This window comes from Ruditapes philippinarum, unplaced genomic scaffold (genome assembly GCF_026571515.1).
Source record: "Ruditapes philippinarum isolate M1 unplaced genomic scaffold, ASM2657151v2 ctg1016_1_1_1_1, whole genome shotgun sequence".
In the NCBI taxonomy this organism is placed as follows: Eukaryota; Metazoa; Mollusca; class Bivalvia; order Venerida; family Veneridae; genus Ruditapes; species Ruditapes philippinarum.
Window position 1 is genome coordinate 1 of NW_026854148.1, and position 144,179 is coordinate 144,179.

Genomic DNA, 144,179 nt, shown 5'->3' on the forward strand with positions numbered 1-144,179 from the left:
TCTATAGCCGGGCAAGCCAAAGCCGGACCCGCTTCGCGGGCCCGGTCTTTGACTTCCCCGTATTAATAATATATGACAATATGCGTTGTTTTCAATGTCAAAATGACCTGTTAGTAGTATAAAGAGCGTAGATCACATTTGTACACAAATTTCTACTAAAAAAAACAAACACATATAGATGACTTTTTTAAAGGAAAGGCATAAATGTAATTATGAAACTGTAATACATATATAAAATTGTACAGTTTTTGTTTTTATAAAAATGTTAGTATATTTATGACTTGTAATATAAAAAAGTCTCGAATTTTCCAGAATTCTATTGAGAGACAACTTTATTAAGAGACCACTTTTTGGCAGTCCCTTGAGTGGCCTCTTAATACAATGTCGACTGTAGTTGTATTTTCATCTCGTATATCAATATATATCATACATACAGTTTTACAAACACTCACGAAAAGTAATTTCGAAAGTTAGAAAAGCAGTCACGGACAGAGAGAATTTTATATTTAATCCAACGCTGTTTACAGGCAAAAAACATGATTTTTTTTAAGTTGAAGAATTACATAGAATATTTACAAAAATTTTAGCATTTACAACTTTTACACGTGATCTTTTATTGACTATTTTAGAAACATTCTAACTTTCTAAACCGTTACAAACATAATAAGGGCTATATGTGCATATTAAAGCCCTTTATATGATAATTTAGTGACTTCAAAATGCTCATTACTCTTATAACATTTTATTTCTGCCATGCTGATATGTTTACTTTTTCCATTAGTCTTGAAAATTATTGCCTTTGAGTTAACATTTTCATTAACGATTCGATAGAAGTTTGATTTAATGAAAAGAGTTCAATTGGGGGATGCGAATTTGAATTGTTTAACATATCTTACAGTTCTTAAAAGAATCCTATGTGTATATTCTAAGACGTGAAACTGCTCAAAATATACAAAAATACCACGTAAAAAGGGTTATATTCGCTATAACCAGCCAGTACTTTAGCTATTGGATTATTCATCAGCCGGAATAGCTCAGTTGGGAGAGCGTTAGACTGAAGATCTAAAGGTCCCTGGTTCGATCCCGGGTTCCGGCGTGAACGGAATGTTCGGCGGCTGATCAACTCTTTTTCTTAATCCGCTAGAAGTAGTTGTATTTTCATCTCGTATATAGTCTGATTTTTTGACCTGTCAATTATGAATACATTATAGCACTCATTTAAATATTCGATCCTACTTCGGTTTTGTCCGTTTATTTTACGAGAATTAATATGGAGTATATAACTAATGTTTGGAAAACTCCCACTAGCTTAATGTAGATTCTCGTAACATCTGCAGTAGCAAAGTCGGTTAAGTGATTGCCTAATGTATGAGAGGTTTGAGGTTCGATCCCTTCTTTTTGACAATTTTTTTAGACGTCACTTAATTTTAGAGTTATTTTTACTTTATTTTTAAGTATATTATCATGAAAATGATCAAGCGCTTTCAGAATTTTCTACACGGATATGAAACAACTAAGAAACACTGAATTGTCACGTTTTTGTATTGTATGTAACGGCACTGGAAATGACATTTTATTGATCTTAACACAAATGAATTTTGAATATTTATTAATTCTTTAACAATGTTAATATAATAAAGTATAGTGTAAACAAAAAAAGTGCAAAAAAAACACCTATTAAAAACAGAAAAAACAACAACATTAACTTACCCAAAAATTTTGAAAAAGTTAGTTATGACTTAAAAGAAAAAAAATGCCTGGACATACGCTGTCTTCGATCTTACAACATGTAGGGCATTGAGAAATTATATACCCGTAGTTTACCCTATTGCGCTATAACGGTCAGTGTAAACTTATGCATTGAAACCGGATGAATATAATCATATCTTACTGCAAAATCTCACAAAAATTTTTACCGAACATTAGCGAATATTAATATATTCTGTGGCATTGACGCGTATAATCAGTATGGAATTGCTTTTTGAGTTAACATTTACATTTTAACTATTATGTAGACAGTTTGATTTAAATGATAAAAGAGTTTAATTGGGGGGAAATGCGAATTTGAAATTGGTTTTACATATGCTTTACAGTTCTTAAAAGAATCTAATTATTATTCTTACGACGTGAAACCCTGCTCAAAATATACAAAAATACCACGTAAAAAGGGTTTATATTCGCTATAACGCAGCCAGTACTTTAGCTATTGCATTATTCATCACCGGAATAGCTTCAGTTGGGGAGCGTTAACTAAAGAATCTAAAAGGCCCTGTTCGATTCCGGTTTCCGGCGTGAACAGATTTGTGGTGGCTGATGTCCAACTCTTTTTCTTAATCCGCAAGAAGTAGTTGTGAGTTTCGTCTCGTATATCAAATGTCTATCATACATACAGTTTTACAAACACTCACGAAAAGTAATTTCGAAAGTTAGAAAAGCAGTCACGGACAGAGAGAATTTAATATTTAATCCAACGCTGTTTAAAGGCAAAAAACATGATTTTTTTAAGTTGAAGAACTACATAGAATATTTATAAAAATTCTAAGCATTTACAACTTATACACGTGATCTTTTATTGACTATTTTAGAAACATTCTAACTTTCTAAACCGTTACAAACATAATAAGGGTTATATATGCATATTAAGGCACTTCATATGATAATTTACTGACTTCAAAATGCTCATGACTCTTATAATATTTTATTTGTGCCATGCTGATATATTTACTTTTTCCATTAGTCTTGAAAGTTATTGCCTTTGAGTTAACATTTTCATTAACTATTCGATAGATGTTTGATTAAATGAAAAGAGTTTAATTGGGGGACGCGAATTTGAATTGTTTAACATATCTTGCATTCTTCAAGAATCCTTTGTGTATATTTCCCTTTAAACGTGAAACTGCTTCAAAATATACAAAAATGGCAACGTAAAAGGGTTATATTTCGCTTATAACCAGCCAGTACTTTAGCTATTGGGAAATTATTCATCACAGCCGGGAATAGCTCAGGGTTTGGGGGCGTTAGACTGAAGATCCTAAAGGTCCCCGGTGTCGATCCCGGGGTTCCCCGGCGTGTAACGGAAAAGGGTTCGGCGGCTGGGGGAACAACTCTTTTTTCTTAATCTCGCTAGAAGTAGTTGTATTTTCGCCTCCAATATACTCAATATCTATCAATACATAACAATTTTACAACACTCACGAAAAGTAAATTTGAAAGTTAGAAAAGCAGTCACGGAAGAGAGAAATTTTAATATTTAAATCCAAACGCCTGTTTAAAAGGCAAAAACATGGGTTTTTTTAAAATTGAAGAACTACATAGAATATTTATAAAATTTTTAGCATTTACAACTTTTTACACGTGATCTTTTATTGACTATTTTAGAAAACATTCTAATTTTCTAAACCGTTACAAACAAAATATGGGCTATATGTGCATATTTAGGCACTTCATATTATAATTTACTGACTTCAAAATGCTCATGACTCTTATAATATTTTATTTGTGGCCATGCTGATATATTTACTTTCTCCATTAGTCTTTTGAAAATTATTGCCTTTGAGTTAACATTTACATTAAACTATTATGTAGAAGTTTGATTTAATGAAAAGAGTTTAATTGGGGATGCGAATTTGAATTGTTTAACATATCTTTACAGTTCTTAAAAGAATCCTATGTGTATATTCTTAGACGTGAAACTGCTCAAAATATACAAAAATACCACGTAAAAAGGGTTATAATTCGCTATAACCAGCCAGTACTTTAGCTATTGCATTATTCATCAGCCGGAATAGCTCAGTTGGGAGAGCGTTAGACTGAAGATCTAAAGGTCCCTGGTTCGATCCCGGGTTCCGGCGTGAACGGAATGTTCGGCGGCTGATCAACTCTTTTTCATAATCCGCTAGAAGTAGTTGTATTTTCATCTCGTATATCAAATATATATCATACATACATTTTACAAACACTCACGAAAAGTAATTTCGAAAGTTAGAAAAGCAGTCACGGACAGAGAGAATTTTATATTTAATCCAACGCTGTTTAAAGGCAAAAAACATGATTTTTTTAAGTTGAAGAACTACATAGAATATTTATAAAAAATTTAAGCATTTACAACTTTTTACACGTGATCTTTTATTGACTATTTTAGAAACATTCTAACTTTCTAAACCGTTACAAACATAATAAGGGCTATATGTGCATATTTAGGCACTTCATATGATAATTTACTGAACTTCAAAATGCTCATGACTCTTATGATATTTTATTTGTGTCATGCTGATATATTTACTTTTTCCATTAGTCTTGAAAATTATTGCCTTTGAGTTAACATTTACATTAACTATTATGTAGAAGTTTGATTTATTGAAAAGAGTTTAAATGGTGGATGCGAATTTGAATTGTTTAACATATCTTGCAGTTCTTAAAAGAATCCTATGTGTATATTCTAAGACTTGAAACTGCTCAAAATATACAAAAATGCCACGTAAAAATGGTTATATTCGCTATAACCAGCCAGTACTTTAGCTATTGCATTATTCATCAGCCGGAATAGCTCAGTTGGGAGAGCGTTAGACTGAAGATCTAAAGGTCCCTGGTTCGATCCCGGGTTCCGGCGTGAACGGAATGTTCGGCGGCTGATCAACTCTTTTTCTTAATGCGCTAGAAGTAGTTGTATTTTCGTCTCATATATCAATATCTATTATACATACAGTTTTACAAAACACTCACGAAAAGTAATTTCGAAAGTTAGAAAAGCAGTCACGGACAGAGAGAATTTTATATTTAATCCAACGCTGTTTAAATGCAAAAAACATGATTTTTTTAAGTTGAAGAACTACATAGAATATTTATAAAAATTTTAGCATTTACAACTTTTACACGTGATCTTTTATTGACTATTTTAGAAACATTCTAATTTTCTAAACCGTTACAAACATAATAAGGGCTATATGTGCATATTTAGGCACTTCATATGATAATTTACTGACTTCAAAATGCTCATGACTCTTATAATATTTTATTTGTGCCATGCTGATATATTTACTTTTTCCATTAGTCTTGAAAATTATTGCCTTTGAGTTAACATTTACATTAACTATTATGTAGAAGTTTGATTTATTGAAAAGAGTTTAATTGGGGATGCGAATTTGAATTGTTTAACATATCTTACAGTTCTTAAAAGAATCCTATGTGTATATTCTTAGACGTGAACTGCTCAAAATATACAAAAATGCCACGTAAAAATGGTTATATTCGCTATAACCAGCCAGTACTTTAGCTATTGGATTATTCATCAGCCGAATAGCTCAGTTGGGAGAGCGTTAGACTGAAGATCTAAAGGTTCCTGGTTCGATCCCGGGTTCCGGCGTGAACGGAATGTTCGGCGGCTGATCAACTCTTGTTCTTAATCCGCTAGAAGTAGTTGTATTTTCGTCTCATATATCAATATCTATCATACATACAGTTTACAACAAACACTCACGAAAGTTAGAAAAGCAGTCACGGACAGAGAGAATTTTATATTTAATCCAACGCTGTGTTTAAAGGCAAAAAACATGATTTTTTTAAGTTGAAGAACTACATAGAATATTTATAAAATTCTAAGCATTTACAACTTTTACACGTGATCTTTTATTGACTATTTTAGAAACATTCTAACTTTCTAAACCGTTTACAAACATAATAAGGGTTATATGTGCATATTAAGGCACTTCATATGATAATTTACTGACTTCAAAATGCTCATGACTCTTATAATATTTTATTTGTGCCATGCTGATATATTTATTTTTCCATTAGTCTTGAAAATTATTGCCTTTGAGGTAACATTTTCATTAACTATTCGATAGATGTTTGATTAAATGAAAAGATATCTTTGCAGTTCTTAAAAGAATCCTATGTGTATATTCTAAGACGTGAAACTGCTCAAAATATACAAAAATACCACGTAAAAAGGGTTATATTCGCTATTACCCCGTACTTTCTATTTCATTATTTATCAGCCCAAAAGCTAGTTGGAGAGCGTTAGACTGAAATCTAAAGGGCCTGGGGTTCTCCCGGTTGGGCCCCTGAAGGGAATTTTCGGCGGTGATCAACTCTTTTTCTTAATCCGCTAGAAGTAATTGTATTTTCGTTTATATTTAATCCAACGCTGTTTAAAGGCAATTAACATGTTTTTTTAATTTGAAGAATTACATAGAATATTTACAAAATTTTAGCATTTACGACTTTTACATGAGATCTTTTATTGACTATTTTAGAAACATTCTAACTTTCTAAACCGTTACAAACATAATAAGGGCTACATGTGCATCTTTAGGCACTTTATATGATAATTTAGTGACTTCAAAATGCTCATGACTGTGAAATTATTTTATTTGTGCCATGCTGATATATTTACTTTTTCTTGAAAATTATTGCATTTCATATCAATATTCATTACAGATAGAGTTTTACAAAATAAGTAAATCTTTACAAAATTTACAAAAATATCAATTAATGATCAAACTTGCGAAAACGTATATATATTATTCATTATAAAACAGACAATAATTAACCGTCAGAATTCCTAATCGAAATAGGTCAGTTTGCTGAATGTGAGACTGAGAATCGGAAGGTTCCTGGTTCGATCCCTAGTTCCTGTGTAAATGAACTTCCGGTAGTTGGTCAACCTTTTAATAAACTGGATTAAATTTGTGTTTTTCATGCAATACATTTAGTAAATATAAGAAAAATGTTATCTGGGCAAAAAAGGCAATGAATCAAAAACTAGATTTTTATCATTTATTTGATTTTATGATTTCATTTCACATTGAAACGACCCTGGACCTGGAACGTATATTCCTCTCCTCTTTTTGCTGACCACTAGTGGTTGAGCTGTTACCACCGTGTCCGGAACGAACTGGCATGACATACTAATGGTTGAGCTGTTACCACGGGGTCTGTAACGAACTGGCATGACATACTAATGGTTGAGCTGTTACCACGGGGTCTGTAACGAACTGGCATGACATACTAATGGTTGAGCTGTTACCACGGGGTCCGGAACGAACTGGCATGACATACTAATGGTTGAGCTGTTACCACGGGGTCTGTAACGAACTGGCATGACATACTAATGGTTGAGCTGTTACCACGGGGTCCGGAACGAACTGGCATGACATACTAATGGTTGAGCTGTTACCACGGGGTCCGGAACGAACTGGCATGACATACTAATGGTTGAGCTGTTACCACGGGGTCCGAGACGAACTGGCATGACATACTAATGGTTGAGCTGTTACCACGGGGTCCGGGACGAACTGGCATGACATACTAATGGTTGAGCTGTTACCACCGTGTCCGGAACGAACTGGCATGACATACCCGAGCCGCACCCACAATGTCCGTTAGCTTGTTCAAGAGGCCCACAGTGCTCATGTTCTACCCGGTATTATCACAAACTCCTACAATAAATTATAATTGTTACGCAAGGTTTAACATACTTATAAAAGTTTATCTCGATTATGTTAAAGTAAAGCACTCTATAATCTGCTTTCTGGAAGTTACCTGTACTGATGTCACTTTACAGAAAAAAGGTTACACTCCGATATAGGACTTGAACCCACTGTCCATGTGTGAAGAGACATACACCTAAACTAATAGAACACCTAGTATTTATCAAGAATACTAAGTATTCTTGGAAGCCAAGATTTTTTTCCTCACCGAATTCAGACAGGAAACTGTGGCTCTTTTGAGCCATGTACAGATTCTGTATAACGTTTTCGTTTTAATTACAAGTATTAAAACATATGTCAAAAGAAAATGCTAATTAATAAAGAATATGAAACTTATTAAGATAATTACCAGTGTCACTTTGTGTTGGTTGTACCGGAAGTATACTAGCTTGTCGTCTGCTTGCAATCAGAAAGGCTGGTCGGATGTAACAACATTCATCGCTTCCACAGACAGAATTGTCCTTACAGACTGTGCCCTTTTAATAAAGTAAAAGAAAAAGAAACTACATTGTCGTGGACCATAATTTCTAAATCAACACGGATCACATCAAGTTTGTTCAATTGTCAACGCGAATGAATCAATGCTGTTTTCTCAATTGTAAACGGTATGGATAGAAAGTGTGAAGAAATTATACATATAGATGTAAAATATTTTTAGAAAGTCATATTCTTACCACTGTTGCGGCTGTACGCATAAAAATACATGCTTAAAGAATGCAAGTGTAGATCTTCATTTTTTTGCAACTGGTCGTGAGATATAGTTAAGCCAAACAGTGTCCATGTGCCGATTGAATGAGGAGACTCGCTTATAACTTGACCTTCGTTTAAACTAATAATCTGATAAGTCTTTCCAAAAACAAGGTGATTTAGTGGGACTTCATTGAAAAAAAAATTTCTTTAAAAGGTAAGACTGAACGCTGAAAGAACACAAGTTTATACAATATTAAACTTTACTTTTGAAATACTTGGCGTTTTTATGTCAGAAATACACGTGTTCTAGTCTTATCATTTATTGATGGGCTAATAGGCCTATTGTCATGAGCACGTTATTTAAAATCTTTAAAGATGCAGCAAGAGTAACTATCTGCGTGGCCTTCGTCCATCTTCATCATCCATCATCATAATATTATACACGTTCATGTATAGATACAAGCGTTTGCGAATTTTCAGTCTGGTTGTTTTAATCAATTTATCTCTGATTATAAACAGTGTGTGAAATAGAAAAACATTCATTTGAAATGAATTATTCATGAAAGCATCAAGCCCTTCATCTTTCAGTCAATTTTATGAAAATTATTACCATTGAGTTAAAATGTTGTCTACTTTACAATTACAGTATTTTTCAGTGCCTCAGTCACTTACCGTACATTGAAAATACCTTAAAGTGACATTATGTCCATCCATGGGTAGATATAGAGTGAACACGTAAAAGTCAAAATAAGTTAACATTTTCTCATAATTCATTTTGTCATTCAATATTATAATTTACTTCACATGAACGATAAATAACTCATTAGGCCCTGTGAAATATGTATAATTATCTGTCTAAATGTATCTGTAACTTTCAATGTATAATAAGAGTGGGGCAGTCTTTTTCTAAACATTTATGTTTTATTTGTTGGTCAATCACCATTATAACGACCAGTTTATTGAAATATATAGTAAAAAAAACAATGATTAAAAGAGCATAATGTCACTTTGTGCATTTCGAAACGTGTAGATATTTCTTTTTCCCTGCACTATTCACACAGTGGTAGTAAAAAAAAATGTTTGATCAGCCGCCGAACATTCCGTTCACGCCGGAACCCGGGATCGAACCAGGGACCTTTAGATCTTCAGTCTAACGCTCTCCCAACTGAGCTATTCCGGCTGATACTCTATTGAGTTGATAAATCAATTCTAATTTATAACCAAATACGAAATTTAAAGATGGAGAAAAGTGTATCGGAAATCAATTACAATTTACTTTGAATACCGTAATTTTGCTGAGAAATGTAATACAATTTAATCCAGGTTGCGTCAAACATCAGTTTACAAAACGTGTTTTTTTCCCATTTCAAAGAATCAACAAGAATCTGTACCAATACCCGTGTGTGGGGACATGTAATATTCAAAACGACTATAAATTAATGACTAACACTGGTCTGTGGTTTTCGTGCAAAATAAAAAATTACAATGTATAATAATGGAAATAATTGAATATCTTGACATAATTATAAATGTGACTGTCTAAATAGCGTTACACTGAAAAATAATAATGTCCCTACATGTATCATATAGCGCTAATGGAACGTTCGGCGGAATTTACTATTCAATGAAAAACGTAACGGTATATAGAAGTTCTAATAAAGTACTTCTGTGAGATGATGTTTGAAAAAAAAGTAAAATCCATTAATTAATCATAGCTAAACATTGTATACAGTAAGTACAGTGAACTGTATCTCATCCCAATGTAAGTTTTGATATAACTCAAGATTATGGTACATATCAGTTAATAAACAATTTAACATGTAATCAACCGACATATCACTCTTATTATCTTAGAGACGTTTGCGTATCTAAGGATGATACAGACGTTCACTTGACATTACAACTTTCATCCCAAATTATTTATACACGTTGCACCAGGCTAGATATGTTGCACGTATATTGTGACTGCATGAATTATAATTATTAAGTGCTAATCGCGGAATATTTTTGAAAAAATAAATTGCGGATGTTTAACTAATTTATGCATATAGGTAATAAATTAATACCATTTCACTGTTTACTCAAAACGTATTGCGATCAATCATTTCTTTTATATAAAAACACAAAATTTGTCATTCCTTTTTCGAGAAAGTTATAATTTGTATGTCTCCATAACATTAATTAATTTAAGAATAACATTAACATTACAGTAATATTTGATCACGTGACGAATCCAATAAATCAGTTATATAAATAAATTAATCGATTCTTAATTCGTAATCAATTTCATAATTATTATCTATATAATATCCGTTATCAACATAATATTATATCAGTTACCATAACTTTGGTTTAAGATGGAACAGGTCGTTAAAGGTACATCTAGCCTGGATATTGAATAGATCTTTCTTTCGGTAAACATGTGTTCTATAATTGTGTTGTGATGAACATGTGAGATGCTTATCATATTTGTAGAAAAGAAAACGCTGAATGTGAAGGTATTTGCTACAAATGTAGCACTATGTAATCAAAGTGATACTTTACTTTCCATTTAAAATACTAGATCACCTAGAACCTTTAACAAATCGCAACAAGACACTGAAAAGAAAAAAGCTATTGAAAATGAAAATATATGTTAAAAATTACTTAATAAGCCTGTAAGATGTATTTCTATTTATAGAATGATCCGGCTGTTACTCACTACAGTACTAGCGTCGGTGTTGTCGTCGGTATTTGTCGTCGGCGATTACGATTGCTTATGTAACTACAATGTTGAGAAGGCGGTATTTTCGTCGGCAAACGAGAATGGTCAGCCTTATGGCTATCTATACGAGTTTGACTGTAAACCCGTGATGTCCGTACAAGATGCCGGCGACAATTGGTATAAAATACAGTTTGAACAACAGGTTAGCCTATAATCCTTTAAGTCTAATCTTTTCTTAATATAACAGAAGCTATCCGATATTTGTTAAAACAACGTGTTCAGGAGGTGACGAGGTGGGGTGAGTAGCTATAAACCTGACCCGAAACAAGAAATTTTTAGTGCACTAGGTGAAAAGGCAAGCGGAGGAAGAAAACAACAAAAACAAAAAAACAAACAAACAAACATAACAAAGCAAGGTTGTCATTTGTCATGTTTTCTTGTCCAAGACTATTCATCGTTTGTATGGCCACGCGAAAATCGTACATTACATAAATCAACCATCGCTATATCATACGAAAGACCGGTGGTGACATTTCACGTTCACGAATTCATGATTTCAAGACTTTCAAGAATATTTCATTATTTTTAGAGTGAAATATTGAATTTTTATATCGTGAATTCATAATTTTACGATTTCTGTTTAACAACCTGAATAAATAAAATAATGAAATCGTGAAATCATGAATTCACGAATTCACCATTTCATTTTTTAAAGTGAAATCGTGAAATAATGCAATCGCGAATTCATAAATTCGCGATTTCACTTAAAAAATGAAATTATGAATTCATGAATTCACGATTTCATTATTTCATTTATTTAGGTTTTTAAGAGAAATCGTGAAATTATGAATTCACGATATAAAAATTCAATATTTCACTCTAAAAATAATGAAATATTAAAGTCTTGAAATCATGAATTCGTGAACGTGAAATGTCACCACCGGTCTTTCGTAATATCAGATGCCTAATGCTCGTAGTAAACGTTTTACGTTTAGACAATTTCACTATCAAAAAGTCTTTCTTAACAAACCCAAATGAAACTTAATTGCTGAAAAATAACAGATAAGGCTAAAAAATATAATAAAATTAAACATGACCTTTTATTGTAATACCTGTATCAACATGACCAGTATCAGAGGTATATGTATGTCTTCAGAAAACAAATTATTTACATGAACGTATAGAAAGAAAGCATGAATTTTATAACGTTAAAATGAAGGTTTTTGGAGCATACATTGTATTTGCTTGTTATCTGTAGAAAGAAGAGCTTAATGTAAAATAATTTGTAATAATTGTAGCTTGATATAAACAAAGTAAAACATGTACTTTTAATTTGAGTCCCATACAAAATACAAGATTACTAAAAATAAACTTATGGCAAAAAAGCAGCAGAAGAAAAGAAATTGTTCAGGTAATTTGCAAGTGAATCTTTGAATACTTTATAGCTATGCCAAAAATAAATCAAAGCACAGAAGGCGCTGAATTTGTTTGTGTCTCAGAATGTCAGAAAGGTGAAGGTTGTAAGATTATAAACCAATTTGTTTTTGTATAGTGCCACCAATGCTTTCCAGTGTTTTAATTGTAGTTAAATGGCTAAAAGACTAATTGCAACACTGATCTTCAATCCAATGTTTATTTGACTTAAACAATTTGGGGAAAAAATAAGTATCCTTAACTGGGATTTGAACTCCAGACCGCTCGCTTCCTAAGCGAGCGCGCAAACCCCTCGGCCACAATGAATGTATAATGTATGCCTGAAGAAAACCATATTATTCTAAATTAGGGTTTGTAACGACGCTAACTGTTGTTTAACACTTGTGTAAATAATCATGACGCTTACTATAAGCATGTATATCTATAAAGAATAAACAATATTAGAATTCTTCGACCATTCGGGAATTATTTTGCTTGAAAATTAATGCGCCTGTCATTTGACCATCTTTACGCAGTGATCTCCCCTGAATTTTTCGGCGTTAGTGTACAGATAAAGAGAAGTAACCGCTTCAAAAAAGCGGACTGCTTTCGGCATTTGCAATTAACAGCATTAGATACTGAAATTTCGCTACCATTATTTGTTTGGTCTGACGACCAAAACAAATAATTGAGGATAAAGGGACGTGAAAACTCATAAATAATTTTACTTGGAAATAAATAAGTCTTGTAATTTTAAAGGTTTTAGACAGTTTACTAAAATTATGTGTCCTGATTTTATACAGGTTGGATTTATAAAGATGGATCAACAAGTACGGATGCAAGTTTGTCCTGGACAACCGCCGGCTATGGATCTAAGTAAGTATTTTTATTGTGAAAAATTAAATTGAGCCGCGTCACGGCAAAACCAACATAATGGGTTTGCGACCAGCATGGATCCAGACCAGACTGCGAATTCAGTATGTTTTTGATTGTTTAGTTATCATATGTACAACTGTATAAATATTAAGGACAGTTCATGTCTTCCGTATCACTAAAATATGCCTTTATTTTAAAGTATAATAAAGCATTTCTTACAATCGATGTTTTAATTTTTATTACTTTTACAGTACCTGTCACGACTAAAGCTTCAATTATTACCACCATGCTGAAAACAACGACAACCCCCACAACAACAACTACTACAATGCCTACGACGACCACAACAACAACCACACCCACTACAACAACAACCACGCCTACTACAACAACAACCACACCCACTACAACAACAACACCTACTACAACAACAACCACACCCACTACAACAACAACCACACCTACTACAACAACAACCACAGCCACTACAACAGCAACCACACCAACTACAACAACAACTACACCTACTACAACAACAACCACGCCCACTACAACAACAACAACGACTACGTCAACAACAACAACGCCTACTACTACAACAACCACGCCCACTACAACAACCACTACGCCGACAACAACAACTACCACCCCTAAACCTACAACCACGATGTTCAAATATTACGGCAGTTATTGGAACACGGAAGGTAATAATTATAACCGTAATATATACGATTTAAAAAATGAAATCAACTTAGTTAAGAAACTTGAAAGCAGGTGCTCGAAGTTAGGAGAAATCTTTAGAAACTGAATTTATAATCTGAGCTGCTATATTGGTAGTTCTCGTATTTTGGTCACACTTTTCATCGAACATTTTGACAAGTCAGATTATACAACTAAAAGTACGGTTTAGTCAAGACTAACTACCTAACTACTAGTATTTACTTCTGCATACTGCTTTTGACTTGTAGCACTAGCATATAGTCGTCCAATAATTTGTTTTTGTTATTGGACACAGTAGTTGCATGCAATGTATCCTAAACTGGATGGTCAAGTGTCATATGGCATTTTTTATGTGTCGTCAAGAATAAGGGCGATTAACTCTTAGCCAACTGCCGGCAACTGATCCGGCCCATGTAACCAGTGCAGACAAATATTAGCAGGCACCATCCGTGCCCCTATAGAGGTTGCATTGGGTTACAAATTTCGTCCCCAGCGTTCAAGAAGTGTTAATCATAATATCAATGATTGATATTTTTACATTATAGCTAATGTGACTGGAACACCATATCAGTATGTTGGGGTAAGCTACAATCTGCTAACAGGTTACCCAAACACAGTACCAGATCCTGGTCTCTTGACGAAACAGCGTATCTTTGAGGTGAGTACATTGTATGCAAATTACGTAACATTATTTTCAGATGCAGTCCAATCGAAATTTATAAGAAAATAGTACGCAATAGTTTTAGAACTATTTTATTGCTTCATATACAATGTAAGTGTAGATAATAATAAAATTAACAACAACGAATGGGTTAAATAACAAGCTCTTCCAACGTTAAGCCTTTCCTAAAGACTTTTGGAATACAGATAAAACCAGACAAAGATAACATAGGAAATATGCTAAAAGTGGCAATATTATACAGTTGTTGGAGCATCAGAAAAACGCATAAATATTAGCCGCGTCACGACAAAACCAACATAATGGGTTTGCGACCAGCATGGATCCAGACCAGCCTGCGCATCCGCGCAATCTGATCAGGATCCATGCTGTTCGCTTACAGACCCTATTACAAGTAGAGAAACTGCAAGCAATCAGCATGGACCCTGATCAGACTGCGCGGATGCGCAGGCTGGTCTCGATCTATGCTGGTCGCAAACGCATTGTGTTGGTTTTGTCGTGACGCCGCTCATATACAGTTTCATTAAATTATTGTACGTGTACGTGTTTTATATATTTCACACAGCTGACGGGAAACTCGAGCTCCGTGCGAGAAGCTACGTATGTGAAACAATCACGCTGTACTCAGGACAGGAAGCCAATGCTGATATATGGTTCTAAGGCATACCAAAACGAACTCAAAGAGTACATAAAACCAAGTCGTAAGTGCTATAAAAATACAATTTTGCTAACATGTAAAGAGAAAATAAAAACTTTTTGCTGCATTTTTATTCAGTTATAATTTGTTCTCAGTAAAAACGCGACTGATCTGGAAACACTTTAACATTAAAGTTTTTAGAAGCTTGCTTTGGACCACAAAATCAAATCATCTACATGTATATAAATTTGTTTTCATAAATTTATTTTCAGCGGATCACAACGCTCACGTGGCCGAATCAGCGTTTACTTTTAACTCTAAATTCCATGCTCTTAGAAAATCCCTAGACAGTAGTTCTGGTAATAATGTATATTTGCACTCGATAACAACATGTAAATATGGAACTGTCCGCTATAACATGGACAATGCTGCAGCTGGACATTTCACAGTGACAAAGGAGTTCGCCAAGGATGTATGCTCCCTGCCCATCGATTTTAACTCCCTCAGCAATCCGAAATATATGAAGTTCTTGGACAAATGGGGAACGGTGAGTGGCCATCACCATTGCTTATAAACAAATCAATGTTTTGTTTGTTTTGGTTTTACGTCACACCGACACAGCATAGGTCATTCGGCGACGTTCCCGCTTTAGACTTCAGGTGCCCTTCCCTGCACTATTTCAGGCACGAACGGGCACCTGAGTAGAACCACTGACGTTCCGTAAGCTAGCTGGATAGCTTCCTCACATGAAAGAAACCAAAGTCCCTGTTGGGATTCAAACACACAGCGGTGTAATTACATGTAATAGCAGATATCTATATGCATTTTCATTTAAACAATCATTAAGTACCACTCGTTTGCAAACACTGCCGCATACCCTTTAGTGCGGGGAAATGAAAGCGATACAGGTGTTAACTTTCCGTCTGTCCTCGCGCTACCAAGTCAATTAGATAATCTTATTATGGTGTCCAGATAGCGATTGTGTATCCAACCTGCTGCAGTGATTCGGACTTTTTCTATTTCTACCGTTTTGGACCAGGGTAATAATAAAAAGTTTGTTAGATATAAACCTTATTTTCCAATTAAAAAAGCTTCATTTAAATCAATTATGTTCAGTAAGTTTTATGAATGACAAAATGAGGGATTAACGTGAACATTTATTTTCTCTACATGCGACGCTTGTGAATGAAGATTTACTTTAAATTGATACTTTTTTGTGTGTTATGTTCTAATATCTGAGGAATGATTGTAATAACTTGATGACGTCATTAAAATTTCAGAGTATCGTCACGAGCGTTGACATGGGAACAAAGACAATAGACAGTTACCAGACGACACCTGTAAAAGTATACCAACACATTCAACGAACGGTAAAAAAGTCCAATATAAATTAGATTTTTTACACAAGCATTGCTGCTGGAAATATCATGTAACAGTGTTTTGGTTTTATGTTTACTTTGTTATTTTTCCCCTTTTATAATTTTTATGTTTTTTTTTTTGTTTTGTCTTTTTTTTTGTCTTTTTTTTAGGTTTTTGTTGCTTTTTTTTTGCTATTTCAATGCAGAAATTGTAAGCTAGACATATTACATAACAGAAGTTACTGAATAAAGGGTTAAAGGTTGAGTTAGGGATACTGCTTTTTACAGAAAACAGTCTCGTGCACAGAAGAAGGCTTTGACGGGATGGTAACATTGTTGAGCTAACGGCTTTTGTTTTCTCTCGCAATTAATATTAATTACATGTATTGCATTTAAACAAGATTCTATGTATATGGAAAAAATATAAGAATGTACTAGACTGTGGTAAGATATCAAGTTATTCTTAATCAAATAAGAGAGTAGGTCTTGCATATATTTGTAAGAAACAACTAAATAGGAAGTGTATATGGCTTTTCTATCAAAATAGAAATAATAAGGCGTTATAAAGCCATGCTCCTAAATCATATCTGAGTATTTGAGTTTATTATCATTGCCTTCATTTTAGGATAATGATCTTGTTGAACAAGGAGGAAAATATCTGAATTTTACGTCATCGGTGGTAATCAACACCCATGACTACACGCACAGCAAAGCGTCAAATGCTTCAGCAGTTTCCGGTACATTCGGAAGTCCTCACCATGCATCGGTCGGTTCATCTACTCACCAAGTTCCGATCGCAGCAGAGCTGGTTTCTATCGTTGATGCTTTAGATCCAAAATACTGGAACTCGGTGAGTTGTTAATGTGAATGTCAATTTTTACAAAATGCATTTAAGATATATAATCAATTAAAGCAAGTTTCAGTTTCATATTATTGTTTGTAAGGTTTGTGTTAGTAGATATTTTTTCTCCAAAATTTGAAAAAAATCAAAACAAACAAAAAGACCTGGAGGGTTAATTCATTAAACTTGGACCTTAAGTTTGTATATTTGTCCATGTATTCAAAAAGTCAAAATGGAATTCACAACATTTTAATAATTTTAATTAAGCGTGTTTGTAGGTGTGTCTTATTATATTTTTGTTAGAATGGGCGTGTTTATTTATTTCAAGGTAATTGACGAACTTGTTGATGAAGGAGTTTGTAGTTCTGCTATCAAGACAATTGGTGTGGGAAAATATGGGTTCAATATAAAAATAGCTCTAAATCAATATCCGGGTTTCAAGGACACGGCAACTAATCACGTGACAACAAATCCTCCACTTCTTGGTAAGATTTGGCAGTCAAATTTTACGTAAAATATGCAAGTTTTACCACATATCTCAAAAAGATATAGGCCACTTTTGAAACCGCGTATTGATAATGTCATTGACTTTGATAAAATAAATTTGAAAGGGTTCTTTTCCTGCATACATCATCACTTCAAATCTAAAAAAATCGCATTTGAACTAACTAACAAATAAATAAATAAATAAATAATTATAAATAAATAAATAAATTAATTAATTAATAGATATGTTAAATGGAGAAATAAAGGATTAAAAGACAATTGTTTTAATTTCTGTAACAAAATCCGCTCAGCAGTTATTGAAGTGAATTGTTTTTTTAGATCGTCATACTCTTCACGTGCCGATCACCTGGCCAGTTGGAACATACGGGCTAATGAAAGCGACCAGTGGATGTCCGGCTGACAACGTATACTGGCAAGAGGGATTCAGGAAACAAGACACCGAGGATCTTAATCCCAAAAATTCATATTCACCAGGAATTCAACATTATTTATCAGGTTTCATAATTTTTCTAGTTTGTTTTCGTAAAAAACAAGAACAAAAACAAACAAACAGACAAAAATTATACGGGTTATATTTTAACAACAGCAAAGTGAAAACGTAGTAAAAAAATGTCGATGTACCAGAGCTGGATTCTGAGATACATTTGTTTTGGGTCAGAGCCTCGCTTTAGAGAGATATTGCCTATACAAAAAGTAGCATAATCTCTCATCGCGTAGTTGGGCTACCTTTCACTGTCGTACGAATCATATACTTGTACCAAAATAACATTAATTGGAAGAATGGGTTGTTGGAAATTGAACGTGAGACCAAGGGGCGCATAAAACCTCTAACTTTACATATCAAGTGAATATAGTTTGTAGTGAGACCTTCTATCCAGTCAGTGTATAATATTCATATTAATTAGAAATGCGTTCTTGGTTGGAAACATTTTGAGAAATAACCATAAAAGACCATGGTTTCAAGAGAGCGACTTATTGAATTTTATATTTTACCAGTGTTCATGCTTTACGAATTCATGCATGAAACTGGTGTACGGTAATGGTAGTTTTTGTCTATCACAATATGAGGATTTCGATTATTCGAAACCATCGATTATTCGAAGTAAATTTTCAGTCCCTGGCAATTCGAATAACCAACGTTGGACTGTATAGTGTATAATTGAATAACACATACGTTTTGGTATGCAACAATAGAAGAAAATACTATTACCCAAGGAGTAAGCCGAAATTACTTACAAGATTTTATAGATTAATCATCCCTCAAATTAATATAACATGTTTTTTGTGTAAAAGTTTGTATTAATGCCAGTTGAGGCATTTTCAATAAAACTCCCTATTTCAGTCAACTCTTTGCGAATCGAGTTCAAGACTGATTTTCCCTCATCTTATTTCTGTTTTAATAGGCGGGGTTGGTTGGAGAACGAAAAAATAAGCAGTTTAAAAGTTAGTCAGTATAATATGTTCGTGTTTTTGTATACAGTCCGTGTATTTCAGGTGAATTCCACAGTGCTGATATACTTACGAGATTCTGTATGAAAACTAGCTACCACAGTATGACAGGCGGCCAGTATGATCAAACATGGTCGAAGGGATCGTACTGTGTCTTGAAGAAAGGTAGCTGCCCTTCTGGTAAGTCATACATAGTAATAAAGATATTTGACAGCTAATTTGGTCAACCTGGCGGTATAAACGGCGGTACACCGGGCCGCTGGGCGAATGTTATAAAGCAGACGGCCGCTTATGAACAGGCATAGAACCTGTCAAATGACATAATACTGCATTTGCATTTAAATGTAAATTAAGTAGTGTACGTAGAAGCTTATCAAATGAAATTCGACGTAACTATATTGCTTATTAAAAATGAACCAATATAACTACTGCTATACTTGAAGTGATATTGGCAAACAAACTTTTAAACGATATAGTTCCTACATGCAATTATTGTTACGTAATTTTCGCCAAAGTTAAAGTCCCATTATGTCCCAGAAATGCTTTATTTCGGTTTCTCAAAAGCGTTTTTTTTTTTTTTTTTTGGTGTCATGTTACTTAAAATAACGCATCGTCCAATTACCTGAGCCGTCTTTTGCTTCTGTTGCTTCTTGGCATTTTATACAGATTAATTGATGGAAATAAAAATACCGCTTTGTTTACGTTTTTCTACTAATATTACAACTTCATTCACATTGAGCTACTCTGTGCAGGTGATAAACATTAACATGCTCTTAAACCGTTCTTTAAGCTTTATGAAAATCATGAGTAGCCCTTTCTTAAGAGGAAAAAATATTTGTTGCAACGCTTTTCACTCAAACGGGCTAGGAACAGCACAAAAAATGTGATTTTCATGTCATATATTAGTATATTTCTTAATTTACTTTTGTATATCTTTCTGTTTTAAGGGAACAGCTGATCTATTTGAATTTTATGTTTTAAAACATTTTGACCTCAGTGGAGTTCTTTAAATAAGTTTTTAATAATTTTGCTACTTAATGTCTTTAAAGCGATTTTTGTACTCATTGAATGTTTACTTAGTGGAATTTTAAACGACATCTCTTCCTACTGACTTTTTAAGTGATACTTTCACTTGCTTACTATGTCAATGATATTTCTACTGAATAATATTTTTTTTCCAACGGTATGTTTTTAGGACGAATTAAGCGAAATTGCTACCTAGATAATTATGGGTCAGTCATTGTTCCACTTTCTTTTTAATTGAATTTGCATCTATAATTCTTAAATAATTATTAAATTGGGTGACAACTCTACGATTAAATCTCTATAAGAATGGTTTTGGCTTTATTTGGGAACAACAAAAGGTTGAAAATGCAAACTTATTCCTTACCCTTTATGTAAATAGATTAAAAGATCAGTACATGCAAAATTGGAACAGTAAGTGTTTAGAAAACAGAAAGCTAGTATTCTATAGAAATTTTAAATGTAATATTAATTTTGAAAAATATCTGGACTGTATAGATATATTGAAATTTAGGAGTAGTCTTGCTGCTTTTAGGTCATCCTCTCATCAATTGATGATAGAGAAAGGAAGACATATTGGTATTCCAAGGGAAATCTGATTTTGTATACACTGTCGATATGAAATTGAATGCGAATTTCATTTTCTGTTAAAATGTCCTTTATATAATAATCTACGTCAACAATTTATACCAAATAAGTATTGGGAACATCCAAATAATCATAAATTTAACTTATTAATGTCATGCAAAAGTGTTAAGACAATACAAAACTCATCATTGTTTTTATATTATGCATTTAAACTGCGAAATGAATCTTTATCTTAAATGTCTTTATGTCAGTTGCTAAATCTTATTACATAATTATATGTTTTGTGAAAATTGGTTAAAATGCTGCTCTGACAACATGTCATTGTACTTTATACAACTCTATGTAAATCTGTATATTATGCGATGTTATATTATCCTAACTAGCTGTCATGTCATTATGCTATTGTGTTTATATTTTATGTATACATGTGTATGGGCCGGTGGCCTGAATGCAAATTTGAAATAAACTAAAAATTCAAATCAGGCAATATAAATAAGATTTTAAACGAAATTGATACTTACATAATTATAGATTGATATACATGTACTTACTAAAGAATTCTTAAATTGTACATTGAAAATATGCTTTTGTTATATATTGTATAACTTCTACAGAGTTTATCAAGTACTTTTATCTGTTGGAACAATTATAAGTTATCCAATTGTTTTGTTTTTGTTTTTTTTTTGAACAGGTTTTAGTATCGGCTACATTTTCTGGGACGATGAAGACTTGCACAACAAAAATGCTAAAGGAGGAGCTCTTCCCGAGGGAGTATTTGATTCGAATACTAAAATATATTACTGCTGCAGGTAAGTTGTTGATTTTTTGTTTGTTGTTTTTGGCTGAGGTGTTGAGGTCGCCGACATTTAACCACTTGCTTCTTACCGCTTCGGCTCGAATCCAGCCAGGGACTTGGAATTATTTCATGTAAGGGAAGTATGGAAGTATCGAAATATCCAATTACTTTATATAGGACTATGGTCAGTGGTTCTATTCAGCTGCCCGCTACTACATAAAATAATTCACAACAGACAAACTTTTATCTCCACTATATGGACTAACCCAACTTTAAGTTCTCGTTGATAAGACGAGCCCCTGGTTACATCGTATCAGTAGAAATGTTTTGTATAGTAAAGAAACTCCGGAGTTACGATTCACTCCATTTTTTATTTATTTATTAATTTATTTATTTATCAAAAGAGTTCACCATAAAGTGCCTATCCTTAATGTTATATTGACGACCTCTCATCAAATATATCTGACAAAATGTAACTCTAATTTATTTATTTTATGGAATGATGTTAAAATATTTGCTAGAGAAAAGCAACCATTCTCATTCCAAAGAGGTATCAGGAATATGTTTTTTGTTTATTTGTTTGTTTCATTTTACGCCTTTTCCCAACAGTATTTCAGTCATGTAGGCTGGTAGTTTCCTAACCATCGTTCCTGGAGAGTTACACCAGTACTAGACAACCTTCCTCCGTGCTAAACTACCAAAGCATCTCCCGGGGATCGAACCCACGCCAGAGAGGTAACTGGATTAGAAGTCATCGACTCTAACCCCTCGACCTCAGGAATATGTGATAATGAGTAAATTTAAGATGTTTAGGTTACAACAAACTTCGTTCAGTTTGGCTAAATAGTAAATACAGGTTTTCGTTTGTTCACGTGGTCATTTTATGGTAAGAATAACTTTTTGTCTCATGATAACACATATCTTCTGTAACACAGATAATTTGCGCCGCGCCATGACAAAACCAACATAGTGCGTTTGCAACCACCATGAATCCAGACCAGCCTGCGCATCAGGATCCATGCTGTTCGTTATCAGTTTCTCTACTTATAATAGGGCTTGTAAGAGAACAGCATGGATCCTGATCAGACTTTGCGGATGCGCAGGCTGGTCTGGATCAATGCTCGTCACAAAGGGAATATGTTGGTTATGTCATGGCACGGCTCAATTATGTTTAAGTCGCTCTGCGGTAATCTTCTTTGCTTCTTTCAACTAAACGTTTTTCAAATTTTTATACGAAACTAATACTAATTCACTTCTATACAAGTTGCTAACAACACTTTGTCTTTAATTTTCCAGGAATGACGGCTCGCCAAGTACACAGATAGTTCTACCAACTGACCGACCGTTTGTACTGGTACGTTACAAAGGAACGTGTCAAGCCGTTAACGGTATGACTGTACGTGACCTGTTTGTCCAGTGGGATGACGAAGATTTGAACAATCATGACAGGTATTACGGGGCACATCCGATGGACGATGGCAGAAGCAAAAACCATAGACTGCATTACTGTTATTATGAAACACCCTCAGCCCAGGGAGCTGTTTTAGTCGGATAGACGGTCTTGTTCATTCAAAACGGTGCTAATTCATAAAAAAAATCATTTTCAAAGTTTTTAAGTGTTGTTTTATTTGGTTTGGTTTAATTTAGGTAGAGTAATTTAAGCATACCAGAATACTCTTTAACCTAATCGATTTCTTCATAAAGTATGGGCCTTTTTGATACAGATTGTTGGAGTGGCTAATTTTCAATTGTCATAAATAAATTTTCAACTCAGGGTAAACATCACTATGGGCATTTATTAAAATCAAGTTACGAACACAAAGACAAGATGTTTTAATTTTAATTTATTTTGTTGTTTTGTTTTTTAATCTTGTTCCAATGAATATGTGTAATGTACTTGCTATGGTTTGAATTTTGAAACAGTGTATTATATAATTCTTAAGGTGATTTCAATAATAAAATACTACTATATTCCAGGCATTCAAAAGCTATATAGAGACTGGATAGAACGGCATGTATGTGTTGTCAAATGTCTGTAATTATCGCTCAAAAATACTAAAAAAAATACTGTGTTTGGTTACCTCTAGCTCTTTGTTATGATAGCAATTCAAAGTAGAGTAGTATAACTTAGTTAACCGCAGTTTCAGCAAGCGGTTTAAGCATTGGTTAATAGCAGTTTCAGAAAGCGGTTTTAAGTAATCGCAGTTACAGAAAGCAGTTTAAGTATTTACCGCAGTTACAGAAAGCGGTTTAAGTATTTACCGCAGTTACAGAAAGTGGTTTTAGTATAACATCGTCGTTTTCCGCAGTTACGGTTTTAGTATTAATTTATCACAGCCACAGAATGTGGTTCAGTATTAATTGATTGCATTTACAGCGAACGGTCTTAGTATTAATTAAAAGCAAGCGGTTTTATTATTTAATTACATCGTTGTTTAAAGCAGTTACAGCTAGCGATGTTGATATTAGTTAACCACAGATACAGGAAAAGGCCTTAGTAATAATTTTAATAATTTACCACAGGTGCTGCAAGTCATACTTAGGTCAAAATAAAAAAGTGGGTATGATTAATTACGATATCCGCAAAATTCAAAATTCTGAAGATCTTTGGAATAGACTATATATAGACTGCCTTGAATATAATGTGCTGAACAACTTGCACCGTGTCTACCAAAAAACGAACTGTTAATGAGTACTATACAGTTTTATTACATGGCGACTTTTGTATTTGAAAGAAATGAAATTAGAATGCAATAGTGGGGGGTAAATTAACATGATAATGTATAACATAATTGTTAGGATTTTAATCACCCCGTCTATGACCCATTGATAGCCAGTGATTGTTCTAATAAAAACATGCCAAACCTTAATTTGTATTTACACAAAAAAATCTCTAAAAAAATGCCTACTAGTACCACGGTCCTTTTTTTTAATCGTAGAGTTAAACTTAGAATTCAGTACACTATTTCATATTGATTGGCCTACCTCAAAAAATATTTCCTTCCAATTATTTAACAAATAAAATAATTTTTAAATTGCTTATTTCAGAGTTATTTCAGAGAAAGGTGAATAAATTTGCCCTGTCAATTATTTCAAGAAAAAGCAACATTCACCGCCATTCTTTCAGAAAAGAATGTTGTTCAAATGTGCATTGTTTGCAATCTAGTTTCCATGTTTTTACTGTGATAAGCCCTCTATGATATATTTAACATGTAATTATGATAGCAATTCTGAATTTAGGAGGCAATGCATGATTAAACAACGTAGATTCCAGGGTTAAATGACATGTACATTAACACCAACATTTGTACTATAAATTCCATGCTTTTTAACAAGGAGTGAACGCATTTTTAAGGAGAGCAAGAAAACATCTGAACTTCATTGTTTTTTTATCTGTAAAAAAACGTTAACTACAAATAAGTCTACACATTATGAATTATAAAAAGAAAAAGAAATCAATATGCTTATAATTTATGTGTTTTTATATTTTCTTAATCACAGATTTCAATGAAATGTGCACAAAGCAAAGGATTATCCAATGATACCCGGTCCGGATTGTTTCTGATAAATACAAAAATGAATCTTGTGATCTTTACTTCCGCCATCATCAAGGGGGTGGGCTCCGGACGATTTATCTTTGTTAAACGTATTTTCGTCGTCCCAACGCACGTAAACTTCGTGCACGCTCATTCCGAACACTGATTGACAGCTTTGTCTATATTTGATCAGTACAAATGTGTGATCTGTCGGCAATAACAGTTTAGTAGATGAAGACCCATCATTCCTGAAAAGAAAGCAGATCATAGCTAAAGATGTCAACAACAAAAATACAAACACTTAAATTGATAAAAAAACGTCTTTTGGTTTGCCATCGATCCCTGAATATCTTTATCAAACAAAAGAAACAAACTGTCATCAGGAAAAAAAACAAATTAGGTTCGATTGAGGTAAAAAGCAAAAGCAAACTTCAATCTGAAGGGAAATGTCAATTTTCCCTGTCAATGTGAGAAAACAACGCTATGTCCAATGTGAAAATACTCCACTGCCAGACAAACAGACAGACATACGGAACACATAGGGTAATAGTATGTCAAGTGATCGTTTCAATTAGGTTGTTAGGTGAAAATGTATGCACATTTAAATCTTACTATACCTGCAGCAGAAAAACATGTTAGTGTTTTTGTTGTATGTACCATCAGGCAAAATACCGCCTGCAGCATTATGGTTAGTTATATCTTCATCATCCCAAAATATTGACCCGCTACTGAAACCTGTAACGGTTAAACAACAATACAGTTTAATGGTTAGTATATACCCACTACTGAAACATCTAACGGTTAAACAACACTGTATGCAATGTAAGAATATACATCCGTCTTACCCTAGGAAGAATCCTATCCATCCTCCCACGTTATATGTCAGAAAAATGTTCATGTGATGAATGACGGTAAAATGTAGAATTATCAGAGATTATTTATAATCCCTTCCCAGCGAAAGTAGATTAAATAATAAAGGAATTTATAATAATTTAAAATAAAAGGTATTGACGAGCATTTACTTGCCCATTATAGCGTTTTTGTTATATGCCGAATGCGCATGCGCGAAATGCAACATCCGTTACTATGGAAAAATCATATTGTATAAAAGGGACAAAAAAGGCGAAAGGTAGAACATATCGAATATTTATTTTCCTCTCTCGGTCTTTCGCCTTTTTCCATTGACAGGAACAATCAGACATGACACGTGTAGTATAGAAAATTGACATACCTGACGGACATGAGCCTTTCTTCAGTAGACAGTAAGATCCCCGAGGCCACTGCTGGTCATAATGACCTCCTGTTATACTGTGTCCACTCGTCTTCATACAAAATCGGGTAATTATATCATTACTGTGAAAATCACCTGTTGAAAAATACACAAATTAATACTAGTGTATCGATCACATTGCATTTCTTCTAAGGCATTGATACAACCAGAGTCTTTACTTGGACTTTCGGCATATTTCGCCATTTATTTAACAAGCATTGTAACGATATTGAGAAAGATTTATCCTGTTATGTAGCCGTTTTCTAAATCATGCTGTGTCATTTTTTAAAACTCACTTCAGTGTTGTTATATTTTCTGGTCCTTCGGGATCATTGATGCCAACACTATAAAGTGTTGAGAATTGAGTGCCTCTCAAGCCGGTGCTAGGGGGCGTGAGGGATGTTGCACTTATACATTATCCCTCATGTACAGACTCAATCAAACCGAGTTTGCAATTCTTATGTTATTTTGTTGTGATTAATGCTTCCGAGGCATCACTTTGTTTCCAGAATTTTTTTTAATGTGAATCCTGCAAATCATGCTCAGAGTGATATACTAGTTGACTTCAAAACTGCGGTGACTTAAGTTAAGAAATACTTACAACAGTCTTGCTGCCAACCCTCGAACTATATACTTCTGTTTCATGACAAATGTCGGCGTTATGGCATTTAACAGTGCTTCGATTTTTATCGGCAATGCGATAATTAACAGCATTGCAATATATAAAGGTGTCATTAGCTATTTGTATTGCAAATTTTATTATAATAACCTGCCTAGTGCTTATACCTGACAGGTAATGTTGAATCCCGGACGAGAATGAATTATGGGAACTAAAAGTGTCTTCTGTATCGAACTTCCTCCAACCCTCCTGCCAGCGAGTGTTGTCACCTGGGCAACCATTAGTAGCCTTCATTAATCCATAGGTACCCAATGGCCACGTGATGGGTACCTGAACTACAGGGCGATCTATAAACATGTGTATTGTTTTAATAAATAAAAGGAGTAAAACTATAACATTTGAATTATAAATTCGATGAACGTGTAATGTGCACGAAGCTAGCCTTAAAGAAGCATTTACATATAAGATTTGCTTAATCTGAATGATCAAGCATTTCTTACAATGCAGATGAGATAAGAAACTATCTTGCTTTTGTTTGAATTGTTACATAACTGCACTTAAAACAGTCTTTGTTTTGGGTATGTGATAAATAGAATAATATATTAGTAGCAGGTTCATTACTGAATGTATTGGACTCGTTGAATAAAATAATACTTTGCTCGCTAGAGGCCCGCATAATATAATTTTATTCAACTCGTTCAATAAATGCAGTATTTGAACCTACACTCATTTTCCTCTATTTCCTTCAAAAACACGTTTTGTTTTCTGAAATCAACTTTGGGATTTAAGCGCCGTTTAAGCTTGAAAAAATTATATCATTTTAATGTAGAAATCCTATCTCGCTCAAACATAAATAGTTGTCAATCTTACTTTAATAATATAAAAATAATATAAGAGAAAAAAGCGGTTTTAAGCGTTACCTATAAGGATATGTGAATATTTATGTGTCGTCTGCGAATATTTGTAGGCGGGATATTGTTGAAGCGCTGATTTCATGTTGGCAAAATATTGAGACATTCCGGTGCTTAAAATACTATCCGGACAGATTCCCTCCTTCACAAGCTCGTCTGCTATCTTGTAACAAATGACATATTATTATGTAGACTTTTTTAAAAGATTTTTGCTGATCATACTTAGATGCTTAACTTATTTTTACAACAACAGATAAATGAATCTATTTTAATCAAAGTAAATACACGTAGTTATTGTAATGGCGCTTTTTAACAAATACTTGTCAAATTCAAAAAAAGTTATACTGTAAATTAATTTCACGTAATTGAAAACAAATCCAAAGATTGAAACACAGCAGTTTGGTGTTTTTTCTTCTCTCTTTTTTGTACATAAAAACAATCATGATTATCAAATATTAAATCATCAATTAACTTCCGATGTCCTGGAGTGTAGCGTCACACTGACAAAAATATGTTGGAATTTATTCAAATTATATCGTGTTTTTTGTTGGAAAAAGATTTTTATTTTTATTGGTTTCTTCCGTGATTTAAACATTATATTTACATACTATACAAGTAAAAAAACATAATATACCGGCTTCCAATATGCCAGATTTAGTGCGTCAGAAATGGATATCAGGTCAGCACTGATTGGTATTTGGTGTAATACAGAACCCATCGATGTTGCCCGGTGTGTTCCGATTGTACTCATCCCAGCTTTACTGTTGGGGTAATCATTTGTGTTTATGGACACTGAAGAGCTAAAACCTTCATAGGCGCCATCTTGTCTTAACAGATTAAAATCCTGTCAGAAAAAACAACAACCCAATTTACGTTCTGTTATACATGTCAGCTGTAAAACTTTAATAACATATGCATAACTTTATCTTTAAAAATTGCAATTTTCAGTAAAATTTAAATGTTTTGTCTAAATCTAAAATAATTTAAATGATACTGTAGACGAACGGAATTTCGTTGCAAGTAAGTTGAAACATATAAGTTTAGGCTGGATGTATCAGCAAAATAAGCAACTTCTGAGTTATAATCAGTGACTTGTATCGCTTAAGGAAACATGGGATACGGCCCAACTCAGCTAACAAATGTATTTTAAAATCAGTAAAAAAATTAAAACATATTTACCGTTTGCTGCACATGCTGGTATATTTGCACGGGCGTTGTTTGGTAACGATCAACAGTCTTAGTACCCAGATCAACACGTGTTACGATACTCTAAAAAATAAACAAATGGAAACGCTTATCGTCCACAAAGTTTACAATGTTACAGTGTTGCTACATGCTAAATGATTTTGGTTTTTTTGTTCTAATGCCAAATACAGACATTCAATTAACAATCTAAAAACGGTATTCATTTGTCATTTGTTATAACTTAAACAATATTGAAAAAAGTAGTCCGTTTATATCAGACCAGCGTCTTACCGTTCCCCATTTGTCTAGAAACTGCATGTAATTCACGAGACCGGAAGTTGTCATCACAGCGGGTAAAGAGCACATGTCTTTTGCGAATTCACGAGTGACAGAAAAGTGCCCTGTGGTGACATTTTCCGTAAGATATTGAACAGTTCCATAACTGCATGTGGTTGTTTTGTCTATGACAACAATCTGGCTTGACTGGTCTAACGTCTGACGCATTGACTCGAACTGGTCGGTGTGTGTAAATGCTTTGTCACTTAGATTGATTGGGTGTGTTGCTGGAGAACACAAAAGGATAGGATATTAAAACACACGCGCACGTGTACGCGCGCGCGCACACACACACACACACAGACACAGTTTTTTTTTAAATATTTCTTAGATTCTGTGTAAGTAACCTTCCCAGCATTCATTTTATTATTTATAAGCTGTTCAGGGGTCATTCTTTAGTTTCAGAGAATGAATTTTAAATGATCAATTTAGATTGATCTAGTAAAATTGTTACAAGACTTTAGTGCAGATTTTCCAAGCTTTGTTCTGGCCCGGACTTGATTGATACACCTTGCATAAACATCATGCGGAAATGCTGGATACACACTTGTCATAGCTCTTTTAAAAAAAAATCTCCACATATGCCTACCGCTTGGTTTGACCGATGTTTTCAGCTCATCCTGATACGCCTTGGAGCCATGTAACATCGCTGTGTATGTTTTTCTATTACACGTGGAATGTTTGTCATAAACCGCTTCCCTCACATTGCTTGAGTTCCCGGTTAACTGATATAATAAATGTATTTCATTTTTCAATATTTAGTGAAGCTTATGTAATGCATATAATGTGAACAACCCGTAATAAATGTATATATTCATGTAGTAGTATAAAGAACATTGTGTATTTGAATTTTTTTCTTTAAACACTGTTAAAATGAGAAGATATTTTCGTACAATATCGATTCATGTATTCATATGCATATATATATTGTTATATAATCTTATTGTTATATGTATCCGTTAATTCTTTAAAAACTAAAATCCTACTTTCTAACTATAATTATGGCATGTGTTTATTAGATAATTATTATACGAATTGTTTATTACATAATAATGACACGAAACGAGTTATATAAGATAAGTTCTGTTCTGTAAAAGTGATTTGAAACAACGCATGTATTTTGATAGAAAAGCTGGTGAAATATATTTTTTTCTGTATGACCTCACATCATATCAATCAATAGATTAATTTATCAAATATTAAAATAAATAATAACTTCATTAACTACTAATAATCATCTCATAATTCAATCAATATATCAATCAACCAATCAATCAAATTGTCAATTTATCATTTAGTCAATTTGAGCGCTGAAACGCACAAAAATGCTTTAAATATAATATAAGAATTCTTAAGTCTTCAGATTTATATCTTATGATAATTTTTTATAGAAATATAAGAAAATGTACCTGAAAGATACGCTGTGACGTCAGAAAGCCCGGGTCCCTCGTGACACCAGGGTTACCTGTCAGGAGATTATAACCAGCGCCTATATACTGGTACGGCGTACCCGTTACATTAGCTGAAAATATTAAATTGTCACAGTTTTCTTTTTAGCAACAAAATAACCACGAGTTCCAAAAGGTGTATGTATTTTTTTCTCATGTCATGTCACATCAAAGACAGACTATTGTCACATTTTTAAATTGTGACATAAAACCACGTAAAAACCGACATTAGCCTCAAAAGCTATCATTTATTTTCATTATATAACATGAAGTGAACGTGGCCAACTCAATTAGCTTCTTTAAGAAGTGTGCATTTTAAGGCTTATTGGCTGACGTCTTCTATTGTTCTCTTAATTAACTGTACATTAAAGAGAATGTACCTGCCAGTGACCAGTAAACGAACTGCGTCGTTATCCTTGTCGTCGTTGTTGTTGTTGTGGTTGTAGGTGTCGTTGGTATAGGCGTGGTTGTAGGTGTCGTGGGAATGGGTGTCGTTGTAGGTGTCGTGGGAATGGGCTTGCTTGTAGGTGTCGTTTGAATGGGTGTGGTTGTAGGTGTCGTGTGAATGGGCGTGGTTGTATGTGTCGTTGGAATAGGTGTGGTTGTACGTGTCGTTTGTATGGGCGTGGTTGTAGGTGTCTTCGGAATTGGCGTGGTAGTTGAAGTTGTAGGCGTTGGTGTGGTTGTAGAAGTCGTCATTTTACCAGTAGTTGTAATTGTGGTTGGTTTTGGTGTCGTAGTGCTTGTAGTAGTTGTTGTTGTTAATGTTGTTACCGCTGCACTTGTTGTTTGAGGAACTGTGAATGTCCAGAAAATACACATTCTTGGTACATCACATTACTTTTTGGACACTGAATAAGATTTTAAACAGTGGTACTTGTTTACTATTAAATTTGCTGAGTTTCATGTGTCAAATATAACGTTAGATGAAAGAAACCGTTTTAAATCAATAGGGATCGAATTACACACAATAATATTAATTAAAGTCAGAAATGGCAGAAATCGCATTATATTAACATCTTGACTTTAAACAATATTCTGACAGTGCAATGATATAAAATAACATACTGAGATCTGTACTTGATGGTTGACCAGGGCATGTCTGAAGCCGGGTTTGTTGACTTTCGGGAACATAACCTATCTAGTAAAAGAAATGATTGATTTTGATAACCATATTTTCTGTAAAAAGTACAGCCCGTGGCCAAAGGGGAACAACTTGTCTTGAAATTATTAATATCAATTTGCAGTTATTTCCCTTGTTATTTTAACGCTAGTACGATTATACACATATGTATATTAATTAAATTTTTCTGTTTTATTTCATGTTTAAAAAATGTAACAATATTCCTATAAATAATGGCACACATCGAACATTTCATATTTAAAAGTCAAACTAAGGGTAAGACTATTATTGTCACTTGTCACTCCACCTTCGCTAAATGTATGGAAACTTTTCATTGTAAAGTAAATACTACTCTTCATACGTGCACACATTCTTATTCACTCAGTCTGTATTATTTTAATATTAACTTTAGCTCTTTATGATAAATCAACATCAATTATGCAGGTAGCAATATGATCTAACAGCATAACGAATTCGTGTTTGTTTTTTTAAATTCAAAATAGTGTGAACTCGCTTTCGACTTTACAATTATGATAAGTGGAAGATTTGATGGCCAGATATGCTGTTGTGTTAATTTGTTTGTAGTTTTAATATGCATCTTTATCATATAGTATATCTACAAAAAAGAATGTACATGTACCTGCTTCTCAAACTGGATAGTGTAGAATTTGTCGGAGTTTTGCTGTATTTGCGTGGTCGGCTTACAGTCAAACTCATACATATACCCTAAAGGTTGTCCGCTCGGGTCTGGGCTCGGGTAAACACCTTGTTCGACATTATAGTTACACATGCAATCATAATCACCAACAACTAATGATGACTGAATAAGGCATAACGTTAGTAGTAACTTGACTTTCATATTCTCCTGAAATAGAATCTGTAGGCATAGTTTCTCATACAATGCTAAATTTCGCGCAATTTATTTTTGATGCACGAGTTTTCACGTGGTATTGTCTTCATGAATTGTAAACGTGGTGTAACAATCACGCAGTTAAATGGTTGTGAAACAAGCTGCAATTCAGTAAGTCTGTTATAGTTGTCGAATGATGTTGTTTTTTTCTTCTTTTCTTTTTCTTTCTTTGTTGGTTTTTTCTTGAAAATGAAAATCAAACGTAATTATTATTTAAGCCAAGATGTCAGACCATCTAAGAATACTATACAGTATAAGATAATAGACGCCATACAAAAATCACGTTGTAAATTTAAAATATATTTCTTTTTGTTATAAGTGTTCATCTAAGTTCGAGAAAACGTTTTTCCCACTAAGAATAGTACAGTAGAAATATACTGTTCTGGAACTAATATGAAAGTTAGGTCAAGCATCCAGACATTTGTATCTCGTTTTATAAAAGTAACAATTTCGCGATGAATTAAGAACAATGTTCTTACCTTAACCTTTGTTGCTCTTTAAATAAACATTAAAACATGACCTACATGTACATACATTATCGCAATATAATCATAAAATCTACTGTCCGCTACATTCCTTCGTGTACAGATGTTTTTATATTTCGAAGTTTATAATCATATTGTTATACCATGACAGCAAGAATGTTCATACTTGGGCAGTTTCAATTCAGTTTGCATTATTGAAAAAATGAGCAATTATTGATCTGCAACCATTTTTCAAACGAAAACTTCAATGTACCTTTGCTAGATATCTGCAATTTAGAGGATTGTAGCAGTGTTGTTTTATGAAAATCTTTTTTGTTTTTGTTTTTACGCATTAAATTTTTATTTAAAAAACGGGAGTCACGTGTTATATAGAATTGACAGTAACTATATATTCATTTTATGATAATTGATCGTACCATATTCACTAAAAATAGTGGTGTGACTCGACAAAGATAAGCTTAGAGTTCTTCCTACTAATAAAATGTAATATCACGAAGGCGATAATGATATGACTAGGCGGGAGCATTTGAACAAGGCCAGCATGGACAGTAATCACAAAATTTCTGGCGATTTCCGTCTGCATTAAAATTTAAAAGTTATCGCAAAAATGTCCGGCCTTTTGGTCAAATCTGTGCCGAAAGCATGAATAGTAATCGCAAAATGTCCGGCTTTTGGCGTCAAATCTTTGCCGAATTCATGAATAGTAAACGCAAAATTTCCGGCCTTTTCCGTCAAATCTTTGCCGAATCCATGAACAGTAATCGCAAAATGTCCGCCCTTTTCCGTCAAATCTTTGCCGAATCCATGAACAGTAATCGCAAAATGTCCGGCTTTTCCCGTAATGCATAATGGTAATCGGTGGTGCAAAGTCCACAGGTTATCGGCGTGGGACCAAGCCCTACCCCCCCCCCCCCAGGGTAAACATATAGCTTATGGTATATGTAATATTTTTTAAGAATAATTTAATTTAATATAAACATGTATTTTGGATGGGTTGAATATAATTTGGTAGTGCGTCATGTGTTTGCTGCTTAAATAAATTTTGAAACACGACACTATAATCTTTTACAACTATCACTAATGTTATTTGACCGTCCCAAATTCAAAGCTGTGCAACAAAATAAATGATTTTAGCTGGTAAAAGAAGTCCGTTCTTCTGAAGTTCAAAGATGACTCGGATATTCTTATATCTATATACTGAAAGACGTGTAAATAAATGTCTGTATCTTTTTTCTCCTCCATAAATGCCAAACTCCGCACTGTAGACTACTAAATAGCTTTAAAGTCAACCCAAGTCAAACCATAGATCGCTCCTGAAAGTCTTAACGATTGAAGCTCAACCTCTGGCGCATTGAAATCCTTTTAGTATACTCAGCCAAAATAAAAAGTACCCGGCATTAAGAATTATCGTAAATTCTGATTAATTCTTCTACCTGTGATAAAGAACTATTCTTTGCTGGCGTGATTTGAAAATTTGAAGTCGCTGCGATAATTCTTTCATTGGAAACAATTACGTGATATCACAAAGGGGTCAATTTCCAAAATCACAGTGAATTTTGTAAGACACAACTGCATTACATGACTGGTTTAAATTGATTGGAGAGGTAAAAACCAACAAAAAGAAACTGAAGATTCGATGAAATGTGCCAGTATCGCATGTGCCCACCATTTTATGCAATGCACGTTGTGATACGGCTGCGCACGATGTTGACGTAACGCTGTATAAACGGCGCAGATAAATTTATCCACTCAGCTTGTAAGGCCGCTGCAAGGTCATTCACAGAGTGCATTGCATAATTTCTTCGAACATGGCGCCTTTACTCGTCCAACATGTGTACAATGGTTTATTTGCTATAAACTGCTTGGTTATTGCGGCTGTACGTAGACGGGCATTATGGTGCGTAAAGGAGACACTTGGACCATGTAACGGAATAAAAGGAAGAGCTTCCACAACAAGAACATCATTTATGAGCATGAATGTTTCCATTAATAACGATTAAGCGAATCTTGTTTCCTCCCATTATCTCACCCCACACTTAGTCCGAAACGGTCCTCAGTGACGCACGTCTCCGCAAAACGCTCTCTCTAACGTTCACGTCCGTCGGCATGGCTTATGCTAAACCGTTTTTCGTCACAAAACAAAATCAAATCCCAATCAACACGTCGGAAGTACAGGTTACAGCGGCACCAATCCAGCCTTTCAGTTTGATGACATTGGGTGAGAATTTGACCGAAGTATGGTCGGTAGCACGAACAGGCTGACTTTTCTGTGACAGTCTGTGGATGTCACCCGTAAGACGCCTGTTGCCCGGTTGCTGCTAAAGTAAGACGTCTGTTACGTAGATGCTGCAAGACAATATAGCGATCATCGACAGCAGTGGACACACGTGGCTTACCAATTCGAGGATGGTCGGTAACGTTTCCTGCGACATGGAATCGTCACCAAAAACGCTTGATAGTCATTCAAGTACAACCAAAGTCAAAGGGTGCAGTGGTTGCTGACATGCCTACATTTGATATCCCTAAAGCAAGGTTTCGTTCATCATTATTTAGCCTTGTTATTTCCTTCGACTTGTTTCAACACAATTTGTTTGAGTTGTGACGCTTTGTGAAAAATTTTGTGTAGTCTGTACACTGACACAGGATATGGATATGTGTCGCACGAAGCGCACGTGAAAAACGATTTTTTAACGAGAACGCATACCGGTATATCACTGCATGTAATATTCAGTCAACACATAAACCAACGATTATGCATTAGCAAGTTTTGTGTTTACACGAAAATAAAAAAGATTTTAGAAATTATAAAACGGGTACTTTTTACTTTGGCGAGTATACATCACAGTACTGTGCTACAGAGGATTCCAACATGAAAACCCTTTTTACCACCGAGACAATTACTGAATCTTTTATAATCGATGTATAGGTATTGATGGCTTTGCCATTAAAATTTGCAAGTCGCAGCTTCTGCAATATTAAATTTTGAACAATAGTTTCAGGTAAGACTGCACATTTTATGATTGTGGCACGATTTGTCAAAGGGAAATAACTAGACTTAGAATATGAACGACTGTTGGATAGTTTACTCCCTTTGCTCTGATCATACAGTCACCTTTTTGTACATAATGAAAGAAATAAGTTGTCACATATTATGCACAAAAACAATTTGTTTAACAACAAAAACTGCTTGTGTGCATAACATTTCTCCTTGTGATAGTGCTAATGTGTCACAAAAAATCCACAAGAAAACAACACATTGTTATTTTACAGAGATTTGCCACTTAAAAAGAACTTTGGGCCATTTCATTTACACATTATTGCCTAGAGGGACAATTGATTGGGTTTTACATCACACCAACACATTATAGGTCATATAGCAATGTTCCAGCTTTACTTGTGGAGGAAGACCTCAGGTGCTCTTCCTTGCATTATTTCAGGCACAAACGGACACCTGAGTAGAGCCTACGACATTCGTAAGCTAGCTTGATAGCTTCCTCACATGAAAATCCAAAGTCCATGTTTGATTTAAACCAACAATGGTCAGGGGCAAATGGTTTGAAGTCAACGACCTTAACCACTCGGCCATGGACGCCCCCCTAGAGAACATGGCCACATAATATTTTGTCATTGAATGTCTATATTTTGCTTTTTTATACTGCTTAATGTAAAGTCACTTTAATTCTAGACTGCTGGAGATCATGGCCTGCCCTTTTCACTATATTCAGTCAATATATATTTTAAAGTCCATTTAAAGATATTTAATGGGGTAAGGGTTAAATGACATGGACTGCAAGGCAACTAAATACATGGAGAGGGATGGTAAATGTTAAGGTGTAAGGTATTCTCTCCAAAGTGTATAAAATTGAAAAAATTATAAAAAACATTTTCAGCAAAAATAAATAAAAGTTATTTTAAAAATTTGTTTTATTTTTTTTTGAACTTCAATAACCATTTTCTAACTGTAATTTCAGATAACACTAACAAGTTTTACTATGTATAGCATTAGCTGTTTCAAATATAACGAAACATTTTTTGAAAATTTCATTTCCTCAAACTTAATTATCAATTTTAACAGAATTGTCCACTTTCATTAGCATTTCTTTTGATGGTCCAATGAATATCCAAAATAATTTCTAACAGTAACTATTTAAGTAAAATTTAAAACACAAAATTGTTGTTCATCTTGTTCTTATTTTAGGTGATGTTGTTTGATGTTGAAGATTTTACACACACTGACTCATTTAAATATTCTAAATATCACATATAAAAATCCTTATGTACAACATTAAATATTCCTAATTGTTCTGTTTTATTCCTCATCTTCTCTTTCTAGTGCTGCATACATCTTTATTACATCCTTTGTCATCACCTGCAAATATAAAGACAACAGGTTTTTGTTGCTGTGCTTTATAAAGTTTTCAATTAATATAGGTTTATAATTTTTAGAAGACATGCACGTCTATGAGGTGAAATGACCAAAGCTGAAAGGTCCAGGAGAAAAAATGTCTGGTCACCTATAAAATCAAATTTTAGTAAAAATAAAGAAAAAAAAGATAACAAAGAAAAGCTTCATTTATACATCAGTTGCCATTATTTGTTTCCCTGCGCAATTTCACAGTGCTAGTTTGATACACAATATTTTTAATAATTCAAGCCTTATATGATGAAGAAATGTGGCAAATATGTTTACAATTATTTTGATGTTTCCAATGTTTGCTTCCCAATGGCAATGAAGAATCTGGGTCAGCTCGGCCCTAAAACATACTCGGCCCCCGAGTCAGCTCGGCCCTATTCCAACTCGGCCCACTTTTTAATTATCTATATTTAGGTTTGGTTTTCACTTTTTATTGTTATTATTGTAATTACTTATAAAACACGGATTGACAGTTTCAGAACTAGCCTGTCGCTTTTCTGATCAGTAGACTTGCGAGTAAAGATAACCGATTGTGTGTCTCACTGTATTTCTGACTCGTAGTATGTTTAACCGTAATTTTAAATACCTTCAGTGTCAAACAATGTGTTGATATGTGTCATATTTACTGAGAGGAAGCTAAGATCACCAGCTTTTAATTGGTGTAACAAATGTTAAAATCGGACATTTAATCGCCCTAAACTAGCGATTTAAGCACGGCTAAATTTGCATTCTTTTGCAAGGGAAGGGAAACAAATCTTGCCTTTTCACTCAATATACCTCGGTTATTTATGTAGTTCGACAGAGAGAGTTTATAAATAAGACAAATAAATAACAATTTATTTCTAAATATACTTTATTTCGACAGAAGTAAAATGTATAACTATATAATAATAATAATAATAATAAGATATTTCTTATTATTTATTTACCTTACAACATGCAAAGCAAAGATAATATGTTATACATATTTTTGTAAAGTGGGCCGAGTTGACCCATGCCGAGTCGGTATAGGGCCGAGTTGACTCTTCTCCGCAATGAATACCTGACAAGACTTTACGAGAGAAACATAAATTTATGATGCTGAACTCAAGGGAAGCAACAATTTTAGGGCAGCCTTTCCTATAATATTGTTGAAATACCTACTCTTAACTGCTTAATAAATAAAAATTCAGGATTGATACTCTTTAAAGTTTTTTGCTGTTTGTTTTCTTTTTTTAGGGGGGGGGGGGGTGTTCTTGTTCTCTTGAGTATACGCCGATATTTACTGATTTATTAGTGTAAGCAAAGATTTTGTATATAGTCATTACCAGTTAACTATATTTTCTGGTTTTTCAAACTGAACTATTCTTACAATGATTCGTAATAATTTTGTTCCATTAAATTTATGTCGCGAAAATATATGACATTACACATTTCTCGACTTACCGTGTTAGCATTTGCTTGGTTGAAGAGAAAGTTACTGGTTTGATCGATGAACCTTTCGAAAAAGAAGGCGCTTGCCATCGTTGCTACTGCAATAGTAGCAGAACTTCTAAATACCATTTGGTAAACTGTGTTTAACATCGACATTTTGCTTGTGTCAAGGTCACAGAAGTGCGGATTAATATTACACAAGTAGTACGCGAGATGTCATGCATGGTTTTATAAAATACGAATAAGAAACATAACTTGCTATGAAACTTTTTTAATATATACTAAATCAACCGATGTTGTTTTTTCTTCCTTTTAAAATGTCCTGAAATTAGGATCTATTTTTTAGCGAATGTACTTCCTGGATAATATTTAGTGTGTTGTAAGGTCACTGAAATGTAAACCAATGGCAAAATTATTTTTGTCATTATAAAGATACATTGAATGAAGATGTGACAAAAGCTCTTACTTCAATTCAGATGTCGTTATGCACTAGACATTGAAATGTTTCGTTTGTTTAATCGGACTTGTTTTTGGACATAATTATATTAATATTTTAGAAAAATTGTTTAAATTTATCAGTTTATTTTTAATCTAAAACAGGTTATTATGACATGAATGTGATATCATTGGTCAAAACATTCAGTATTTAACATGAGTTTCTGTGGTTCAAGAGAAGGTTCACTTAGTGTGAAAGATGGTGTGCTTAGAAACAAGTGCTTTGTAGATGTGATGAACATCATACCCCATGGGTTATTTATTGTAACCAGCATTTTCATTTTAATAGCATGGAGAGAGTCTATTGTGGGTCGTCTGAAAGCCAAAACTTGGGTACATTTTCGATGTCACTCTATACGTTGGATTTTGACCTTATTTTTGATATTGATTAATGCAATAGAAATAGCTGAAGGGTTTGTGTCGGATTATATAGATCCAGATAGTGCAAATTACCATGTGATAGTTCCCCCGTGTTTTTCACTAGTCAGTACAATATTGACTATAGTTCTGTATCATAATATAGAGATGTTTAACTCCCCCAGAGTTTTATTGATTTTAATACCTTACTGGATTAGTGCTTGTGGATTAAAGCTTTTGAAGGCATTTTCTTTGTATGTCACGGGAATAGCACCTGAGCATCTTCGATTGTGGATTACATGGGCAGTTGTTCTTATTTATGGAGCACTTATACTTGTAGAACTTGTTGTACTATTTACTCAAGTAAGTATTAGTTTATATATATTTGTATAGCTGTAATAAGTTTTGTGTAAGAACATTTACTTGATTCAACTCTGGCATCTATTTATCTTTTATCTGGGACATAATATAATCGGAAAAGTAACTACATGTAGAGTTACATTGTAAGCGCTTTGTTGTTCAACTTTTCCTCCAATTTGGCCCAAATTTTGTAAAATATTGATCTTTAAGATTATATTTTGTCTAAAGTAAACAATGTAAATTAAAAAAGAAATATATGCCAACTAGCTAAAATATTTTGATGTCCAGTCTTTTTTTTTATATGCCTGTTTGAAAAACGGGTCATATCATAGTTTCCCCCCTGGCGGGCTGGCGGCATCCAATTTTTGTCCAGAGCATATCTCCTACACCCATGGACAAATTCTAATGAAACTTCATAGAAATGTTCACCACTATGAGGAGCCGTGTCACGCACATAAACCAAGCCCCTAGGTCAAAGGTCAAGGTCACACTAAGAGGTCATTGAAAAAGGCTTGTCTTGAGCAAAACTTCTACATCATAACATGCATAGAGGGATTTCAATTTAACTTGGCACAAATGTTCACTCTTGTGAGGCGGAGTGTCATGTGCAAAATTTAGGTCCCTGTGGCCAAGGTCAAGGTCACATATAGTATATTATAGGGGTCAAAGTTCAGATGAAAATGTGTATTGGGGCCATTTAGTCATTATTTAGTGAGGGATTGAAACTCAAATGGTCATTATCATGACTACTGGTGTGAAATATGTAATTTAGGTTAGTGAATAATAGTATATATAAATAAAACAAAAAAGTTGAAAAGCACAGTCCATGAGTTAACTTATTTAATTATTTGCCAACTGGTTTCTCTTATGATCATCAGGGCAAATGTGACGTCGTCGCATAGTAACGACGACGTTTTTGTGTAAGGTCAAGGTCACTAAAGATGATTGCCAAGGTGACATAGGGGTCAAAGTTCAGATAAAAAAATCACAAGAGATGAAAGTATATCCAGATAATGCCCAGAGCATATCTCCTATATTCTTATCTATAATGCCCACATCTCTGTCAAAAGCTTCTGTGACGGGCGTATATTGCAACAATGTTGCCCTTGAATAGTATTCAAATGATCATAACATGATTTAATGAAAATTTTAAGATTACATATATATAATATTATAAATATTTGATATTGATTTAGACCCAATGCTTCATGATTGATTGACTGTCAACTGGCCAGCAACATAAGACAGCATATTTAGTCAATAGTTTCTTTTCCCTTTAAATTAAGTCCCAGCTTTAATTTAAAAATTGCGCAAATTTATTTGCATAATATAGGTGTACAGTACTATATACAATCATATTTAAAGCATATTTCTAGATTTTTTTTGTTTCACAAGTCATGTGAAGTAAGTGGATATGTATTTTACTACTTGAGACAACTAGTATGGGGTTATCAGAATTTTTTTATTGAAACTCTTGTCAAGTGTTATTTTTTAATAAACCATAATTTATTCATTGTGCAGAATTAAGAAGTAGTGAGTTTTTTATGCATTAAATCATCGACTTTAATAATTGACAATTGTGTGTTTAAATTGAGGTCAAATATAGCGGGCCTTATCTCAATTAACATACATTTTGTAACTGTTGAAAATTCCCTGTTTAACCTTTACTGTGGTACAAATGTACTTTCTGAATTAATGACCAGTTGGACAGGTCATGACACACATTGTAAATGACCATTTTCAGAGTTCTGACACCAGCTGTTAATTGATGTCCATAACTGCTGAAATATTGTTGTAATTTGTTTTCTTTGAAGGCATACAGATTTTCCAAACACATTTTTATTAGCTTATCTGCTTCAAAGAATAAGACACACTATTATGATAATGATCGCTGCATTGTCGTTGTCATTGTAAAATTTGTTGTTGTCATTATTGTGCAAAAACTTAAATGAATACTGTAGCCATTATTATTAATATTAAAAAATTCTAACAGATATCAAGATGAATCTTGGGATACTTACTCAAAGGTGCAGTTGCAAGGGAAGAGGGATACATGTAATTCTGAAAGCTATGTTTATGGAGTTTTACCCCTTTTTGACTTAGAATTTGCCAAACTTTTAGAATGAATTTTAAACTATGAAAGATATCACCTTATAAAGTGGAATACTTGTTTATGATGACTAAGGCACAGTTGAAAGACAGTCTGGGACATTATCCTGAAAGCAGTATTTCTAGGTGTTTTGTCCCTATTCAGCTTACTTTTTTACTTAAATTATTTATATAAATTGTTTATTGATAGGCATTGCCCATCTGTTAGGCATTGTCCTTAACAGATGCATATATACATATATTTACTTTCATTCAGTATATTTCTATATTTCAGCGGTATGCATTTTGCAAGAAACCAAAGAAAATTCATGCGCCACCTGAACTGGAAAGGACTCGTTACTATGCTAACTTTGTTAACTTTTTATCAAAAGCTACATTCTGGTGGGTCAATGACATATTGATAGATGGATTCAAGTCACCACTCACACAGAAATCACTAGGAAAGTTACCAAGTGTATGTATTTTCCAGAGTTCATTTATATATTTATTTATATATATATGAGCCGGGCCATGACAAAACCAACATAACGCATTTGCGACCAGCATGGATCCAAACCGGCATGCTCACCTGCGCAGTTTGATTAGGATTCACACTGTTTGCTATCAGTTTTTAGCTCGACTTTTCTATGAAAAGGGGAGCTATCCTACTCGCCCCGGCGTCGGCGTCGGCGTCACACCTTGGTTAAGTTTTTCGTACCACCCCACTTTATTTCAGAAGTATTACAAGTATGGCTTTGAAACTTACCATACTTGTTCACCATCATAACCTCCATCTACAGACAAGAGTACATAACTCTGTCAAGGTTTTTGACAGAATTATGGCCCTTTTTTGACTTAGAAAGTGTATTGAGCTTGGTTAAGTTTTTTGTACCACCTCACTTTATTTCAAAAACCATTGGAGGTATTGCTTTGAAACTGACCATACTTGTTTACCATCACGACCTTCATCAACAGACAAGAGGACATAACTCTGTCAAGGTTTTTGACAGAATTATGCCCCTTTTTGACTTAGAAAATACATTGAATATGGGTAAAATCCACTTATTGCCTTAACCCTTTCAGATATTGCTTTGAAACTTTTAATGCTATTTCACATCATTACCCCCATCTGTACGCAAGAGAAGGTAACTCTGTCAAGGATTTGTTTTAAAAATTAAGGCCTTTTATCGACTTAGAATCTTGGTTAAGTTTTTAGTACCAGTCCACTTTTTGACTGAACTGTTTGAGATATTAATTTGAAAGTTGGAATACTTGTTTACAATCATGATTCCCAAACATGTCCAGGAGAAGGTAATTCTGTCAAAGATTTTATTTGAATTATGGCCCTTAACTGTCAATGTTTTGTATTATAGGCAAGCACTAAAAAAGTCGAGCGCGCTGTCTTACGGACAGCTCTTGTTCTACTAGTTATAGGGTTTGTAAGCAAACAGCATGGATCCTGATCAGACTGCGCGGATGCACAGGCTGTTCTGGATCCATGCTGGTCGCAAACGCGTTATGTTGAATTTGTCATGGCGCAGCTCATATATTTATCTATTTTATTTGGGAACACTTAAATATAACATATCAAAACTAAACTGTTCATTTTTTCAATTGTCTAGAAAGACCTGAGTAGAACAATTGATCTATTGTCAGTAAATTGGATAGTCATATATACATGTATGCAGTATTTTTATGTTGTTGGGTTTTTTAAAAAAAAAACCCTTGAAAATAGGGAACTATCAGGGTAGCGAAAATGAGATAATTTGGGAAACAAAGTTAATAAGAAGCAAAGAAAAACTCTCAAAATCATATGTATCAAAACATAAATTTTGGTCAGATGATGATACCCAGACGGAGCTATTTAAATATAATATTCTCTGATGATCATCAGAGAATATTATATTTAAATAGCTCCGTCTGTCAGTTAAATTTTGTTAATGATGTTTTTCTTAAAAAGCTTTATACATGTATGCCTAAAAGCTGAGCTTGTTTTCGGGAATGTTCTTTTCTTTATTTCTTAATTTTGGAGGGGGGGGGGATAATTTTCAAGACTAAATTTGAAACTGTCAACAGTTTTGTTAAGATGTTAACCGGAAATGATTCAACACTGAGACATTCAACACTGAGACAGGAAAAGAACTCTTGAATACTGTTGTACATTTTAATTGTTTTGTGATTAGATGTAAGGACCGTGAATGACTTAGCGGTAAAGATGATAGATACAGTCAAGTAGGGCCATAATAACTTGTACTTAGTGTAACTGATATATGTATAAATTTATTACAATGAACTTTGCATGTGGTTTAAAAGCACACTATGATTAATTTTAGAATTTAAACAATAAATCTCCAGAGATGATGATATATGAGCCGCATCACGACAAAACCAACATAGTGCGTTTGCGACCAACATGGATCCAGACCAGTCTGATCAGGATCCATGCTGTTCGCTTACCAACTCTATTACAAGGGGAGAAACTGACATCGAACAGCATGGATCCTGATCAGACTGCAAGGCTGCCTAGGCTGGTCTGGATCCATGCTGGTCACAAACCCACTATGTTGGTTTTGTCATGATGCGGCTCATGTATGTAAAAATGCTTGATAAAAAAAATCTGGTTTTGACCAAATGGCAATTGCTAGATAATGAATTATGGTATCCAACAAAGAGGCTGTGTCAGTGCGTAATAAATATTTTTGAGACAGGTTGGGGCACTTAGTCCATGCAGTGTTGACACTGATTACAAATCTAACGACCATGTACTTGAAGGCTTTAATGAATTCTGAACTCATCTAAATATAGTTTTCATATAATATAGTAAATGAAAAGCAATGGTAAAATTTAAATTAACAAATTAATGAAGTTATGTTATTTCAGACTGAACGAGCATTGACAAATTACAAGAGCCTGCTTCATGCATTTGAAATTGAGCGAGTAAGTACTAGACTTTATGGACAGAACATTACCTCTCAACGAGATTATTTATTCTGAATGTATTGAAATATGATCACATGGCTCCTGTCAGGCCAAGTGGTTTAAGTTGTTGACTTTAAGTCACTTGCTCCTCACGGCTGTGGGTTCGAATCCCCGACAAGAACTTGTTTCTTTTATGTGAGAAAGCTATCCAGCTAGGTAACAGAAGGTGGGTGGATGTTCTCAGGTACCTGCTTATGTCTAAATAATACACGGATTGGCACCTCAGATCTTCCTTCACCAGTAAAGATTAAATGTTGGTTATCAACTGTATTTAAAAAAAAGGTAAAAAAACAAACCTAGGACTGCTAGCTTATTCAAATGAGATAATTATTGCACTGGCGGTACAATTGGATTATAATTAACTTGTCAGACATTAATTAACCTACATCTACATAAGGATACATAGAGATAAAAGTACTGAATAAGATACAAACTTACTCTCAACTCTCAATAATTACTTGTATGTAAATATTTGAATTAACATCAAAATTAAAAGTTTTGTAGAGACAGTCTTTTTATCTTTTTGTGACAAATATACATGTAGCAATTGTCTTACTGGTTTTGTTCTTGACATGCCTCAAAGATACATTTTATATTTCAAAATATACTTGATTCACCTTCCCAAAAAACAAGACCCAAGTAATTATTATCAGTTGAGTCAATGATTGCTCCATCAGTTGACCCATGTCACTCTGTCAGCTGATATTGGTCACTCTGTCAGCTGACCTACATGTAATCTACTATTCTGCCGAAGGAAGGCCCTGCCACTATTTTAAGGTGTAAAAGAGCACACCAGATCTAGTAAATGTTTAAGTCTTATTAAGAATGTAAATTCACTGGTTATACCTAAAGAGTATGAAGCAATGGATTGGTTGTGGTGACATGTTCTTGTATGTATTTTAAGCTGTAATTAACAACATGTTGGAGAAAATTGCATAATTTTTAAAGAAAATGTCTTTAGAAAAGGGTGTTTTTTCTTGATCAGTGTAATAGTTTCATAGAAGACAGAATGTTTACTACACCTCAGTTTGCTCAAGTTGCATTTTCATACCTGAAACTGCTTTTCCTTTAATAAGGGGCCGGTATTGCAAAGAAAAATCATATTGAGATATATTGTGATATTAACAGACATACAAGGCATGATGCATAAGAAGATAATGCATTGTAATATATTGTGAACTATATAAAATGCTTGAAAAACAAGGGTAAGACCTACAGAACCTTGACTTAAAAAGTTAAATGTTGTTTAATATTATGTCCCATTAAAATAAATGGTATGTGAGAGGCCCTTTAATAAAAGATTTGACAATGTGTTAAAAAAGGAATTGTACATGAAGGAGTTTAAACAACTTGTATACCATTTGAAGTCAAGCTAAAACAAGATGACTACAATTCAATCTTTAGCAGAAATTTATTTTTTATTCATTTATTTATTTTAATTTTTTTTGTTCAATATATTGAGATATCAGAAAACATATTGCAAAATGATATTGCAAGATATATAAAAAAGTATTGCAATATTCAATATATTGCGATATATTGCACAACCCTACCTTAAATTATTTTTGTTTATTCCAAACAAGGACAAAGCCACAAAAAATGGTAAACAGCCGTCATTACACAAGATATATCTACGTGCATTCTGGCCGTTATTGTTGCTGGCCGGAATCTTCCGGTTGTGCGGTGATCTGTTGGCGTTTGTTGGACCATGGTGCATCGAGAGTATCGTAGATTACGCATATGCTTTGACTGAAGCAGACGTCAAAAATGCGACTGCGACTACATCTGCTAATACAACTACGGTGACATACTCCCCTGTATCAACGGGTAATCTTACCCTTAATCAGACCGAAAATAAGGTATGCACCTTTTTAGAATAATTATTAAACTGTTCTGTGAAATTCAGAAATTACTTATTTAGAAATTGTACCGAAAAAATGATTTCTTTTTTTTGTCCAGATTGAATTACTGCCAAGTTCATTTTAGGTATTTAGCAGAGTAAAGGGTAATTGTCTAATGATATATAAAGCAGCCCTATTTTATAAATTTTCTTGTTATAAAAGTGTAAAAATATACCAGTCAATTTTTGTTGTTGATTCATGTTATAAATATAATAAATTTTACTTTTTTTCTGGTTTTACAGCTTATAGAGTGTCAGTTTTTGCTGTTGATTTGTGTAATAAATAAAATAATTTTTACTTTTTTTCTGTTTGTTACAGCCTATAGAGTATTATGTGACGGTTGAAACGTTTGCCACTAATGGGTATGGCCTCTGTGTGGTGTTGTTTATTGCCACAGTTCTCCAGCACACCTTATTACAGAACCACCATTATACTGTCATTAGACAGGGTATCAGACTCAGATCTGCTATTCAGGTAAGGAAATTCTTAAAAGGTTTAAAGAAGTCTTAGACTGTCTGTAAGGAACAGAATAATTCATTAATCAAAGAATCCATTTGTCACAGAAGTAGAGGATATTGAGACTTGCAATTAGTATGATTTTATTCAACTCCTTCAATAAATTTAGTATTGAATCTACACGAATATAATATCCTCTTCATGACATATCTAAAATAAGAATGGTAAACTGTCAAAAAAGAGTAATTTTTTCATTGACGCGCCTATAGTGCAACTGTAACATTAGCACGCTTTTACACTATGTTTGTATACAAATTTAGAACGCAAATGATGTCACGTAAAATGTGATAAAGACTTTTATTTTATGTCTCAAAAGCTGTATATATTTGGTGTTCTGTTATAGTTTCCAAACCCTTACCCATTCACCAATTAATAGAATCATTTTACGCTTCTGTTGCTTTTTGGGAATAAGAATGGATATATGAGCCGCGTCATGACAAAACCAACATAATAGGTTTGCGACCAGCATGGATCCAGACCAGCCTGCGCATCCGCGCAGTCTGATCAGGATCCATGCTGTTTGCTTACAAACCCTATAACAAGTAGAGAAACTGATAGCGAACAGCGTGGATCCTGATCAGACAGCACGGATGCGCAGGCTGGTCTTGATCCATGCTGGTCGCAAACCCATTATGTTGGTTTTGTTGTGACGTGGCTCATATGATGATCTTATATGGGTTCTCCAAGTTAAATTTATTCCTGAAAGCTCTCTTTATACCCCCAAAAACGAAGTTTGGGGGGGTATATAGGAGTCACCCTGTGGTCGGTCGGTCGGTCGGGCGGTCGGTCGGTCGGTCGGTCCAGACGTCCGTTGCATTTTCCTTGTCCGGAGCATAACTTTAAGACTAAGGCTTGGAATTCAAAATAACAACACACAATGGTCAAGCACATTGAGAGGAAGTGCAGTGCACAAGAACCATAACTCTACCTTGATTAATTACAGAGTTATTGCCCTTTGTTACTTTTCCTTGTCCGGGGCATAACTTGAAAACTACTGGTTGGAATTCAAAACAACTTCACACAATTGTCAAACACAATAAGGGGAAGTGCAGTGCACAAGAACCATAACTCTATCTAAAGTAATTACAGAGTTATTTCCCTTTGTTGCTTTTCCATTGCTTTTTTTTGTCTGTTGCATTTACCTTGTCCGGAGCATAACTTGAAGACTAATGGTTGGAATTCAATATAACTACATACAATGGTCAAGCACATTGAGAGGAAGTGCAGTGCACAAGAAGCATAACTCTATCTTGACTAATTACAGAGTTATTTCCCTTTGTTACTTTTCCTTGTCCAGAGCATAACTTGAAAACTACTGGTTGGAATTCAAAACAATTTCACACAATTGTCAAACACAATAAGGGGAAGTGCAGTGCACAAGAACCATAACTCTATTTAAAGTAATTACAGAGTTATTGCCCTTTGTTACTTTTCCATTGCTTTTTTTGTCCGGACCATAACTTGAAGACTAATAGTTGGAATTCAATATAACTACATACAATGGTCAAGCACATTGAGAGGAAGTGCAGTGCACAAGAACCATAACTCCATCTTGACTAATTACAGAGTTATTGCCCTTTGTTACTTTTCCTTGTCCAGGGTATAACTTGAAAACTACTGGTTGGAATTCAAAACAACTTCATACAATTGTCAAATACAATAAGGGGAAGTGCAGTGCACAAGAATCATAACTCCATTTTGACTAATTACAGAGTTATTGCCCTTTGTTACTTTTCCATTGCTTTTTTGTCCGGAGCATAACTTGAAGACTAATGGTTGGAATTCAATATAACTTAATACAATGGTCAAGCACATTGAGAGGAAGTGCAGTGCACAAGAACCATAACTTCATCTTGACTAATTACAGAGTTACTGCCCTTTGTTAATTTTCCTTGTCCAGAGCATGACTTGAAAACTACTGGTTGGAATTCAAAACAACTTCATACAATGGTCAAGCACAATAAGGGGAAGAGCAGTGCACAAGAACCATAACTCCATCTTGACTAATTACAGAGTTATTGCCCTTTGTTACTTTTCCATTGCTTTTTTGTCCGGAGCATAACTTGAAGACTAATGGTTGGAATTCAATATAACTTCATACAATGGACAAGCACATTGAGAGGAAGTGCAGTGCACAAGAACCATAACTCCATCTTGACTAATTACAGAGATATTGCCCTTTGTTACTTTTCCTTGTCCAGAGCATAACTTGAAAACTACTGTTTGGAATTCAGTACAACTTCATACAGTCGTCAAGGACATTAAAAGGAAGTACAGTGCACAAGAGCCATAACTCCATTTTGACAAAATACAGAGTTACTGCCCTTCGATACTTTTCCTTGTCCTGAGCATAACTTAAAACGTACTGGTTGGAATTCAAAACAACTTCATACAATGTTCAAGCACAATAAGAGGAAGTGCAGTGCACAAGAACTATAACTCTATCTTCAGTTTTTATAGAGTTTTTGCCCTTTGTTCCTTTTCTTTGTCTTTCTGGACTTATTACAGAGTAATTCAATTAAACTTCATCAATGGCCAACCACATTGAAAGGAAATGCAACATACAAGAACCACAAATATCTTTAATTGCCAACAACCATAACTCTATATTTCAATTCTTTTACAAGGTATTCTGTTACTAGTAACATCCTCATTTCCGAAGCAGTCTTGTGGGGGTATTAATCACATTTAGTGATAGTTCTAGTTTTTCTATATAAAACAAAGAACCACTACATTCAGGGTTTTCTGATCTTCTGATATTTATAACTTGCACCCATATATAAACTGTATAAGTTAATATCTATGCATGTTAAGAACTTAGCAGATTTGAAATTCCAGACAATTTTGCATTAGGAAATATTAGCGAACCGCCAATCTCGGAGTGCAACCGTAGAATGTAATAACAGGTTGATTGGTATTTACGCATGAGGAAATTTTAGCGATTTTCGTCAATTCATGAAATTTGCCAATATTTCCACATCGCTTACTTTACCTTTTATCTCATTCTATTTTTAGACTATGGTGTATAGTAAGGCACTGAGGTTATCAACTCTCACAATCACCAACGGAAAGACAACAGTAGGTCAGATAGTGAACCATATGTCCATGGATTCTACCTTCCTTATGATGCAGTTCTTCTTTATACACTACACCTGGGCAACACCTATACAGGTATGTAAATATTTAATAATGCATACAGGTATGTAAATATTTAATAATGCATACAGGTATGTAAATATTTAATAATGCATACAGGTATGTAAATATTCAATATTGGATACAGCTATGTAAATATTCAATATCCCACCCCAAGTAATTTCTGTACAGGTATGTAAATATTCAATATTGCATAAAAGTATGTAAATATTCAATATTGCATCCATGTGATTTTTGTACAGGTATGTAAATATTCAATATTGCTCCCCAGTGGTTTCTGTACAGATATTTAAATATTCAATATTGCATACAGGTATGTAAATATTCAATATTGCATACAGGTATGTAAATATTCAATATTGCACACAGTTATGTAAATATTAGATATTGCAACCCAAGTGGTTTCTGTACAGTTATGTAAAATTTCAATATTGCAACCTGAGTAATTTCTGTACAGGTATGTAAAAATGAATGAATCTTATGTTTATAATGAAAATTATATGTTTGTACTAGAGATTAATACTCAGTTTTTTCAGAGAAATAAAAGGATAATTACTGGAAAGGTAAGTAAAATAATTCAAGGCCTTTGTATTTATAAAATTTATTTCCTAATCATAGTCATTGAATATAACATTAAAAAATATTTCTTTGAAATACATGTATAATGTTAAAGTTAAAACTAGATTTGAGATTATGATGTTTATTTCATATATTACAGGTTGCCCTGGCAATGTTACTGATGTACTTTAAGTTAGGTGTGAGTGCTGTGATAGGTGGTTTACTCATCGTATTGTCAGCCCCAGCTCAGGTGTATGTTGGAAGAGGAATGTCATCTACACAGAAAAAAGTCATGGTAAATTTTATAGTTTTCCAGCCTTATAAGGCACATTGGGTTCAAAATCTACCAGGAATGATAAATTATTGAAGAAAGCCAGCTGGTGCAAGATTAATGTTGCTAACCATGTACCTGTTTATGAAATAAACCGTAGACTAAGATTGGCAAAAAAGTGTTATTTAAAGCTAGAATTGCATTATAATGTAAGTAGAATGCTGTATTATGAAAATAAAGCTTTTATCTAATTAGAAACAATGTAAGTGCTGATGGTGTTGTGAGGAAACAGGGTTGTTACCTCAATAGCCGCATAATCCCTGCCTCCTCACAGCTGTGGGTTCAAATCCCAACAGGGACTTTGGATTCTTTCTTGTGAGGAAGCTATCCAGCTAGCTTACAGAGCGTCGGTGGTTCTACTCAAGTGCCTGTTCATGCCTGAAATAATGCACGGAAGGCCACCTGAGGTTTTCCTCCACCAGTAAAGCTGGAACGTCCCCAAATGACCTATACTGTGTCAGTGTGATGTAAAACCCAAGCAAACAAACAAACAAACCATCCCTGCCTTGAGAGATAGACATTTTCACTACCAGGCCACATTTATTAATTATGTAATACAACTTGTGTTTAAAAATGTTAGAATTAACTTAATAATTAACTTAATTTGCTTTACAAATTACAAAAGTTAAAAATAAGTGATTTTTAAAAAAAATATTTACTGCAACTGAATAATGTATATTTTGTAATATTTACAGCAACGAGCAGATGTACGTGTGAAGCGCTGTAATGAAATGATTCAAGGTATGAAGGTGATCAAACTGCTAGCGTGGGAATCATTTATTGCCAAGGGAATTAATGAAGCTAGGAAGATAGAGTTAAAGCACCTGCTCAAGAATGCGGTCTTCAGAGCCATGTTTAGTAAGATAATTTACCTATTCTTTCTGATCAATTAACAAACTGATATAGTTATCAGGGTTTTCATTATTAACAGATTGGCGATTCATATCATCGGTTGAAATACTGTTCTAAATTGGTTCTATTATTTTCAGCCTGTAGATTAAGATATTCCCCCTCCACCCTTGGCCAAATCGCCTGTTTTCGTTTGCACATCTGTTGCCTCAGATAAAAATGAAAACCATGAGTTATACATGTAATTAATGATTATGCATAAAACATCACAAGTGAAATTCAGAATGTGTAATATTTGGTGTCAAGTTGATTAGATTTTAAGTGATTTTCATAGTGATAAATTGAAGTGATAGGAAATGCTTAAGTTTATGTTGTTGTTGAATTTTGATATAATGGATGTTGATGGTCATAACTCTGATTCCTGCACCTTGATTAGATAATGCATGGGGGTAGGTAGGTGTGTCTTTCTCCTTGAGTTAAAGGTGGCTTAAAAACCACACATATTACATATATTGTGATAAAAGTGAGAGTTTGCTTGATAGTAACAGAGATAGTAGTCTAACTTTCAAAAAAAACCTTTATTTTTTTCTCCATTTTAGCATTTATTGGCACTGCTGTACCTGCTATAGCAACTCTATTGGTAAGTTTTTATGTAAAATAATCAGTGTTATAACACTGAATTGTCTAATTTAACAAAAATCAGTGTTGTTACATTGTGAATTGTAATACAGTCGACTCTGGTTATAATGAACTCAATGGGACATTAAAATATCGTTTTTAATATTCGAAGTTCGCTAAAAGCGAAGTAGCGATAACTGTCTGACTTGTTAAGATGGGGAAATTTGCCGTAAAAAAGCCATACTCTTCACTGGTTACCTGTGTAAGTGGTATTTTACTACAGCGGTTATTTAATGGTTATTTAATGCAGGGCATTTTATTGAGCAATACATTATGTACATGGTACATAAATTAATTCATGTATTGTTAATGAAGTTCTTACCATTTGTTTTCTTTTGCTATTTATTTATTCTCGTTTGGTTAATATTGCAAACACAAAAAGTCGATTAATTGGCAATTATCAGGCATTTACATCAATCAACTGAGGGTGTGAAATACAAATTTTCCGTAACAAGTAGGAAATTATGTTGTGAGAACATTTTATCAAAATCTTTATTCCCTAAAGCCATAACTAAACTGTGCAATCATTCGATTGTTTAATTAGCAGATAGTGTTATTCGTGTACTGATCCTAAAATGTAATTGATCGCATCCCGATATTTCAATTATAACAGTTTGTTATAACCGAGGAAATTTAAATGTTTTCCGTCATTTGGGGCCTAGAAAAATGGTTCGTTATAGCCGAAAATTCGCTATATTTGGGAGTACGTATTAAGCGATGTGATTTAATATAAATTAAGAAGGAATCTGCCGGGGATATCAGATTTATATCGCTATTAATGATAATTTGTTATAAGCGAGTTCTTTATAAGTGGAGTCGACTGTATAGCGCTGTATTGATGTTGAATTTATTGATGCATTTATACAAACATTTGTTGGTAGTAGAGCAATCAATTTAGCCATCATTGGAAATATTTCTGTTTGTAGTTACACTAACTACACGTTTGTTTTCTTTTGATGAAACCTAGGCTTTACAGGCTTGAATCTAAAAGCAATTGTTGCAACAGTTTTAAACTGTAATAGATAATAGATTCAGTGCCTTAATAGCTAATGTGCTGGTATTTTTAGGAGCATGACACTTTTCATGTATATGCTAAGTCCTATCGTGTAACATTGTCTGTTCATAACATTTTTGTTTCCTGAAAGGTCAAACAACCCTGTGTGGTGGATAGTTGCTTTAATTCATTAATATATTTTCCTTGCAGACATTTGTGCTATATCCGTACATAGAGAAAGAGCCACTGACAGCAGGGAAAGCTTTGTCTACCCTCGCGCTGTTTAATATTCTCTATGTACCCCTCGTCCTATTTTCTGTGATGACATCCACGTTGATCATGGCTAACGTAAGCGCTAAGAGACTTATGCCCTACTTCCTGGCACCGGAGGTGGAGGGACTGCAGGGTTTTAGTGATACAATTAAGACAGGCACAGAGAGTTTACCGGAGGATTTGACGGGAGATCCAGAGGTTTGTGTTTAAAGTTGAATACAATCAGGTCATTAAACAAATACAAAGTAAAATCTGAACAAGTGGTCACACCTGCACAATAGCCTATTTGTATACAACAGTCAGCTGAAGTCTGCCTGTGTATTTTCCTTTAAATGCATTGTGTATAACTCAAGTATTTAAACAAAAACATTAATACATGTAGATGGTTTGATGAATTAGTTGTCAATTTCTACAAACTTGCATTAAACGAGCCTAGGAAAGGTTATTATGCAAGGTTTATAGTTCAATATGTAGACCATCAGATTTGTAATCCAACGGTAACTGGTTTGATCCTAGAACAAAGTGAAATATCTTCTTGACTTTGAATCTGATGTTCAATTGTCTCACATTGTCAGAAAACACATTGTCAGAAAACATATGAGATGTGTAGTAGATCAGTTGCGGAGAAATTTGTTATTTTTTGTCAAGGAAATTAAGTTAGGTGAACTGACAGCCAAGATATGACCAAAAACTGTGTTAAAATCTACATAGAAACCACAGAAACAGCAAACTTGTGGCAAGCTTAAAATAAAGCATAAACATGACATCCAATTAAACTGCTTAACATAAAAGTTTTTTGTCACTTTCATTTAAACAAGCTACAAAATTATATCATTTTTTGCTCTTAATAACAGTTACTGATTTAATATAAATGAGTTGTCTCAAACTTTTTATGGATGGTCACTAGTGTCAAAATACAAACAGCACACCACACACAATCTATTCCTCTATTTTAGCATATACAATTGCATTTACTGTCCGCTGAAGACAAACATGATGGTCTAAGTACAAGTATGTGCAGTTTGGCTAGTCACCACTCACACGCTCCTGGTGCTTTCTCAGCAAGACACTCGAGACAAAATAGCAGCTCTTCCCTACTGGAGTACAATACAGAACATTTGGTAAATCCAGGTAACTCTTACAGTTTTAAAAAATTCAATTTTATTCTAGTAGAGTTGTCAGACTTTATCAGTTTGGTATATAAAGAAGCTTTTTTATTATTTGTAAAGGTTTTGATTTATAATGCACACTCAATTATCTAAATCTAATTACATGAAGGGTTGGCTATAGCTTTCTAATAAAAACATATGAGCTGCGTCAAGACAAAACCAACATAATGGGTTTGCGACCAGCATGGATCCAGACCAGCCTGATCAGGATCCATGCTGTTCGCTATCAGTTTCTCTACTTGCTATAGGGTTTGTAAGCGAACAACATGGATCCTGATCATACTGCCCGGATGCTGGTCGCAAACGCATTACGTTGGTTTGTCATGACGCGGCTCATAGGTTGATAATCTTAACATTTATACGTAGGTTTAAAATAGCATGAGACGTAAATGCACACCATTTTGATTTCACTGAAATAACAAAAGCAAGTTCCAAAGCCAGGTTTCATGATTGACTTAGCAGTCAGTGTGTGAACTGTGATAATGATCAACCTATGCCCCCCCCCCAGTTATAGAGCTAGCCCAGCCAGATCAGGTTACTTTTGTGTCAGTAGTTTGATGTTGATATCTCTTAACAAAGGAAAGTTTGATGGTCAGAATTGGTCAGAAGTCTTGTTATAGGTTAACCCTAAAGAAGGAAGAAATTATGATTTAAGTGTATAAAGCTATATGTTCAGAACTGTTCAATATTTAGTGGAGAAGAATAGCTCAGTTGGTAGAGCCTTAGAATGGTATTCCGAGGGTCCCCGGTTCGAGTCCTGGTCAGGTTGCACATTTTTCTCACCCTGTGACACTTACCTCTGCAAAAATTATATTGTTTAAATTTTCAAAAAGAATTCTTGAAAATGTGCCTGTTTGAAAAAAATATGTTAGTACATGTATATTTCCTCATAAGCAATGGTCAGATTTGAATATCCATCTGAGGGGACCTGCCCATAAGCGTACTCCCGAGGGACGGGATATTTCCATTAGTCAACAGTTTAGAGACTGGTTTGTTAACTGTATGAACATTTAGACTGGTCTTGCTCTATAATGGTTTAGATTTCTCATTATTATTTTAGGCACTCAAATGTAAAATAGATTATATGTATGTATTTTAGGCTGTCCACTGAGATAACCTACCACCATATTTTGATATCATATTATACTAGTCTTATCAATTAGTCCTCAAAATGCATAGTTGATAAAAGCACTTTTTTGCACATAACACCATGTTTTAACTAAAACTGAAGGAATAGATCACATAGAAATCACTTAGTTAGGTGTTTGTTCAGATGTAGATGTTTCAGTTTATATTATTTTAAAAATAGAAATAGGAAAGAAGATTTCAATTTGTAGTCCCAGTTATTTTAATGCACTGGTCAGAAGTGTTGTTGTTTCTACTGTACAGAGTGAAATACTTAACTTGCTAGTTTCAAATCACTTACGTATCGTTGCCCTAGGTTAAGATTGAGACAGGGGCTTAAAATACTTCACTGTAAAAAAAACTATACAGTGAGCTCCCAAAGAATGGTTCTCCCTTCAAGGAGCTACAGTTGTTAATATGACGATCCTTTTGAGCTACTAGTACTAAATTGTTTAATTTGTATCTTTATAAATCTAACTATTACTTAACTTTGAATCAATGTGTTGCCACATCTTAAAATATGATAATTGAAAAAAGAAAAGTTGAAAAAGAAAGAGCAGTAAAGCTATCCTTCTCACATGAGTGTCAGCATAACACAGGAACTATAAGTTGTGTGTTTAACTTTGTGTATTACACCATGCCTCATCAACCCATAAAGATATTTGAGCCGCGTAACGACAAAACCAACATAATGGGTTTGCAACCAGCATGGATCCAGACCAGCCTGTGCATCCTCGCAGTCTGATCAAGATCCATGCTGTTCACTATCAGTTTCTGTACTTGTATTAGGGTTGGTAAGCGAACAGCATGGATCCTGATCTTGATCCATGCTGGTCGCAAACACACTATGTAGGTTTTGTCATGACACGGCTCATCTTTTTTCAGTCTTGCTATGAAAGTACCTGTATTTGCTTTAAGGTTTCAATGAACCGGGAAAGATTGATTATTTGTTTGAACACAAAAATTTCAAAAATTTAAATATCAGAAAAATAAATAATATTAAACAGAAGTATTATATGTTATGTTTTAAAATGTTTTTTTGTTTGCTTTTATGTTTTGTAGAATAGTTAATGTATGTTTGTGATGTTGAAATTGTGTAAACAATGTGTTTAATTCTAGGGTTTCCACGACGACACTCCGGTAAGCGCGAGAGTGAGGTTTTCTACTTTTTACTCTCTCACTCTAGCTTTTGTAGCATGCCCATTAACATTTTTCTAAATATTTCAAGAATGCATTTTATCAAGGCCTTTATGAAGGAAAATTTAAAATATTTTTTTTTTACAGAAATCCTTATTTATAAAGTTTTAGTTTACCTTTTTCCTTATAAAGTGTTAGTTTACCTTTTTCCTTATGGTAAAACATAAAAAATACTGACTATATGAAGTTAAATGAAAAAAGAAAAGACCATCTCAGCTAGCTTTTCTTTACCTGTTATTACTTTCTAAGGTACCTTTGGCTGTAAGTGCTACCCTAAGCTTTAGAAGCAATACTGCTAGCTTAACTTATGACAAAGTTTTCCACACAAGTGTCTGACTGATAACCTTTCCTAACACCATAGAGTTGTCTTAACTTGTAAAATATATAGCCAAAATAAGGAAAAGGTTATATAAACAAAATAATTTGGAATTTAAGTTTGCATAATGGAAATGTCCTGCTTTGATTTAGAAAAAGGTCTACAGTAAGTTTTGGGGGTATATCGATATCAAAATGATCAAATTAAACAGCAAATATAGAGCATGGTTCTGCATAATTGACCTTTGACCTTGACAAGTTAATATAGTCTTTCACATTCATTCACATTCAGGGAGCTAAACTGGTTAATTGATGTCGTGATGAATTTAGGTCAAGGTCAGGAATGGTAAAATATACATTTTTACACTTTTGTTTACATAGTCTTAATATACATGTATATTGACTGTTGTCCCTTATATAAGGAACATGCCTTTAGGTAGTCCTCTTACTTTGGTTTCAGAAATAGGTCACTGGGGTCAAGGGCACTGTTGATTAAAATAGGTTTTTTACACTTTGATCAATACAGGCTTATTTAATTGATCAATTTCATATTTGGTAGGAACATACATTGGATGGTCCTTTAAACTTGGAGCTATGGGTCACTGGGCTCAAGGTCACCAATGCTTAAAATAAAACATAACTGTCATATTCTCATTTAATTAACGTTAGAGTGAATATATTGACAAACTTTTAAGTTTGGGAAGCATCTATCACCTTAAGTGATATATATTGTTTCTTAAGTTAACATGTGAAGAAACATTGAACATCTTAACAAGTTTTAACAATATAAATGTGATTTTATACTCCTATAGTGCAAACCTTACCCTATGAATTATATATCAGTTAATTTATAAGCTTACACCAGACATGGCCAGAGAGGTGTTATTGTTGGACATTATAACAGACAATAGTTACAAATATACCTCCATGGAAAATTATTCACCCTTTTCTTACAAACATTATCCCCCTGCTTGCTTTGGACCTGTGATATTGTAGTCGTAGACATAGTTTTGTTGTTTATTGTGGGTATTCGATATACTCATTGGAAATTTTTTTTGAGGCATCCATGGTTGAGTTGTTAATGTCGTTGACTTTAAACCACTTACACCTCACTGCTGCGGGTGTTTGTATTCTTTAATGAGAGGAAGCTATCCAGCTAACATAGGGAACATTGGTGGTTCTTTTAAGGTTCATGTTCATGCCTAAAAATAATACACAAAGGGGCACCTGAGGTCTTCCTTCACAAGTGAAGCTTGAAATTGCCATATGACCTTTACTATTTGGTCCATTTTCTGACATAATCTGTAAGTGGGAGCAATATATGTTTAAATTGAATGTGATTTTTTGTTATCTCTGTGTATATATTCGTATATGTTTATTGATAGTTGCCATCCATTTTCCATTTGGGCAACTCCTGCAGGAAGAAAAAGTAAGTCAATTTATGTTCTGTAGGACTATACAGGACAGCTGACAGAGACCTGTTGTATTGAGGCATATTTTGACAAGAATTGGGTCATTGCAAGGTCAAAGTCAGTCCAAGGTCAAAAATATCTTTGTGTTAAGCACTCCTGGTTTCCTTATATTCTAATATATTGACTCCTAAAGTTTGTGTCTTTGCGATCTATAGATTTCTATCAGCTAAAATTAAAAAAATAATGTTGTTAAGATCACTGTAATCTGTCAGGCAAGAAAAATTGCTTTACCAGCACAGAGGTGTCATAATGGGAGGCATGTGTGCGTGTGTGTGTGTTATTTTACGCTCATCTGACAAATATTGCCAGTGTGAGCTAACAGGATCGCAAGCAGTCTGTCATGCATCATACATATACAAAATCCTGTTTATGTATTTCATTTATTTCCTTTAACAATTTAACATCTTTGTCACACTGCACTTTTAACCTTGACATAACTTGGGATATTTCAAAGATAAAGTCCTATAATAGTTGTCGAAATTATTTCTTGCTTACAAGTAGCTTAAACTGTGGTTGCTATGGTAACAATAAACAAGTATTTCCTCTGAGTAGAGCCTCCAGTTATTGATCAAGATGTTTGCTTTGAAGGGAAGTGCCTGTAAAAATTATTTTTCCCATAATGTTAAGGTCACCAAGGTGAAATTCCATTTGGTTTGAAGGTAATTGAAGATATTTCTCCCATTTAACAAATTTCAAGGTCACCAAGACTGAACAAATTCCGTTTGGTTTGAAGGTAAATGAAAAAAGATACTTCTCCCATTATGCCAATGTCAAGTTCATCAAGGCTAAACAGATTCCATTTTATTCATGAAGTAATGCTCACTCATGCATAAGAAAAAAAGTAGTTCCTGATATCATCCAGGTGAGAGTTTAAGAGAGCCATCAATGAGCTCCTCTTGTTTAACATGGTGTTTTTTGATGTGTTTGTACTGTTTTTGTGCCAAATTGTGTGTCTATAGTGTGTTACATGGTCAAGCGCAAGTCCTTAAGCAAATCGTCCTACATTTGTTGTAACCTAGCAACATATTTTATAAATGTATATGAATGGTACCAAGTATTAGAATTAATTTTTATATATTTGTTGTCACTTAGAAACAGTTATTTCCCCAATATATAAATTGTATCGAAAATTAGCGAGAGAAAAATCTATACAATGTGCATTTTTGTTTTAACCTAGCAACAGTTTTATTTTCCAATAAACAAATGTATGAATGGTACTATTACTTAGAATTTAGAATTACAATGTACTTCAATGTGTACAAAGTATATTTTTGTTGTAACTTAGCAACAGTTTTTTTAAAATATGTATGAATGATACCAAGAAGTAGTAATTTACATATTTTTGTCACGATTATTTTGTACAAGTGCATTTATTATATAAATTATCAATGTTGTGATATAAGAGATTGCTATCTATTTACATATGTATTATTTTTCAGTGTATTTTTTTCATCTGTTTGAATATTGTGATATTTAAAACAGACGTAAGTTTTAATCACCAGATAAAAGTTAAGCATGGCATCTTAACTGTGTACAATAATCAGTGCATTTGGGAAAAGTGTCAACAACAAATGTGAACGAGTGTATTTTTGAAGAAAAAAAACAACAACAAAAAAAACATAAAAGATCTATTAACTATATGTTAAATTTATAACTGGAAAATAATCAAATTTAAACAGAAATTTGATACACATAAGATGCAATGCTGTTATGTAAACAATTATCATTCAGAATGCATTATTATCTTGCCAGCCACATAAACCTACCGAGGGTCTTTACAGGAATCACTTTGTCACATCAGTCTGTCTTATAATTCAGTGTCCACTCTATTAGTCCTTTACCTGGAATGGAATGATTTTTGTGTTGCCTACAACAGAGTGGCAACATAAAGGAATAACTTCTTTGTCGTCCATCCGTCTGTGCTAACATTTGGATACATAGATGCCTTCAGGAATAATACTGGTCACTGAACTTTTTCTTTGATCACACTCATTTCTAAATCCCCTACTTGGCTATGTTTGCTCTTATGGGGCTAAAAGAATGATAGGGAGAACAATAGAATAGCCACCTACATGTATCTATCTTAATGTTAGTACATCCTTCAAAGTCTGTCCGTCTGTCTGGATAACTCGAAAACTACTGGTGCAATTTATTCCAAACTTTTCAGGAATGATCAGTAACAAGTCTAGTTGTACATATCTTCTAGTTTTTTTTTGTGGCCATTTTTTTGTTATTTCTAATTACTAATGCAATTTAAGCGAAACTTTACAGGATTGATCGATACCTCAAGTACTTGTGCATATTTAATGGGTTTTCCAGTTGAATGATCCTTGTCTGAGTTATGACCCTTGATTAAAAAAGGTGTTTTGAACAAGACAATGTTGCAGCACTCATACCCAACCATGTCCTTGCTCAAGATCAAGGACAGACTTGAAGGTCAAATGTCAGACAATTACTGTGACACTATAAATCCTTTACCTTGTTAGATTTTCTTCGAACTTGGCCTAAAATGTTCACCTCAACGAGATGATGAGCAGAACCAGTGTTGCTGCTGTGTCTGGCTGAAGGTCAGATCCCCCCTTGAAGGCCATATGTCGAACAATTTCGTGTCCACACTATAAATCCTTTACCCTTGAAAGATTTTATTCAAACTTGGCCTTAAATGTTAACCTCAACATGATATGCTGCTGCTGTGCCAGGCTAAAAGTGAAGGTCACCCTTGAAGGTTATATTTTATGTCCACACTATGAATTCTACACTCTATGACTTACTTCAGTCTTTGCTAAAATGTTTATCTTATATATAAATGACAATTGGACCTCCATAAATTGTCTGTCCGTGAGATGATGGGGGTATTGGTCACTTCTGTGACAGTTGTATCGGTCTTGAGTAAAGATAATAATTTCTTGTAAATTTTACACAGCTGTCCTGTACAATATCACTTAGTATGTTAATCAGATTAAACATATTGTATTCCCTCTGCATTTTTCTTTAACTATTAACAGTACATTTTTAGCCTGTCTATTTGTAGAATAGGGAGAGCTGTTGTACTCACCCACGTGTTGATGTCTTACTTTAGTTAAGTTTTTGCTTGCAAGTAAGTTTCTCTAAAACTACTGAAGGGAATGGGTTGAAACTCCACGTACTTATTTGATAGCATAATAGGAGGTCGCTATCCAAGGCCCTTAGTTCTAACATGAATTGTGATAGAATTATGGCCCTTTTAAATTAGGAAAATTCTACATTATCCATTCTTGTTTTACTTTAAAACAGGAAATTGTCGAGCATGCTGTCATATTGACAGCTCTTTTCATATTTCGTCACTATTATTGTTTTTCAAAAGTTTAAGCATAAAGAATTTCTCATGGAGATTTTCATCTTTTCCTTTGGGTTAATTAACACCTCTTATGGTTGATTAACACCTCTTCATTATCTTTCCTGCTAATTTAATAATATAGTGACCATATCCAATCTTGACTATCCACACACAACAAAACAAAACAATTAGGAGTGCTAGAATAATACAAATTTTACTAATGTGAAACCATCTTATAGAATCTATGTAGTAATTGAAATTGAAAGGAAATAATTTTTTGTGATTTTTTTTTTTCTTTTTTTTTTTTATCGATTTTTTTGTCTTAATGTACATTACTTGTGTCATTAACTAAATATTGTGCTTTATTACTTTTTTTATAATTTGAAAATTTTTGGATTATTGTGATCTAATATATTTTTTATAATTTGAATTTTTTTTGTGAAAAGAAATATTTAGATTTTTGTTTATTAGCAGCAAAACATTTTCATCACAGAAGTACAGTAACTGACTTTGAACCAACCACTTGCCCCTCACCCCTGTGAGTCTGAATCCTGCCTGGGATTTTGGGATTATTTCATGACATTGTGTTGAAGCTTACAGAATGTTGACGATAAAAAATCTACTCCAGTTGCTCCTGTAGTATTTGATAATAAACAATAAACAGAGGGGCACTTTATGGTTTCCTGCACCAGTAAAGTTAGAAAATCCCCATATATGACCTTAACAGTGCACATGAAAAAGAAAAAACACCACAAAAAAAGCATTTATCTTTTGAAAGTTTTAGTCATCATGAAGAATCACTGTTCACATTAAAAGCATCATCTAGGTAAATTGTTATTCAGGGGTGATTGAATTGCCTTGTTTTGTTGAATTTAGACTCCCAGTTATTTCAAGATAAAAATGATAAAAATAACAAGCTTACAGTATTATAAGAGATTGTAATGGAGACACAGTCTGTTCGAACTACTTGTTGCATAGAAAAGTAATTATTACCAAAAGCAATGTAATGTTGAACCATGAGTTAATCAGATATTACTTAAATTTCCAATTATTTATTATCGTAACCATGATAGCACCTTTGCACATAATGCCTGCTTTTATACAATAAACAGATTTATTCATTTTATTTTAACTTCTTTATGAAACATATTAATATATGTATAAAATGTATGGGGTAAGAATAACTTTAAAAATCTTATAATATTATCTGGTGCAAAATTTTGGCTTAAATTTTGCCATTTTGATGTTTTATTTTTATGTTAAAACACAACATGCTTTTGTACATTTCCTGTAGTTCAATTAAAAAACAAGAAGAAAAAAACGAGAAAAAAAAATGTATACCAATGCATTATTTTATTATTTTTTCAATATTGTGTATTTTACCATGTTTTTTCATTTTATTTTACTATATTCATTTCAACTAATTATACATGTCTGTAAACCGTAACAAAATAAAGAAATAACATTTAAAAACAAAAAAAAAGAGATAATTTCAATTAAAAAGAAAATGAAAAAATCAAAATCATTTTTTTTTTTTAAAGAAATTATGATAGATAAATAAATTATACACCTATTGTTGATATGAATTTTTGACAGAGGACTTATTAGATTAAATAATTATTGACAGCATAATCATTTTCACCTTGCTCATCATGCTTTAATGTCTTTAAGAAACAAACACATTTGTCTATTTAATATACCCGGTTAACTATAATTACTTAATAGTTATTTGATAGGAAACATTAAATGATTTTGGACTCCTGTAATAAAAAATTAAAATTTTTTATATTTTAGCGATCACATTATCAGCCGTGGGTGATCATCATCATCACCATCACCGCCGGCGACAGATGAGCGGGGTGTCTATAGAAGAGCTTCAGGAGTGTGATCCCCAGTATGCTGTAGAGGTGTCCGGTGGGGCATTTTCCTGGGATCTGGAAACAAAAGAGTTAGCCCTGAAAAACATTGATCTTCAAATACCAAGTGGTACGTTTTGTTTTACATTTTAGAATAAAACAAGATTGATATTTTTTATGCCCCCGCCATGTAATGGCCGGGGCATATAGTGTTACCCTGTTCCGTCATTCCGTCCTTCCGTCATTCTGTCATTCCGTCATCATCAGTTTCCGTTCATTATCTTAAGAACGGTTGCACATATTCAACTCAAATTTGACATATGGATATGTCATGAGAAAATACAGGTCAAGTTCGAATTTGGTCATGGTTCGATGATTTTTGGCAGAGTAATGCCCCTTTTACTTTGAAAATAATATGAAATTTCAGTTTCCTTTCATTATCTCCCCAACGGTACAACACATTCAACTCAAACTTGACATATGGATATGTCATGAGAAAATACAGGTCAAGTTCGAATTTGGTCATGGTTCGATGATTTTTGGCAGAGTTATGCCCCTTTTACTTTGAAAATAATATAAAATTTTCAGTTTCCGTTCATTATCTCCCCAACCGTACAACACATTCAACTCAAACTTGACATATGGATACGTCAAAGGAATGCGCAGGTTAAGTTCGAATTTAGTCATGGTTCAATGATTTTTGGCAGAGTTATGCCCCTTTCACTTTGAAAATAATATGAAATTTACAGTTTCTGTTCATTATCTACCCAACAGTGTTACATTATTCAACTTAAATTTGACATATGGATATGTCAAAGGAATGGGCAGGTCAAGTTGGAATATGGTCATGGTTTGATGATTTTTTGGCAGAGTTATGTCCCTTTCACTTTGAAAATAATATAGATACATCTTAGGAATAAGCAGTTTAAGTTTGAATTTGGTTGTAGTTCAATGATTTAAGACAAACTTATCTTTCCTGAATGTTGGAAAAATTTTGAACTTTCAGTTTCAGCACTCTTACTTTTAGCCATTATTTTGGCTACAAATATGCAATATGCTATTTTTAAAAGGTTTAGACTGAATAGTTTCAATGCCTTGAACATTTTATGAAAATGGTTTGTGTTAACATTGAAAAGTTTTAAGGGCTTTAAACTTAAAATGAAAAAAATAATTAATGCACCATCTGAAATTTTGGCTGCATGCGGGGGCATCCGTGGCATGATGACACATTTCTAGTTTTATTATCATTATTAGGTAAATAAGGCAATATGATTTCAGTTATAATATATTAATTTTTAAATGGTTTATAGATATATAAGCAACACTGAAAGTATTTTCAGTTTTAAACCATTCATATTACCTCATCTGGCTTTGTTATAACATGGAACCTGCTGGATTGTATAAGGGATTGCCCAGCTTTCAATTTGGAACAGTCCTAAGTTTCAGGGAAAATGTATAAACCCCCGCCCCCCCTATATGGGGAAGGTAAAAATGGATTGTGAAATTGATTAGCCAATATTAAATATTAAAGTGCCAGTACATGTAAACGTATTATGATGTATTTGACTGATATATTTCAGGGAAGTTAATTATGGTGGTCGGTACTGTTGGCAGTGGTAAATCATCACTATTATCAGCTTTATTAGGAGAGATGTTGACAGTGACAGGCAAAGTTCAGTGGTGCAGGTAAAATTATATATATTATTATTATTATTATGATTTTGGAAAAATATCAATGTTTTCACTGAGATTTATGGGGAGATCGTTGATAAATGTAACTATTTTTTAGGGAGATGATGAAAAATAAAAAATTTAAGTTTATTTGATAACATTTTCTTGTTTTAACATGTTGCTTTTACTGATGCTTAGTTAATGATTACACGAGATAAAATCACCATTTTAAACTGGCTTTCATCTGACCTCTCACAAACATCACGGGAACATTTTTGATAATTGGAAACTACATCCTTTATGAACACTTTTGTCTAGATTTAACTTTAATTCTTTTCATGTGAAGAAGTGAAAATTTATCCTTAAAGTTTGAAATATATATTTTTTTTCAGGAACGCCAGTATTGCTTATGTTTCACAGAAACCATGGTTACTAAACAAGACATTGAAAGAGAATATTCTCTTTGGAAACTCATACTCATGGAAGAGGTGAACATTTGATTTCATTTGTCAAGTATTGGAGTAACATATTCATATTGGAGTAACATATTCATATTTATCTCTTCTTTTGTAAGCAACTAAATATCCTGGTTATTTAGCATTCAAATAATTGAGAAAATTGAATATATGACACAAAAAATCTCAAAAATTGTAGCAAATTGTTAATAGAAAATTTAAAACCAAAAGAGAAAAGGAAGAAAAAGCAGATAAGTTAATTGCAGTCAAACTAGAATTTTCAAGATTTGTTTTTCCTTTCTTTAATATATATCATTGTTGTAAATAGAAAATTTATATGAAATTTATTGAAAAATTAATCTGCATGTATAATATACATGCTAAGAACTAACAGGAGAGGGATACGTCAATTCCTAGAATTGTTTAATATCAAAAAATTTAAAAAAAGGTTTAAATGAGAGTGTATGGTTTTGAGATGTGATACTAGGGTTTTATATTACAGATTTCAGAAAGTGATAGAGGCATGTGCATTACAGCCTGATATAGACAGTCTTCCTGCCGGTGATGCTACAGAAATTGGTGAAAAGGTAAAACACACACATTCATATGTTATGATCTACAGTAAACCGTTTCAGCTTTTGTTTATGTAATGAATCTTAGGAAAAGAAGCAGTTAAAAGTGTTTTAATGCCCCCGCCAAGTAATGGCCGGGGCATATAGTGTTACCCTGTTCCGTCCTTCTGTCATTCCTTCATTCTGTCATTCCGTCATCATCAGTTTCCGTTCATTATTTTAGTATCGGTTGCACACATTCAACTCAAATTTGACATATGGACATTTCATGGGAAAATACAGGTCAAGTGCCAATTTGGTCATGGTTCAATGATTTTTGGCAGAGTTATGCCCCTTTCACATTGAAAATAAAATGAAATTTACAGTTTCTGTTCATTATCTACCAAACAGTGTTACATATTCAACTCAAATTTGACATATGGATATGTCAAAGGAATGGGCAGGTTGGAATTTGTTCATGGTGATATCCCTTTCACTTTGGAAATAAAACAGATACATCTTAGGAATAAACAGTTTAAGTTTGAATTTGGTCGTGGTTCAATGATTTTGGACAAACTTATCTTTCTTGAATGTTGGAAAAATTTTGAACTTTCAGTTTCAGCACTCATACTTTTGTGGAAATGTATGTAGCCATTATTTTGGCTACAAATATGAAATATGCTATTTTCAAAAGGTCAAGACTGAATAATTTCAGTGCCTTGAACATTGTAGGAAAATGGTTTGTGTTAACATTGAAAAGTTTTAAGGGCTTTGAACTGCAAATGAAAAAAATAATTTGTGCAAACAAATTTGGAACTAAATATTATAACATCTGAAATTTTGGCTGCATGCGGGGGCATCCATGGCATGATGACACATTTCTAGTTTTTATGTAGAAATTAATATAAAATGTGACAGATTATATAGTAAATCTGTATGGCTGAGTAAGATTGTTTTAATTGAAGTTTACGTAGTAAACGCGGTTTATGCAAGATCTAAATTAATTCTACTTTCGATTTGATGTTTACATTGTCGGTACTTGACCTATATCCGGTTTCTAATACCACGTGACTAAATTCAGCTCCTTTATCAACAAAGTAGGACCCGCATCAGCAGCAATATGTATGCAGCCTCGGGATTAGGCTCGTAAGCCAATACCAAGAAAGAAGGAGGCATACTGGCTCGGACTACACCAGACTTAATGGTTTTAACATGTATTATGTCTTATTTCCAGTTTTAGTCATATTTATCATATAATCATTCATTTGGTCTGATGTTTCTTAGCCAGTTATGCCAAAATTAAAGATTTATAAGTCTATCACTTGTTTCGTGGTTTTAATTTGATTGGGTATAAATTGGATTTTAATTGATTTGTAATTTGATATATTTTCAGGGTATAAATCTAAGTGGTGGTCAGAAACAGCGAATCAGTATTGCTAGAGCTTTATATTCTACTGCTGATATTATAATCATGGTATGTTATACTCAATATTTGTTTGTACTGTGTACAGTGACAGAATACTTAAAGGTTGCCTTATAGTGAATAATATATGAATTGAAATTGGTCAATAGTATCATAGTTTTACTAGACATTTAATGAACATATTACCTTGTCATATTTTCATTGTATGAGCTCTTCGTCACTACATTTCGGCTTATATTGGCAAATCGTTTCAACTTACATTTAAAAAGGGAGAAAAAAAATTAGCTTAATGTTTTTCTTAACATGTTAATAGTAGTATTAATTGGATTATAAAACTTGTGAACTAAACGTATGTCAAGTGATATCCGATATTCTATTTCATTTCAGGATGATCCATTATCTGCCCTTGACGCCCACGTGGGTCGTCACGTGTTTGATGACGTGGTCATGAAGAAGTTGATGAGGAGAAAGAAAACCGTTATACTAGTCACACATCAACTTCAATACCTTAACTATGCACATAGTGTAAGTCTGTTTATCACATAAATCATATAGTGTTAGTCAGTTTATCACATAAATCATATAGTGTAAGTCAGTTTATCACTTAAATCATATAGTGTAAGTCAGTTTATCATATAAATCATATAGTGTAAGTCAGTTTATCACATAAATCATATAGTGTCAGTCAGTTTATCACAAATCATATAGTGTAAGTCAGTTTATCACATAAATCATAAAGTGTAAATCTGTTTATTTAATAATTCGGGCGCAGGAGTGTAATCAATCCATTTTATAAAAACGATATTACGCAAGTATAATAACACGTTGACTTGACATCATTTGCATTATATATGTAACTTTAAAGGCCCTGTAAGAGAAGGTGATATCCTGGAGTCCAGAAGTTTACGATAGGGTGAATGCTGTTAGTGTTACTCTATAGGTGGTCAATAAAAACCGTCTCTTTCGGACATTAAACTTCATTTTTATGGACAAGGCGGCGACTATATGCTCCCCCGAAATTTTTTCGGGGAGCATATAGTCGCCGCCTCGTCCGTCCCTCCGTCCGTCCGTCCGGCTGTCCGCACTACCGAATAGGGATAGGGGGCCATATAACTGTAAACAGAACAAAAGAGAACAATAGAAATCATTCTGTAACAATAGAGTAAGGGGCCATTGGCCCTTTATTAAACAATAGAAAATAACAAAAGAAATGGCCCTTTATTCCATTTCGGCCGGACGTCTGTCCGTCCGTCCGTCCCCTTTTCTTGTCCGGGACATAACTCTAAATGTATAATAGGTATCAACATGAAACTTTGTAGGTAGATAGATCTCATTGAGTAGGTGTGCAGTGTACAAGAATGGTAACTCTGCCTTGCTTAAGTTTTGAATTATCCCCCTTTGTTTATTTTTACACTTTGAACTTGTCCGGGACATAACTCTAAATGTATAAGAGGTATCAACATGAAACTTTGTAGGTAGATAGATCTTATTGAGTACGTTTGAAGTGCACTAAAAATGTAACTCTGCCTTGCCTAATTTTTGAATTATCCCCCTTTGTTTATTTTACACTTTGAACTTTGTCTGGGACATAACTCTAAAACTATAAGTGGTATCAACATGAAATTTTGTAGGTAGAAAGATTTCATAGAGAAGGTGTGCAGTGCACAAGAACCGTAACTCTGACTTGCCTAATTTTTGAATTTTTCCCCTTTGTTTATTTTGACACTTTGAACTTTGTCCAAGACATAACTGTAAAACTATAAGAGGTATCAACATGAAACTTTGTAGGTAGATAGATCTCATTGAGTAGGTGTGCAGTGCACAAGAACCATAACCCGTTTTGCCAAATTTTTTAATTATCCCCCTTTGTTTATTTTCACACTTATAACTTTGTCAGGGACATAACTCTAAAAGTATAAGAGGTATCAACGTGAAACTTTGTAGGTAGATAGATCTCATTAAGTAGGTTTGCAGTGCACAAGAACTGTTACACTGCCTTGCCTACTTTTGGAGTTATTGCCCTTTGTTCATTTTGACACTTTGAACTTTGTCCGGGACATTACTCTAAAATTTTAAGAGATATCTGAACATGAAACTTTGTAGATAGATAGGTCTCATTGGATGGAAGTGCAGTGCTTAAGAATCATTACTCTGCCTTGCCTTATTTTGAAGTAACTGCTCTTTGTTTTATTTTTACTTTTTGACTTTTGTCCGGGACAACTTTAAAACTATTAGAAATATCAACATGAAACTTTGTAGGTAGCTAGATATAATTGGATAGAACTGCAATGCTTAAAGAACCTAAACAAAGCCTGGTCTAATTTTGGAGTTATTGCCCTTTGTTCATTTTTACACTTTGAATTTTACCAGGGACATAACTCTATAGATAGATAGATCTCATTGAATAGAAGTGCAGTGCAAAAAAAGCATAACTCTGCCTTGCCTACTTTTGGAGTTATTGCCCTTTGTTCATTTTTTTATACTTTCCTGTGTCCAGAACCTTCTCGGGGAGCATCACCCTGTTCAACCGGTTCTTGTTTTAGATATACAATGTATAACAAAAAGAATATATTCTTGTAGATTCAATACTAAATTTATTCAACTAGTTGAATAAAACAATATTATATTGTTTTATTCATCTCTTTCAAGAAATTCAATATTAAATCCACATTTACTGAATGTCCTCTATTTATCATATGATATAAAAGACATGGTTCTTTGCTAGACTATAAATAAGAATAATAAAAGCTATCCATGTCTGTGACACACTTTTAAGTTTTTGATCCATCAACCTCAAGTCTGCTGCCTGCGACTAGCCTTGAAAAAATATTATTATAATCTGAGCAGGGCTTCAAATGATGGTCACTGAGTTTAGAGGCATCTTTAGCCATTATACCACCCATCCCTATCTACAACTTTTCCAAAAAGTTATCAGAATTATTCAGGATCTTTTATAATTATATGTTGCAGATACCTAACATTAACTTTGCTAGGGTATCTTGTAAAGTCTTATATGTGTCACTAAAATTATCATATTTGATGACAATCTTGTGTTATATTATTATATGTTTAATAATACAGGTTTTAGTCATGAAGGATGGTGAGATAGCATGTCAGGGTAAATTAACAGAGGTGAAAAAGACACACCCAGATTTGTATGAATCCTGGAGAAAAGCTCTCAAAGATGCCAAGGCAGCAGAGTCTGTGTAAGTTCTTTTCTACTTTCATTTGTGAGGTTACACCATTGCAATTGAGTCTAATGGTCATTTATCTCTGAAAGCTGATTAGAAAAAAATATCATGATGTGGGATCAGTAGTCGGTCACTCACAGTTAAATTAAAAGATCTCTACTCTGACCTTTTACTTGAGTGACATTAGATTTATCCACAAACTTTCACATGTGCTCTTTTGTTAACAAATATGCTGTGGTGAAAATTCTGATTGTAATCCACTTAAATGATAATTAGAATTAGACAGGTTAGGGATATAATTTGTCTGCATTAGTAATTACTGGTTAGTTATCCTGGAAAGCAGGTTAGATGGACTGTCAAGCAAAGATATGACCAAAAATGTGTTGAAATTGGAATAAAAAAGATACACCAACTTATTACTATAATCTGTTACAGTGATAGTGGGAATATTAAGCCTTTTCAACCTGTATAACTCTAGTCCAGTCTGCTTACTGATACAATCTGATCAGGTCCAATCCTTACATGTTGCTGAAATTCCTACATTTTGATATTAGAACCTCTTACACATGATTAAAGCATGACAAATTCACTACATAAATCGAGTTTGTTTCCAGTACTTTATTGTGTTAAAATATATGCACTGGTGTGCTATACCATATTTATGGAGCAGCAAAAGTGGCACGGGTATGTTTTATAATGCAAGGTGATGAAAGGCGTGATTGTGTTATTGTTAAGTTATTGTATTTGACAGACGTAAGGATTCAGAAACACTAGATGGAACAATAGATCACCTACCTGTGAGACAGTTCAGTGAGATTAGCCAGAAGAGTCAGGTTTCTATAGAGGAAGATCCTGTCAAAGAAAGTAATGGCAAGGTATGATTGCTCTTCTTTTGTTATAAGAAAATGTGTAATATAATTTATATATGTACAAAATTTTGATACATATGACTTTTTTGTCTTTGTTTGTATTTGATACTTTGACAATAATAAACTAAACATTGTATACATGTTATATCTTCATAATATCAAACAACATATTGCATAGTTCAATTAAATATTAAATTTGCACTTTCCATAATGCTTTGACAACATGTGTACATATTCCCTTTTATATAGGTTGCAAACGTTGATTCCCAAACATGTTATGGCTATGTCAGGTATAGAGTGATGCTATTGTTTGATTCGTTAGTTTTAGTCAGTAATGTCGTCAGTATACTTTGATCAGACTGGGTTATTATTTGTATGTATAAAGTTATTAAGACTATTATGCTGACAGTTACAAGAAAACTATACTTTTATATAACCAGTTGTATGAAAATTAGGATATTTGCTAATATTAATGTTCTAACACACTACACACCATTCCCCTATCAAAAAGATAGGACAATCAAGTGCATTATTACACGATATATGCACAGCATAAAAAAAGAATGCTTATACATCATTTTATTTTATGCTTTTCAGTGGATTACTGATTTATCTGTGAAAATTATATTTGATAATTTCACAGTGAAAATTATCAAAATATAATTTCACTTTTTTCAATGACAAAACTACTTTTATAAGATTTTCCCCATGTGGTACCTCAATTTAATTTTTACTGACAATTCTGACAATATCAGGCTGTTAAAAAAAATAGCAAAGCTGAAATAGATAAATAACTAAAATGTCAAAAGAAATAAAGAGATAAAACTTACTTCTATTCCTTCAAATTCCAATCACAAAATTTTGTCTCTAAATTTTTTTGTTTCGTTTTACACTCTGAAAAATACATTCCTTCCCCATGCTAAACTGCTCTTGATGACATTTGGGCATATTAAAGTATCCTACGAGCAATAACTGCCGTATGCTTTATGAAAAATTGAAAAGCATTGACAGCCATCACTCGTAAAATAAGTAAAACAACCCAGCGTTCCTTACAATGCCTTAGCATTAAGCTTCCAAATTTTCCATTTTCCTAGCTCCTTTTCTGAATGTTTTCACTTCTGTCAACACTTATTTTTTGTCTGTTACAATCCTCAAATAAGTTTTCTTTCTTTTAAAAAGGTGTATGACTAACAAATCCAAATTATATCCTTCTGAATCTTACACAATTATTTTCCTCCCATGAAAAACACAACTTTAAAAAATGGCTGCGGCTTACATTTTACAAAGCCAGGTCTAATATAAATTCGCATTAAGTAACAGAAATATAGATGGATGGTTGGACTTTTTCTCCTACAAGAATTGTTTGTTTTTATTATTAAAACAAGCGATCATTCATATTTTTTTAATAAAATGAATAAATATCACCGTCATTTAACCTTGATTGGCGGACTTATTTCCCAGCTCAAGACTTCTTGTTTTTAATGAGAAATTCCCTCTAAATGGGGCTCTCCATGGGGAAAACAGATTTTAATATTAACGTTAAAATTATGGAAATTTCGTTTTAACTTGTTTTAAAGCATAAAATAAAAAGAAAATTTGTCTGTTTGTTGTGTAAGATGTAATTCTATTTCATCTACGCCACTCTTGAGAATACTGTTTTTAAAGCCCACTCGATGAAATAAAATTTCATCTTACACACAAACAAAAAAATATCCTCTATATCATATGATGTCAGATATGACATCAATAAACCAAATGATGTCGGAAAATAACTTCATCCCTGAATGTAGTTTGACATGTTTTTATCAATTTTCATTTCTTATAAAATGGGCCATGTATTGTGAAAAAAAAACTTATATTATTGATAATAATGTTATAATAAGGTGTGGGAATAATTTCAGCTGTCAACAATAAGTGTACCAGAATGTTATTATAAGGTTTTGGAATAATTTCAGCTGTCGACAGTTAGTGAATCAGAATGTTATTATAAGGTATCAGAATAATTTCAGCTGTCGTCAGTTAGTGAACCAGAATATTATTATAAGGTATGGGAATAATTAAAGCTGTCAACAGTTAGTGAACCAGAATATTATTATAAGGTATAAGAATAATTACAGCTGTCGACAGTTAGTGAACCAGAATGTTAATTTAAGGTATCTGAATAATTTCTGCTGTCAACAGTTAGTGAACTAGAATATTATTATAAGGTATGGGAATAATTTAAGCTGTTGACAGTTAGTGAACCAGAATATTATTATCATAAGGTATGGGAATAATTTGAGCTGTCAACAGTTAATGAACCAGAATGTTATTATAAGGTATTGAAATAATTTCAACTGTCGACAGTTAGTGAACCAGAATGTTAATATAAGGTATGGGAATAATTTCAGCTGTTGACAGTTAGTGAACCAGAATGTTATTATAAGGTATGGGAATAATTTCAGCTGTCAACAGTTAGTGAACCAGAATGTTATTATAAGGTATCTGAATAATTTTAGCTGTTGACAGTTAGTGAACCAGAATGTTATTATAAGGTATGGGAATAATTTCAGCTGTCAACAGTTAGTGAACCAGAATATTATTATAAGGTTTGGGAATAATTTCAACTGTCAACAGTTAGTGAACCAGAATGTTAATATAAGGTATGGGAATAATTTCAGCTGTCAACAGTTAGTGAACCAGTCTCAATAGAATCTCCTTCAGGAAATGAAAGTGGTGAAGTTAAAGACGAAGACGATGATTATGATAAAGGTTTGACCATGTTGTTATATAGATTTCTTTAATAATATCCCATAAGGAATATTATAGTTCACTCTTGTAAGTTTTAACAAAGACGTCCAATAAGCCTTGGAAGGTTAATGGTTTAACTAAAGTGCCCACTTTTGTTTTAAGACAGATGCAGTCTCCCTCTGCTATTAACAGTAAAATGTTGTTTTTCCTTGTAGGTTTAAAGTTGTTGAGTAATCTTAATTATGTTTCTCAAAAGCACAATAGAAACACACTTAAAAAGAACATACACAGTCTCTGTCATTTACATTTGTTTACAGAGCATGGTGATGAGAGTAAACCTGAGGTAGGAAAACTTATAAAGAAGGAACATCGAGAAGTTGGTTCAGTGAGCATACGGGTATATTTTAGTCATATACGAGCGTGTGGAATACCGTTTGCATTATTTTCCGTTCTCACTCTTCTAACCAATCAGACACTTCTAGTCAGTACTAATATTTGGGTATCACATTGGGCGAGTAAATCAACAGAGTTCGTCAAGTCTGAACCTCATAATTCTACGCAAGTAAGTTGTTCAAATATTACACCAGACCAAACCTAAAATGTTTGTGAATAATCTAAATTTTGTGTCGAAATGAAAATAAATTATGAAGTCTTGACTGAATAAACTGTATGAACACATCTGTGTATGTTTCTAAATTAAAAATTCCACTATTTTGTGTTGAATTCTGCCTTAACCGGTAATGGAGGGCATGGACAATAAGATGTACTTTCTAGTACCGTCCATGAACAGGCTCTCTCAAACCGAGCCTGCAACATTTTTAGTTTTTCCGTGTTGGGCTTTCTTTAGGAATTCTGTCTTTTTCTATTTTATTTGAATTGCTTAATGTGGTTAGTGTGGTTTATTATGCATTGTTAAAGAAGACAATAAATGCGTGTGTGCGCATGCGTGAGATGAAACAACCGACTTCCTTGCAACTCTAAATTTATTTATAATCTGCAGAAAACAAAGGGACATTTAACATTTGATTTTGATTGTTTAATGTTTATGAACATTATACCCTCCTATTTGAGCAAAAATTTTCACTGAAATTCGATTTTTAAAACCAAAATATGATTTTTTCCACTTTTGCCATCTGAAACCAAAACGAGGCTCTAATGGCGGCGCCCATGAAATCCGATGTAAACAAAAGAAAAGAACACTATCTGGCCCTCCCACTGCTGTTTGGACTCACAATTCTGGTATGCAGTAATTTTTATATGCATTTTGAATTCCCTGATGAAGTACTTCATCAACAAAGACCGGCAACTACATCAACAGCAACCTTGTCCATACCCCACCCACCAGATCTCTGTCTCTATTATTGGATGCGTCATGTTAGGAGTAAATGGCTTATTGATCGCCCAGCAATCCAGGATAGATCTTCACTGGGTTTGATTCTACTGCTGCTAAGTGGGATTGAAACAAACCCTGGCCCTCGCCGCCCAAAGTTCCCTTGTGGTATATGCGGAAGAGCATGTAAAATGGAGCAACGTGCTATAGCCTGTGATGACTGCGACCAGTGGATACATAAAGCCTGCCTGGGTATGTCTACCACCATGTATAGCAGACTCGGAGAGAGCACAGACACTTGGTCATGCCCATCTTGCAACAAACCAAACAACTCCTCAATAGTATATTCAGTCGTAGCTGATGACCATACAGATGATCAACCCAACCCCTCTTTTTCATACAGTGTTTCAGACATATCAATGCAGTCCAGATCTAGCGTGAGTACTGAACACAGCAACTCTACCTTCAACCTCTCTGGTGCAAACATAATTACCTCCTCACCTAAGCCTCAGCAAACCTCAGCCAAATCCACCGCGAAGAAAAACATGCTACGCATTCTTAATATAAACTTCCAGAGCCTACGTAAGAAGGGGAAACTCCTTGAGTCAATCATACTAGACTGCGACCCAGATGTTATTTTAGGCACTGAAACCTGGCTGGACAGTCAAGTGGCCTCTAGCGAAATACTGCCAAGTGACCTTGGCTATGACATACAGCGGAGAGACAGACCTGAAAACCCCCATGGTGGAGTCCTTATAGCGGCAAAACACCATCTCCTGCTACACGACATTTACAAGAGCAGTAACACAGAACTGGTTAGTGGCACCATCAAGTCAGGATCCAAAAACATCACAATAGCAACCTACTACAGACCACCAAACAGGACTGATTCTGAATACCTCTCAAAATCAACAGAAGAGATTAGAACTTTGAAGCCCAAATCGAAGAACAGCATATTTATTATTGGGGGAGACTTCAATTTACCAGACATAGATTGGAAAACTCTTAACATATCTGGATCACAGTACCCACAGAGCACCAGCAAACACTTCCTAGATATGATAGCTGACTCCAACCTAGAACAATTAGTGGATTTTCCAACCAGGAAAGACAAGGTACTAGATCTGATCCTGACCACCCACCCCAGCTTCAAGATGAGATGTAAACCTATGCCCTCGATAGGGAACAGCGATCATGACATTGTGCTCCTCGACACTTCGATCCAAACATACCATCCACGCCCAGCAAGACGGAAAATATTACTATGGAAGAAGGCGGACCTTAATGCCATCAAAGAAGACACCCGTACTCTAGCAACCGAATTCCAGAACACCCCATACACAGACATTGAATCGATGTGGCATGCTTTTAAAACAAAGATCACAGAAATTATAACCAAGAGAGTACCATCTAAACTCACTTGTTCTAAATATACAAATCCATGGATGAATTCCACCATCAAAAGAACCATTCGACGGAAACAAAAAGCCTTTAAGAAAGCTAGGAAATCAAACTCCAAACGAGACAGAGATCGTTACAAGCGACTGCAAAAAGAAGTCCAGTGGCACACAAGACGAGCAAACCGGCAGTATATGCAAGACATCATCAGTGACAGTAGTCCAGACAACAAGAAGAAGTTCTACTCCTACATCAAGAGCAAGGGTCAGGAAATGGTTGGTGTAGCTCCCCTGAAGAATATTGCTGGTTTCATTCGGAGTGACAGCAAGAGCAAGGCCAGTATACTGAACCAGCAGTTCAGCTCTGTCTTCACCCGAGAACCCACAGAGAACTTACCTGACAAGGGACCAAGTAGCCACCCCAGCATGTCATCTATTACAGTTAGGGAACCAGGAGTACGGAAATTACTCCAAAATCTTAACTGCCATAAAGCTGCAGGCCCTGATGAGATTCCGACCAGGTTCCTCCATTTAGCTGCTGATGAACTGACACCAATACTTACCCGCCTTTTCCAGTTCTCCCTTGACTCTTCTGAAGTACCTCAGGACTGGAGAGATGCAAATGTAGTACCCATCTACAAAAAGGGAGATACACACATCCCGGCCAACTATAGGCCCGTCTCACTTACATCAATCACCTGCAAGATCCTGGAACACATTGTCCACAGTAATATAATGTCACACTTTGACACCAACCATATACTGAGAGACAACCAGCATGGTTTCAGGAAACGTCGCTCATGCGAAACTCAACTTTTAACAACAGTTGACACCATCGCCAAGTATCTCTCAGCGGGTACCCAAGTAGACGCCATTCTACTCGACTTCGAGAAGGCGTTCGACAAAGTCCCTCATTCCAGACTCCTCTACAAGCTAGATTTCTATGGCGTGAGAGGTCCCTTAAACCAGTGGATCAAATCCTTCCTGAGCAACCGCAAGCAACAAGTAGTCCTTGAAGGCACCAAGTCTGACCAAGATGATGTTATATCTGGCGTTCCCCAGGGAACCGTTCTAGGTCCACTTTTGTTCCTGGCCTACATAAATGACATGCCTGACTGCACATCATCTGACATCCGACTCTTTGCGGACGACAGCCTCATGTTCAGAGTCATCAAGAGTACAAATGACAAGACAAGGCTGCAACAGGATCTTGAAGCTTTGGAACAATGGGAACGAACCTGGCTTATGCGCTTCAATGCTTCCAAGTGCTATGTATTACACATATCATCAAACAGAAAGATAGATCACCAACACCAGTATATACTTCATGGCCAAGTCCTGCAATCAGTGGACCACAGCAAATACCTTGGTGTAACTGTCTCCAACAACCTCTCATGGGACAAGCACATACAGAATGTAGCTGCCAAAGGAAACAGAACACTGGGATTTGTGAGGAGAAACTTGAAGGATTGTACACCACAACTGAAAGCAGCAAGTTACTGCACTTTTGTACGCCCAGGTCTTGAATATGCAGCAACGGTTTGGGATCCTCATCTTCAGACGCACATAGATTCACTTGAGCAGATCCAGAAAAGGGCAGCCAGGTTTGTCAAAAATGACTATAAATCCAGAACACCTGGATGTATGACAGAAATGCTGAGGATCCTGGATTGGAATACCCTCCAACAGAGAAGGAAGGAAGCAAGGTTAGGCATGCTCTACCGCATTCAACATGACCTAGTAGACATCCCCAAGGACAAGTACCTACCACTGAGTAACCAATCCAAGAAGAACACCAGTGACAGTAGAACACGTATACGTTTCTACCAAGAACGCACCACTGGCAGGATGTATACAAATACCTTCTTCCCCAGGACAATTGTTGATTGGAATGGCCTGGCATCAACAGTCACCGCCGCGGAAACATTGGATGCTTTCCGCGCGCGCCTGCCGGCCTCCGTCTAAATTCACTTCACAACGTCTCTGTAAATAAAGTTTTTATCAGTTTTTACAACTTTTATCGCTGAGCGGAAGAGTGTTCCATCTCACCATGTACATAGTTTTCGCAGAGCCTCATTACGTTCCGTTTGGATCCCGGCTCTTATACTGGAAGAAGAAGAAGAAGAAATGCAGTCCAAACTTAATTATTCATATCAATGTGTTTGAATAAATCCTTATCTGTATAGATGCTGATATCAATACTGATTAGGGTTGCAGTTTGGATAGATGATTCTTTCATGTTTGAAATTATTAAAGTTCTTAAAAATTTCTTAAAGTATATTCATGAGTTATTAGATAAATATGATAAAGACATTGTACTATTGTAAAACATCTTTGTTTAGATTTACATCCAAAAATACAAAATTTAAACATTGACAAAAAGAATTTCAATCAATCATTAACCAAGATGTTTTGCTTTTACTTCCTAATTATTTTATATTTTATGTTTACAGACATTTGACAACTGGGAGTATATACCAACATATATAATCCTGTCCATATGTGCTGTATTGGCCACGTTAATATCAGGGTTCGCGTTCCAGCTCACAGGGATCAGAGGAGCCAAAAATCTGCATGTCGGTTTACTCAATACTGTATTACATGTCCCTATGAGGTACCTATACTTTTATGTACTTTTATTTATATTATTGAGTTTAAAGAGAGCATTTTATCTTAAGCCTATGATATATTAGAAATGACCACCTAAATTGCAGCCAGGGGAGGTAATAATTGGTATGTGAAAAAGCATTTATGGTTATGCGATGCCTTTCCAACTTGTGAGGAAAGACATAAAGTGTGTTTTAGTAAATTATTCCATCCATGTAGAATAACTGATCTTCTACAAGGCCTGTCACAGGGAAGAACTTATTGTCAATAATGTCAAATAATTAGATTTGTATCAAATTCTGATTTAAATTTTGTCATAAGAACTTGTTTCCAAACTGAAATCTTGTGTATTTAAAGGCTCATCTTTGAAATAAAGCACATGTTAAAACATCAGTATAATTTTGATATTTGTAAAAGTTAGAACAGTTTGTTCAAATATGGTTATGAGTGAATCAAATGTTAATTTCTTCAAAAGAGGTGTAGCGTTAATACTGTATGATGAATTTTTGTTTCAGATTTTTTGATACAAATCCAAGTGGGAGGATCATTAATAGGTTTTCATCAGATGTAGGTCAAATTGATCAGGTGAGATAATGTTGTCATACCTAACTGTAACACTTAATTTACCTGCTTTTTCATACATACCGCCTTCATGGTCGAGGGGTTAGAGTCGATGACTTCTAATCCAGTTACCTCTCCGGTAACGTAGGTCAAATTGATCAGGTGAGATTATGTTATCGTACCTAATACCTAAATGTAACATTTATTGGAGTTATTGCCCTTTGATCATTTTTACACTTTGAACTTTGTCCGGGACATTACTATGAAACTGCAAGAGATTACAACAAGAAACTTCTTCTCTGTGTCCAACACCAGGTTCTACAGACTCTTCTTTACCTGCTTGGTTACAATAACTTTATATCTTGAATTAAAAAAAAAAAATGCGCTTTACACTATCAAATTTGTATAATGGGCATGTATTTCTTTGAATCAGTTAATCTATTGTCAGAATAGACACCTTTAGGACTGTGATAAATAGAACAGTTTGTATTGAAATGTTGAGAGCCAAATATGGATGAAATATCAATGTATTAAATTAATAAGCAAGTAATAGTAGTATAGTGAAAACCATTTAAGTAATGAATTGAATGATGGATATTCAATGACAGTGATACACTTCATACACCCCAAAATTGATAATGAACTGATTGAAATTTAAAGTTGGAGCTGGATGTCTGTGGCTGAGTAGTTAAGGTAGTTGACTTCAAATCATTTGCCTCTTTATGCTGTAGGTTCAAGTCATGCAAGCATCTTTCATGTGAGGTAGTTACCTAACTAGCTTAAAGATGGTTGGTGGTTCTTCTCAGGTACCCATTTGTGAATGAGATAATACAAAAAGGGTCACCTGAGGTCTTCCTTCACCAGTAAAGCCAGAAAAAGCCATGTGACCTATACTGTGTTGGTGCAACCTAAAACCTCTCCTCCCAAAAAATTGAAAGTCTGACTATTTCATTTTTAGAAATTCAGCGGTTATGGTTTAAAACTGTGGCTTAAACAGAATTGTTGAAATGTATATATGTTTCTATATTTAGAATGTTTTCATTTTTTTTTTCCAGAAAATTCCAGCCACCTATGAATCATTATTACGTTGTGCCTTTGCTTCATTGGGAGCAATCATCGTGAACTGTATTGGGACACCTTACTTCCTGTTGGCAGCTTTACCAGTGTGTATCCTGTATTATCTTATGCAAAAATTCTACACTGCAACTGCAAGGTAAGTTTATTTACTATTATTATAATATAACTACCAATTTTCCCATGTTTGTTGCAATTTTTTTCCATGTTCCAATTTCCCATGTTCCAATTTCCCCATGTTCCAATTTCCTATGTTCCAATTTCCCCATGTTGCAACTGACTGTAAACAGAAAAGAATATTCTGCTGGGCCATTGTACCAATGTGCTTACTCTTAAGATTTGTGCATGATTTGTGAATTATGGCCAAGAATGAAAGTGAGTATTTTAGAGACAGACATGACTGCTTATATATTTTAACGGTGAAAGTGGCTCTAGAATAGTACATTAGCCTGAATAAATATCTATCTATCTATCTATCTATCTACAGCTTAAGTAAGGAAAGGTTAATATTGCTTTACGGGCATATTAAAAAATGACACTTAGTAAAAAACAAATGCTGATATGAAAATCATCCTGTCAGCTTAAAGGTGAAACTATTTTTACCAAACAGAGAGTATCTAATTGTTACTATACAATGTATTTAAGCCACTCATTACATTTTTACAGTTTTCCTTCTCAATTGTTTCAGAGAACTTCAGCGTTTAGACAGTGTAACAAAATCTCCTATATTTTCACATTTGTCAGAAACTTTGAATGGTCTGATGACAATAAGGGCTTACAAGTAAGTAAAAATTAATTACCTTTATGTTAAAGCAGCATGCCTCCCGATTCATGCTAATTTTCATAAAAATTTTGAAAACATTTTATAATAGTAAAATACTTTGAAGAGATCAAAGATGGTAATTTACAAGTTGCAAACATACGTAAATTATCAAAAAGATGTCAAAATATGCAAATATTACCTTTACTGTTATTTAGCTTTTAACTCATATATGCCTTGCTCTATCCAGCTAGCTTACAGAACGTCGGTGGTTCTACTCAGGTGACTGTTTGTACCTGAAATAATGCACAGAATGTGCACCTGAGGTCTTCCCCCACCAGTAAAGCTGGAACGTCGCGATATGACCTATACTGTGTTTGTGTGACGTAAAACCCAAAACAAAACAAAAAACAAAAATGCCTTACTAACATTATGTTATATTGTGTATTACAGAGCCCAGGTGAGATTCCGACAGATTGCTCTAAGTGCAATAGACAATAATGTCCTACCTTTCTTGTTTAACCAGACAGCTAACAGATGGCTGGGTATAAGATTGGTAAATATATACACTGACTTTCTTTATTTGAGCCACGTCATGACGAAACCAACATGGGTTTGCGACCAGCATGGATCCAGACCAGTCTGCTTATCCGCGCAGTCTGATCAGGATCCATGCTGTTCCCTTACGAACCGTATAACAAGAAGAGAAACTAAAAGCGAACAGCATGGATCCTGATCAGACTGCACAGATGCGCAGGCTGGTCTGGATCCATGCTGGTCGCAAACGCACTATGTTGGTTTTGTCATGACGCGGCTCATTTGTAATGTCCAATATGCATATATTGTCCCCATAGTGCAGTAACAGGTTAACTTCTACTTAATTATGTAAGTGTTAACCCGCTACTGCACTAAGGTGAGAATATACTCTTGAGTTTATTTATTATGTTAATTGTCTTCTTAAACCAGTTTGCAGACTAGTAGACATTAACAATTTTCTTTTGTGCTCAATTTCTCAAAAGGTTTCAGAGAATGATTGTCATCAATAACAAGTGCTTGGTGCATGTTATTGCCAAATTTGTAATTTGATCATATTTTAGCAGAGTTATGGCCCTTTGTTGTCTTTAAGTTTGACCATTCGAAAAATTGTGGCATTTTCCTACCCAAGTCAGTATCAGAGTCCGAATAACACTTTGGTTAAATTTCAATGTTTAACTTCTTGTACAAAGAAATATCTTGTCAACCCCTGTAGATGCTTACAATTTTAATCATAATTTAAGATAACTCTCCAAGGCACATGACTCTAGGATGAATTTTGACCAAACTATGGAATTATTAGATATATTGAAGGTGTTGGCTTTAAACATGAAACATGTCTTCAGAAAAAAATTTTATTGTCACTTTGTAAGGCATGAATATTGACTGATTTATGACCATTTGTGAACTTTGAAAATTGTTGGTTGAAGTTTTACATGCGATATCCACGTTCAAATTTTTTTACTTTCTTGTAATAATTGAGTTTGAATACATGCATTATTTTGATTTATATATTTCAGGATTATATGGGTGCTATATTAGTATTTGTGTCATCTGTGGCCAGTTTGACCGCTGGTCTTGCCGGCAATACAGACCCTGCTTTTATAGGACTGTGTATTGCATACGCTTTAATGGTAAGTGCATTTAAAGTAAAATATTGTGAAGTGAACAAAGAAAGTATTTGCAAACGTCTTTTACAAACCACCTAAATTACCAAAAAAGAAGGTCATAATATGCAAAAATAGAGCTTACTGCCTAGTTCATGCAGTAGAAAAGTTATGATTTATACCTGTACATCAAAATCAGTAATTAATTGCATATAACCCGTATAACATGTAAAATATTACTTGAATCTTTTTACTTTAAAAAAAAATTTTTTCTTTTTCTCATTTTTCTCCAAGTTTGATTTCCTTGAAATATTTGTGCTCATCTGCAGGCATGCAGCTTTAAAGATTGAGTGTGAAATAAAGTTCTGCCAACCTATTTTACTCACTTTCAACTTGAAACTGGTGTCATATAAGTTAAATGGTGTTGACTAAGTATGGCTTAAACCCACAACTCATTTAAAGGCACATTATGCCTCTGAAATCAATATTTTTTAATTCTTTAGAAATGTCAAATAGTGTTTGAATAATGGATTAAGAGCATGTTAGATGTTTAACAACTGAAAATGTAGCGCTGAACATGCATTAAAGTGTCATAAAGGTGGTAAAATATAAACAAAGTAGTATTTTGACTTCCATACAAAATACTTATTCACTACAATTTATACTGATTGCCAACAGTTTCGGTAATCATCTTTGGGAGGGGGGTGGGGGGGGTGGAGGGCGATTAGAGGGGGGGCTGTGTTTTATGTGGAAGAAAGCAATTATTTCTTTGTCAGTTTAATTGATGCCTTTATATTAGCTTTAAGCTTAAGCTGTGTACTCTACAATAGTTGTTTTGTTGTTATTGATTTTGTGTCCTTTCCAACTGGAAAGTAGCCGTATAACTAATTGTATCAGTGTAACACAAAACCCAACAAAACATACACACTTGGTCACATTTAACATCATTGTTTCAGAAATAACACCTGAAGTTAATGTTATTGACTCATTGGTTGATGACTTACAATCACTTGCCTCTCAGTACCTCAGAGTAAGATTTTATATTGTCAAGATTAGATACATTCATGCTGGAAAGCTATCCAGCCATCTTACAGAAGGTCTGTGGTTCTTTTAAGGTGTACTCAATCAATGCAAAAGGGGTGCTTTAGGTTTTCCTCTACCTGTAAAGCTAGAAAGTTTCTATTTGACCTTAACAATGATCTATTAGATAAATGAGCCGCGTCACAACAAAACCAACATAACGCATTTGCGACCAGCATGGATCCAGACCAGCCTGCGCATCTGCTCAGTCTGATCAGGATCCATGCTGTTCGCTTTCAGTTTCTTTACTGGTTATAGGGTCTGTAATCGAACAGCATGGATCCTGATCAGACTGCGCTGATGCACACCATGCTGATCGCAGACACATTATGTTTGATTTGTCATGAAGCAGCTCAAATGTTACAGAACCTCCACATCTGAGGTACTTAGAGGAACTCTTCTTAGATTCAAAAGCCTGAAAGCATTTAATTTTATATTTCCTTACATGTATCAACTAGGGTACTTACAACTGTAAAATATGTAAAAGTCGATAAAGTAATGTTCACAGATTTAAACTGACTATCAAATTGATTCTTAGCCGTATACATGGTAAACATGCAAGTTCATTTTACAAAATTAAAACAAACATTCTTGACAAATTGAGTTAGGAAATAATCTTCATACAAATTATTGGTTCAGTCTTCCATCATATCCATCAAATGGTACTAAAATCTGAAGAAGAAATATATTTCCAGTCCTGTCATATCAAAATACTTCACTGGAATCCTTTTAATATTTTTATTTTCTTAGTTGTTCATAGTTGCTTGTTTTGAATTATGCCTTGTAATCAAAATAAATTTAAATAAAATCTTCTCCAAAAAAGCCATATCATTTATGGTTAACAGGAAGTTTTAATGATAAAAGATATCTTTATTTTCCTCTTGTCACTTCAAAATATAATAAATATCAAATTTTAATGCCTTTGTCAAAGAATAAATGACAAAACAAGAAACAAGTCACCTGTTTGTATGCAATTAACTTGTCTGCCTCCAGTTATATTATTTGTTGTTGTTCTTTTGTTGTCGTTGGGGTATTTTGTTTTATTTTTGGGAGGTGGGGGGAGAGGGGTAGATGAAAAAATTGTTCTTTTGAGTAAAAACAGGATATCATTGGTACAATTAAAGTAATTAGATATATCTTATGGTACTTATTTCCTGCAGAAATACATTTTAATTTGTTAAAAAAATGGAGAAATTTTCATGGTTTCATTATAAAAAAAGGTAAAATTTTGGTGACTGATGTTGTAAATTCTGTTTATTTTGCATAGAACATTCAAAGTTACACCTGTATTGTGAATATAAATAAAAATATGTATATTTTTCTTAAGTTATTGGCATGCCACTTTAAAGGGACACCACTGAAGTTTTTTTGACATGACGAGACTGGAATTTTTTGTTTCGAGATTAATGGTGATTTTGATGAAGGTCTGCAGCATTTACTTGTGTCATTATTTGTCATTATTTGCTCACACCATTCTTTTTTTAAAAAAAAGATTCTAATGTAAAAATGGCAAAAAATTTCACTCAAATCAGGCTAAGAAATACATGTAGAACAAACAATATGCTTCTCAATTTATTTCAGGGCATATGTATCTTGATTGTTATCTTTTACAAATCTTCAAATTTTATGGTGTATTTTAGTTCTTTAGAGGTCAGTGGAGTTCCTTTAATTTTCCTGTGTATTCTTATCATAATCACTTCCTGCATCACTGTCAGTAAATGAACAGTTGTGGTCAGTGTTTATGCTATGATCATTTTCAGTTATTAAATGGCAATTTTCCTCAATATTATGCGCATCTTGCTTGTGAATCGAATCAGCAAACTTTATGTTGTTGGTTAAGTCTTTATGGTCAGATGCTTTGCCCTGGTCAGTTTCCATGCTCTGGATGTTTGCAAATTTTTCATTTTTTATCATTTCCTCATTTTCTTCATTATGAACATGTACAATTAAATTATCAGTCTCATCAATGTGACTCTCAGCCTCTGTGGCATCATCAGACCCTGTCTTCACCTTATGATAAACTTTATTGCCAGTACCAGTACCGGGTTGGTCATTTCCATGTCCATTACTGGGCTTATCTTTTTCATAATTCATGTCACTACCAATACCAGTTGGGTCATTTTCATGAACTTTTCTGTCACTTCCAGTACTGGGATGGTCATTTTCATGAATGTTTCTTTCACTACCAGCACTGGTTTGGTCATTATCATACACTTTTCTGTCACTACCAGGACTAGGAGGATCATTTTCATACACAGATATATCTTCACAGTATTCATTCAATTCCTTTGTTAACTGCACCTTTTGTTTGGTCCACATTCTGTGCCTTCTCAAACAAAAAATGAATAGGAATAAAAGCAGTCCCAGAATTACTGATAATCCAATAATAAGAGCAATTGTCGAGCCTGTAACTTCCATTTGTGTTCAACTAAATCAGTGTTCTTTTTCTATCAGATTATATAACAGAAGGGTTCAAAAAAGATTTATCTTGATCAAAAGTCTGTAAATATTAGTAGAATCCAAAAGTCCTTAAATGCATAGATTATTGTAAATTTATATGTACATGTAATTAATTGTAAGTCCGTAGTCATACAAATTTATTGCAAGTCCATATTCACACAGATTTGATGTAAGTCAATATAAATTCCCTCAAATCTATTGTAAATCCTTAACCAGGCAGCTTTATAATTACACAGAATTATTGTAAGTCCATAATTGCACAAATTAATTGTAAGTCCATAATCACTCAAATTTATTGCAAGTATATAATCACACAGGTTTTTTGCAAGTCCCATATTGCATAAATTTATTGTGAGCCCATATTCAAATAGCTTTATTGCATGTCCTTTAAACAAACATATTCATTGCAAGTTCATAATCCAAGTCTATAACCACACAGATTTTTCCAAGTCCATAATCATACAAAGTTACTGTAAGTCCATTTTCACACAAATGTATTGCAAGTACATAATCACTCAAGTTTACTGTAAGTCAATTATCACACAACTTAATTGCAAGTCCATAATCACACAGCTTTACAGATTTATTGCAAGTCCATTGTCATATATCTTTACTACAAATCCACTATTGCACAAATAACACAAATTATTGTAAGCCCAGTAACCACAAAGATATTCAAGTTCATGATCACTCAAATTTATTGCAAGTCTGTCATTGCACAAACTTATTGTAAATCCATGATTTAACAGATATTAAGTTCATAAAAGTGTAAGCTAAATAAGGTTATCAACAGAAATATTTATTAAAAGTCCATTTATGAAGCCATCAATATTTTGCACAACCATGTCAGATAATTTATCATGAAAACCTTCAAGTTAAATGTTTTAAGATAAAAATTTTTGATTAGGAAAAGAGTGGCATATTTGCCCATGTATAATGAGGAAGTAAAGTGTAGATTATGTAAAATAGCCACAAAAAAGAGACAAGTTTTAAAAAGATTTACATGTAATACTATTTGGTTTTGTTTCATTGGTATTTACTTATTTAAATCAGTGGTGAATAAAGGACTGTATTGTGTACTTATGTAGTACACAATGCATAAATATATGAATAAATAAATAAGATAATAAATGTATATTTATTAATGTTTTGTTCATTTGATAATATTCTAGCTATTTTAATGATAAAAAGGGGGTCCGTGGCCGTGTGATTAAGGTCATTGACTTCAAACCACTTGCCCCTCACCTCTGTGGGTTCGAATCCCTACAGGGACTTTGGATTCTTTCATGTGAGGAAGCTATCCAGCTAGCTTACGAAATTTAAGTCGGTGGTTCTACTCAGGTGCCCGTTCGTGCCTGAAATAATGCATGGAAGGGCACCTGAGGTCTTCCTCCACCAGTAAAGCTGGAACGTCGCGATATGACTTATACTGTGTCGATGTGACGTAAAACCCAAAACAAACAAACAAATTAATGATAAAAAAGATTTTGAATTGAATATTCATCGTCAATTTTATATTCAAATAATAAAAGAGTACAATGACGATACACTGTAATTAAGTAGCTAGGTCTCAATGATGGGTATCTGTGGCAAAGTGGTGAGGGCTGTTGACTTCAAACCACTTGGCCCTCACTGCTGTTTGTTAAAATCCCAACAGGGAATTTTTTTTTTTCATGTGAGGAAGCTATCCAGATAGCTTACAGAACATCTGTGGTTCTACTGAAGTGCCCTTTAGTGACTGAAATAATTCACAGAAGGACACCTGAGGTCTTTGTTAACCAGAAATGTCACCACATGACAATCATTTACTGTATTGGTGCGATGTTAACCCTGACCCCCTTCCCCCACTCCCTCCCCCCCCCCCCCCCCAAAAAAAAAAAAATTCAGTAATTCAGCTAGTGTCATCGTTTTACCCTGTTAAACATTGAAACACTAGTGTTTGAAATCAAAATTTGACATTGAATGACCTTGAACTAACCAAATGACCTATTTTTCTTTATTGTAGAAATTACAACTTTGTCTAGCAATGATTTTTAGGTCTGTGATCTAATCCCATCATGGTTCTATTGTTGAATGTATGATTTAAAAACACTGAAGAGTAAGTGTCCTTGGCAGATGGGGAAAACTAGGCCTGCTTTATTTGCTGCTTACACTTAGTTTCAAAGGAGGCAGCTAGTGTCTAGGCTTTACTTGTAAAAATGTACTATTTTTTGCTTTGTTTTTTTTTCAGGTGTCAAATTATTTGAACTGGATTGTAAGAAATTCAACTGAATTAGAAATGATGATGAATGCGGTGGAACGTGTAGATGAATACACACAGCTCAAAACTGAAACTACTGAAGATGGTAAGCAGTCCTCATGTGTTAGTTATTTAACATTGTCTCTTTTTACCATGTTAATCTTCCCTTATAATTATCCTTGATTTTTTTTCCGCTACACTATATAGTCATAAAGGAGCTCATGATGGGGGTGGCGCCGAAAAAGTGCTCACTTTTTTTAGCAACATTTTTCAAACAAAAACATGTGTTTGGGGCCCAAATACGACATTTTTTCACTATTTGAAGGGGGGGGGGGTAGAAAATTCATTGTTTCACACATTTATGAAGCAAAGTGTTAAAGTTACTAGCTATGATCAGGTTGTTGATAAATTTTACTGACTGATAGACAGAGAGCTGTCAGCACAGGTCTCCTCTGCTAATATTGCATTTTAAATTGCAATTAAATTTGAAATTGCAATGTTGCATTCTCTGTTGGTAGTGTGTGATGTCATATTTTACCCTTTCTTTGATTTATCACACTTTCCCTCACGGCATTTCATCCTATCATAAGGCCCCAATCTAAAATAGCCTCTTTTTTCTGAATTAAAAAAAAAATCCCAACAGCAGTCTTAAGAAAAAATAAAACTTCAAGTTTTTAAAAATAGGTTAACTTTTGAATACTAGAACATCAGTAAATGCATATATTTTCAGAAAAACCAGTGGAAGAAGAGTGTTGGCCTACAGTAGGAGAGATAGAATTTAGACATGTCAGTCTATGTTATGATATTAATCTAGATCCTGTTGTAAATGATGTTAGTTTTATCATAAACCCTGGAGAAAAGGTATCAACTTTATTTTTGTATCTTTAGTTTAGTTTTTTACAGAATTTGTTTCAGTTTGATTGTGTAGGATCTTATATAAGCCTACAGAGACATTCTTGAATAAGTTCCTGCAAACTAGCTAGTTCTGTGCAATGAGTGTACAGGAATCAATAGCTAGCAAGTGATGTGGTTAAACCCACAGGGTGAGCTAACCTTATCTTACTAGTCTCACATGTTAACCACTCCGTTGTGCCGCCACTTATTTGTTTAGAACTGTATCTAAAAGATGATGTTATAAAGTAGAAATTAAATCTTCACATTAAAATCATATATGATTTTATGTATTTTATATGTAATTTTGATATATTGGTAGGGATATCTTTATATTTGACTTCTCTAGTCTCCCAAAAAGTAATAGTTTGGAGACATTTTGATTTTAAATTGTATTGGTGGATGACACATAACTTTTGTCCACTCTTGCTGAAGTTAAAAAAATTAATTATTGATATCCTTTTTCATACTGCTAGAAAAAGTATTGAAACACGAGGCCATCTGATTTGTATGAAGGGGCATATAAATTAGATTGCTTAGTGTTTTGATGTACCTAGTCTTTTTGAATCATTGGCAAAAAATCCAAAAACTTTCCCTGTCATCACAGTAAGTAAACCCCAGAAAAAAAATGTAAACAAATGTACGGTCATCTGAATATGATGACTTTTATCATAATCCCTTTCCCTGTCATCACAGTAAATAAACTCCAGAAAAAATTAAGATAATCAATAGTTGACAATCGACATACAATGCGTTAACTTGTAAAGTAAAGTAAAGTAATTGAATTTTATAGTCTAAGTTTCATGCTTACGCACGTTCACCGACTTAACAGCTATTACCCCTGGTCATCGGGCTACTGGTATCTATCTATCAATCTCCCTGGGGAGTCTTTTAACTACGCTTAGTGCAGCCGACAATTTGGCGCAACGGAATTATACCACCCTCGCAGGTACCCATTTACACCTGGGTGAAGTGAAGCAATCGCAGGTTAATTTCTTGCTCAAGGAAATCAGCAGTGCCCCTGGTGGGGTTTGAGCCCGGGACCTTTCGATCCCTAATCGCGCGTCCTACCACTAGACTACTGCTCCTACCAGTGGTAATTGATACCTGCACTCCAGTTAACGCACATTGCATTTATAGGGGTACTGCTTAAATTTGAATCATTTTCAATAAAAAAGGCCTCAAAACTGTGATACAAGTTTTATTGTATCTGAGTGAGTGTATTGTATAACTATGATATATTATAATTCCAGATTGGTATATGTGGTCGTACAGGTAGTGGCAAGTCATCTCTTACCCTGAGTTTATTTCGTATGATAGAGATTTCTGCAGGGGAAATACTTATAGACGGTAAAAATATATCAAACATTGCGCTTCCAGAACTGCGGTCTAAACTTGCCATAATACCACAAGACCCGATATTATTTACTGGGACAATCAGGTCAGTACTCGGAGCCTCTTGAAAGCAGGGTTGTGAGGTTTTATTTGTTATTTTTGAAATTATTGTGTATACATTTATTTCTAGCATTATATCTTAGCCTAATGGAATTGAACGTAATTTATCTTTGCACCAATACAAAGCATATTAGTTATTCATGCAGTCTCTTTAGGTTCTATTCTGTTCATAGCTCAGTTTCTGTATTAACCCTGAACATGCTGAATATTTTAAATGGACTTGTCCCACTACCATTTTTTGGGACTGTCCATTATCAATTTTAGGGATATCAATTTGAATATTTAAAATTTGTCAGCCAACAGTATAGAGCCTGGTCAGACTGCACGGATGTGCAGGCTGGCCTGGCTCTATACTGGTGGCAAATACTTAATATTTTGGGTCCAGCACTTAAAGGGTTAAAATCCTGTAAACCTGGAATGAACTGCCATGTCAATAATTTAGCAGGTTAAGAATTAAGTAAGTATAATTGGAGTTTGATATATTTAAAACTTATTATTCTTTATTATTTTTATAATTTTTTTCTCATTAAAAAATCCTGAATGACAACTACTGTGGCATTTATCATACAAGATACATAAGCATTAGTTTACTTTATTTGGTTCAAAATCATGTTTTAATATTATCTGTCCTCTTTTGTTTTAATATAAGAACAGTAAGCTGTTTTGCATTGTTTAAGACATTGCACATGTATTTAAAGTTAAACTGTTTATTTTTAGTTGGTTTTTTTTTAAGGAAGTTTAATGTGTGTTTATAAAAGGAAATTTATACCTGTATTTTGTTATCTATAGCTTTGTTTATTAAGATTTGATTTCTAACATCAATTTATTGTTTGACTTATATTGTTTACTCCTATAAATTATGTAAATTTGCTATTGAAGCGCTTTTTACATTGTATTTTAATAATTTGACTCAGAGTTTTGTGTTTTTGGCAAGTTATTAAAATTTTCATTTTCCTATTTTAATTTATGTACAACATGTTTCTTGTTTGGTTTGATTAATGTCCAAAGATGATTGGTCAGATATTTTCATATTAAATTACATAAAAAAACAAAATATGAAGAACAAATTCCCTTGGAGAAACAAATAAGAATCATACTTTTTGTGTCTGAAATCAAAGTCTAAATTAAGGGGAGTAGTGGCCTAGTGGTTAAGGTGCCTTTTCTCAACCCAGGGTTCATGGGTTCGAGCCCTACTTTAATTTAACTTTTTTAGCATTGCTATAAGCTATTGCAAGCTATTGCAATGGTTATTCTGATTATTTTTTAAAGGAATAATTGTTATATTATATACCAGGTACTGTATTTGCCATATTTTGTTGTAGATATAACCTTGACCCTGGAGGTGAGATGGACGATAACAAGTTATGGAAAGCCTTGGAGTCTGTACAACTTAAGGACACCATAGATGCCTTGCCTAATAAACTAGGTTTGTATAGTATATAATGTATATAACTGCGATCCACTTTCTTATATCTGGAGAAATTACATTTTTCAATGTTTTTTCAATGGATATTTGTTTTTCAATATCACCAAAAAACATGTTGGTATGAGAGATTTCTTTAAATTATGACAGAGAAACAAAACCTCCTCAAAGGGAGAGAAATCTTAAGAGAATTATTCAGTTTAGTTGATCCAAGAGTGTTGTCCCTTTATCACCTGTAACTGTACTGTAGACTATTGAACCAGCAGTATAGTTTTCAAACTGGACTGAATGTTGATTTTGTCTGATTGTACTGTAATATTGGCAGCTTAGTTTTACAGTTCTAGTATTTAAAATCTCAAAACAAATGGATTATTCCAAATTTTAAGCATACTTGGTATATGACATACATATGCAGTATATTTAGAAAGTATTCCAGGTGATTATAATTAATCCAGACCATAATTCAGCTAGCTTATAGAACATTGGTTCTACTCAGATGCCTGTTTGTGCCTGAAATAATGTACAGATGGGAACCAGAGGTATCCTTCCTCCAGTAAAGTTGGAAAATGGCCATATGACATATACTGTATTGATGCGATGTAAACCTCCCTAAACACACCCCACACCTTCCTCCCCCCCCCCCCATAAAAAAAAATAAGATATGAAAAAAAGCGCACACAAGAAAACAAACAACAAACCATTACATTCAACCTTTCTAGATAAATTAATAGTCTGTTCTTAAACACTTGAATGGTCATGTTTCAAAGAGATTATAAAGCCTACAGATAAGATTTAATGAATGTTTGATAATTAAGCGAATCAATCTGTTGATGGAAAGCACAGTATAACATATATACGTGTCATGTTTTATATTCTAGATTCAAAAGTGTCTGAAGGAGGTGAGAATTTCAGTATAGGTCAGAAACAGTTGTTTTGTCTGGCACGTGCATTTCTACGCGAGAACAAGATTCTCGTGCTAGATGAGGCCACGGCCAGTATTGACCTTGAAACAGATAACAAATTACAGAAGGTTATAGGGACAGTATTCAAAGATAAAACTGTTATAACAATTGCTGTAAGTTTTATGTTTATTTACCTCGTACTTTCTGTTACACTAATGTGCTGAAATGTTTGAATATATGACTTAACCATTTTTGGACAGAAAAAACTGTTTGATGATGATTTTATAATTTTAATTTGTTTCTTTTTTCTTAAAGGCACATTATGGTTCTTAAACAAATATTTTTTTTTGCTATTTAGAAAGAGCAACCAGGAGTTTTATTACATTTGAGTAATGGTTTTAGAGTTAGTTGCTTATTTCACCAGGAGTAATAGCACTGAATGTAAAGATATTTGTCATAAAAGTAGCAAAATGTAAACTAATGGAGTATTTTGACTTCCAAGAAAAATACTAAATCATTATAATTGTACTTATTACCAAAATGTAACAGAAGCAAAATAAAATTCCAGTAATTGGTCAATGAGTAAAATTTTAGAAACTGCAACATGACACCAAAAATGTAAAGCCTTTGAGAAAGAAAAAGTAAAAGCATTTCTAAGGGTAGCAATGTCAAAACTGTTTGTCATGTTAAATGTTTTGTTATTATATCATTTTACCTTAAGAATAGCATATATGATTTAATTCATATTTTGAAAAATTATTTAGTTTAAAGCATGTATTCAAATTGTATTCAAATGTGTAAATACTTGTTATTTTTTCCATGTTTGGAAGGTTTACTTAAATTTTCAGATAAAATGCGCTTTATATACTAATGAGCACGGTTTTATTTTCTGTTTTTACAGCATAGAATCTCTACAATAATGAAGTATGACAGAGTGATGACAATGGCCAGTGGTCGTATGTTAGAGTTTGATTCACCCAAAAAACTCATGGAACAAGATAGTTACTTTGCGCGGTTAGTAAAACAGTCATCAAAGTGAAACTGACATCAGAATGAAACTGACACCAAAGTGAAACTGACATTGGGATGAAATAATAATAGTGAAACTAGTAAGTGAAACTGACACAAGGCAAGATATGTCTATACAGGTTAAACAGTAAAAAGGGTGTTTCCGGTAGATAACATGAAAATATCACAAGATAGAGAAAATTTGTAAATTTTTAATCAGTTTATCTGTAGCATTTGTTCATAAGATGCACTCTTCACTCTATATTTGAAATTTGAGTCTCAATAATGCGTTTATAAGGAGGAAAATGGACTGTAAATTAAAAAAAGCTGTTATGTGTAACACTTTACAGAGAAAGAGATCAATGATAAAAGTTAATCAGAGATATTGACGAGTTAAGTATCATAGAATGGAAATTTTAATAGAGACTGAGCTATAATATGGATAACTGTTATACAAGTGAAAATGGCCAAGATTGAAGACAGTGATATATGTAAAGTGATCACGTGATAGAACAGTCAAGTTAATGGACGTGTAAGAAGTAAGATACAAGTGAAACTGTCATAAATTTTTTTTATAGGAACATGCAATTTTTACAATCATAGTCACAGAGTTTATACAATTGTATTTTTCTAAGTTTATAATAAAAGTGACACTGTCATAGAAATTTGAAACTAACATAACAAGTTTTATAATCTTAGTGACACAAGTTAAACAATTGTAATTTTCTTAGTTTATCATGAAAATGAAACTGTCATACAAATTGAAACTGACATTTAACTTTTAAAATCATAGTCACACAATGTAAGCAATTGTATTTTTCTTATTTTTCAATAAAGTGAAACTGTCATAGAAATAGAAACTAACATTCAAGTTTTATAACAGAATCAGCCATACAAATAAAATTGTCATACAAATCCAAACTAACTTACATGTTTTATAATCATAGTCACACATTGCAAACAGTCATATTATAATATACGTTGTGGGTTTAAGTAATATATTAATATATACTAGTTTCAATCACAATCATGGTCTTCATCAGGACATATTTAGTAAAAAATGTTCTTTTTAAGTACATGTACTCAGAGATTGAAAATTCCATTTGTCCACTCATAACTATGAGTAGAATAAAAGAGACCTTAATGCAGGACGAGTAGAAAAATATTGTCTGTACATTGGATTAAGAAAACTATCTGTCCTGCAGGACGAGTGACCCTGAAAATATTTTTGTACTATAATATAGGAATAAAAGAGGAATTCTGGAAATATTAATTTCAATTGTACCCACTAGAACTGTCTATAAATAATTCGATATTAATTGATTTGTAAATGACTCTCTGATAATAATGACTGTGATAGTACAGCTATATTGGCGTCTATGGTCAGGTGATTAAGGGTACGGACAACCATTCACCTGCTCCACATTGCTGTGGGTTAAAATCTCATCTGAATGGTTATCAAAGGTTATTGGTTCCTAAATAAACCTTAAAAAATGCATATAAAAATTTCAAATTTTATATGTTTATGCTTTTTGACCTCAGTGTTTCTTTAATTCTCAAATGACTTTAGAGAAAATTTTTGATTTATTATTATATGCCCGAAAGGGCATATTATGTTATACCCCCTGGCGTCCGTCTGTCTGTCCGTCCCTCCGTCCGTTAGCAATTTGGTTTCCGGAGCATAACTTAAGTTCGATTTGGCCCACAATGTTCAAACTTCATAGGATGATTGCCCATATTGGGTAGAAGACCCCTATTGATTTTGGGGTCAAAAGGTCAAAGGTCAAGGTCACTATGACCTTAAAACTGAAAACAGTTTCCGGAGCATAACTTAAGTTCCAATTGACCCACAATGTTCAAACTTCATAGGATGATTGTCCATATTGGGTAGAAGACCCCTATTGATTTTGGGGTCAAAAGGTCAAAGGTCAAGGTCACTATGACCTTAAAACTGAAAACAGTTTCCGGAGCATAACTTAAGTTCCATTCGACCCACAATGTTCAAACTTCATAGGATGATTGTCCATATTGGGTAGAAGACCCCTATTGATTTTGGGGTCACAAGGTCAAAGGTCAAGGTCACTATTTCCTTGATACTGAAAACAGTTTCCGGAGCATAACTTAAGTTCCAATTGACCAACAATGTTCAAACTTCATAGGATGGTTGTCCATATTTGGTAGAAGACCTCTATTGATTTTGGTGTCAAAGGTCAAAGGTCAAGGTCACTATGACCTTAAAACTGAAAACAGTTTCCGGAGCATAACTTAAGTTCCATTCGACCCACAATGTTCAAACTTCATAGGATGATTGTCCATATTGTGTTAAAGACCCCTATTGATTTTTGGGTCACAAGGTCAAAGGTCAAGGTCACTATTACCTTGATACTGAGAACAGTTTCCGGAGCATAACTTAAGTTCCAATTGACCCACAATGTTCAAACTTCATAGGATGATTGTCCATATTGGGTAGAAGACCCCTATTGATTTTGGGGTTACAAGGTCAAAGGTCAAGGTCACTATTACCTTGATACTGGAAACAGTTTCCGGAGCATTACTTAAGTTCCATTTTGCCCACAGTGTTCAAACTTCATAGGATGATTGTCCATATTGGGTAGAAGACCCCTATTGATATTGGGGTCAAAAGGACAAGGGTCAAGGTCACTATATCCTTAAAACTGAAAACAGTTTCTGAAGCATAACTTAAGTTCCATTTGGCCCACAATATTCAAACTTAATAGGATGATTGTCCATATTGGGCAAAAGACCCCTATTGATTTTGGGGTCACTAGGTCAAAGGTCAAGGTCACAATTACCTTAAAACCAAAAACAGTTTCTGGAGTATAACGTAAGTTCCATTTGGCCCACAATATTCAAACTTCATAGGATGATTGTCCATATTGGGTAGAAGACCCCTATTGATTTTGGGGTCACAAGGTCAAAGTCACTTTTACCTTAATACTGAAAACAGTTTCTAGAGCATTATTAAAGTTCCAATTGGCCCACAATATTCAAACTTCTTAGGATGATTGTCTATATAAGGTAGAAGACCCCTATTGATTTTGGTGTCACAAGGTCAAAGGTTAAGTTCATTATTAATAACGTAAGTATTAATCAACCTACAGCTGTAAAATTTTATAGGATGAACAGCGAATTCCCATGTGTTTTAAATGCTTCATCCTTACTAAAAAAAAAAAAAACACTTTCGGGCATATAATGCTCCGCCTAGCGGTGCTCTTGTTTTGTTCTTGCATTTATACTTGTATAGTCTATTACAGCTAATGTTCTATTTGTATTTACACAATTTACATAGTTCACAATAATGTACCAATATGATAATTATGTATTGTTGTTTTTTTATGACATTTTCTTGTCAATTTTTACTACTGTTTGAGTAAAGAATCTGACTTTTGAATTTGAAAATTTTACATTCACCCTATTTATAGACTATTGTCTATTTACAGACATACATTTTGTAGTTATAGATTGTTTTCATGTACACTTTTGTATAATAAGATAATGATCTGGATATATTTATATATAGAAGTATTATTTTTAGTAACAATAGCATTATAAGGACCAACTGTTAACCTGCAAACTTTGGACAGACAGAATAACTGAGACTTGAGAATTTAGACACGTCATGTAAAATGTGGGCTTCTAAAAAATCAACTTTTTTTTTGTGGTGTGTGTATGATGGACACATTTGATACATTTGTAGTACTCAAATTTTCTTGGCTTAAACATTGTGCAGTATATACCATGTAGAACCTGAGCAGGCCCGAATAATGTTTTCCACGTCATAAAGATTTTATTTTTAGCTCGACTATTCGTAGAATAATCGAGCTAATGCAGTCACCCATTTGTCGGCGTCGGCATCCCTGTGGTTAAGTTTTTGTATGTAAGCTGGTATCTCCATAACTTCTGAAGGGAATGGATTGAAACTTCACACATTTGTTCTCTGTGATTATCTAAGATGATTGGCACAAGTCCCATAACTCTGATTTGCTTTTTTACATAATTATGCCCCTTGTTCGACTTAGAAATTCTTGGTTAAGTTTTTGTATGTAAGCTGGTATCTCCATGACTACTGAAGGGAATAGATTGAAACTTCACACACTTGTTCTCTGTGATTATCTTAGATGATTGGCAAGTCCCATAACTCTGATTTGCTTTTTTACATAATTATGCCCCTTTTTCGACTTAGAAATTCTTGGTTAAGTTTTTGCGTGTAAGCTGATATCTCCATAACTACTGAAGGGAATGGATTGAAACTTCACACATTTGTTGTCTGCGATTATCATAGATGATTGGCACAAGTCCCATAACTCTGATTTGCTTTTTTACATAAAAATGCCCCTTTTTTGACTTAGAAATTCTTGGTTAAGTTTTTGTATGTAAGCTGGTATCTCCATAACTACTGAAGGGAATGGATTGAAACTTCACACACTTGTTCTCTGTGATTATCTAAGATGATTGGCACAAGTCCCATAGCTCCTATTTGCTTTTTTACATAATTATGCCCCTTGTTCGACTAAGAAATTCTTGGTTAAGTTTTTGCGTGTAAGCTGGTATCTCCATAACTACTGAAGGGAATGGATTGAAACTTCACACACTTGGTCTCTGTGATTATCTAAGATGATTGGCACAAGTCCCATAACTCTGATTTGCTTTTTTGCATAATTATTCCCCTTTTTTGATTCATAAATTCTTGGTTAAGTTTTTGTGTGTAAGCTGGTATCTCCATAACTACTGAAGGGAATGGATTGAAACTTCACACACTTGTTCTCTGTGATTGTATTGAAACTTGAAGGGTTTGTACCTTTTCGTACAATTTTATGTATTCATATAGGTAAGCATTATTATACTCAATGAAACACCCTTGTGACAAATTTTCGAATAGTCGAGCGTTACTGTCCTCCGACAGTTCTTGTTGCTATTTGTTCTTTACAGCATATTTCATAATTAAATTAAACTATTATTAATTAACAAAAAGTAATTTAAAGTTATACCACAATGATTATTTTATACTTGAATTACTTTTTATTGTGGAGCATTCGCGTACCTGATGAAGGACTTAAGTCATAAATTCTTTACCAGCGTCTTTTTTCCTGTGCATCTAAAGTTGCTGTTTCTTGTATAAACTTGTTGTCTATTACAATTTGCATTATTATAAATTTGTTATATAAGTTGCTGACAAGATTCTCAAAAGAATATAATTTTGATGAAAATTCAGACTGTGTTATAAAGCAGCATGCCTCCAGATTCATGCTAATTTTCATGAACAATTTGAAAATGTATTTAAAGGTACATGTATGATATTTTGAAATGAACATTGTAAATTGCACATACAATTCATGTAAATTACTAAATAGAGGTCAAAATGTGCAAAAATAGCCCTTGCTGCATTAGTCACCCAGTAAAAAATATAGTGATAAATCACTGCTAAATCAGTCATTACTCTGAATAACATGTAATAACTTGAATCTTAAATCATTTTACTGAAAACTTTCCTTAAAATCTTAGTACAGTTTTCTCAAGTTTGATTTTCTTGAAATATTTTGGCTCATCTGGAGGCATGCAGCTCTAACATGGTAAAAATTGTTTTCAAGTACATTTGTAAACATAAGGAGCCTTAAATTCTGTATGTAAAGGGGTAGAAATAAGTTGATAAAATTAGCAAATTTAGCCAAATGTTATAAATATGATGTAAAGCTTTATATGGTTTGTGATTTTTTTTTTTTTACATTTTTTAAAACTCCTTATAGAAATTTTACATTTTGACACTCTGCCCTTTTTATCTGGAGACATTACAACCAGCTTTAAAATGTGTTTATATACATTTGTAATTTATATGAATTTGTTTATATGAATTTGTTTGTAGTTTTGTTGCAAGTACTGGTAGTTAATTTGTTTATATAAATTTGTTTACATGGATTTGTTTGTAGTTTTGTTGCAGGTAGTGTTAAATTAAATGTTTTAATTTTTTGTTTTGTTATATAGTATAAATTTTGTTTCCTGTATTACTATTGAAAGGGTATTAGGAACTAGTCGTTGTTTTTATTTATCATCAAGCTGTTTATATTTCATATTTCACCTGGGACAATGATTTGACATAGTTAAATGTGATATACATGTACATAGTAAACATACATACTTTAAAACTTGCCTAATATTTTCTGATGATATTTGTATTTATGTGTTGTTTTTTTGTGTGTTTTTGTTTTGTTTTTCTTCTAATTATAATTTTATTTTTTGGTAATTCTTAGTCATAATTTTATTCATGAGACTTTTATAATGCTTTAGAATATTTGTTTAACCAAAAATTATTATTTTTAATTAGATTTAAAAAACATCAAAACATTATGATGTGTGTAAATGTTGTGTTATAACATAATATATAATCAAATTGATACATTAAAAGAAAAAAAGAAAAAGAAATTACTTGTTTTCATTTTATATAATCTTCAAAAATTTTTGGTTTCCTCATGTTGAAGGTGAACTATTGTCAGTATCAGGAAGCAGGCACACATCGGGGGGGGGGGGGGGGGGGGGGGGATATTACCCAATAAACATTGGGTTATTCCCTATCAAAGTTGTGCAAATTGTTCCAGTTGGTTGCATTATTAGGTTCCAGGTCTAAAAAAGGGGGTTTAAAAATTCATATTTCAAAAAAAAGTTTGCCTGAAGCTACAAGTTCCAGGGGTATGAAATATAATATCATCTAGATGTCTTCTACCAAATTTTATTTTTAGGGTCGAAATGTGCCCTTCTTTCTCTTCACTGAAACCCCAATGGCAAAAACCTAAGATATTTGGCATGAAAAAGCATGAAGTGAACCGTCTACAAGCCTGTTGATGGGGTAAATATTGGCCCTGTACCGATCAGGGTCATAGGTTTTTATATGTATGAGTATAGTAAAAACTTCAAAAAGTCATCTTTTCTGAAACCCTGAGTGCTAGAGCTTGAATATTTGGCATGAAATTTTCAATGGATCTCTTTGAATGTTCAAATTATGGCCTTTGTGTCAAAGTTTGTCTAACTTTGGGGGGGATGTTTATATCTGTGACGTTGGTATTCAGCCAAGAACACGTGAGTGTTGGTCACCTTTCACATTTCTGTGACTTTGGTGATCAGCTATGCACACATAAATGTTGGCCATGTTTCGCATATCTGTGACGTTGATATTCAGCCAAGTTCACGTGAATGTTGGCAATCTTTAACATATCTGTGACGTTGGTGATTGGCTATGTATAGATAAATGTTGACCATCTTTAACATATTCACTAATCGCAATGTATATATTAACGTTGGCTATGTGGTCCATAATGGCCTTGTTAATGTTAATACTGGCCATCTGTTACTTAATTATCTACCTCTGCAACATTTGTGCCATTACCATATAAACATAAAACATATGCCATGTCCTTTCGTTACAAGTAAGCATTTCAGTTACTTAAAAAGTTACCATACAAAACAAAGGGCCTAAACCAAATACAAACAAGAAACATGACAATGCCATGGAACCAGGTTTTCAATTATCACCATTGTAGAAAGTTTTGTTGTCAAAATTCGCATGAAGTAAAGCTTGCACAGGGCCAGAAATTTGTTAGCATGCTCCTTTGGATGTTGACTATAAATCCATAACATTAATTTACTCGAGCACAATTGGGATATGTTTAATATAGATGAATACTTACCGTCCCTCAATTGTGTTTCCTGCGCCGACATGTATATACTGGTACAGCTGTCGACGCTTGAACTGCTGTCTGCCCATTTGATTGTACGGTGTGAGTCAGACATATCGGAACATGCGGAAAGTTGCTATCGCATGCAGATAAGCTAACCAAGTAAAGATAATAAAGAATAAAACATTTAATTATCATAGTGTAGCTATTCATATAACGAAAGTGACATTAAACCACTATCAAACAGTATAGTACATAATTGCGAAACACAGTTACCTCCCTTCCAAAGAAAACCTCCATTTGCACAAAGTAGGCGTGCTGATTAGAAAGTAAATAACCGGTGATTTACTATTTTCTGTTGAACGGTGAGAAAGTCTTCATCATTTTAATGCTATTTATATTCTTCTTAATATCTTCATTGATATCTAGTTGGTTTTTGTGACCATTTCGTAATTCCTCACGGCATCGGACTTGACGGAAGGACCAAAACGTTGCGATTTGTCAAACAGTTTATAAGCATTGCAGTTAAAGTTCAAACAAAAACAAAGAACACCAAAATACGTTATTTAAAACATGATTATATACATTTTTGATCTAAAATAGTACTTAATGTAGTCGTTTATATAGTTTGAAGGAAATCTGTAGGCACTTGAGGTCACAGCCAGGTCTGTTCATATGTAACAATGTAAAATATTGTAGTATTATCAGATTATTATAATCGCATTTTTGTCCCATTTCTCTGGTCTCAAATACTATATTGCATGAACATAATTTTTTGAAAAGATCTGCCAACTTAAAGTTCTAAATCATTACAAATAAGCACACTGTCTGTACTGCAATGCTTTATAACAGAATAAGTTCGTCTCATTGCCTGCATGTGAGCTTATGTTTCTATGACAACAACAACACCATTATATGGGAGCATGGCAAATCACTTGACAACATTTCTAAATGGTTGCTAACTTTTTTTTTGTCAGCAATGGTTCGAGTACAAGATAGAGAAAAAAATAATACATCACCTATTTGCAGATTGTATGAAAATTTCGTAACTTTATCGTAGACACGTTTGATAATCAAGGGACAGAACATTAAGTGGTTGCACACCTTGCTACAGATAGCAAAATGGTAGTAAACAAAACATACGCACTGGGTTTTAGGTTTCAGCTTTTGACAAAGGTATTAAGCTATTGTAGACATAAGCTGGCCATTTACATGTTTTTGGATTTGGCAAGCATAAGTGTCTATTCTGGTTAGTTTTTTCAACCAGTCCATATCTTCAAAAACTTCAACAATTTAGATGCAAGGAAGCTGAAACGTAAAAACTGAGTGTCTTATACACTTCCTCAACCTTTTACCTCATATATGTTTGTTTACTATAAAATAAAAAAATGCCACAAAAAAACACAATTCTTCACCAAAATAATGTGTACATTTGTAATTCGACGTACAACATGGAAAAAACCTCGATTTTCTGTAATTCAAAGATTTTACATCAATTTTTGTTAATGAATGGGTTTATCAAAAATTATCAGAATACATGGTAACATAATTAAACTTTATAGGTGGGCCTTATAAATGTTCATTACTCGGTAGCCATATGGTCAATGTTGCAACCATTTCGCTGCTTGAACCAAGTTTACAACCACCTCATGCTTTGTTTATGTATAAGCAGTTTTGTAAAATAATATAAGGTCATAAATTGCAGATTTCCATACCTTAAACTCATTTCATTGCAAGGTACATGCAGAGGCAGAGTATGGCCATTTATTTATAATCTAATTTGTTCTCTGTCACTAAGGGCGATTGGGTAATGATTTACGTGTATTTAAGTCAGTCTCAAAAATTCATTAATTGGTGTATATATTATGTCCCTTAATAATCGTGACACACATAAGTGCGTTTAACTGTTATGAAAACGAATTCATGACGTCATTTTTCCACTTGCGTCAATACGTTACAGAAAAGCTACCTTTTCTTAATTTGATGGCATAATGTTTCACTATGACAGTAAGTCAAATAAAATAATTATAATACATATGTTTTTATAAATAGGAATAATACTTTAAAATATTTGTTTCCCCTCTCGTTCCCTACTGCTTCCTACTCAAAAGTCACAGCTACCCAAAAAATTAAATTGCCTACCAAAAAAAAGAGAAAAAGAAAAAAGAATATATGTTTAATAACATAAGAAAACTGTAAATATGGTTATAATCTTTTATAAGATGCTATGCATTCACAATTTGTTTTGAACTCCATATAATTGTGATAGGAAAAAATAGCCCAACCTGACAAGACCGGGTCGCGGGATGGGAAACAGAAATCATTTGAAGGTTTTTGCCTTAATGGTAAATGATTTCTGTTGTTGTTTTTCTTCCAGCAATATTTTCCATGGGTACCTCAAGAGGGAAAGTTGTTGTCAGAAAGTCAAACGATGAAAGAGGAGTACGATGTGTAAAATGTGGCAGAAGATTTCAAGACAGTTTTCGTTTAAGACTTCATGACCTGGTCGTTCACTGCAATAAACTTCGTTGCTCGTTCTGCACGGCAATTTTCGATACGGAATCTGAGTTAGTTAAGCATAAGGCGTGTCACATGGTAACTTGTGAAAAATGTCACTGCACACTTTCGTCTCCTGGAAATTTAAGGAATCATATGAAAGCCGTACATGCACGTAGAAGTAAATGGCACTGTAAGAAATGCCCAAAATCGTTTAAGGCATTGTCAAATCTAAAGATACATATAAAATCCCATTATGATATCAGGCCTTATCAGTGCAATGTATGCAGTAAGCGTTTTAAATCTTCCGGAAATTTTCGCGAGCATATGCGAACTCACACGAACGAGTATTGTTTCCCGTGTCCCATATGTGAAAAGGCATACTCAAAACGTGGCAACTTAACTCGACATATGACTGTGCACTCTGGGGACAAAAAACACATATGTGACATATGTAACAAGGGGTTTCAATACAACTGTTATCTAAGAAAGCACAAAGAAATACACTCGAAAACATTAAATTACGAGTGTAAAACATGCAGTATACGTTTGAAGACAAGAGAGGCGTATAAAACGCATGTTAGACGTCACTTGCCGCTGGAGCCCAAATCGTGCGAGATATGCGGTGTAAGCTTTTTAAAGCAAACTTCATTGATAGAACATTTAACCCATCATTTGGAATATAGACATGATCTATGGCTGCACTTGCCCGTGAAGTTTTATTTGCCTGTGAAGGCAAACACGTGCGATCTATGTGGTGAAAGTTTTGTAAGCAAGAATTCGTTGGAAGAGCATATAGCTAGTCACCTTGGTAACCGTACCCACAGATGTACTGATTGTGATAAATGCTTCATCCAAATAAAAAGTCTTATTGTTCACAAAAGGAAACATACTGGTTATAGAATGTACCAATGTGACATGTGTAATGAGATATTTTTCAAGAAAAGTGGGTTGCTGAAACACAAAACTCTGCATATTTCGGGCAATGGCCTGAAGTGTATTGTCTGCAGGGTGAAAAACAAACCGGTATTTAATAATCAAGAAGAGCTGAAAGCTCATATGAAAATACATAGAAAGGGAAAACGTTTGACCTGTGACCGTTGTGGATATTCTACTAACCATGGTAATCATCTTAAAAGACACATAAGAAAAACACATCGTGAAAACGACACGTCTCGTTGTAAAATTTGTCACGAGGTTTTCCCAACGAAAAATTGCTTAAAAAGGCATCTGGTAGAACATATTCAAGAAAATTAAATCTTGTGTGAAAATGAAACGGAACAAACCTGACGTCCCCCCTCCCCAGCCACTACCCCTCCGCAACATATTTGACAACATATATTTAAGTGCAGTATTGTTGTTTGTGTTTGTAAACGTTTGCAAACATTGCATGTTTATGTGTTCAATGTACTTAACCCTAATTGATGACATGAACATAAGTGTCTATCTGTTCATAAATTAAAGGTAACAATCTAAGCTTTACAAGACACGTGAATGTTAATGAATTGTGTGTGAAGTTTTAAAGTCACTTGTATTTAGCATGTATATGTATATCAACATGCTAAAGTGATCGTCATTTTGAGCCATGCAAGCCAGCACATACGCGCCTGACCAGGCTTTACACTATTGATAACTCAGTTTTTGGTATTTTAACACTTATTGAACTTTTAACAGACTGTTCCGACAGTTTAAAGGGACTCCATTGAGGTTTAAAAGCCTAAAAACATAACATTTGAATTTCTTACATAAATGAGCTTGGGCTTTTTAGACAGAATTAAATATATGAAATAATATAATATGTAAATAAATTGAAAATCATATGTTTATGTTTTCCTTAGCACGATTTCAGTGACGCGTTTCATTTTGGGTCATTTTTTTACAATTTGGGTAATTATTCTGGTAAAACAATGTGCGTGAATGATCTGAAATTGTGCACAAATATTGGTGTTCCTCACCTACATCAGATGGTACATTTTCTGGAAAAATTATTTTCAGTCCCATCACGTCAAAAAACAGTAGTGGAGTCCCTTTAAGTCCCCCACTTATTCAGAACACATATGCTAGTTCCAAGTTTCAAAAGCTTCAAATTATTGCCTGCATGTGTCACCGAACGTTAGAACATGGCACACTTAAAATGCCTATTTTTGTTTTCTTTACAGTATATTAATTTTACAAATGGCGGACAGTTCATGTGACGAAAACATTTATAAATGTGTATCAAAACATGTATCAAAGCTTGACTTAGGTGTCACATTAAGTTAAAGGTTCATTTATTTGGCGTTAGTGATATTTTCATCTTCACTGTGGAGTATGAACAGTTAACATATTGTTGTTGTTTTTCTTTGTTTATGTTTTATTTTTGTATTTCATTTGTTATAAGCCTCATTGCAGTTTAATGAAATTTATTTTACAACACACTCGTGAAAGTTGCCATAAGATTTTTTTGACCAGACTTGGCACTCTTGAATGTAATGGTCTTATTAAAACGGGAAATGGCGTTGTTACCATAATGTTAAGAGCTTTAAGTGAATAGGTATTCATTTTAAGATATATAAACTTTTATGTTGTTCTCTTTTAGTCTTTGTTTATAGAATATCTTGTGAAAGCACACACTTTATGGAATTTTTATGCTCCATGTACATACATGTATAGTTGTCGACTAGGCCTTCATTTTTTCCGTCCTTATACAAAACATATTTACAGTTTCTTGTAGCACCTTCATTAGTTGTGTGATATTTGATATGCTGGTATATTTCTAGGTTAACTTCTACCATTGAATAGGATATTAGGTTTATTTGGTGGAGGTCAAGGTCATTAAGGCACTTCTTTCCCCAAACTAAAGGTATATTTATCGCTTTTAACAATCGTGAAACATCGGTCAATATCACTGATATTTTGATACTAAGTATACATAATAATTATGAAACTTTTAGTCTAGTATTTCTTTCCATTTGTTAAAAAATTTGATAACGTTTAAATCTTACAAAAGAGTCCAATTATTTCTTGAATTTAAAAAAGCCATACCAACGGAAAATTGAAGTGCCGACATGTCATGGTGTAAAAAGTTGTGTTTTATATATTTTTGTTTGAGAGAGAGAGGACTACTCAAACCCAAAACAGAAACAGTCGTTCTGTTATTTATATTTTCTTATTTTCATTTAACGTTGTTATCAGAAAATAACTTGTTACTGTTATTACTTAATTTTTGTTTTTACCTTTTATATGCTCAATTTGAATGAAATTCAAATAAAATAAATATTTTGATAATTCTTTGATGTGAGTTATGTGTCTATTTTCTCCATACATTTGTATTCCTGAAACGTTCAAGTAGCCAGTTTTATCACGAACTAACCGTATAGACGATTTTTGGAATACATGTTTGGTCCTTTCTTTCCGTCAGCCATTTAGTCTCTTTCAGTCGTAATATAAAAAAGTACAAATGCTCTGTTGTGAGGAAAGAGGATCATGTGGAGATTATGCATGTTATATTCTAGCTCGACAATTAAGCTGGTTAGGTTTTTGCCTGTAATTTGCTTTCTCGAAAACGATTTCAGGGAATGGGTTGATACGTCACACACTTATTTGAGAGGATAATAGGAGGTCACTATCAAAGGCGCATAACACTTACATGGATTTTGACAGAATTATGGCTCCTTTTGAACTTAGAAAATTCTACGTACATTATCAAGGCTCTTGTTTTACAAACAAGCATTGAGAAAAGTCTAGCACGTTGTCTACTAACAGCTCTTGCTTTTCGTTGTGGTTGGTATGGTTACAGCAATGAAACTAATGATAACTGATCACATTTGGATCCTTCCATAACTTTAATTAAACGTACAAATGCTATAGGTAATGGTTGATGATACCTGATATTAGGATCTAACCGTATGGTGATTATGCAAGTCATTTTAAATCTTATTTCCGTCCGCTAGTCGATTCTGTCATTCCCTCCGTCTTAAGAAATCTAGATTCTGTCATAACTCAAAAATCGATGATTCTTGAAATGTGGACAGAGGACCGTGTGGAGAATGTGTAAATCGTTTTATTTGTTCATCTATTTGCCATTCCGAACGTATTTTTCACCAACGTTTAAGTTAACTTTAACATATTTAAAGATCCTGTATGTTTTGTAATTCATATTTTTACTGTGTGAATACCACACTAGCAAAAAATATTATATATGTACATATTTATGCAAATAAAACAATTTTCAAACATCGAAGAATATGTAAAATGTGTACTGCAAATATTTGTGCACATTATATTTAATCAATAAATTACAGGCATTCATTTCTTATTGGAAAATTTGACTTAGAATTTATAGAAAATAAATTTCCTATTACCTCCCTTTATTTACATTAAATGTTAAATTGGGTAATATCTTTATAAACAATGCTTATTGGAACTTACAATATTGGCAAATCTTAATTTGAGCATCATATTTATGAAATAAAACCATGAAAAAACTGTGTTACAGGATCTTTTAAAGGTGAGATACACAGGCACTCAACAAACATTCATGGACTCTATGAGCAACTATTGTATTTTGGACTTCTCAAGTATTATCCAATAGTCCACGGAGTTAAGCGAAAATAGCCGAGACTGTGGTATAATTTCGATGTGGTACATCTATATGCATTTATCCCTGGAGACAATTTGAATTTGAGAAAAGTTATGTTATTGATATACATGTATAATAATTAAATAATTAATGACCTCTATTAGAAAATCAAAGCACAGAAGGCGCTGAATTTGTTTGGGTCTCAGAATGTAAGAAAGGTGCAGGTTGTGAGATTATATGTATAGTGCCACCAATGCTTTCCAGCGTTTTAATTGTAGTAAATTGGCTATAAGACTAATTGCAACACTGATATTCAATCCAAGGTTTATTTGACTTTAACAACTTGAAAAAAAAAAATGAGTTACTTTTACTGGGATTTGAACTCCAGACCTCTCGCTTCCTAAGTGAGCCCGAAAACCCTTCAGCCACGGTGAATTTATATGTAAATGGCCTGAAGAAAACCATATTATTCTAAATTAGGGCTTGTAACGACTTTAACTGTTGTTATCATGGCTACTTTCTTAACAAAGACACTTAAAAAAGAATTTAACAAAAAAAAAGGTCCCTCGACTGGGATTTGAACTCGAGACCTCTCATTCACTAAGCGAGCGCGTTTCCACTGTACCACTATTTATACAAACAAAGTCTGATTAACATCAAGTCATTCTAAATTTAGAACTTCCATTGCATTTCGGGTTTGTAATCCTTATTAATTTCGAGGTATTTGATCAGGATAGACCTGTTGTTTAAAATTGAAGTAAATATTTTAGCGAAAATCTTCTCGCCCAAACAGTCCGACATGTAGAATCTATATATACCACTACTCGGTTTGTGTAGTATTCGGTAATCGACATCGCTAAAAATAGTATTTTCATTGATAAATCATATTCATCCGCGTAATTTGTGATTGTGCATTTATTGACAATTCTATAAGCCAACGCTATTGTTTAACTTTGAAAACATTGTAATTTGTTGGATACTTGTAACAAAATAAAATATTTGTTTCTTTTAAATCGCTAGTTTTAAGCTGTTTTGAGAACTACCTGTTGTTAGGTTTGTCGTAAACTTCTATGTCAGAGATTGAATGTTCGCTTTGTATTTACTTATTTTCGATCAGAAAATACAATAAAACAATATTAGAAATCTTCGACCATTCGGGAATTTCTTTGCTTGAAAATTAATGCGCCTGTCTTTGACCATCTTTACGCAGTGATCTCCCCTGAATTTTTTGGCATTAGTGTACATACAAAAGGGAAGTAACCGCTTCAAAAAAGTGGACTACTTTCGGCATTTGCAATTAACAACATTAGACTCTGAAATTTCGCTACCATTATTTGTTTGGTCTGACGACCCAAACAAATAAAAATGTCAATAAAAATTTAAGCGTTAAAACTCAATGCAATGCAACATTATCTCTGAGAGCCGTCCTCTGTTGTACAATGTACCACCAAATATAATTATCTCTGTCCTCATTGCAGCAATTGGTCAGTTATTTTCAAGAAATTCACAGGCATGATTCGAACCCTGGTTTAGCTCTATATAGTGTAATGAGTGTTTGTAGACACTTATGTATACAAAGCTATAATCTAACAGATCGTCATTTGCTTATTTACAAGTTTTCTTTTCTCTGTTAAGACTGTTATAAATCATTACAAGAAGATTTTAAACCTATTGTAGTGGACTTTTGTTCAACTTATCCGCATCTGAGCCTAGTTTGTAAAGAATTATCAAATGTGAGTTGTCTCCCCTGACAAAGTCACAACAAACATTCATGGACATTTTCGAAATCGTTGCACCTCAGCACGAACATTTGGATTGAAAACAAAACAACAGAAAAAATTCGACTAGGAATTTCCAAAATTATTTCAAAATTACAAACATTAACCTACATAGAATCAGGAACATTACATGTATGTCCAATATAGAATAAACTAATTATTAAGCTGAATCATGTAACGGTTGTAGAGAAGCGACATATATATATATTTTCAAATGTGTTCCACAATGTTCAGTTTTTCGACCATTGCCTTTTCTCGCCTTCTAATATATAAACCACCTCACACATGACATAAACTCCTATGTCCGCTTGTTTCAAAACGATTTTGGGATATACATTGCTCAGACACAACACCACAACAATCGATTATCCTCCAAATATTGACAAGTAATAGTTAAAATGTGACATGGAAGTCAACCTATTCTAAGTGTCCAAACTTGAACCACGTCACAAAAAATATTAAATGTGCAAGTGAAAACTGTTAAGTCAACTAAAGATAGTGTCTGTCTAAACAATCAGCAGATCATACAACGAGTATAAGGACTATCTGACTCCTGGCGTGATCGTAAACTACATGAATATGCTAAACTATTTATGTAGTTTAAGCCAATAAAATGTCATCCTTTCTTCTTTTCTTCTTCTTCTTAATCGTATATATATACTATATGCTAAACTGTAGTTTATAAGTCAATAAAATGTTCTTCTGGCGATCATAAACATCTATCAAGATCAATTCCAGTCGGAAAAATTAAAGAAGAATGTGCATCAGTTTTGTGGTTTCTTTTATAACTAATTTGTATCGATACATTAATAATTTATATATATATATATAAAGCTCTAAACAAATATATTATACAGTACGTACAAGAATACATAATGTAGATCTATATATCTATGAATCAGGCCTAATCAAACGTAGTATAGACAAAAACAGAATCCTTAAAGAAAGCCTAACACGACAGAATTGTAAAAAGTTGCAGGCTAGGTTTGATTGAGCCTGTTCATGGATGGTACTGGAAAGTGCAAGTTACCGTCCACGCCCTTAACACCGGCTAAAGCAGAATTCAACATTTAAACACAAAACAGGGAAATTTTGAATTTAGAAATATCCGCAGATGTGTTCATACGGCGGTTATCATGGAACATTCAATTTGAGACAGTAGTGTCATTCCAGAAAAAGCGGCGTATGGTCCCCAAGTAAAAGAATGCATGCATGAGATTGTGCCCTAAACTAGAAAATAATGGGCGGAACTAAATAAAATGGAATTTTGTAAGGGGATCTGAGTTTATAATTATTTTCATTCTGGTTTTTACATGCTTGTATCAAGCATATAAATATTGCGATTTTACGTCAGCTCCGGGTCATGATTGGAAAAATAAGAGCTATTTTATTGTACCGGTGTATCTCTAATATATGGTACCGGTGTAATATTTAGTTTGTTTTCGTTTCTTTTCGGTTGCCCTCTTTTTGGTAATAAATTGACTTTGTGACCATTATTTGTGTCACGTGATACGAGAAAAATATGGCGGCTGATCAACAAAAAACTTTAAAATTGCAATTTTACATTTCTTTTGTCGTTTCTTTCTGATAGAACGTTTTATTTCAGTTGACCTTTTTTTTTAAAGAAATATGTTCAAAATGTTTCTGGATTGCATTCTAAATTTAACGTAAGTGTAACTTTGTTACGACATAGAATACTGATCATTTTCTAAAACCGTGCTCAGTCAACGGTGTTTATACACACGTAAATATTTGTTTTGTCTCTCACGCAATAAGAGCAGAGTCCACGGTCTTGTCTCAATTTATCAAATGCATTAAATTCTCGCCATAAAACATGTCAACAAGAAATTTCATCGATATAACTGCATCTTTTTGTACTTTTTTAAACTGTTAAACCTGCAATCTTGCAGAATGACTGAGGTGAGTCTGTGACTAAGACATTGTCTCTGTTTGCAGCAGATTGGTGCTCTGATTCTTTTTCTTGTTGTCAACATCTAATTATCAATCTTGCATTAATATGAAATTAGGCAAAGCCTATGAACGGGGAAGTCGTTAAAAAATCCTTTCATTCTTTCCGCTTTAACGGTGTAATTCAAAATTACATACACCGCTTCCGTTTTCACCAGGAACACTCGACTATTATTACTAATCCGAAAAGTTGAGAATTGTTCCGTAATCGGAATACCCCGCCTATTATCATTGACATACATTGTAAATGGTGGCGCCCGACTAGAAGTAGAACTGACACTGAAATTTTCATTGATAGGTATAGAATTCTATATATATTTTTTAATTGTATTTTTTTTGATTTTCTTTTAAATATTCATGTGTAGTCTATAGCCGGGCAAGCCAAAGCCCGGACCCGCTTTGCGGGCCCGGTCTTTGACTTCCCCGTATTATCAAAGCACTTGTGGGAAATTGCAAGAAAGATAAAGAGCTGTTTTAAAAGAGGATAAAAGAATAACATGAAATTAGGCAAGGAAGGGCTAGCCAAAAAAAAAGAGTGACAATAGAATTTTCTAAGGACACGTTTCACCCACACTTACTGACTTAGTTTCAGGGAACATGTAAACTTTCCATAATTGATGGACAAACTTCTACTGTCAATAATACACCAATAAACACTTTTCCCAACTAGCAGACGACATGCTATTCTTATCAGTAGGTTTTCGAGTAAAGATAACTGGTTGTGTATCTCACTGTATACATAAATCGTATGTAAAATGGCCTGACATATGGTAGGTTTAACAGTTAATTTTAATACTTTGGTGACAAAAAAATATGGAAAATTATATACTGTGGCAAAGCTAAGATCCAAAGCTTTCCATTGATGTAATCAGGGCCAAAACACCATTCTGGGGAAGGGGCCTCAGCCTCTTTCATGGGGAAAATATGCGTGATTTTGGCATACTTTGGGAAAAGGGGTCTCAAAATTAAAACAAGCTTTTAAGAAGTCCTTCAAAATAGAAAAGCAAAAAGCACTTGGAAATTCTGATAAGGCAGTAAAAGACCTTAATTCAACACTATCATTTAATTTTTTTCTAAATTCTATGGGAAATTTCAAGACTGGGGAATTTTGAGGACCAAACTGGGGAAAAAAAGAGGCTAATTTGGTTGGGGAAGCAGCCTATATTCGGCCTCTACAAAGTAGGGTTTTTTGGCCCTGGTAATATTTTTTAAAATCGGACATGTAATCACAACAAACTGGCGGTTTAAAAATGGCTTAATTTGTATTGTTTTAGCGTAAGAGTTATCGATTTTACTCAAAGATAAGGGAAACAACTCATATTTTTCACTCGATATACCTCGGTTATTTACGTAGTTCATATGAAAAGTGTTTATAGGTGTATTGACACAATTATCAGAGCACAATAACAATTATTTTTGGTGCTTTTTTCATTTTTTAAAGTTGTTGAAAATTAAACTTATTGAAACAAAAAGGGTCATTATAATAATTATGTAGATGATATCAATTGCTGTCATTTGTTTTCAACTATATATGAACGTTTTTTTCTAGCCATCTAGAGATGACAACGATCCATATTTGTACCTTTTAGCCAACATGCCAATTCATAAACATACAATGTAAATATTTGCTCATTTGCTGTTTCCTGGTTTAATCCTCTTTTAAAGACTTTTATATAAATTTGAAAAGTGTCGTACGACCAGACAATAAAGTGTGTCCTGGCTAGTCGTACGGCAAAGCCTATGAACGGTGAAGTTGGTTAATAAATCATTCATTTTCCTGTTCTACAGATGTGAATTGGCATTTCATGCACCGTTTCCATTTAAACACAGAACACTCAATTATTAATTAATCAGAAAGGTTGCAACTGTTATCAGTATACTTTGGGCTGTCCTATTATCAGTTACATTGAAAATAGCCATACCCAAGGGCCAACTATAAGTATAGCTGACACTGAAAATTTCATTGATAGGTAAAGAATTCTTGGGGGGGGGGGGGGGGCTAAATTTATTTATTTATTATTTGAAAGTTCTAGATGCCACTGGGCCAGTATTTCAACATTAATTAATTTAGCATGAGCTTTGATCAGAAGTTCACCATTAAGTTATATCTTTATTTTTAAAAATGTCAAAGCTAAAGTCTTCAATTATCAAGTAGAAATTTTAACAAAACATATTTAATGATTCAGATTGTTTATGTTAATTGAGAAACTTTTAATTGAAATTAAATAAATGACATGTAATTGCCAGTATTCTCCTGTGTATTCTGGGTCCTTTAATTGAATTATTCCTATTGTAGCAACAAGAGATGCTGTTGTCAGTTGTGCTACATGAAAATACATGTATAAAGTCTACTCTCAATCTCATTATCAATATCATCACTGTGGCTTTTTATTGGTTTAAACTGGTTTAATGCACATTATGATTCTACATACATGTACATGTACCAGTAGGTGGAGCAAATTGTTATGTAGGTATGTAATGCAGCATTGCTTTTGATTGGCAAATAGGTTTTATTGTTTCATGCACCAGAGTAACATTTTCTAGGTCAGTAGGGTCAAATACAGTGTGACACAAGAGCTTATTTTATAATTGGTCAAATGAGTGCATTTAGGAATTTTTAACCTTTTCTTTTTATAATAAGTACAAATAATTAAATAATATAAAAAAAGTCATTGATTTCAAATAATTATCACTTCTATTTGGAACTAGAAATTTATCCTATATATAGTGTCTTTTAAAGAACACAGTTACTTATATGTATAAAAACTATAATATATAAAAATGAATATATGAGCTAACTGGTCAATATAGGTAATAAACTCACTAAATAAATAATGTTTTTATATCATTTGTCATACTGTAACAATAAAGCATTATAAAGTTATACCATAAATCATTAAATGTTATGTAACATAGGTTGCTTTAACCTTCTCCTATTAATATAAAGTAAGCTGATTATGAATGTAAAGTAACCTAAGGTTATCTATTTTTAGTAACAATTACATGTACATAAAACACTATAATGTAGACACCATTCATATTCAGCACTTGTCAAATTATGTAACACATCAGTGTTCATCATTCAGGACATGACAAGTTACATGAAAAGTCATAAATAACATGGGAAACAGGCATCCATAAGTGAAAGTTTGGGCGTCATTTACTCTTGAATTTGGCCTGTGATAACGGCCTCCATGGTCGAGGGGTTAGAGTCGATGACTTCTAATCCAGTTACCTCTCTGGCGTGGGTTATCCCAGTAGATGCTTTGGTAGTTTAGCGCAGAGGAAAGTAGTCTAGTACAGGTGTAACTCTCCAGAAACGATGGTTAGGAAACTACCCACCTATAATATGACTGAAATACTGTTGGGAAAAGGTGTAAAATGAAACAAACAAACAATCCAAAATATATTGCTTTTTCCTCCTTTTCCAGCATAAACATGTGTAATGCGACTTCCAGTGTTAGACATTTTCAGTCTGTGACTTTCCCTTGCTGGGAAGGGCTTAAAAGTAATGTTTTATACTCTTCAGCACATGTCTAGTTATATAACATGATAGTGTATATCATGCTGCACAGATATTTATAGTATTATAAATCTGCTAAAATGGCTAAATGTAAATCATTTATATAAGTCATTTATTTTAAGTCATAACATTTATATCAAATTTATAATATAATATTAGAATAAAATGATACAAATTTTTACAGTACACCAGTGACTTTCTGTACATTTTTTAATGCCTCATTCTATCCAGCCTATACCATATAGCAGGCATCCTTTGTTTAGTCTGAGCTGGGCACTATACATGTATGTTACTTTATTGTGACATTATTTTTAAACATTTCTTTATCGTAGTTACAGGGGTAACACAACTTACTGGCATTGGCCTAAATACTGGAATTGACTGGAATCAGAAGCTATTTACTGCAGTTGGCCTGCAATTTTGTTTCATATCAATTAGATCACAAAATAATAAACTGGTTTATCTTGATCAGTTAATGGGAAAAGAACTGTCTTAGGCTTACTCATGTTGATCAATTAGTTGTCATTATGATTTTAATACAGTTTATTCTTAACTTCAATATTATGTTTTTGTATTTCCAGGTAGTACATATAGATAACACAGAAGATGCCGATACAGGCACCACAGTGGACAGAGTTTTTATCCTGTCCTGTGTGCTATAATGTCTTCAATGAAGAGCTATATAGGCCAATCAGTCTGGCCTGTGGTCACACTGTCTGTAAAACATGCTTGTCAAAGTTCCAGCAGCGGAAGTGCCCGTTTGATCAGTCTCTGATAACACGAGACATCGACGAGCTCCCCGCTAACTTTGCATTGTTACAGTTACTCAGCGTGTCAGCGTCACCTGATACCAAACTTCCATGTGTACCAGAGGAATACAAGAAACATTATGAAAAGTCTAAGAAATGTGTGGAGGATCTGGCTCTGCTTTTGAAACCAGTCTCATCCAGTGAGTTTTATCATCTTTTCCAAACCATTTTTCCAATTTTTTTGTGTACTTAACAATAATATTCTACATTTAAAAGAAATAGAACCCTGTTTTAATGCTCACGTTGAGGTCCAATGTCTCAAACTGCAATTTAAACGTTGGTTCTGATAATATAAAGCTCATCATGAGACTTGATATGAAGATATGTAATAACAAACTCCTCACAGCGGTTACGTCACGCTTTGCTACTTTAACCACTGCCACCACTGAAATCACGTGATGATAGTTGTATCATGTGACAAAAACATGGCGGCCAGTTTCAGAACGCCAGGGATCCCATATCAAACTGGCAGATTTATAATTACATCCTTACCAGACAAAATAAGTTCAAGACACACAATTTGTTATCACTTTAAAACAATTGCCGGATCAAATCTTTTTGTGCAGTCGTTCAATAACTGTTTATATTCTACCATTGTTTACTATGCATACGGTGTCACAGTGAAAATATCTTTCGTTATGTTTACAAAATAATTTTTATACGTATATTTTTTTACTTTCTTGTACATTAAGCATAACTATTTAACGAAAGAAAACTAAAATGATATAAAGTATTCTATTTCAAAATTAAAAGTGAAAAAAATATATCCGGCTATATTCGACCGAATTTACTTGTGGTGGCAGTGGTTACTGTACAGATCAGGGGAAGTAACCGCTGCGAGGAGTTTGATGTAATAATTGTCACAGCAGTTGAAATAATGTTATCCTCCTATTAAATACTACGGTGATGTTTACACCATAATAGTTAGTACTATATTGTTCATTTTATTGTGTAATTCTTATCTGATAAAACTGAAATTTTTGTTTGAATGGGTCATTTTTCTTTGATCTAAAAAATATTCCAATTATTTCTAGTACTATAGCTAATAAACATTTATTTTTCATGATAACAGCCAGTACTGGGTCAATAATATCAGTATCCACATCAAGTTCTAGTAGTCCCGGAGTACCAAGCTGTGTCTTAAGTAGACCTATGCAACGTAAGCTGATCTCGCTGGTTAACTGTCAGCTAGTTGAAGAGGAGGGTCGTGCACGAGCTCTACGTGCTGCAAGGTCACTTGGTGAAAGGACGGTCACTGAACTTATATTGCAGCATCAAAATCCTCAACAGCTCTCATCAAATCTCTGGGCGTCAGTACGTGGTCGTGGGTGTCAATTTCTCGGGCCTGGTATGTTTCTATAATAATTGAAAATATGTATATGCCCTTTGTTTATAGACTGTTGTATTCATATTTACATTGTAAAGTTAAAATCTAAGTTTGCAATATATTGATTATTCAAAATTGCATCTGTCATGATATCTGTATATAATGTTAGGTAAACATATACTTTTATGATTTACCTTAAGAAAAGCCTTATTATATTACTGTACGCATGGCCTTAAAGTAAGCTGTCAATTTATTCATGTTAATGATATAGGTCTATCTCAACTTTAATTATGCCCACTTGGGAATTTAGTTTCAGGCAAAAGTGTCAGCAGTTGTTTATGGTATTTTGGTATTTTGTTTGAAATTGTTTGTGTGATCATAATTATGGTACAAATTTTAGGGTAGGAAAATCAACAACAACTTATAAAATGATAAATATTTACCTACCAATGTTTCAAGTTACTTTCAACATAAGCTTTCATCTAGATAAATATTAAAATAAATAATGAGCATGACATAATAATAGTTACATAACATGAAGGGGGGATGTACATTACAAATAAGCATATTTTTGTCAGTGTATGTTTTTTTTAAGTAAGTACAGTATGAATTTATTTGCTCCAGGGATGCAAGAGGAAGTGCTGAAGCTGATTCTGCTTGCACTAGAAGATGGTTCGGTTTTGTCAAGGAAGGTATTAGTTCTGTTTGTGGTACAGAGACTGGAAGCTCAATACCCACAGGCATCTAAGACTGCTATAGGTCATGTGGTACAGCTGTTATATAGAGCCTCCTGTTTTATGGTAGGTTTACCAGTTTAACGTGTGGATCAAATAATTTTCTGTTTATTATTATGTCCCAACTTCTTATTTTGTGAGAGATGGGGGCATAAAGCTTTGCTCAAGTCGCTGTCTGTAGATTTACAAAACAGTGGAATTGGAGGTGCCTTCATGTTCAATGGACTTGCTGTAAGTTGGTTGATATTAAATTTTCGTTGGAGTTTGTCTTTAGCATAAAAAAATCTTTTTCTCTCTTAACTTGATATCTATCAAAAGAGAAACAAGAATATATAAAAATTTTAAACAATTATTTCCAGTAAAAAATCTTTAGTCCCTTTAATATAAGGGCATAACGAAGGCATTGTAGTTCCTTTAAATTAGTTATGGATGCTTGAAGAACACCTTTAAATACCAGTTTCCATAGCTACAATGTGTTTTGTTTATATATTTTGTAAAGGTGACCAAAAGAGATGAGGAATCATCATTGATGCAGCTGAAGGAAGAATTTCGTTCGTACGAGTTTCTGAGACGTGAGCATGATTCACAGATTGTACAGATTGCAATGGAAGCCGGACTGAGGATCGCACCTGACCAGTGGTCATCTTTATTGTATGGTGATTCCACTCACAAGTCTCACATGCAGTCTATAATTGACAAGGTACTTGTTTTTAATTGTGCACATTTTAGTCCTATGTGATCAGGGCAAAGAACATGTAAATGAAAAAAAGGTAATTAAAAATTGGATTTAGTTAAATAATTTTTTTAAAGTAATTCAGTGTTAAAGACATCTGTTGGTTTCCATAAATTTGATAAGATAAAGTAAACAATAAGGTTTTCAACTTTCAATTTTTGATCATTAAATGCTCTGTTTGCCTTGTGAAAGGGTTAAAATTCTTTCTTGAATACACTTTCGATAGTTTGACATTAATATAAAGTCCAGCCACCATCTTTCATACAGATTGAACAGGATTTACAATGTTGGCTGTAGAAATTTAGCAATTTGATATAATAATGTGCACTTTAAAATTCAATGTGAGAGAAGTCCATTATACAATCTTAGCTTGGCAAGGGTTAAAGTGCTTGCAAGCTCTGATGTTACTTTCTAATTTAAATTAGGTTTGTGTGCCCCTTGTCGCTGAGGGGTTGCTTGAAATGGGTGAAGCTTAAGAATTGCAGTCACCATTTATTCCTGTGTGATCGTAAGAGGTAACAGAATAGGTTTGCATAACTGGAGTCTATGCATCTCTTAGCTCCAGCAAGTTAGGTGGTTTTGACCCCTTGTGAGCTTTCAGCTTGTAACATCCAAGGTTTCGCCAAAATCGTTTTTATGGATCCAAATGACCTACACTTTGTTAGTGTGCAGACAAACAAAATTAGCATTATGGGTTTTTGAAAATACATGTAGAATAAATAATATATTACAAGCTTGAAGCAACACAAGGGGTTATAACCTACTCACTTGCTACAGCACTGTTTGTAAAGTGTATCTGAATTTATCTTAAGTTGAGTAAGCTTGTTGAATATCAGTCAACATTAATGAGATGTTTATGGCGTGCCATGACAAAACCAAGGTAATGCATTTGCGACAAGCATGGATCCAGACCAGCTTGGCATCCGCGCAGTCTGATCAGGGTCCATGCTGTTTGCTTACCAACCCTATTTCAAGTAGAGAAACTGATAGGGAACAGCATTGATCCTGATCAGACTGCGCGGATGTGCAGGCTGGTCTGGATCCATGCTGGTCACAAACCCATTATGTTGGTTTTGTTGTGACACTGCTCATTTGTAACTTATTTCAGCTTCAGACCCCTCAGACATTCTCACAGAGTGTGAGTGAACTGTTGATAGCCTTACAGAGAACAGGGGACCCCTATAGTTTATCACAGCTGAGACCAGAATTAGAGTTCCTGTCTAACATAGACCCTAGTCCAGGTAAATACTGATTCTCCGTAACACTGATATAGACCCTAGTCCAGGTAAATACTGATTCTCCGTAACACTGATATAGACCCTAGTCCAGGTAAATACTGATTCTCCGTAACACTGATATAGACCCTAGTCCAGGTAAATACTGATTCTCCGTAACACTGATATAGACCCTAGTCCAGGTAAATACTGATTCTCCGTAACACTGATATAGACCCTAGTCCAGGTAAATACTGATTCTCCGTAACACTGATATAGATCCTAGTCCAGGTAAATACTGATTCTCAGTAACACTGTGTCTTCGTTATTCATTGTTACATAATTTGCCATTTTTATGCCTTTCACATCAAGAATTTATTGGCAATTTCTGTCAGTTTGTCTCTGTGTTTACATATTCACCATTTATCCCTTACTAGTCTTGACCTTGAAAGTTAAATTTTCACATAAAAAAAGACAGCAAATAAATTAGCCCCATTGATATTCATAGACAACTTTAGCTCAAGCATATTGTGTTTTTAAATCACATTATCTGAATATTTATTCCTTTATCATGTTAGTTGAAATCTAATTTTATACAGTGACCTAAAAATTTCTGTTACATTTCTGATAAAGTAATATATGTAGATATTTGTTATATTAAAGTAGATATTTGTTATAACTGTTTGACAGATGGAGAAAAGCTATTTAAGATTCATATTAAATGTGATAATTATTACTCCCAGATGTACCTTGCCCTACCTGGGATAACTTAGTTGGTGTGTTAAGGGCTGTCAAGACTGTGATCGAAGGCTTGGTGAAGTTTCTACAGAGTGCCGGTGCCAGAAAACCGGATCTATCCATGCCGTTTAATGCCCGGTATAAAACCAGCTATTGTAGAGATTATATGGAGCATGGAAACTGTCCTAGAGCTAACAGTTGTACATTTGCTCATTCTGAAGAAGAGTTGGATAAGTAAGAGAATTTTACTACTAAATGTTTACTTTCTAGACCTAGAATATTGGGATCTTACACCAGTTGCCGGTACAGACGGGTATATCTAGCTCAGGGGTAACTGTTTATGGGCATAACAAAGCTCTGCAGAGTTTCTGGTAAACTGTTATCCTGAGAGCTATATATTCCTGTCTGTGAAGACAGCCAGTAATTGATTCTTTTTCTTGCATATTACAAATTAAGAAATTCCAAAAACTAATATTTTTATTAAGCACTTTTTCTTACAGTAGTATATGAATTTACAACTTCATTAATAATGGCACAACCACATCTTCCTAAGGATGCAGTTCATTTACAAAAGATGCTTGTAACTTATGTCATTTAAAACACTTGATGTGTCTAACATGGATTGAGTAAGAGCACCAGTGTAAAAGGTTGATATTCATGTCTGATACGAAAAAATAAAATATCATTTGTTTCTCTTCCTGCTTTCTACCAATAAAAATCATTTTAAGTATGTACATCCTACCTCTATTCTCAATCACATAATTCACTGGGTTTAAATCCCTCCAGATATATTGGATTCTTTTTTCCAAATATATTGGAATCCTTATTGTAAGGAAGCTGTCCAGCTAGAATACAAACATTTTTGCTTCCGATTAAGAGCTCTCTCATTCCTGATCTACATGCATTACAGAATGACCTTGGTTCTAGTTATGTGGCTTTACATGGCCTGAACTGATGGAAATACAATAAGTTGAAGCTGTGAAAGCACCTATTTTGTTGTTTGTTTTGTTTTATGCTATTGTCTTGTAAAAAAGGGGATGATGAGAAAGTAGAAATAAAGTAACAGCATTATGCATGTTATTACAGGTACAGGCAGAAAAGTAGGAAAATACCACGAGGTCCTGGTAGCTATAGAGATGATGACAGGTTTGTAGATTATGACATCATAAAATAGCACCTTGCATTTATTCCATTCCATTACATTGTGTTACATACAATTTGAAGTTAGAACAAATTTTCCTCTATATGAAGTTACTTACTTAAAAAGTTGAATACTGTAAAGTGGTAGAATTTGCATAATAAAAATTATTATAATGTTGATGAAGAATGAAAAAATGTTTTTATAATTCTCACTTTTCAGATCTCAGTATGATAGTTATGACTATTTGGATGATAAAGATAGTTATGGTTATAGACACGATCATTCACAGTCAAGGGGCGCCTCTTATCCTCCCAAACCATTTCAACTCTCTAAATCAATGACCCACCCAGTGTCTTCTCTTCAAAGACATCCACCTCCAAAGCGACCTCAACTTCCTCAAGGCCCAGTTCCTAATCCAGGAGCTCCGCCTTTATATAAATCCCCTCCCACACAAAGACCTCCCCCTCCATTTGTAGCACCTCCTCTACAATCAGCAGTTCCTGGTCAGACGACTCCTGTACAACCTCAATTTGAAATGACTCCGCCTCCACAGTTAGCAACGCCCCAGGCAGTCATGACGCAACAGATGGCTCCGCCTATACAAGAAACCCCATCCCCACAAAGTGAACAATTTGTAGTTGTTGGAAAACCTGTTTGTCAGACTGTTGATAATGTAGATATGGGTGATAATATGATTAAACCACCTGTTGAGATGGTGATTGGACCAGGTGGATACATCCAGCCTACAGGTAACATAGTACAGTCACCAGTCACACCCACAGTTAATTTTGCCACACCTACTCATGAATATATTTCACAAGTAGATCCAGCATTACAGCAACAAGTTGGAAATTCCCCCATAGCTGTCATGCCTCCAAATGATGACTCAGCTATTCTTCAGGCAGGAAATGTTATTCCTCAAGCAAAAAACATGGTAATGCCACAAGGCCTGCCTCCTTCAATGGCCCCGCCTCAAATGTCAGTTCAAGTCAATCCCCAGGGTATGATGCAGCAAGGAATGAGTATGGAAATGCAGCAAGGGGCAATGATGCCAGGAGGAGGAGCTTCCAATATGCCACCCAACATGCCACAGATTGGTGGAATGATGTATCCATTTATGCCACCTTATGGTCCTCCAGGTATTTGTTAAAATAGAAATTAAAAAAAAACTGTTAAGTATACTTGTAGAGGCATTAAATATATCTCTTAACTGCAAAAAAGTTTTAAACAAATTTATTTCTAATCGGACTATGGTTATGAATATTTAGAATATTTTAAGCTATATGTGAAAATGTAATTTTTGTATCTAAATATTAAATTTGGAAAAAGGAAAGAAAAGATTTTAAGTTTGGTTAAATTTAAGATTATATTTATGATATACAAAAATGTATGAAGTCAGTTTGATGTAAAATCTTATGAATTTTTTTTTTCTTAAAAGAATACTATACAATACAATAGATGTCTGAATGTTGTCTGTACTATTTCATTTGTTTATATTTGTATTATTTGATGATTCTATTTTATTTGTTTACATTTCAGCTGGTTCTGGTATGATGCCACCAAGATTTTCAGTGCACCCGATGATGTACGGACAGTATCCGTACCCTGCCGTACACCCGTACATGGCGTATTACCAGCAAGGCTTTGTTTCTGGTGAGAACTCCCAGTTACAATATGACAACTATTACACGTCTCTCAATCCATTTGCTGAACCATGGAAACCAGGTATGGGTCCGGGGCCCAACCATGACAGAAGAGCACAGTTTAGTGTTAAAAATGGAGCAGAGAAATGCTCTATGTGCAGTGAGAAAGATCAGGAGGAAAAGCGAAAACGATACCTCTGTGACAAACATAAAAATGAAAAAGACTGTGTCCATAATGAAGAGTATAACTATAAACAAAGCAGTACTGATAAAACGAATGTAAAATTTCCTGATTTGGGAAAATCTTATCGAGAAGATGGGCAGCATAATCAAAATGGATACAATAGCGGAAGTTCAGACAATAAAAAATTTGTGAGCGATTTAGCGAAATCTAAGAAATGTACTGTTAATGAAAGTTATTCTTACGAAAATGAGTTGAGTAATATAAGCAGTAGTGAAGAAGAGGTTCCGGAATGGAGTACTAACGATGATTTTGAGGATGAAGAATATGACGAGAGTGTGACTGAGGCGTTCAGCTTGAAGTTACAAGAGGAAGCTCGGTCACAATCAAGAGATAAACAATATGACAGAAAAGATTACAAGGAACAACAAAAGGTGAATAATAAAAGTCACAAATACTTTTCTTTCTTCATTTGATGAAAATTTTCATACTTTTTTGGTAACGTTTTGAAAAAGAAATCGGGTGAAATTATGTGCTGGTTAAATGTAGATTTTTGTAGCTCCACTTTTCAAATTTTACAGTTCAAACTTTTAGTTACATTTTACGGCATCTTATTTGAAATATTTTAGCTTTTTTATCATCCAGTATAACATAGAAATTCATTCATGAAATTTAATAATAAATTTGTTGACATGTTGACAGGCTATATGGCCCTATATAAATGGTTGTGTGTAAATTGATAGCAAACAACCATCTATATTGGGCCATATAACTTGTCAGGGATATTTGTAACAAATTATAATATTGCAAAGTTCTTTTTTAGAGAAAAAAATTAGATATCTTTAAAAATTAACAGCACCTGTGTATATAAAACTATATAAATGTCACAATTTTGAAAAGCGACATCACAAATGTTCAGTATTATAATGCAATATATATGTATATATACTACAGGAGTCGGTGAAGGTGATATCATCATCATCAACAGCTTTGAGCACAGCAAAAACTCCACCAATACCTGTGATGATGGAGCCAAATGCAAAACTTTATGTAAGTTTTTTTCTGTTGTGCTTTGAAAGAAAAAACAAAACTGATTATTTAAACATAGAAATAACATAAGTTTATTGTTGACCAATGGTGTGAATCATTAGGTTTTTTTCTTATTGCTATTTTAAGGACAAAAACCAGTCTCCGGAAATGTAATTTCTTTCATTTTCTGCAAATTAACACCAACCTGAAATCTTTAAGTTACTAAGTTGTTTATATTGATTATTCTAATCTATAAATAATGATTAGCTCTCTGTTCTTAACAAAACTTGAAGAATACTCTTAAATTTCATTGGTATGGGTGACTAGTAGTTTTTCTAACCTTTAGTATATCCATCGGCACCAAGTTTATTCTACAATTATTCTATATTTTCTTGAATTTCATGGAAACATGGATATTTGGCATTACAGAGATCATGTGCATCATCTTAAGTTTGTTCCTATATTGAGAAACTTGGTTGCATTGGCATGAATAGACTAAGAATATTTCAAAAATTGTAATACACTGAAATAAATCATGGAGGGATATGGGTGGTTTCGCTCCAAAAGTTCGAAAGCAGCCATATGACCTTAACAGTATTGCTGCAAATTAAATATAAAAAACGGATATATAATTAGGTTTAGACTGTTCTTATCATTGCAGATTGATTTATAAACTTGGAAATGTTTTTTCTCTGTCATAAACTTGGAAATGTTTTTTTTTCTTTGACAGAGACAATCATTGAACAATTTGAGAGAAAAACGCAATTCATTGATACAACAACTACAGGAGATCAACAAGGAGGCTACAGCACATGAACACAAACTAGAGGAGCTGTCGGAAAGCTTGCCTAATTTATTCAGGTAAATATATTCATTTTGATTATGGTCTTTTTCATTCAAGTAGACAAGACAAACCTTGACTTTTATTCATAAATGACCTTGACCTTCAATTGATATTTTTTAATTTTCAAATTTGATATACAAGTTTATTATATACTTTTAAATGAAATATTGAGAAATATTGATGAAATAAAATGTGTATTTTCATTTTCCGTATTTTCACTGTAAAAATTTATTTTTCACTGCAGTGAAACATATTTTCCGTATTTTCACTGGTGTCTTGCCGGACTACTTTCTTTTAAATTCTGCCAGTACTCAAAATTTAAGGGAAAGTCTTTCAAATTTTAATGTCCAGAAAGAGAAAATGTATATAATAAACAGAAAATTCAAGTTTTTTCTATAAATACATGATTTATTTTCATCTTGTGGCATGAAAATTACCATATTTCACTCGTGGCTACCGCCACTCATGAAATATTTATTTTCATACCACTCGATGAAAATAAATCATGTATTTATAGAAAAAACTTGAATATCCTCTATATATTCTATAGTTTCTATATCAAATATATTGTTTGCTTTTTCAGATTTGATCATGTAGACTTTAAAGAGTTTGATTCTGCTACCCTTAAAGAAGCTACGGTATATGCCAGTACGTTAAAACATCCTGAACCACTCGATACTGGTCCCTTTAGTTTAAAGAAAATAGCACCATCTAACGGCGAGATATTTGAGAGACTAGGAGCTATTTCTGGAGTACCCCCTCGATCTGTCAATGACAGCATTATAGCCTCATGGACGGCTGCTACTCTCAAATACTCAGGTTTGTAGTTTTGATGTTATTTAAACCCTCCATCTGCTTGAACCAAAAGAAACGTTAAACTGGCATTTGCCACCAGTATAGAGCTAGTCCGAATGTCAAGAAGTTGGAGTAAATTATGCCTTATCTTTTTTTGAAGAAAAAAATGGAGCTATTGTCATAACCCACTTGTAGGCATTGGTATTGTCATTGGTGAAACTATTTGGTTAAGTTTTTGGATCGAATTTGAACCAATTCAAGTATAGTTATAAGGGATTTTATTATAAAAATATTAAAATATGAACAGGCAGCAATGAAGAAGTAGAAGTGGATACAGAACCTGATTTATAATGGTGACATTGGTCTGTTATTGCTTATAATATTTAAAGATTAAATATGGTATTTTTATGATAATTATAAGATATTTGAGTATTGGCTTATATGAGTGGAAGATATGTTGAATATCCTAAGTTTTAGGTGTTTTAACTACACTATGCAAAGAGAGAGTGGAATGATTTGGCTAAATTTAGTTCTGACAATAACAAATTGCTTATCCCATGTCACTGATATTTCCAGAAAAAAAATTGATAGGATTCTGTCTCCAACTCATAATTCTGACAATAGAATTTATAACCATGCCATAAATATATGAATAGGATCCTGTGACCATTCAAATAAAAAAATGTAACAAAAAATGTCTGTGAAAGTCAGTCCTACAAACAACAAGTTGGTCTGAATTCTAAAGTGGTCTTAAATAGTTATACCCCACAAACGAAGTTTAGGGGGGGGGGGGGGTATATAGGAGTCAGCTTGTCGGTCGGTCGGTCCACATCATGGTTTCCGGACAATAACTAGAGTTTGGAATGACGTATTGTAATCAAACTTGGTATATAGCAACCTTATGTGGAAACTCCGGTTTGTATTGCATATGGACCCCCTGGGGTCAAGGTCACTGTTACTAAAAATAGAAAAATGGTTTCTGGACAATAACTTGACTTAGGAATGAGATACTGTGATCTAATTTGGCGTAAAGGAAGCTTATATGAAGACCTGGGTTGGTATTGCATTTGGACCCCCTAGGGTCAAGGTCACCGTTACAGTGTTACTAAAAATAGAAAAATTGTTTCCGTACAATAACTAGAGTTAGGAATGAGATATTGTTATCAAACTTGGTGTAGAGCAAGCTTATATGAAGACTTTGGTTGGTTTTGCATTTGGGCCCCCTTGGGTCAAGGTCAAGGTCACCATTACAAAAAATAGAAAAATGGTTTTCGGACAATAACTTGACTTAGGAATGAGATATTGTAATCTTATTTGGTGTATAGGAAGCTTATATGAAGACCTGGGTTGGTATTGCATTTGGCCCCCCTAGGGTCAAGGTCACAGTTACTAAAAATAGAAAAATGGTTGCCGGACAATAACTAGAGTTAGGAATGAGATTTTGTAATCAAACTTGGTGTATAGCAAGCTTATTTCGAGACCCCAGTTGTGATTACAATTAATTGAAATATTCCTTTGTACACAGTTGACAATTTGTGTTCAAATTTTTATTCAGACTACTTTTTTTCAAAAAGTCAAAGTTGCTGGTGGGGGTATTAATCACCTTCAGTGATAGGTCTAGTTGTTTTTATATATATATACAGTATGTAGATAATAATAAATTGTAACAATTTTTCAGAGTATCAGAACAATACTGTAGAAACCAATCAGACAGAGGCTCTCGCAAGTCAGGCTGCTTCATCCGAGTCCAACAGTAAAACAACTTATAAGAGCACGGTAATGTCAAACAATTTGTACCTAAGTATAGTCTATAATTTCTGTAACCATGATTTAGATTCATTCATTATATATTCATGCCCTTTATTTATGAAGTTTAAAGTCAACCATGTTCAGAAATCTGAATTATTACCAGCAGTTTGATAGAATTTTTATGTAAATTGTTTTGTTTTTTTTGTCTCTTTATATGCACAAATAGGCTTTTAATATCCTCTGAAGCTAGTCTACCAATAACTACCTTAATTGCTATTAATAAAAGCTCTAACAACTGTGTCAGTGAATCCATTCTTTGGCTGAGTGGTTTATAGTTATTAGATGATTTCTTTGCAAGCTGGTGGTCCTTTATGTCCTTAGTAAGAATCCAATATGCATGATAGGTGGTAGGACTTTTTCCAGTCACATTTGCTTTTTCCTTTTGCCAACCTGTAATAAAAATATATGCTCCTTTTTACTTACAGGCCAATAGTTCTTCAAATTGGAGTAATGTAGATCAGGATTTTCCATATTGGAAAGATGTTACTCAAAATTTGGATTCTCCTTTGACGACCCCTCCCAGCACCCCTTGTCCGGCCTCTGTCAACAACTCTTATTGTGGTTTGAAGGCTATGTCGGAGAAGGCCTCGGGCAGTTATGATCCTATTTCTCATAGGTCTAAGAACATTGCCAGTAGTCATAGGGCTGAATCAGTGAACGGCACTTATACGTCAACATACGGTCAGCCGGATTCAAATAAGACAAGCACTTCTTCAGATACAAGGTATTATGGTTCAAGGTCGTCAGTACAAGTTAACAGCTCTGTAAATGCAGGGTTGCCTATTAACCATTCTGGAGGTTATGAGGGAAGTACTGTCGTAAGTGCTGCGTCATTGCCATCTTCTGTACGAAGCTCTCAAATGCTTGCAACAGTGTCGTCATATACAGTTAGCCCGTCACAAATGGCCACTGCTTCATATACGGCTAGAAGTCAGCCTATGAAGTATTCAACAAGTTATGAACCGCCAGCAGAAGCTTGTGGTCCAACGACAAGTTACTGGCCAACAACACCGTCTAATCAGGGTTCGACCATGAGCATGTCGTCTTCAACATCTTACCGTTCTTCTTCTCAGATATACGGTTCCTCTTCAGCTGCAACATTTTACACATCTTCTGATATGCAGTCACAACCTTCATTTTCACGTACGTATTTTCAAATCATATATTGCTCAGATTTGTTTCTTTAAAAAAGTTAAAAGTCATAGTGTTGTTCCCTGTTATTGTTATTTGAAAACTTTAAAATGAATCATAGCTTTCTTATATTTCAATGGAATACCCTCATACATAGTCTCTTTGGACAAGACTTTCTCTAAGACCAGATTGAAATTGACTGTGACTCTTATAAGACCTTGATGGTCAAATTTTAAAAAAATTGCTTGATTTTTTATAAAAGTGTGAAATAAATATGATTCTTATGAGTTGTTTTGCCTTCATAAGAAGACTTAACTGAATTTGACCTCGACTCATAACTGACCTTGAAGGTTTGACTATTGAATTTTGCTTGTTAACTTTCCTTAATTTGCTATAACTATTAATTACTTGACCTTGGCATTCCAATTATTGGATTTTGTTAAATGCTTGCACATGACCAAATAAACATGTTATATGATTTGATTATAAATCTTGACCTTTGAATAACTTTGACTGTCAAGGTCAAGTCATTGAATTCTGCTTAAATTGTGATATCAACTTTGTCATTTATTCACTGATTTGGTTCAAACAAATTTGTACAAAGCAACTCTTATGATAATTCTGACATGTTTAATAATTTAAATATGACATTGACCTCAAAATGACCTTGACTGTTAGTAGTACAGCCATACCACCCATGTAAAATTAAGTGGAATGCCATTGTACATGCGGTAAGATTTTGAATATTTTTCCTGGCAATACCCAGAAAAAATAATTATTTATAGCTTGAATCTGTAAATGTACGAATGTCTTAGCAATTATTGTTAGTAATTTAATATAATTTCCAGTCAAGAATAAGTGATAGCAAACAATGGTGGAGCATGTATTTAATTTAACTTGACAGTGGTACAAATCTTGCTTGACTCAAACTATTAATAATTTACTTTCCCCATCATGAGCTTATTGAGTAACCAATGAAACCAGCATACAGGAATTTAAGTTATAGAAATTTTAATGCATTTTAGAAGAAAAGTCTTTTTATCTTAAATAGTAATCAGATATATTTGTCTGAAATTTTGTTCTGAAATTGTTCTGAAATTTTGTTTATTTTACAATTAGTAACATTTTTTAGAATCTGTGTACAGAAGTATTTTATTCATCAGAAATGTTGTTGTTTTGTTTTTCTCAGGATTTCAGAAATCTGATTTTCTGAACCATATACATGTATCTATTTTGAAAACCAAATATATACATTGTATTTGATGGTGCAAAATTATATGGGGTTTTTTTCTGGACAGGAGCTTAATGTTTTTAAATTAACTTATATTTTTGTTTCTTTTTATTTTCAGGATTCATGAATTTGAATGAGGAAGATGATATCCCATTTATAGAAGGGTCCCCCATCATATCTAAATACGGTCCCATTTCCCGCGGCATTAAAACTGCCCAGCAGACGGCAATACAGGCTGAGAATGCTGCCGATGATGATGTAAGTATATGAGCCGCGCCATGACAAAACCAACATAATGGGTTTGCGACCAGCATGGATCCAGACCAGCCCGCGCCTCCGTGCAGTCTGATCAGAATCCATGCTGTTCAAATGTAGTTTTTAGTCCCCTACCGGTTTACCGGAGGGGACTTTAGGTTTACCCTCCGTCCGTCTGTCCGTCCGTCAGTCCATTCGTCCACAAAACTGGATCCCGCGATAACGCAAAAAGTACTGAAAATATTTTAATGAAACTTGATATATGGATAGATGGCAGTATGGAGATTATGCATGTCTTTTTCTTTTCTTCCTATGTTGAAAATTCTGGTTGCTATGGCAACAAATAGACTGAAAATATGGCAAATTTTACACATAACCTGGATCCATTGATAACACAAAAAGTACTGAAAATATGTTTATGAAACTTGACATATGGGTAGATGGCAGTATGGAAATTATGCACATCCTTTTCTTATCTTCCTATGTTGAAAATTCTGGTTGCTATGGCAACAAATAGACTGAATTTCAAGATTTCTGATTCTAGTTTTTAAGTTTTTTCACTATAAGTTCTTTATTTCTTAAGGTATTTTCTTCAAACTTTAAATATAAGTTGCTTGTCATCAACCACATCATATGTGACAAGGTTTACAACTCTAGCACAAAATTTATCGGAATTACCTCCCTTGAACTTAAAATTTTCATGAAAAAACATTGTTTTTTTTTAAATAACTTCTTTTTCTGAATGTATCTACTTCAAACTTCATATAAATGTTTCTTATTATCACTCAACATTTGTGAGTGTTCAATACTCTAGCAAGACTATTTCCAGAATTATGCCCCTTTTGAACTTAGACTTTTTTTTGAGAAATTGGTAATTTTTACTCCAACTTCTTCAATCATGATAGGATTTTAAAAATGTTATATTTTGATAACAGGGATGTTTAAAAAATAATTTTAGAGTGTCCTTCAGTCCGTCTGTCTGTACATAAAAACTGTTTCCTGTGATCACTTTTAAAGAACTTTTTCAACAAATTTACTTAAAATAGGAACATAAGTGAATGACCAATGGCCCTTCAGAATGTTGCTTGGGCTCTTACCGGTAGGGGACTTATGGATTGCTTGCAATACTAAGATAATTGCTTGTTATTTTCTTATTTTCAGAACAGTGATTTGTTAAAAGGCACATTAAAGGGAATCCTCTGAATCCCCAAAGCACAAAAACATAAAATTTGGCATTTTTATTTAGATCAGTTTGGGTGCTTATCGCAGAAATAAAAATACAAATAAAAATTAAGAAATAAACTAAGAAATTGGAAATATTTTGAAAATCATATTTTTGTGCTTTTGTTTGGTGAATTTGAGTGAAAGGTGTTGCAAAGTTGGAGTCAATATTCCGGGTAGAATAATCATTATGGAAAAACAGAGGGAGCAACTTAGCTGAAATTTTGCACACAAGTAACTAGTCTAGACCATTATCAAATGGAACATTAATCTCTTTAAATTATTTTCAGTCCTGTCATGTTAAAAAACCGTCAGTGGAGAGCCTTTAAGCCTCAGAAATGAATGAATATTTATTTCTGTTGAGGAGGATAACAGGTTTTTTTCTTTATAAATGTGTAATAATTGATAAGCTTTTACTGTTCAGCTTTTTGCATATTTTATCAGTTATGCTTGTTGTACAAATGTACAAAACAATTCAGAAAAATACATTTGTGTATCATGTCAGTTTTGGGCTGTAACATTATTAAATCTACTGATGTAAGTGAAAAGTTTAAAATGCTAGGGTGATGATACTTATGCTTGTGTTAAGCTGTTGCTGATTGAGTGAGGATTTTAACGCCCGAGTGTAAGTTAGGATGCTAGAAATGAGGGACTAATGCAAGTGTGCTTCAAAGACACATATACCTCAGAAACAAATATAGTTCTTTTTTTTTATTTCTTGAGAAAGGTCAAACATGAATTTTTATAATGTTTCAATAATAGTTAGATAGAATGTTAGATGCTTGTTGCCTGAAGAAAGTAGTGATAAATGTGAAATGATTTGTCATAAACTTATCCAAATGCAAACAAAGAAATATTTTGACTTCCATACAAATTGCATATTCACTGTAAATGCACTGATTGCCAAATAGCAGCAGATGATAAAGATGGTTCATGTAACTGGCCAATGAGTACACCAAAATTAAAAACCTTTTCAGAAATATAAATAAAACATTAAAAGCATTTCTGAGGCTTAATACGCCTTTAATGCTTTTTGGTTAAAGATACATTTACAATAACTAATTTGTTTTATAATACTACAGGCTACGAAAACTGTACCAGTAACAGCAGTGACGCCACTAAAAGGGCCTCCTTTACCCAGCGCCCAGAGGGTACCCAGTAGGTTCACACAGCAGGATGATGCTGAACAAAAAACGAACAAAAAGAGTTCTTCCCCCTTAACTGCTTACGAGAAGTCCTACTCATTATGGTAAGAAAATTCTGTGATTTCCGTGTTTCTGATATTGATTGGCACTAAATTTGTGGCAGTATAAATAATGAATTAAAACAAAGACAGATGAAATGCTGATAAAAGTTTTGTTATTATATATTGTCACCTTAATGCTATAACTGGTTAACTCCTTCTAAATTTAATAGGAGTTAACCAGTTATGCACTAAGTTGACTACACTGAACAAAAGTTGTAACCGAACACCCTGAGTTTTCGCTTTTATATGAAAAAGAATTATACCAATAGATCTGACTTTTATTTTATTTCGAAGAGAATGAACACATTGAGAATAATAAAATTATAACATTTTCTGTTTAAAAAATACTTTATCGATATTTTAAAAAAATATTTTTATGAACAACCACTCACCTGTCTGATATAGGCTCCAGCATTCAACATTCCAACTGCTAAGGCACGATCCTGCATCGACATTCGTGCCATGTTTTATGTTTTTTCACTTATAAAGTCAACAAAGATTTATGCAATGTAAAATTTAATACTCACCATGCTCTGCACGAACATTTCGTGCCAAAATGTGTAAACCGCGCCCTGTCTCCAAGGGTTGTCATTAAGAGGCGGAAGGGGCCAAAATGCCTGTCTCAAATGCATTATGGGCCGCCTCAAAATTAAGAAAACACTCTTTGTTATGCTTGATAAAGACAGAAATGACCGCCTCAAGTTCAAAACAAACCTTATGCAAAAAATGTAAATGACAACCCTGGTCTCACGCGCGAGTGCATGGAACCGTATTAGATTAATTTTCTTTCCACAAATCGGTAGAAAATGACACAGAAATCACCTCTGCAAAATTGTTTAAGGATCTATTGACCGCTATAAAATAATTAAAATTTAAAAAGTGATTGGTTAGAACTTTTGTTAAGTGTATATATGAGCCGTGTCATGACGAAACCAACATAATGGGTTTGCGACCAGCATGGATCCAGACTAGCTTGTGAATCGGCGCAGTCTGATCAGGATCCATGCTGTTTGCTTTCCAACTCTATTACAAGTAGAGAAACTGATAGCAAACAGTGTTGAACCTGATCAGAGCGGATGAGCAGGCTGGTCTGGATCCATGCTAGTCGCAAACCCATCATGTTGGTTTTTGTCATGATGCGGCTCATATCTATTCTAACTGGATTTTGGAAAAGGCTTTGAAAGTTAAGGTATGTCTGTGTCTTAACCAAGACTTATGCCATGTGAGAAATCATTTGGTAAAACACAAGTCATGCTTAAACCCATGAACATTGGATAGAGAGGTAGAAAGTTGAAATTTAAAGATCTTGGACATATATTAAAATTGTTTAAGATTTGAATTAAAGTTGGTTAAAAAAAGTGCTTGTAGTGAAAGGATTTTGCTTGAATGTGTATGACTTTCTTTTCAGTTACCATGCTATTTTAAATGGACTTGTCCATCTTTCAATACAGACAAATCCATGCATCAATTTTAGGGTGGGGGGAATTAAAAATATAGTATCTAAAAAAGTATTGATAGAATAGAATAGGAAATATTGCAGACCTTGATCACATGGCATGGAACTTGATCTATGGTTCACCAACTCCAAACTTATAACACCACAAAAAAGAAAGGTAAAAAGTTGCACCTTCTGGGGTTTGAACCCACGCCCCTCAGTTTCATTGCAGTTGACAGTGATGCTAGCCTATTTGAAATACTCTTCAAAGTGAAGGTAATGCATAAGGGGTGGCCTACCTTAACTTTGTATAAGGGTATTTTATTTGAATTTTATGTATTAATTATGTATTATTTTGCTAGGACAACACAGCTTAACCTGTTGGAGCAGAAAGCAAAGAAGGCGAGCACAGAGGATGAGAAACTCAGCGTAAAGTTACAGGCTGTACAGATGCAGATAGCTCTGGTAATTTACTGATTACTGAATATCCAATAATATTCTAAAATAAAGTCCTAATATATGCTTGTATATTTTCATTTGGCACCCCAAGTATAGGGCACAAGGTAAGGGCCAAGGTCCTGAACTGCCATATCTACAAATTTCTCAAATTAAACCCACATTTATAATATGGTTTTTGATATATGTCAAATAATAATTATTATATGGTATTTGATTAATGTAGAATAATATGGTATTATATTTTTTTATGTAATAATATGCAGAATAATTACTTTGTTTTTAATATACAATGCATGTAGAACAACATATGGTTTTAAATATACATGTATGTAGAATAATAATATGTTTTTTTTTAACCCTTTACCTCATATATACAAGAAACAATGCACTTTGACCCCCCCCCCCTCCCTTTATTTAGGCCTGAAATAGTGAAAAAATATCCTATTTGGGCCCCAAACACATGTTTGAGAAATGTTGCTAAAAAAAGTGAGCACTTTTTCGGCGCCGTCCCCCATCCAAAAGAGACATCAGGGGGTTGCCAAAAGGGGGATGTGCACCCTTCTGTTTTGGGGGGTTTGAAGAGGGCAGAGTCCCCCTCATCGCCAGGAAAATTTTGGACTTGTGAGAGGCTTAAAATGACCCCAGGTTGATCAAAAGGTAACATGTAACCAACGCTGAAAAGCCTTTGACTCTATCTCAATCCATTGAGAAGTTGCAGCACTTTGAAATCATTTTGATGGAAAAAATCAACGCAAAATAGTGACTTTTGGCAATTTTGATATGTAACAGAAAATTTAAGCCTGAGCATGTTGTTGCAAGGGCAATGGTCCAGTCAACAGTTGTGCCAAGTTTGATTAGTGTTGAATCACTTTTTATAGTATTATAGCAATTTGAACTTGTAATGGGAGACTTTTCAATGAAAACAGCCATTTTTCACAAAATGCTCATGAAGTAATGGGTTAAATAAATGTAGAATAATATGGTATTATATGGTTTGTAATGAATGTAGAATAATAACATGGTGTTATATGTTTTTACAGAAAGAACAAGAGCTACAGCAAGCTCAGGTAACAGAGACTGCCAAGTGCTCAGAATATATGAAGAACCGTCATTGATCAAGGTTGTCGCAGACTTAATTCTACATTATTGGTAAGAATAGAGAATTCTGGATATAGTTATATCTTGTAGTTATTATACAATCAGTTGAAGATTTGATTTTCGGACTGCTTAGTTCAATGGAAAAGGAAAAAAGTATATGGATGAGCATGTGATTTGTATGTATGAAGTTGGGTTGATTCTCACACTGGGTGAATTTCTCCCTGACAATTGATCTCAGACCATTGAGTCTAATGGACCTTTGTACTGCATCACTGATTAAGAAATTATATGGGTTATATAGTTGGTCACATGCAGAGAAATTGGTAATTTTTTGTTTACTTATGTCCACAGATTTGTAAAACTAATACCATTTTAACTGTATCCAGATTTTGGAATCTACGATTGAAATAGATCTGATTTGAAATAACAACTAGGCCATCCTTAAAAAAATGTTTGTTTGCAGTAACCCGACCCAGAATTTTTAAGGTGGGTAGGTAGGTCGATTTTTTTTTTTTTTTTTTTTTTATTGAACTGTTCTCCCAAATAAACATGGAATTTCAAAATGCTGGACAATATATGCTTTGATAATCTGGTAACAATTAATAAATTAAATAATGAATTCTAATTTAATAAGAACTACATTTTATTTCTTCTATTAACTTTTAAAAGAACGAAAACAAAGCACAAGGCATAACTTTCTGATTAAAAAAAAAAAAAAATATCCAGACCATGAAAAAAAAATTTGAGTAGGGGCAAATTTTGTGAGTTGGTCGCGTTACTGCAAACAAACATTTTTTTAAGGATGGCCCTATGTCCCAATCAGTGTTATCAAAAGACAATTATATCCTTTTTGTTGTTACTTCAGGATAAGTGAACTTTAAGTTTTTGTGATTGAAAAAGATTCTGAGTAGAAATATCAACTGTCTCACAATAAGTATCCTTTATGTCCTTAAGTTGTTTTGTAATGTTAAGTTAATAATAGATGAAACAAGTATGATATTTTTTTCAGGATATATTTAACTTGGAATAAAGACAGTCTGGTGACAATCAACAGCCGTGAGAATATTTGATTATAGTTCTCTTTATTATTGTCTCATTTAGGGACATTTATGATTAAATATATATACAATTTATGATTCACTACAGATTTGATTGTGGATTTTTGGATAGTGGAAGATCTATGAAAAAAAATTGGAATTTAGAAAGTGGAAGAATTGTTGAAGTTTGATTGTAAGTTAGCTAGACAGGTGTGACATTATCTTTTCAGCAGTTAAAACTTATACATGTAGTTGTATTTTTTTACTGTATAAAGGTATGATAAAACTATAAGATTGTTAATGCTATGATTGTTACACTAAATTTGTTTTGTTATTAAATGTAATAGGAACAGTGATTTTTCTAGAAGTGTTTAGTGTTTAAGCTAAAGCAATGCTTTATTCTGTATTCAGAAACAATGAAGATTAGGGATATAACAATAAATATATGTTTATTTATGATACAAAAACTTACCATGTTACAACATGTGAAAAGAAATTCTTGTAATTTGTCAAATCTTTTTATTTAAGTAAATCACGTAAAAGACACTTGATTTTTGTAAATCATTTAAAAGACTTTTGATTTTTGTAAATCATGTAAAAGATGTTTTGATTTGTGTAAATCATGTAAAAAACATTTGCTTTGTATAAATCATGTAAAAGGCATTTTGATTTGTGTAAATCATGCAAAACACATTTGGTTTGTGTAAATCATGTAAGAAACATTTGATTTGTGTAAATCATGTAAGAAATGTTTGATTTGTGTAAATCATGTAAGACACATTTGGTTTGTGTAAATCATGTAAGAAACATTTGGTTTATGTAAATCATGTAAGAAACATTTGATTTGTGTAAATCATGTAAAAGTAGTTTTGATTTGTGTAAATCATGTAAGAAACATTTGATTTGTGTAAATCATGTAAGACACATTTGATTTGTGTAAATCATGTAAGAAACATTTGGTTTGTGTAAATCATGTAAAACACATTTGGTTTGTGTAAATCATGTAAGACACATTTGATTTGTGTAAATCATGTAAGACACATTTGGTTTGTGTAAATCATGTAAAACACATTTGGTTTGTGTAAATCATGTAAAACACATTTGGTTTGTGTAAATCATGTAAGAAACACTTGATTTGTGTAAATCATGTAAGACACATTTGATTTGTGTAAATCATGTAAAAGGCATTTTGATTTGTGTAAATCATGCAAAAAAAAATTGATTTGTGTAAATCCAAAGACATGATTGCTGATATGTACATTATTTACACACTGTCTTTACCATAGAGATAACCATTACTTTTCTCAGGCTGTAAATACATGTCACTTTTACAGGATAATATGCAATTATTACAAAGAGTAACTTTATCACATAAACCATGGCATAGGAGTGTAATAAAGCCATTTAATTAAAATTATATTACACTAGTGTAATAAAAGATTGACATGACATCATTTGCGTTTTATATTTATAAACATAACGTTTAAGTGAATGCATGTTAGTTACACTAAAGGCGCGTCAATGAAAAATAATTCCTTTTTAACTATATACTGCATAATATGATTTAATTCAACTGGTTCAGTAAATTTTATATTTAATCTACACTCATTCAATATCATCTAAATATCACATAAGCCATGGTGCTTGAGTGTAATTAAGCCATGTAATAAAGAAGATATTACACTAGTGTAATATCATATTGACATGACATTATGTGCATTTTATACAAACGTAACTTCAAAGCTTGTAAATTTTAGTGTTACACTATAGGCATGTCAATGAAAAATGACACTTTAAGCGCGGCAATGAAAATTGACTTTTTTTTACTGTTAGTATGTCAGATATGTATTAAACAGAAAATTACATTTGTGCATATTCAATACTAAATTTATTGGACTTGTTGAATAAAACAATATTTTGTTTGCCATAGCCTGAGAGGCTTACATAATATGTTTTTATTCAAATTGTTCCACAAATTTAGTATTAAATCTACACTCATTCAATATCCTCTGTTTGCATCATAAAGCTACTTTCAGTACTTATATATTACCATGTTGTATATACATATATGTAAATAATAATATGCTCCAAATTTGGACTTGATTTATTTGTATATAGTGAAGTTACTATATGTTCATAGAGCATGCATTGAGTGAAGTGTGGTTTTTAAGAAGATATTTTTTAATTGTATATATATCATAAAATGTTTATATGTATATATCTATGTAGTAATTATATTATTGTATTAAAATTTAAATTGTGTTTACCATGTAAATCATATAAATGAAAATGGACGCCCTATGGGAAATAACTTGCTACAATTGATGCAAAACATATTGTTCTGTTGTTATAAAGCTCTCCCTTAGATTTTCAGGGGAATGTATGCTGGTGACTGGTTTGTCCTTCAATTTGGGGTCAAGGTTCAAGGTCATTAAAATTTAAAGTAGGTCATACAATGTAAAATCTTCATTTATTGACCCATGTCTTAAGGATCTAAAATAAGTAAGTAAATTGTTTATTAAAGTGACATGTGTCATTTACAATAAAAATATATACAAATATTTTAATCAAGGTATTTAAACACCCGGCCCAATGGGCCTATAAGTCACTATAGATATGTGGATACCTTACACTAACTTGTAACATTTGAATAGGTCACTGTGGATAGAAATGATTTTTCCTATGTTTTCATCATAGGGATAATTCATTAACTGTGTCGTATATTCATCAGTGTACTGGCATTGGTGTCACCAATGCTTTTGTCCTACAGTCACATTGTCTAGTACGGTATTATAACTTGTTATATATCCAGTGTTTTTTTCTGAGCTTTTTATTTTACTAAAATTTGCCTTATCTACAGAGAAATTTATACCAAAATTCTTGCATATATTTTAATCCAGTCAAAGTTTGTTATGCTATATAATTTCATTACTTG

General features: G+C 33.7%; 5 protein-coding genes and 5 non-coding genes across 12 annotated transcripts; 8 read left to right on the forward strand and 2 right to left on the reverse strand.

The window, feature by feature from the left end:
• The first annotated feature begins 1,023 nt into the window (after nt 1-1,023).
• On the forward strand, nt 1,024-1,096 carry Trnaf-gaa (transfer RNA phenylalanine (anticodon GAA)). Its single transcript has one exon. It is a non-coding gene; the product is annotated as a tRNA-Phe (tRNA).
• Nucleotides 1,097-3,778: 2,682 nt separating this feature from the next.
• On the forward strand, nt 3,779-3,851 carry Trnaf-gaa (transfer RNA phenylalanine (anticodon GAA)). Its single transcript has one exon. It is a non-coding gene; the product is annotated as a tRNA-Phe (tRNA).
• A 685-nt stretch (nt 3,852-4,536) lies between these two features.
• Trnaf-gaa (transfer RNA phenylalanine (anticodon GAA)) lies at nt 4,537-4,609 on the forward strand. The gene has a single exon. It is a non-coding gene; the product is annotated as a tRNA-Phe (tRNA).
• Nucleotides 4,610-5,290: 681 nt separating this feature from the next.
• On the forward strand, nt 5,291-5,362 carry Trnaf-gaa (transfer RNA phenylalanine (anticodon GAA)). The gene has a single exon. It is a non-coding gene; the product is annotated as a tRNA-Phe (tRNA).
• A 3,925-nt stretch (nt 5,363-9,287) lies between these two features.
• Trnaf-gaa (transfer RNA phenylalanine (anticodon GAA)) lies at nt 9,288-9,360 on the reverse strand. The gene has a single exon. It is a non-coding gene; the product is annotated as a tRNA-Phe (tRNA).
• A 712-nt stretch (nt 9,361-10,072) lies between these two features.
• Nucleotides 10,073-23,443, forward strand: LOC132739112 (uncharacterized). 2 transcript variants are annotated; one of them, XM_060726764.1, is made up of 15 exons: nt 10,073-10,231; nt 10,861-11,086; nt 13,101-13,173; nt 13,425-13,714; nt 13,757-13,877; nt 14,439-14,551; nt 15,138-15,273; nt 15,482-15,756; nt 16,490-16,579; nt 17,193-17,417; nt 17,737-17,893; nt 18,234-18,410; nt 19,410-19,544; nt 21,667-21,784; nt 23,068-23,443. In XM_060726764.1, the coding sequence occupies exons 2-15, from the start codon at nt 10,862-10,864 to the stop codon at nt 23,324-23,326; spliced, it is 2,394 nt and encodes a 797-aa protein (XP_060582747.1). In that variant the 5' UTR covers nt 10,073-10,231; nt 10,861; the 3' UTR covers nt 23,327-23,443. The 2 variants fall into 2 exon arrangements, with proteins under 2 accessions (XP_060582747.1, XP_060582746.1); XM_060726763.1 differs by having other exon boundaries at nt 13,425-13,877; nt 23,068-23,442.
• Nucleotides 23,444-25,235: 1,792 nt separating this feature from the next.
• On the reverse strand, nt 25,236-33,689 carry LOC132739109 (mucin-2-like). 2 transcript variants are annotated; one of them, XM_060726758.1, is made up of 14 exons: nt 33,589-33,689; nt 32,840-33,064; nt 32,145-32,217; nt 31,457-31,873; nt 31,038-31,150; nt 30,218-30,353; nt 29,584-29,855; nt 29,287-29,376; nt 28,742-28,951; nt 28,117-28,270; nt 27,364-27,543; nt 26,539-26,673; nt 25,925-26,042; nt 25,236-25,555 (listed from the first exon to the last, which is right to left on the reverse strand). In XM_060726758.1, the coding sequence occupies exons 2-14, from the start codon at nt 33,056-33,058 to the stop codon at nt 25,303-25,305; spliced, it is 2,370 nt and encodes a 789-aa protein (XP_060582741.1). In that variant the 5' UTR covers nt 33,059-33,064; nt 33,589-33,689; the 3' UTR covers nt 25,236-25,302. The 2 variants fall into 2 exon arrangements, with proteins under 2 accessions (XP_060582741.1, XP_060582743.1); XM_060726760.1 differs by having other exon boundaries at nt 32,840-33,076; nt 33,589-33,649.
• Nucleotides 33,690-39,737: 6,048 nt separating this feature from the next.
• On the forward strand, nt 39,738-97,736 carry LOC132739113 (ATP-binding cassette sub-family C member 9-like). Its single transcript, XM_060726765.1, has 34 exons — nt 39,738-40,636; nt 43,017-43,196; nt 45,602-45,658; nt 47,284-47,559; nt 47,920-48,075; nt 51,133-51,288; nt 51,992-52,126; nt 52,858-53,020; nt 53,611-53,651; nt 54,894-55,154; nt 55,913-56,087; nt 58,370-58,390; nt 65,345-65,536; nt 66,987-67,092; nt 67,470-67,565; nt 68,035-68,119; nt 69,477-69,557; nt 69,894-70,031; nt 72,588-72,712; nt 73,449-73,572; nt 76,227-76,317; nt 76,614-76,858; nt 81,477-81,637; nt 82,146-82,215; nt 83,247-83,404; nt 83,954-84,046; nt 84,479-84,581; nt 85,579-85,692; nt 91,436-91,550; nt 92,175-92,305; nt 93,589-93,776; nt 95,113-95,216; nt 96,092-96,288; nt 97,017-97,736. The coding sequence occupies exons 1-34, from the start codon at nt 40,073-40,075 to the stop codon at nt 97,152-97,154; spliced, it is 5,040 nt and encodes a 1,679-aa protein (XP_060582748.1). The 5' UTR covers nt 39,738-40,072; the 3' UTR covers nt 97,155-97,736.
• Nucleotides 97,737-105,060: 7,324 nt separating this feature from the next.
• On the forward strand, nt 105,061-110,576 carry LOC132739110 (zinc finger protein 62-like). The gene is made up of 2 exons (XM_060726761.1): nt 105,061-105,173; nt 107,186-110,576. Exon 2 carries the CDS (start codon nt 107,197-107,199, stop codon nt 108,559-108,561), a length of 1,365 nt encoding a protein of 454 aa, XP_060582744.1. The 5' UTR covers nt 105,061-105,173; nt 107,186-107,196; the 3' UTR covers nt 108,562-110,576.
• A 9,145-nt stretch (nt 110,577-119,721) lies between these two features.
• Nucleotides 119,722-140,251, forward strand: LOC132739111 (uncharacterized). Its single transcript, XM_060726762.1, has 18 exons — nt 119,722-120,083; nt 121,016-121,291; nt 121,895-122,070; nt 122,504-122,704; nt 123,846-123,978; nt 124,695-124,923; nt 125,776-125,835; nt 126,050-126,969; nt 127,370-128,088; nt 128,609-128,704; nt 129,414-129,544; nt 130,111-130,346; nt 132,001-132,098; nt 132,557-133,274; nt 134,612-134,751; nt 137,052-137,218; nt 139,013-139,115; nt 140,150-140,251. Exons 1-18 carry the CDS (start codon nt 119,741-119,743, stop codon nt 140,222-140,224), a joined length of 4,821 nt encoding a protein of 1,606 aa, XP_060582745.1. The 5' UTR covers nt 119,722-119,740; the 3' UTR covers nt 140,225-140,251.
• Nucleotides 140,252-144,179: the final 3,928 nt, after the last annotated feature.

Coding starts and splice junctions, on each gene's coding strand:
- LOC132739111 (XM_060726762.1), top strand. CDS start 119,741: ATGCCGATACAGGCACCACAGTGGACAGAGTTTTTATCCTGTCCTGTG. Junction 121,292..121,894: donor GTGTCAATTTCTCGGGCCTG/GTATGTTTCTAT, acceptor TATTTGCTCCAG/GGATGCAAGAGGAAGTGCTG. Junction 128,705..129,413: donor AGCCAAATGCAAAACTTTAT/GTAAGTTTTTTT, acceptor TTTCTTTGACAG/AGACAATCATTGAACAATTT.
- LOC132739113 (XM_060726765.1), top strand. CDS start 40,073: ATGAGTTTCTGTGGTTCAAGAGAAGGTTCACTTAGTGTGAAAGATGGT. Junction 58,391..65,344: donor GTTTCCACGACGACACTCCG/GTAAGCGCGAGA, acceptor TTTATATTTTAG/CGATCACATTATCAGCCGTG. Junction 68,120..69,476: donor CTACAGAAATTGGTGAAAAG/GTAAAACACACA, acceptor ATATATTTTCAG/GGTATAAATCTAAGTGGTGG.
- LOC132739110 (XM_060726761.1), top strand. CDS start 107,197: ATGGGTACCTCAAGAGGGAAAGTTGTTGTCAGAAAGTCAAACGATGAA.
- LOC132739112 (XM_060726763.1), top strand. CDS start 10,862: ATGATCCGGCTGTTACTCACTACAGTACTAGCGTCGGTGTTGTCGTCG. Junction 13,878..14,438: donor CAGTTATTGGAACACGGAAG/GTAATAATTATA, acceptor TTTACATTATAG/CTAATGTGACTGGAACACCA. Junction 15,274..15,481: donor AGAGTACATAAAACCAAGTC/GTAAGTGCTATA, acceptor ATTTATTTTCAG/CGGATCACAACGCTCACGTG.
- LOC132739109 (XM_060726758.1), bottom strand. CDS start 33,058: ATGAAAGTCAAGTTACTACTAACGTTATGCCTTATTCAGTCATCATTA. Junction 26,674..27,363: donor GATTCAACATTACCTGTCAG/GTATAAGCACTA, acceptor ATTTTTCAACAG/GTGATTTTCACAGTAATGAT. Junction 26,043..26,538: donor GAAAGGCTCATGTCCGTCAG/GTATGTCAATTT, acceptor TAACCGTTACAG/GTTTCAGTAGCGGGTCAATA.